Below are 105491 nucleotides of genomic sequence, written 5' to 3'. Positions count from 1 at the left end.
AATTAAAGAAACTTCTAAGAAACTCTTGTTTCCGGGACTTCCCTGAGTGCTTCATTTAACAAATATGCAGTGCAGGAGTCTGCAAAATAGTGATGCTTACATTCCTGGTGATGCTTCTTCCTTCATGTGTAGCTGCGGCTTTTAGTCCTTACCAAATCTTAATCTTGTCTTACATTGCCATAAGCTTGGTTAAGACATTTGGGAGTATTTCACAGATTGTGTGGAATGATATTCTCCAGGCATTTCTAATTCCAGGCATGCTCTGAAGGTAACAAGTGTCTAAACACCCGGTACCTGCCTCTGAGAGGCATCTCTGCAAGGGTCAAGGCCCCTTGTTGGGGGTTATCCAGTTCTCATCTTCCAGTTGAGTGGTCCAATTCCTGTGCTGTCATCCAGCATTTAGGCAGTCTCTGCTAATATTGGGGGCTTATTTTCCTCAAAAAATGGGGTATTTTTAACTCATGTTTCTCTGTAGCAAAAGTAAATGAAGCCCCTACAAGAAATTAAACAGAAGGATGCTCTTAGTTTTCTACACAACCTGTAGAAACTGAGAGGGTTTGAGATGCTGGGGCCAGGTAGGTCTGGTCATGCACAGAAGAAGAGCTCTTGACACGTCCAAGAATCATAAGTGAAGACCCCTAAAAGACTTAAGTGTCTTCAGCTCTAGGAAGAAGCAGCTGATGCAAGGCATCCTGAATGATGCCATGTAAATCACGCTCTAGGTAGCTAATGTGTTGGTCAAGGTCTTAGGCCCTAAATTCATAGATTCTTTAGGTTAGCCAAGGATTCATCTTCCTTTGCTTCTCTTTAACATTTTTAGTGATATATAAAAAAGCAATACATATGTGGAGGAGGAGAGTCTCTACTGAAAGTACTCCAGAAAAAGACACTGAGGTTTGTAGCCAAAATAACCATTTCATGGGGGGTTTTTGTTTGCTTTTTTGTTGGTTTTGTTTTGTTTTGTTTTTTGGGTTTGTTTTTTTTTTTTTAATTTCTGGGCTAATTAAATATTCAGTTCTCATAACTGCTGTGATTCTAATTCTTTTCAATCATAGTGTCCCCTAGGGCATGACAAAGGGTTTTCCAGAAGTTATGGGGAAAAAAATGAACATATTGATCTGTGAGATGGCATTCACAGAAGTGACTATTGTCTAATCCTTCTTTTTTGTTTGTCTCCTTAGACTATACATTTTAAAACATGAAGCATGAAAACATACTTAACTGATTTTTAAATATCTACATCATATATCTTTACCCACAGCTTTCAGGTCAGAAATGTACAGTAGACCTGATCACCTAGATAAGGGAGTTCTTTCCCATTTCAAACCAAGAAACAGTTTTCACTGGATCCTTGCTGCAGTCTCAAGCTGTGGAAATGCTTTGCATGATTAATTTTAGAAATGCTACGTTCCCATAATCTCCTTAAATTTAGAATCATGTAAATTGAAACTAGGGCTAACAGATGACAAAAGTTTCTTGCTGCAGTGGTGCTAGATTTTAGGAATGTTTTTCTGTACACATGGATGTTATAACAAATAAGGTAAAATCCAAGCTGTAGAGTTTCTGGATTTCTGGATTCTACAATAGACACTACTTAATTCCTGAACATTTTTATAGCAGAAATGCCATTTTTCTTTTCAGTATGGCATTTTTACTATTATTAAAGCGAAATATTTTATGCTACTTATTGTTTTAAAAGAAAATTTCCAAGAAAACACAATGTTAATGTCTAAGCAATGTCCTGTTGAATGTTTTCTATTATCATATTTCCTCGGTTTACTGTGACTTTTCAAACTTTTTTCTTTTTACCCCATTACGTATTTTTAAGATGAGGCAGCGGTGGAGGGGAAGGAGCAGGCAGCACATGCTGTGGGACAAGTGCTGCAGTCTGGTGGTAACACAGCTCTGCCAGCTCATTTCCCTGGCTGGCCCCACATGTGATGCCATGTGATCTCAGAGCTGTCTAATTCCCTCATGACCATCACGTGTCTTTCTGCTCCCTTTGATCCACCAAAGCAATGAACTTTTCTGTGACTTTGCCTCTCAGTATTAGTGAGTACTTCTTCAGGTGCCACACTGAGGGAGCAAAACTCTGCCTCTGAACAGTCTTTAAGAATATTGAAATACCCTACTTGGAAGTATCTCCCAAGACAACTTTCCCAAACAGATAACCAGAATTGATTACCTAGATAATTATAACATTGACACTAGAAAGAAAGCTGCTAGCTCGTGTACTACGCCTCTAGGAATTCCTTGTGGGTTCAGACATCTGATGCTGCTGACTGCCTTTTGAGGTGCCCTGGAATATCCTGTTGGGCCTTCAAGCTGGTGTTCTGGGATAACACATGTCTTCTGCACATCCCAAGTCACATCAACCAACCCCCCATGAATGTCTGGGATTCCTTACAATATCCAGAACTGTGGAAAAGTGACTTCACCAATTCAGCTTTAAATGCCTATTAACAGCTCATGGTGCTCTAAGAGTGTGGAACCTGATCAAACTGACCCCACAGAAGACACCCAGTGGCTGCTGCGTCACACTCCTCGTGCTTCATTAATTGCATTTACCAGCGATGAGATTCAGCTGCCTGAGCTTCTACTGCCACTAGAGATGTCCCTGCACATCCTGCCTGCCTCCAGATTACACTGCAGAAAGGTTTGGATTTTCCATGGATCTTGTGTCAGCCCCACCCAGGTGCCCTGGATACCATATGGCATCTCAAATGTCACTAGACAACCTACACATAAGCAAGTAAAGCTTTAGCTTTCTGAAACGAGAGTTTAAACACCTAGCTTAATCCTACAGGTACTGATATTTAGGTGTGCTCATCTCCCAGGAATCTCAGCTCTAAAACTCTCAATACAACCCAGAACAGAGCACTTTTTAGTAATGATATTGGTATAATTGTTATTGTGATACATCATTCAGGTAACACCATGCATAAGACTTACTTGAAACTGCTTCAGTTTGCACTTTGTGCCAGAGTTCTGCAGTATTAAAAATTTAGTTGTGACTTTCATTGTTTCTGCAACATGCTTATGGACTGGATGTACACTACTTCAGTCCCTGATTTTGCTCTTGTAAATTGGAACGAGAATGCTTGAAATTCTGGATGTTGTGGGGTTTTTCGTTTTTTCCCAACAGCAATGCCACAGAGCAATAAGAATGTGTCCTTCTGTGGTTGCTGGCAAGGTTCTGATCAGCAAATCCTGAACGCACTGTTTTCCATGGCTACCGGACACAATCTGCCCACAGGGTGACAAAATTAACCTCCTCCATCAATGCTGCCAGAACAACTCCTGCCTTCCTGAGTTCACATGAAAACCATCGAGAATGACATCACAGCCTGCCGGACACTCGTGAGGGGCAGACAGGGCTCTGTGTCCGGACACAGGCCGGGCCCCGGGAGAGGGCACACGGCTGTCCCGGCTCCAGCCCACTCCGCACATCCCGAGTCCTGCCAGCGCCGCGCTGCGGGGCGCGGGGCCCGTGGGCAGCGCCAAGGGAAGAGGCAGCAGCGAAGCCGCTTTGCTGCGAGCTGCGGAGCCAGCAGACCTTATTGTCCCGCGGTTTTGCTGTCCTTCCCCCGTTCTCCCCCGTGTGAGGGAGGGGCAGAGCCGCGGTCGCGGGCAGCGGTCCCCGCCGGGCCCCGCACGCCGCCGGCTGAGGCCGAGCGGGCGGAAGCGCCTCGCCTTCCGCTTCCCCTCTGCCCGGGAAGAGGCGGGCACAGCTGCGGCCATGCAGGTCTCCAGCCTCAACGAGGTGAAGATCTACAGCCTGAGCGCCGGCAGGAGCCTCCCGGAGGTGAGTGCGGCGGGGGGAACGCGCCCGGCCCGGCCCGGCCCGGCCCGGCCCGGGTCCCGCGGCGGGAGCTGATCCGCGCGGTGCCGGCGCGGGGGCCGAGCCCCGGCCCGGCCCGGCTGAGCTGCCCCGGTCCATGTGCGACTGTGCTGGGATCGTTACCGAGAAACAGCTCTGAGTGTTTCTTAAACTAGAAATGCAGTTTGAATTCCTACACCTCTGAGTGTAGCGGTGCTGGTCCATAGACCCGTAAGCAACAGGACTTTGTAAGTTTTCTTGGTGTGGAATGGTTAAACTTATCGGTGGAATGAAATTAGAAGATAATCAAGGAAAAAAAAAACCAACAACAAAAGAATTAGTGGCCTAAGTGTCTTAGATTTAAAATGGTTGGTTAAACTTTAAGTGATTCTCGAGTTCCTGTATGAATAATGAGCTCAAGACTGATGTATACCTTTGCCTGCAGTGGCTCTCTGACAGGAAGAAAAGAGCTTTACAGAAGAAAGATGTGGGTGAGTTTACCCCTCGCAGCCATACTCGGCTACTCTACATACATCACATGCACATTCAGAGGAGACTCGTCAGTGACTGATACACAGAAGTTATCCCTAAGTCATAATATAAAAACTAGAGAATTAAACTACAGATAGTTCTTGTATAGCTTCATATGAACACTGTATAACCAGTGGTGTTTTGAATTTTAGACATTAAATATTTGGGTTGTGGATTGTAACAGAAACATGATGCATGAATTCCATGTTGTTACGTTAAAAGCAGACCATAAACTCCTCTCTGATGCTGTGCTAATCTTAGAGCAGGACCACATCATTTTAGCCTAAGGTTGTTACACAAAATAAAAAAAAAAAGCTATTTTTTTAATGAAAGCTATATAATGCAGGAAGTGTTATACAAGACACTTAACCAAAAAAAAATGCATAGAGGTAATGGAGCATGGAATACCTTATACAAGGCCTTAATTGTGTAGGTGTGGAATGAGTATTTGCTACTACATTATATAATAACTTGTTACACAGTTACCTTGGAGTACTAATTTATTTTACACAGAGATAGTCTGCTTCTTAGGGTTAGCAGACTGTGTTAATCTGCTTATGTTAGTTATAATGTCTCTAAAGGATATTCCCTATAGTAAATTAACTAAACATGCTTCCTTAGGAAACCATTACAATTTTTTTGACTGATAGAATTGTGCTAATTCTACAATTTTTTTTTTCTTTACAGATATCCGTAGAAGAATTGAACTTATTCAAGACTTTGAAATGCCCACAGTTAGCACAAAGATTAAGGTATCAAGAGATGGACAGTATATTATGGCAGTTGGTGAGTTAACAAACTGTCTAACAGAGGCCAAAAGTCCTAGGTAATCTTGGGTACAGAGTGACTTAGTGTTTCATGTAGAATTGGTAAGAGTTCCTTTTAAAGTGTGGAAGTGAACATTCTGCTGGAAGCTGGCTCTTAACATGTGATAGAACAGCTGTCTTGGGAGCTGTGGAACACTTCTGTTTAGAATACATACATTCTTAGAATCATAGAATGGTTTGGGTTGGAAGGCACTTTTCAAGATAATCTAATCCAAACCCCCTGCTTTCAAATAAAAAACTAATAAAACAGATCTGTTATAATACAGTTAAATAGTAAGTTCTGAATTACTTTTATTGCATATATGTTAAATAACTTTGGAACATAATTGTTTGAGTGTTTTGGAGGAGGAGGAGGAGGATAATGCTGCATTTTGTAACTGTCAAAATGGGATCCAAGCATGAATACTTAAGTAGGTCTTTCAAATTTACTGGAAGGTGTTACTAGATTCTGTATGATGTATCTGGTAGTTAGAAGAACCTACATACAATGTGTGTTTGCAGAAACCAGGCTGTAAAGTTGTGTTACTAAGAGGAGTGTTTTTCCAGTCACAGAGGCTTTGGGAAGATCAGAAAACTTACAGTAGAAACACAGTAAAGCCATATGTATGATACTATACTTAAAAGAAAAACCAAAACTTTTGTGTTATCTTTTTGGTTAACTTTTTTATTTCATTAAATATCAAATTATTCTTTCAGGAACTTACAAGCCCAGGGTCCGCTGTTTTGATACCTATCAGTTATCCCAGAAATTTGAAAGATGCTTAGATTCTGAAGGTTAGTATAAGCCATGACTGTTTGTACAAGATGTCTGTCATTTATAATTCAGGTTGGACTTGAGGGTACAGAATGTACTTCAGGGGAACACAAGAATCTAGAGTAAAACTGCTTAGTCTTCATCTCTGAATTTTCCCCTTTTATTTTGATTTCAAAGTTCTTTCCTTGCTTGAAAAAGCAGGTGTGAGGGATGTAAGATTTACCTTGAGGTAGAAAATGTGCGGCTCAGAGGGTGAATGTGGCTGAAATCTGTGTCCTGGTTGGTGAATATGATAAAGGTACAATGGCTGGGTGGTGGCAAAATCTTCCTTACCTGTTCTGTGAAGCAGTAAGGTAGGAGAATTGCTCTGTTTTCTCTCTGGAGCCCAAGCTCAGTAGGTGAGTCACAGGGTAAAGAGAATTTCCTGCATCATTGGCATATTGGTTTGTTTGTTTGCTGATTTGATTTTCTGTTTGTTTTCTGGAAACAAGGTACTTAGGGGTAGATGGTAGCATGGCCAAGGCCTTAATTACACCTCGTTTGCTACTAATTTGGTGGGAGAACAACTGTGGTGAGGAAAATAAGGAGCCATCTAGACAATGGGAAAGGGAGAATGAGTGGCTGTTAGAGGAGGGTGGGAGCTGGCAGAGCTCTGAACTTCTAGGGTGCTCAAATTTGAGTAATTATGGGGTTGATTGTTTAGGGATTTTTTGGGGAGGAGTGGGGTGTGAGAGTTTTTACTTCAAGTTTTTTTGTTTGAAAACTGGGATATTAGAAGACTGATGACTGAAAGCTGGGATATAGGGGTAACCAAATCAGTGAGAAAATGAGCACATTCATTACAGAAGAGTTGAACTGGTTTAACTTTGATGTGTGTGAAAGTGGTGTGAAAAATAAAAATTGTAATAAGAGCACAGTGGTATTTCTTTGCTCTCTGCCTCAGGACTACAAGGAGTCATGTAGGGTAAAGGAGCACTATTAGGCAGGGTTTCAGAGAGGCTGGAGAGAGGAACATATAGCAAGAGTGAAACCCTCTTCAAAAGAAGAGAAATCATTGTAATCATAAATGCTTACTACTGATTAGAGTTTAAAGTAGATTTTTTTGAACTGGCATCTTAGTAGACTGCAGAAGTATGTTTAATTTGAAGTCTAGCATAGAGTCACTCCAGGTAACTTTAAATGAGTTATCTCATTTAAATAGAACCAATTTAGCTGGAGCAGCTACTCCCTAACATTCCCAACTCAGCTTAATTAAAACTAGGTAAAGTTCAATACATTAGTGTTCAGCTTCCACATTTGTGACGTTTTTGAGCCTTAGAACTTCTTTTGTGAAAGTGCTAACCTCTTGGAAGGTCTGCATATGCAAGTTATATGCATATGTGTCCAAACTCATGTAATTTTTTATCACCTTTGATGGATTACCAAAGCTCCGTGGACCAGACACTCACTGAAAACCATTTGATTAGACATTCCCACAGCAATAAAATACATGGTTGAGCATTGTGTTGAGGAATGTGTCAAGCATACAAGAACAATAAAAAGATTACAGGATACTTCATATGTTTATAAAGTTTTAAAAAGCTACTTATGGTTTTGCAAATCAAGTTACATACTAAAGATTAATGCCTACATTATGCATTGACACCTGTGGGAAATACTTACATGACTAAAGATTAGCACGAGTGTAAATGTTTTCAGGATTATACCAATGTTTGCAAATAAGTTTGCTTGCTTAGTTGACTCAAAATTCTCTTGCTCTCTCCTCTAGTGGTTACGTTTGAGATATTATCAGATGATTACTCAAAGGTATGTTTAATGGCTTTCAGTGTATAAATGAAAAAAATTGTTTAGTAAGTATATTAAACTGCATTTTCATATATAGTAAAGGCAATCAATCAACACAGCTTTTGGAACAGAAATATTTTTTTTAAAAATGGCAAACAGGATAAATATTTTTTGTTCCTTTAAAATTTTGTTTGTTTTCTTTGTGTTTTGTACTGTAATTTGCTTTGGTGCTTTTAAAGTCTTTTTTCTGTTGGAAAGAAAAGCTTCAAATAGTGTTCTATCCTAGAAGCAAAATAATGTGAAAAATGGAATTAACTATTCTTTCTGGGCTAACATTTAATCACAATTCTTGTGACAAGCGATGCACTCATACACTGTTTTTGAAAGGTGGGATAGCAGTGGGTAAGTTAACAACCTGATTTGTCAGTGTTGTTACAGGCATGATGATTATGAGCATATGAATGAGGCAAAAACTGCAGAGAGATGTAATGTCTTTTTTTAATTATTTTTTTTTTTAATTAATTGCTGTACCTGGAGGAATCACCTGAGTGTTTATTTTATGCCCTTTTTTTTTTTCTGTGAAAAGACCTTACCATTTCAGGTATGGGTTTGTTTTAATAAATACTGCTATTTGATCAGAGACATGATCATCTAGCCTTGTAGCTGTTTTACATTTTTCCTGTGAGATTTCCAAGGAAGTGCATGAGTTTGAGTAGCAGAAGGTAATGGCTGATACTTTACAGTAGCTTCCCACTTGTCTGTCTGGTGGAAAATGTTTCTGGCTGTACTAAATTCCAAATACTACTATTTGTACTATTCCAAATAGTCATTTGGGAGACTGAGGAACATGCTGTATCCCCAGATGTTTCTGACTGGTTATGAACAGAAAGGAGTGTGTGTTTTCATCTGAAATGGGTGCTGTATTTCAGGCTGAGGCTCTACTGTTTTAACTTCATACAATCCTTGTTTTCAATTTTATTTTACTAAAACTTAAGAAATCATCATAAAGAAAAATAAACTTCAAGTAGCTGTCATAATGCTGTGGACATGTTTGAAAGAGGGAACGATATTTGAGAAATTACACGTGAAATTTTAAGAATCACAGAAGTATGAGTTGGAACGGGACCTTAAAATATCATTTTAATGCTTGAACAGTTCTGACAAAATCTGCAGGCATGGTGGTTCCACAGATTTACTGAATAAATTGTTGCAATTCTGCTGTACCTTATCATAAAGAATTTTTAGTTCCTGTCAAACCTGCCCAGGAAAATCTCAAGTTTTTACTGTTGCTACTGCAGAGAGATTTTTTTTGGGACTGTCTGTATTCTGTCCCTTGTTAGTCTTGGTAGCCCTATTGGTGCTCTCAGCATCCTTTCATAGCCAGGGAAATAGTGTCTCTCCATATCTGTTTCTGCCATCCTTGTAAGGTTGCTTTGAGGCTTGTTTGCTTTTTCACAGTGAGAGCATCTGTTTTCTTTCATACAGATTAGCACCTGTAAGTCCAGTTACATTGCTGTGCTTTTCTCCGTTTTAGGCTTAAAAGTCTTAGACTTGGACAAAGTTTCAGACTTGGGAGAGAGTATTATTCTTTTTCCACAGCTTTTTGCCAGGAGACCTGTATTTCCATGTAGTATTTTTGCCACACACCAGTGCCAGTGCTTTTGCTGGTGTCAGGTTGTAGTTTTCTGGTGGTGACCAAATTAATTTAGTAAAAAGAAAAGACAATCACAATTTACAGTGAGCTGTATCCACTACTAATGAAAGAGAACACAAATATATTCAAGCCCAATATTATAGAAATTTGTGTTTAAATAGAAAATTATTAGTGATAAGACAGTTATTAGGAGAATATTTGGATCCTTTTGGCAGCTGTAAAAATCTTTTTGGAGGCAGAGTGGGTGAGAAGAAAATTCACTTTTCTTACTGAAAGTAAACCACATCTTCTTTCTTCCTTGAAACAGGTTTTTGATGACTTAGTGATAGTGAACTAAGAACATGTGATACTGATATTTTTAAATAAAATATGGTTTAATTTTGTGTTCTTATAGTTTATGTAGCTTCTGTACTGCCTGAAAATGCAGACATTCTTTTTTCTGCAATGATAGTAGAGAAAAGATTGGTCTGAGTATTGTTTCAAACAGAGCTTTATTTGTAAAAGAGTAAAGAGCTTTGTTTGTTTGAAGCCTCCAGGAAAAAGCATAAAGGCATTAGGCAAAAAATAAAGTGCAATGTATATGAACAACACCACTGTGTAGCATTAGCTGTGCAACTGTATCTGTAACTTAATATGAAATTTTGGTTAGAATTCTGAAATATGATACTCTGCTTAGTCTTGGACCGAGATGAGTAAGTCCATGAATAAAAGTTGAAACACTTAGGGTTTCTGGTATCAAAAAAAGAACACAAGTAAGGAGGAACTTAATGATAATTAAGCATGAAGTGCCATCCCAGGTCAGTATTTTCTCCATGTCTCTTAAGGGAAGAATATACAGATTTATAAATAAAGATGTCAGCTTTAAAGTAACTTATGTACCTCACCTTTCCTGAGTTTCTCATCCTTATTTGCATTGCTAACAGTGTAATTCAGTGGTAGAAGACTTTAGATATTGACTATCTACTGTTTTTAGAAGATGCATGTACTACACAGGCTAAACTAAAGTATCACTTTTCTAATCCAAGCTAAATAGGGATGAGGCTCAGAGATAAAGGTTTGGCTGTGATTATCATGCATGGCATGAGTTTGGGACAAGCCAGCTGTTCCTCCATTGCACAGTGCCATGGTTTGAGTGCAACAGGTGATGTGGGAGATCCTGTCTCTGGAGGGGGAAGAATCCCTTCCTGTGGGTACATGCCATGTTAACCTGCCATAAGGAGTGTAACAGCAAGACCTGGCTTATTTATTTACTGAGGTAGATTGAGCTCTCTGGTAATGCCTCCCTGCAGGTTTTTCCAGGACTGAGACGTTTGTCTTAAGTTTCAGAAAGTAAAAATGATCTTATTCAGTTGAGAACAAAATTGCAGAAAGATCATTGGTGTCATTTATTGGAATGCTGCTGTGCATCAGGATGTGTAGCTCGTGCTTAGTACCTGTGAACTTACTGATGTCTGCACAGCTTTGTACCTGGAAGAAATTGCTAACTGTAGTGTCTTGAAGGAAGTAGAAATGTTAATTTTGGTGCAGCAGAACATGAGCTAATTGTTCTGACTGCAGTGTCACTTTCAGGGCGTCTCATTTACTCTTGTGAACATTCATATAATGTATATTAAAAAAACTCTTTGCTGTGGCAATTAGTGCAAATGATGAAGCACTAATTGATTCTGTCATTTTAGTAGAAATTGTTTGAATAAGTTTGGATAAGCCTGCATGAATTTGAAAAGCAAAAAAAATCACTGAAGTTTGTGCTGTAAGAGGAGTTGTGGAGATTCTTGTCTGTTTCAGTGTTTTCTGTTTTACTTTCAGATTGTCTTCTTGCAGTGTGGCAGATTTGTGGAGTTTCATTCACAACATGGCCATTACTACAAGACAAGAATACCAAAATTTGGTAGAGATTTCTCTTACCACTACCCATCGTGTGATCTGTATTTCGTAGGAGCAAGGTATTAAGTGGAATATTTTGTTTCAGTTTTGTTAGCAGTGTTTTCCAGTAGTAGAATGAACATTAAAATATTAGAAAAGTTAAAAAGTGGAAGAAGTGGCAATTCCTTCCATATTAATAATGGAGATGGTGAAGAGTGGAAAATTTGGGAAGATTAAAATTAATTCAGTTTCCCATGCTATTTTTAAGCTGTTTTTTCCTTTGATTCTTAAACCATGTATATCATGTATTTGCGAATTTGTATTAAAAACTGCAGGTTGGTGTATTGTTTTAAAAAGTGATTAGCATTTAAGTGAGGAAGATTAAATAACTTTTCCTGTCCTGGTTGGTGTTTTATTGCTGTGAAGTGTGAGTTAAATCATATAATTTGGTTTCTGAAATGACATATAAAAGTAAAATTAGATCCTTAGGGATCTAATTTCAAACAAAGTAAGTAGAAATTCAAGATGTAACTTAAATCACAGGAAATTAAAAGATCTTGAGAAATGAATTAATGTATATTTTGCCTGCAAAAGTAGTAATTGTTGGGATATTGAAGTAAAATAAATAAATGGTCACTATGCACATTTTTCTCTGTATTTTGAACACCAAAGTATATGTTTGTCTTTTTGCAAATTGTAAATTCTGAAAATTGGGTATTTGGCAAAATTAGGCTGTGAAAAAAACCTTTGCAATGCCTCCAAATTTACAGCAGTGTCTTTCAGTATCTGTAAGACACAAGAGTAATTTTGGGTTTTTCTTTTGTAGTTCTGAAGTTTACAGGCTAAATCTGGAACAAGGAAGATTTCTGAACTCCCTGCAAACTGAAGCTTCGTAAGTTCTGTGTAATGCATGACCTCTGTCTTCTTTCCACCAGGTGGAAGCAGACTTCTAGCATGCTCACCACCAGAACTGTCTCTGAACACTGCCCAAATGCTTTGCAGAGTTGAAAATGAACATATGCTGAGTCTGAGTCTCATTTTATTTTATGTTCTCTAATTTTTTTTCTTCTAGTTTTTATGTTTAATTGAATTTTCTTTTGTGGATGTTTTAAGATTGCTTAATATGGACTAAATAGGTATTATATAACTTGATCTTAAGAACATTTCATTAAAACTTTGCCATTATTACTCAATTTAGCCATCATATAGAGATCTACCCACAGGGTATGTACTTTCCCAGACATGTCTTTGTCCTTCTGCTCTTGAAGTAGCCCAAAGAGAATTTTTATATCTCCAGCATGTGTCTGATTCTTTTTAAAACATTACCAGAGTAGGAACTGAGCTTTTTTCATGTGGGGAGAGGCAGATGAGAAGACTTCATTAGATAGAGTGGCTTGTTGGTGGCCAACAGCTGCTGTCAGTGGGCAGAACAGCTTAATGCATGAAGAAGTATTTGGGAAGACACAATAAAAAACTGAGTAACAGGAGAAAGAAAAGGGGAAATTCTGGAATGGAAGGGGTAAGGGTTTAGGATAAAATCTGGATTAGAGAGGTGAGACTTAAGTTGTGAGAAGGTTTTGAGGTGAGGGAGTTGGATGAGTTACAGAATTAGAGGTAGAGGGCTTTGAATAGAAGTTGGAAAGTGCTGGGATAAGTGGTGTAGAGAGAAATATTTTTACTTTGGAAGAATTGTTGTTGAAATACAGGGCTCTTGGGTACCCTGCTGAGAAACAGGATACTTGGGTGAGAGGTGACCATTGGTCAGACAACATGTTGGAGATGTAAGCTTTAGAACATAAGTAATCATAAAGATCTTTTGTCATAATTAGAGATTCATTTAGGTTGGAAAAGGCCTCTAACATCATCAAGCCCAACCATTAACCCAACACTGCCAAGTCCACCACTCAACCATGTCCCCAAAACACCTCATCTACGCATCTTTGAAATGCCTCCAGGGACAGCAATTGAACCACTTCCCTGGGCAGCCTGTTCCAATGCTTGGCAATCCCTTCAGTAAAGAAATTTTTTCTAGAATCCATGTGAACCTCCCTTGGCACATCTTGAGGCCATTTCTTCATGTCCTATTGAGTTGTTTAAGAGTACAGTGGAGCAGAGTGATGAGGCAGGTCTTGGTGGTAGGTGGTGGATAAGGGCAGAGGAACACAGAGAACCTCGGAGCCCAAGCTGCTGCTCAGGGCACGTCATGTAAATTCAGATTAATTTTCTAAGGGGGGGTCTTGAAAGCTCCAAAGATAGAAATTTCCCAGCCTGTATGATTAACACATTCCATTGCTTAATTATCCTTATAGCATAAAAATATTATGCTTACATCCAGTTGGAACCTTACCTGTTTGAAGTAATCAGCACTGTCTCTGGCTCCAGATTGTTGGTAAGCTCCCCCTAACTATGGGAAGCTGTCATTATGTGGCCATCTGTCCCTCCCTCCAATTTTTGCTTTTCCAGGTTGAGGAATAGTGTACATGATTACAGAAATCTTATTAGGTGTTCATGTGTTAAATTGTTCTGAGGTCATTAAACTTGCTCCTTTTTCTGTTGTAGGGAGAGTAATGTCTGTGACATAAATCCTGTACACTTCTTGTTTGCTATGGGGACGGCTGAGGTAAATGCTTGTATTCCTTTTACGAAAAGGGCAGTAGTTTTTGTTTCATTTTTGTAATAACTTGCAGGAGGATAAGAAGAAATCATGTACCTAATTAATTAAATTGGTCTCATTTGCTATGTTAAGTATAAATATGTTAAAGATGACTTTTCAGAGCGTAGTGCAGATAAAATATTAGAGTTACTTGGTTGCCGAGTGCTTGAGATTTTGCAGATGAGAGCAAAAATAATGTTCTCTCATTTTGCAGTGTAGCCATCTGTAGAAATTAGCTGGCATGTGTACCCTATTAATCTTAGGAAAATTAGTGTTAGTGATTTTGATTTAGATTGCATTGAAAAAACTAGAAATGAAAAATGTGCAGCCTGTATGTCATTATTAGAACAACTCATGTCAGCCTAGGAAATTTTGTTAATTATTCATTAGATTAGATAATTCATTTTTTTATTTAAACGTTTTCAGACTATGAGGCACCTGCTGCATAAGCTTGAACCATATTTTCTAAACTGTTTAGGGTAAAGTGGAATGCTGGGATCCTAGAACTAGAAATCGAGTTGGGCTGTTGGACTGTGCTTTAAGCAGTGTGACAGCAGACACAGAGTGAGTAAAGGCTACCTTTTCAAATTGTGTTGTTCTGCATTTTTCAGAAGTTTTGGTTTTAAAAATAAGTCCCACTTTGCTTTAAAATGACCTGCCTCTTCTCTGGTCATTGCTAGTGTGAGTAAAGGATTTTCTTAGTCATAAAGAAGTTCTCTTACACACTAATCTAAGTAGCAGTGGCTGTTTTTGTATACAAGTATGTGTTGTGAATGTAAACAGTGCAGCTTTTTGAAGTAGCATTTCTGAATTATACCTGATTTAGTATTAGCTAAGAATTAACTTAGTTACTTTTTAACATTAAAAATACTATTTGCAGGCTTTATTGAAAGAATGCCTAACTATAAGCATTGTGCTTTGCAGGATAGAAGGTTTGCCATCCATTTCAGCACTGAAATTTGATGGGGCTTTGAATATGGCTGTTGGAACATCTACTGGGCAGGTAGATTTGACTTAACCTACCGTAGTTCTTAGGAGATTCTGCTCTTGCAATTCCCAATCCCAGTCTATTATACATTGAATGCAATATATATCTATTATTGCAAGTATTTATTAGACCATAAATTATGTGTATAGAGTAGTAATAGTCAAACTGCAATTTAATTTTATCAAATGCTTGTGCTCTTCAGAATTTTGTAGGTACCACTTTAAATCTTTATAACCTACATACTGTGTAAGTTCAAATTTGCAGTTTTCTTACGACTTGAGTCAAGTGTGTGGGGAAGTTGCTGCTTTTTGGGACTATGAGTACCATCTCAATGCAACATATGTGCTCTGCCTTGTCTTGATGGTGGCTAAAAAACCTGAAATTATTGTCTTTCTACTGTTATTTTTAGTGTCTTACCTTGATATGAAGAATCATTTCAGTTCATTTATTGTTGCCATCATATTTATAAAGGGAAGTGTGGGGATTGTTCCCTGCCTTCATCAGTATTTTCATGGGTTTAGAAACTGTAGCTTCTTCAAGAACAGATAAATGTGTGAAAATTGTATTTGCTATGTTACAGTACAAGTCAGACGAATTTTATTGTAAATTGTGTTTCTCTTTAAATAAACTGATAATATTATTTTTCCCAAAAATTACTGTTATTCACACTTTACATATGAAAAATTTAACTTTCTCAAGTTCCATAGGAAGTTTTGGAGGTAAAATACACGTTTTTGGAAGACAGGGCCTGTACTCTCTACTTTCCTTAACATAAAAAATTACATTCTGTGGTGTTTCACTGAGGGAAAGTTACATTCACTGAATTTGGAAGGGAGTCTGAAAATTTAAATCATGTAACAACAACATGAGAATCTGGAAGTGAAATATTACTAATTATGAAATACTCTTAGTATTTCATACTCTTAATAAGAGTAAGGTTTGTTGTTTTCAATAGAAATTAAAAAGTCATTAGAAAGATGGTTAGGTCTTAAATTTGTTAATTTTTCTAGATGGAAACATGGTGATGTTAAAATACCTGGGTAGAATAAACTGGGCTCCCCTAATAAGTTGTTTTCAGAATTTAATATTATTTATTTTATGTAAATCCTGCTTATGTATTTATGTAAAATCTCAAGTGTAGTTAAGTGTTTAGTGAAGATCTGATGGGCATGACTTCCTCATAATCTTATAATGTTATAAATTGAATTTGTCTCTTATTCTTCAAGGTCCTATTGTATGATCTCCGGTCTAGTAATCCATTAATAGTCAAAGATCACCACTATGGCCTGCCTATTAAATCAATTCAGTTTCAGCATCAGTTGGATTTAATTATCTCTGCGGATTCTCGAATCATAAAAATGTGGAACAAAGATACAGTAAGTAATTTGATGTTGCTGCATTCAGATTTTTTAATTTTTACTTTATTTGGGTTGAGAGGTTTTGGGTGTTTTTTTTTTGTTTGTTGTTTTGGAGTGTTTTTTTGTGCAGCTTGATTAATTAAGCTGAAATTCAGTGTAAGCAGTTGAGATTTTAATGTCTCTTAATTTACATAGCATTTTGTCCTGTCTGACTAAATCCACATCTGGGAAGTTATTCAATAGCCTGTCAGGTATAAAGATATAGTCTTAGGGGGTTTCTAGCTGTTTGTACATGTCTGGCCAAGAGGCTTCTTTCAGGAGAAGGATTTAAGCATAAAAAGTAGTATCTTAGCCATTGCCGTGGTTTGTATATTTCTCAGTGTTCTTGAATACATCCATTACTTTTTTTCACCTGAAAAAACATGTTCATTCCAATTCCCTGCTCAGAGTTGGGTTAATTTCAAAGGTAGATCAGTTACAGACCTGTTAAAATCAGGTACTGCTTGCTTATTTTCACAGGATCCTGTTTGGATACTGAAGCAGATACTATGCATGGAGCCAAATAACAGTGTGTCTTACACTGTCTTAGGGGGATTATGTTGCAATGGGCAATGTCTTTATCCCTGCCCTTTGCACCTCTAAGTGAAATTGAAATCTCTGATTTTCATGGCACTTTTTTTCATTATATCATGCTGTCATCCTCATTCTTACCTTTGTGTCAATGAACCTTACTATGAATCTGTGGGGCAACATATTTTGTTGCCATAGATTCATAGTAAGACTATTGTAACTTGTTTTGGTTTGAGGGGATGTCTGTAGTCATTGTGTTCCTTCTAAAAAACATGCTCCATCAGTGTTTTTCTAACTTTATAGTGAAACAGAATTGTAGTAGGGGCTTTTTTCTAATTATTTCAGGCAGTCACTTCAGTATTGTTGCGCTGCTTCATGAACTTTCAACAGCCTCTTTTATTTTTTCTCTGATCACAAATAGTTTTTTGTAAGCTCCTCTGCAGTTAATTTTTATTGTTTGAAAGAGCAAATAAATTATTGGTTATTATTTAAAACATCTGCAGTGGCCTCTCTCCATTTTTCCTAGGTATGTGTATTTCCCTCCTTAAGAATGAAACACTGTAAGGTTTGTCAGGTGGCCTCTGGTGGGAAAAGGGAGGGCTTCTCTCCGCTGGAAGGCAAAGATAGCTTTGGACTCTTTCCTAGAGTATGTTCCAGCTGGCTCCACCTCTCCCAGATGCTGGTTCCTGACTATCTCTGGCCGGGAACCAAGTGCAGAGGCAGACTTCGGGTGGAGAGCATATGGCTTTGATACCAGAATAGCCCCATGCTGAGACGTGCCTTGGGGTGGGGAGCACCAGGCTTTTGTCTGCTGAGGCCAGGGTGGAGGAAGACTCTTCTTAATCATCAGGGAGAGACCAGAGGTGGGTGGGGTAACAGCATGTAACTGGGAGGGAAAGGAAGGGCTCAGAAAGGTAGGTGGGATTGCTGCAGGGAAAGTAAAAAAAGAGGAACAGGATCAAAATTTGCCTTGTTCCTGTCCCTCATTTAGAATTCTGCAGGCATGTAGTCTCATGCTTCAGATTATGTGGTCCAGTTGTTAGAGACTCTTACTTTACTGGCTGTTTTGTATGTTGGCTTATAAGAGCACCTGTATTTTGTCTGGGTTTTTCAGACTGTGTTCCAGTTCTTACTATTTTGAGAACATTGTTTCCTGCTTTTACCTCTTTCTTAAGTAACCTTTATAACTTTTAATTCTGATCTAAGCTAGATACCGCTGCATGTTCTTACTACTTTTATTTTATATCAAGACCTCTTTATGATTTATAAACTCAGTACTCAGTATTAAATAAAACATTGAGCTATATTTCATTTCATGTAGACATTAGTACAGTGGAAGAACCAAGCCCCAGATTCAAATTCCACTCCTAATTCATTTATTCAGCTAATCATTCTTAGCAAAGTAAAGTTACTTAAAACTACCCCATTCAGAGCTGAATAAACTGAGGGTTATGCTGGCAGTGTGTCAGCCCCACTTTTGCATAAAATAAAATAAATCTGACATATATTTTCAACACAGAAGTGTAAACTGAGAATTTAGAGGTGCCACTGTACATTGCTATGTCTTCAATTACCAGTGGGCTGCACTTCCTTGTAAGAGATTGAATCAGAGATAAAATACAATACTGAGTTCCTTGTTTTATGTTCAGAAATTAATAACATTTTATTGTTCTGCAAAATCTGTTCCATCTTTATTCCATCATGTTTCTTAGCTTCAATAGTAGCTATTATTAATGTTTAGATTTACTGAATTTAATTATATTGTTTAGAGTTCTTCATGATTTATTTTCTTTCTACAATTTCAGGGGAAGATATTTACTTCAATGGAGCCAGAACATGATATAAATGATGTCTGCCTTTATCCAAATTCGGGTATGTTAAGTATATTAATGTCTTGCTGAATTAAAAAGGAAAAGCTTGTTAACCCAAGGTGTGGTCTTTGTTTGGGTGATACAATTTAGGTCTACTTTCCTCCTTACTGCAGAGCTTGGAATAAAGGGTTATTTGTCAGTGTCCTTGTTTCCTCTGCATCTGTATTACATTGGAGCCTCTTTGCAGTTAGAAGCTGCTGTGCTGTTAATTGAGTGATTGACCTTTTTACTCCTTCAAATATCTGAAGTGACTCATTTCATAAGAATAGGAATTTTGGCCTATTGTCTTGACTAAGTCCCAGATGGCTTAGTGCTTGCTTTGTAGAGGTAGGAAAAATCTCTTTACAGCAAATTTGCAGATTTTTTTTAAGTGTTTCAAGGATTTTATCTTTCCTTGATTTAAATACAGCACTTAAATTGTGCCATCCCTTAAGTTTTAAGTGTAGATTCCTAAGTATACAAATTTGCATGGTTTCTGTAATTGTTTTCAGATTTTTTGCATCTCACAATATGTTTAGACATTAAAGCTGAGGATCACTTTTAACGAAGGTTTCCAGGACTGAATGAGTGAAAATATTTTACAGAGTGGTGGTTGTGTGTGCATATGTGCTTTGGTTGTACTTCAGATTGCAACTGGAATTAATTTTCTTGCTTAATATGAGTTGCTTTAGTTCTTAAGTATGGTGTGACACCTACTTTCCTTTTTAGAAAGCAGTATTGAAAAAGATGAAATAAGTTAGGATCACTTGGATGGCACAGAGCAAAAGTCTTGAAACAGACAATGCCTGAGTTGCAAACTGCTATTATCCTAATTTTAGAGAGAGGTAGCAGTGAAGACAGAGCAACTTGGACTTTGATTCATGCTGGCAGCTCAAATTTAAGATCGTAGATAAGTGAGATTGAGATTTCTAGCAAGTTAAAACTTATCTTTGTCTTTTCTGCCAACTTCAGTTAAGAATGTGTTGGAGTTGTGTTTTCTTTTTTTTTTTTCCTTTTTTTTTTTTTTTTTTTTGTGAGATGAGCAATTAAATACTCTTTCCTCATAAAATGGGGGGCATTTTTGACCTTGTGAGCAGAATACATGCCAGGTGCCCTGGTGGAATGTAGGATTTCACGTGGGTGTATTTGAGAATTATTGCATGGTGACAGGGTGGACTGTGTGTTCTGGAGATGGATAAACCCTCATCCGTGGTGGCTACAGAGAGACATCATTGGAGTGAATTGTTTTTGGCATTGCACCCATGTTTCACCTGTGAGCTTATTGGTTTCATCTAAAAGAGAATCCGGCAGCAAATTAACGTCCACGCTGCATCAATGAAGAGCTCACTGTGGGGAACGGAACAGAAAAAAGTTATTTGTCAATGTAGAATCAGAGTATAATTTAGGTTGGAAGGTACCCCTGGGAGTTGTATATTTCCTACTCAAAGCAGGGCCAACTTGCAGTTAGATCCAGCTTTGAAGTCTGATCAGGTTGCTCAGATCAAATCAAGTTTGAATATGTCACGGATGGGCATTTCTCCGCTGTGGATGCTCTGTAGCCTTTGTGGTATGTGGACATGCCTTGTGTGCTTTTGCAGAAATGGTTTTCATGAAACTTTGCAGGACGAATCTTGTAGCACAAAGAATTGAATGCACACATCTCCCTAATGTTGCTATTGGACATTGATTTTCACATGTCTGCGACAGATCTAGATTGTGCAGTCCAATTCTCTGTCTCACATCTCCTTCTTAAATCAGTGCTGCTTTTCTTACTGTGTGGAGGGGAGCAGGTTGATAGTTTTGCTAAGAACTGTTGTGGAAAGAAAACTGGGTTGTATTTTATAGTCACATGGAGGCAGTGGGGCAAAAGCTAGAGCATGTTGCAGTGGAAATTGAGAGATCTAGGGTAAGAGGTGGTGCATCATGTGTTTATCATGAATACTGTTGGACCAGCATTTAAGATGCCTAGAACCACCTCATTCTTGTTCAGAATGTGAGAAATAATCAGGACTGAAGTTCTGAAAAAAAGGAAGTACTTTCGGTAAGATGGGCTTGCAGTTGTGGAAAGTCAAAAATATATAACATAATATCAGTATGGGTTTGGCTCAGTGGTCCTTCTGATGCCCCAGCATTCTCAGAGCCCTGCTGGATGCATAGCAGAGGAAACCCAGGAGATCTTTGCCTAGCTTGTGTTTTAACACTTCTTGTGTCACTGCTACTCAGAAAGACAAACCCCCATTTTCACCCTTATTGGAGAAGTAAGAATTTGATGGGTGGACTGTTCAGGGGATGAGGAATTGGTTGGATAGTTTCATCCAGAAGGTGTAGTGGTCAACAGTTCAATGTCCAGATGGAAATCAGTGACAGGTGGTGTCCCTTAGGGCTCTGTATTGGGACAAACTTTATTTAATATCTTCATTAATGACATAGCGAGATTGAGTGTACCCTCAGCAAACTGGCAGATGACACCAAGCTGAAGGATGTGATGCCATCCAGAGGTACTTGGACAAGCTTTGGAATTGAGCCCATGGGAATCTCATCCAAACCAAACTATTCTATGATTCTATAATTCTATCAGTTATGGTAAACTCAAGATCACTATACTGTGAACTGGGTTTTTTTGGTGGTAGTTTTGTAGTTAGGCAGTTCCACAGTTAGGCATTTTTAATTTAACTGTTTTACCAACTGACTTCAGTATTAGTACCTTTCCTGGGAAGCAAGCTCTCTTGTATCTTTGACCAAACTACATAATGACAGACCTTAGTGGATCCCTTAATAGTCAAATATCTTCCTCTTATCATACATGAATAGAATGGGGCTAGGGGGAAAAATGTTTACCTCTTACTGAGTAGCTTTTAGTCAATTTAAGTTGTAGAATATAAATGAAACTTGATAACAGTCTCATCTGTTTCAATTACTGTAGGAAAAACTAAAATGTAAGAATCTGCATTTTCTAAAACTACTGCTCTCACATACTATCACTTCATACTCCCATTTTCATCCTTTTACATTCATACTTTACTGCAGATAATTTTCCAAAGAGGGTCTTACTAAAACTTCTGAAAAAAGGCTTTCCCTTATTTCCCTTCTACAGTAATCAACCTAGGCTGTTATGTAGTTTATTAGGGTGTAGTCTTTCTTCCCATAAAAATTTATTAAAACTAACAAGCTGAAGCAATAAAAATGCATGGAATAGATGTCTCCTTTCAGAGTGGTTAACTTTCTATCATTCTTCTATTTCCCCTGTAGAATACACTCATATACTGTTCTGAAGTCTGTTTTTGTCTTTTAATTATTGATGGAAGACTCTCAAAGAGGAGGTTTTACTTTACTATCATCTTTGAAGCATCTGCAGAATTAATTTCTGTCTTTATATCTTAATGATTCCTATTCAGTCGGTGGAAAGATGCTTTGTCTTATGAAATAGTAGTGAGTGTGCTGTTAGGGGAGCATGTAACTTGTCTGCTATACTGGAGCACTCCATGTGTGTGTATTCAAGTGTATGCTTTAAATTCTTGCTTTTTCCTTAAATTGCCTGCAAACCTTTCCATGCACAGATTTTAGCCTGTTTACAGACAAAGCTTTCACAAATATCTTGCTTTTGCTGGGAAAGTAAGCCCGCTTTTTTCTGACAAGTCCAGCTGCATTATGTATCTATAATAAAAGGATTAGGTAGGAAGGATTACTCCACCCATGTTAATTGCATTCCTGTAGTTGGGTGTAAATTATATTTCTACCCTCTGCGTGTGTAGTAATTGACCCAATTATTCATAGTCTCAGTGACATGTGTTACAGTTCTTTCAGATCAGAATGTTATCTAATTTGATGGCACTTTTCTTCTTCATAATCAATCTCTTGTATTACTTGCTGATCAGCTACATTGGAAAGACAAAATTGAGATAAACAGAAAAGTATATGGCAAATGTTCTTATTACTCTTTTATGTAGAAGGAAATTGAGTGTTCTTCATTTTGAACTTACATGAAGTCTTTTGGCAGTAGGAGATTTTCCAGATTTTAGTATTCCTACAGTATTTTTTTTTTATATTCAGAGTACATAAACACCTCATTTGTGGTGTTTCTTTGGTATATTCATAGATACTTCAAATTCTACGTTTGCCCTGCTTGGTTATACACTAATATTACTCCTTTTGACGCCACAGTATCCTGTATCTCATTTTGGGCTGAGAAGTTGCTGTTTTGTTCATTTCCCAAGATGAAATATGAATGAAATATGAATGAAATATGAATAACATAAACCATGTTATGATTCATGGCTCTGTTTAGGTGTGTGTTTAAAAATAAAACAAATAACCACATGTACTAATACCAATGTATTAATAATGCAGTTTTATGTCCAAGGTTGTTTTTTACTGCAATACTAACTGAACTTGTTCTAAACAGTATTAAGGGATGAACTGTTTACATTTATTATGAAACTTGGCAACCTGCACTTGTCAGAGCTTAATGTTGCTTAAAGTGGTGCTGAACAATTAAGATAGAGGACAAAAGGGAATGAATATATAGAAAATTAAGTTTTGTTGATTATGCTGATTTCAAACCTTTCTTTCCATGGTATTTGATGCAATAATTTATTACAGGTCTTGATTAATGTCCATTGCAAGACAAGAATATGTACTTTATGAGCTTTTTTAAAAATAGTATAATCCTCTTCTGATCAATATTTTTAAATGTGGAAATTTCTTTTTAGGAATGCTAATGACTGCCAATGAAGCCCCTAAAATGAATATCTATTATATACCAGTAAGTAATACAAGTTATTGCTGATATTGCTCCTAAATATGCAATTGTTTGGTGCTATTCACGTATTGCAGTTGAAATTCATATCTACATTGTCTTGAGTTGTCACAATAGAGTAAATTTGTGTTAGCCATAATTTATTAATGTAACATGTTGAATTACTTAAGAAACAACCTGAAATTTGTCTTTTTCTACCAGTTTCAAAACTGGTTAGTGGCTGCAGAAGATTCAGGTGGAGATTTTTTTTGATAGCTGATGGAAAGGAATTCCTAAATAAGGGACTATGTTTTTCAAGATAATGACTTTGCTTTGCTGTGAAATATTTCATTAGTGTCTTTAATATGTGGTGTACAGTGACATAGTCATAGCAGTAAATATTCTTCTCTGTTCTGACAAAGACATAATATTGTGTGACTACAGGTACGGCTCTTGACTAACTTCTGCTCAATGCCCTTCTTCAAATGCAGCTTTTCAGGGGATAAGCTTTCCACTTGAAAGGCTTAACTGTAGGTTTAACTATATGTTTTATCTCTTCAGATAGGTTTCAGGGAGACTTAGCAGCAAGCCTTCTGGTGTCAGGGAATGGTACAGAAAAGTACACCTGCGTTTCACTCTTGGTTTAGTTTCTACAGTGTGTTCTCTAGAGGTTTTCTTGTCCTGACAGAAGAGAAATAGTATGATATCTATGTAAATGTTACATGCAGAATAGCTGATCAGACTCTAAAAATACATATTTCTTAATTAATTTTATTCACATTTTGGACAAACTGTAAAATTTATTAGTATTGAAATATGCATTTAACTATTTTTTAAATGTGCCAAAAAGTCTTCATTTAGCTAACTGATTTTAAATTAATTGAAATTTAATTTTTTTCTGTTCATTTCTGGTCATCCCCCACTGCCATATCCATTGTGTATGATCTTGATTATGTTCAGGATATAGATTTATGAGTTTACATTTCTGTTTGTGGAATAGAATATATATACATGTTGTATTTGTGTATCTAAATAGAATAATATGCCCCTCTAAACAATTCTGTAGTCTGATATATTTCCTTACATAATTATATTTTTGTGTTTAAAGAGATGTGGCATTTTATACTCGAGTTATGTCAGGTTGTTCTTCAGGTATGAATTTCTGTAATTCTGTTTCTGTGATTCACGTCAACTCACGTTTTGTGAACTGCGCCGTTGTTCCATGCTTTCAATAACAAAGGGGAACAACAAATGTTTTTGTGTTTCTGACAAAATATTAGCTGTAGTTAAGAGCTGAACACTTTTCTTTCCATTTACCTTGTTTTCTGTAAGGTTGAGTAGCTCTCCAAGCAATTTTTCTCTATTGTCTCTTTTAATTAATGGATTATGGAACACAAACTCACATATTTTTGAAATCTGATGAGTTTTTAAAACTGGAATGGACTAGTTAGTCATTTTAAATAATCCAGGTGGAAAAAGCATTCCTTCTGTCACTAAGGGTAAGGTTCAGCTTCTCTCTGAAAATTGTGCACTGAGATTATTTTTTATGCAGGTGTGCATGATACACGAACCTGACAGCTATAGTATATTACATTAGTATAGTACATTAGAGGTTCACATCCAGCTTAGCCAAAAAGTTACTCCATTGTCTTGATTGTCACCAGTGATGAATGTTTGTTAGAACTTGTTCAAGCTAGTATTACTTTGAGTATTCTTGCACATATGGTAAATCAAAATGAAAACTTATTTTTGCTCTCAAAAATCTCACTCTCACAGAATCCTATGTGAGTACTGAATTCATGTTTCTGAAGTCAGACAAGTAATTTTTAGTTAAGAAATTTAAGCAGTCTGTATTAGATCTCAGATCTAATACCTAGAGACAATATTGTAAACTTAAATACTGACTAGTATTATCTAGTATTTTTGCAGCATGCAGGCTATTCCAGTGAAGATTAACATAAATCTTGCCCTAAACCATCTTCCTGTGTCACCATCCCCTGATTTTTGTTACCTGAGTCTGCCTAAACTTGTTTGGATGATACCTTTTAATGGGTTTTACATTCTCAGTGACATGAGTATACAAATAGACATGATGAATGTTAAAGCATAAAATATGAGTTCTACTTTTGAGATCTTGTTGTATGTAAGAAAATTTGAAATTTATTTCAGACTACTGCCAAGATTAAATTTGCTTTTCAGATAAGCTAAACTTCTCCAGTTTGTGTCAATGGCTTTGAGTGTGAAGGCTGTTGAACATACCTAAAATATTGTTGTTACGTTTTTAGTTGACAATCTGTAGTTCATTTCAAAACATGTAATACTTACTTTAGACAATAGGAGAGTTAAATAGTAGTGAGAAAAAGTTACTTTGAAATAGAGACAGAAATCTCACACTCTGGTCTGACTTTTTTACCCTGTGCCTTTTTACAGGCAAGACAGAAGGGGCTGGCACAGCCAGTGTTGTGTAATTGAAGGGTGCATTTCCTAAAAATCAAGCATGTAGCTCACTAAATTTGTTTTTGTTGGCTGTTTTGTTTATTTTTTAATCTACCTTTTAAATGAATAAAATAAAATAAAATAAAATGTAGGACTTGTGTTAGCCTTTAACTGCTCCAGGGCATTTTTTATTAAGGAAAACTTAATGTTATTAACATGTTCATGTTACAGTTTTATTCCTTGATCTTCCAGGCTAGTTATTTGAGCATGGAGTTGCACACCTGTCCTTTGGTTTCTCTGTCAGTAGATGATTAATACATGGGTTTTTTCCATCCTTGGAAGGCTTTTTAATTTCCTTGCATAGGCCAAGTTAAGTTTAGTTAATGGGGTTTTGGAGCAAAACCTTAAAGAACTGTATTACTTGATCTCTTTTCATGGTGTCATTTTCTATCTTCTTCTAATAGCTTCGATACTCATTTTTTATAATGAGTAACTTAATTTTCTCTTTGTTTATATTAAGGTACTTGAATACTACTAAAAATGTGTCCTTTGTCTTTAAGATGTTGACAGGAGCTGAGTTACAAGTCTTGTTGAATTCCATAACAGAATAAATGCCTGGGAGAAATGCTACTAACTGTAAAGGACAGTTACATAAATAAAATCCATTCAAATGCCCATGCCCGTCATTGGCCTGTAGTGCTAATAATTATTGTCTTGTTTGAAATGCACACTGGAACAGCTATAAGGAATTGCCATGGCTATGATCAAGGAGGATACTTGAAATCCCAAATATATAGTGCTGTGCCCTATGTAAGGAGAAAAAAATTTGCAGCAGTAGGAGTCTTAAGGAGCAGTGCATGCATAAATGGGTGCAGACAGACCCAGCATCCACTGTCCGTGATTGGAGTTGGCCAGACAGTGCAGGACTGTGCCCAGCCCAGCATACCCAGCCTCTCAGCAGGTTTTATTAGTGTGGGCACAGTGCTGTGCTAACACAGCTCATGACTGGTGAACTGGAGCTGGCTCCTGTCCGGCCAGCTTGGAATGTGCTCTGACTGAGCTCATGTCTGACTGAATTATCTGTGTACGTGTGCCCGTTCTCTCCATTATTAACACCAAAGCTAAATTTCCATTTCAAACCCAAAAAATTACTGTCTCCTGAAATTCAGGATTATAAAAGATTTGACAGTGAGTATCATAATATTGCCTTTAAAAGAAATGGCACACATCAGCTTTTCTTGCAGAAGTTTCATCAGGATAGATATGACAGCTGAGCCTAGGAATGTCTGAGAACACTGTGTCACGTATAAAAAAGTTAAAAAAATCACTGCAGGCTTTTCTTTTGTGTGCAAAACTGTAAGTAGAAGAAATACAAGGTGATTTTTTGGTTTTTCTAGGAAGGACAGGCAGGTTTGCTTTTTTATGGCAAGAGTCCTCATATAAGTACACAGTGTAGAGTGAGCAAAAAGCAAATTGAATCTGACCCTAGAAATGAAATGTTTGTGTTACATGGGTAATATCTGGAGTGGCTTAGCTTAGAGACTTTGTTTTATTTTGTTGGGCTTTAATGAGGGCAAGTGCCTCTGAATTCCTGACTGGAATTGGGCCATTTGCCATTAGTTTAATAGCTAACTTGCAGTTTATGCAAACATTTGGAACCTGCTTCTTGCCAGCTGGCTTCCTGGTACATCACTTTGATGTGTGCCTCGGGAAGGTTGAAATGAAAGTTGTGTGTGCCTTGGGATAGCTTTTAGACTACTGACTCAGAGACATAAGTAGATTCAATAGTGCAACCAGGTCCTGGCCAGAGAAGTGAAGAGAGGCAGAACTTCCATTGACACATGGTGGTCCACTGGCCTGGGATCTAAGATAAGTCAGATTCTTTTTAAGTTTAATTGAGGCTGTCATGTTCCATGACATACAACATTCTCTTTGCAGGTTATACAGAAAACCCCCTACATGTCAGCTCCTGGGTGCTCTGGCTGGAGAGCAAAGGGCATAGGTGTTACTCTGAGTGTTTACTTCTGGTTACAAACATGTCTGATCTTAGCACAGATGTTGCAAAGCAGTCCTGTCTCATTTATTGGACTTGAAACTTTGGGCTACACAAATATACTGAAACTGCTGTATTCATTAGGCTGTTAACAGAAGAGAGCAATTAAGCGTGTAATTAATTGAGTGTAATATTCTGTGTTCTGGATTTTTTTTATTTTCCTGCAGTCTTGGCAGAACACCCCCTGTTGAGGCTAGAAGCAATGTACTTTTGGTGTAGTGAAGATATTAAGCTCTTTAAGAAAAAATAAATCCTGGAGCATCTCTGGCTTCTTTTCAGGTGGTTTTGGAAAATAATTTGATATCCTAGCACTCTCCTGTTGGAGTTATAAATTGGAGATGTTTCAAGAGCAAGTATTTATTGCCTACTCAATGATTCGGTTTCTCCAAGAGTATTAAGGTTCTGGTTTATAATACAGTACCTACCTTGGACATGTGGCTGTCCTTATTGCTAGAAATATCATTAATTTTGTCCTTCAAAATAGTTTTAGAAAACTTGAGAAAAACTAGTTTTTCCTTAGTGGTTAACACTGAAGTAATATAATCACTGATTAAGGCAACAAATCCTATAAGCTTACATGTTTTCATTTAATGCTCTGGATGTTTGGTGAAACAAATCTGTAGAGGGATCTTGTACTGAGGGAAATACAAGCAAAAGCAGTTTTTTAATACCTCACTTCATCCCCTTTATTTCTTTCTGGATATTTGTTTGGAGTAGTTCTAGAATGTAAATTGGGGATGATCATGAGTGTAGGCATACAGATGAGCTGCTTCTAAATGGCTGAATTGACCAAAGTTGTGTTCATTTCACTCACAGACAGAAAAAGCATTTATCTGAAATAGGCAGGTATTTTCTGTCAGTCTGTGAGAGGGTGCTCTCACTAGCTCTGTACAAGATGTTATGACCATCAGATACCTGTCTTTACAGTCTGTCATTTTTCACTTTAAAAGGTGTGGGAGGTTTCCCCTGTGTTATACTCTCCACACTTAGTTCTATGATCACAGCCTTTCAGAACAGTTTTATCACTCTGGGACTTACATTCTTATCCTTTGGGGATCTGCTGGTTTTTCTCTTTTTGGTGTTTATATGATATGAATATAAACCTACCTGTCCACACTTTGTACTTCATGCCTTTGAGACCAGTGTTCTGTATAGTCAGCTGTCATTCAAATAGTTTGTGTGTGCTGTTAAGACTTACAGTGAGACCTTCTATACAGATTTTTGGCATGTGCAGTAAAAGCTATGAATCAAATGATGCAATTCTTGCTATGTTTGTGTTTGGCATTTTGACACTAATAGAATAGATTAGCAGTAGAGTGCAAGATTTTGATTTCTTTTAGAATGTTTGCATGTCTTCTGATTGGCAGTATTAGGTCATTCTGCATGGGTGCTGCCTCAAATGATGTCTTGAAGATCATATGATGAGGCTGTGTTTTATGAAGACAGTTGTTCATCTTGTTCAATATAGCCCTTCCCTATGTTTTTGGTAAAGTGGAAAGCAACCATGAAACTGGCTTGTGCTAAGAGATTTTTTCTATCCTGAAACAGCAGATAATGTAGAAAAACATATCATAGTCTGGGAAAAAATAATGTAAAATAAAATGGTAGTTGTGACATAGAATGGAAAATTTTGGTCTTAATCTTAGTTTGTTCATTTTGAAAACTGTGAAATGACCAGAAAGAAGGGTTATTATGAAGTAATGTATTACAGTTGAGCTTTGGGGCTGCCAAGTGTCGAAAGAAGAAAGTTTCCATTAATAAAAATATACTTGAGTGCATCTCTGGCCTTTAAATTCTGAGTTTTGATATATCAATCTTGCAAAATTGTGTTTTCCATCCAAAACAGTCTAATCCTTTACACAAAAAAAAATCTGGTGAATGATACATTACCTATCTCACAGTATTTACAAGCATAGGAAAAAAGTTGTTTATCTTCACAAGCAGAAATGTGAGCTTCCTACTTTTAACCTAAACACTTTCAAACTAAAAAATAACATACTGGGCTTATTCCCAAGAAAGGATATCCTCCATTTCCCATGTGCTTGCTGAGAGACCAAGGTACCACTTATCACATGTATATAGAAGGAAAACACCAATGTGTGATAATCAGGAAACAATTTCTCATCCTCCTGTAAAACTTGTTTTAGATGTTTTCTGGTGCTGATGATGTACTAGTTTGACATCATGTCTCGATTATGAAGGTGTATGAACGCTGCTTAGTGCTGTTGTGGCTGTTAGTGTTCTAGGCAGCACCTGTTCAGTATTTTTGAACAGACAGCAGCATGCTGACTAAAGTCATATGTATAGTCTATGTCAAACCCTTCATAGAGCACAGGAGAAAACTTCAAAGCAGAAGTTGTATGGAATTATACCAGTGATTACTCTGACCATTGATAGAAGAATCATGTGCTTTTTAGTGTTGTGACTGTTTCTCAAGCAATTGGCAGTAATGGACCTTCTGTTCTTGAGTTCTTATTTTAAGGAACATGTTTTGAGAGGGGAGTGTGCTCCCCTTTCTTTAATCCTTGAGTATCTGAAAGATATGTATTTCTTAACTTGCACTTGGTCTTTCCTTTTGGCCACCTATTATTCACTTGATTTCTGAAAATCTAGAGATGCAGTTGCCTAGCTTCAGTCAGTGAAGAGAGAAGCAGTCACAGATAATGAAAATGTGTAATTGCTGAAAGGAAGTTTTGTACTGTGCTACATTTATATCAGCATGTAATAAGAACTAGTATGTTTTAGCTTTTGGATCAGAAAAGACAAAGCATTTGGGAATTTTCTTCATGTAATAATTTCAACTAAGTATTTCATTACATTTGAAAGTACAGGGTAACTATTTCATCTTCTGTATAACATCTGTGTTTTACGCAGAATTGAAACGTGTTGTGAGTCATGACTATTTTATGCAGGAATAGAAAAAGTTATGAAGAGCTAAGATTTTTATCACTGAAAACTTTAGAAGTAAATAAAGCTATCATGTATGTGAAAGCTTTTCAATATTTATTTGAAAGCTGCTTTCTACTTAAAATTGTTTCCTGAGTTATACAAAATTTCTTTAGCATTATGCTCTGCAACAATGTATGTTTATGCTGCGCTTATCTTCTTTATCTGTCTGGAGGAGCTGCACATTCTCAACAGGTAGTTGCTTTTCCTTCCCTTTGTGTTGTCTGGCAGTACTTGCATAAACTCACAGTGAAGTCTTCCTCCCAGTTTTGCAAAAAGCAATTAAGCTGCAATGGTAGAGAGTTATTAGAAACTCACACATTCCTAGATTTCCAGTAGTTTGCCAGTCATGTAAGGTAGACAAAGAGCTGGATTTGCCATTAGTTTTGCATCTGTAGCATTCCTCAAATTTCCGTAAAATACAGCTCATCTTCCAGTGTGTTTTGTTTTCATGACTGTAAAGATATTTATGCTGTAACATCCCATGGCATCTGGTGTGTATTGTAAGAACTCTTTTGTTGCTATCCATTTAAAAGCATGAGAGACGAGATCCTACACAGTGTGACAGTTGAGGAGTATTCCTGACCCATCAAGAGACCTTGAGAAGGGGACATGCTGCCACTTGTCATTTCTAGCTTATTTTTGGTGGTTCTTACTCGTTAATTCAGATTGCCATCAGAAGCTATTGCATATGTACTAAAAATGCATGTGTTACTGTCATCTATGTTAGTAGTGGAAGTTCTGTCCACTGATGGCCTGTGCCCTTAGTATTGCAAGAAGTGCCATTATGTTTTGAGAAACATATATCTGAACATGTTGGAACAGTTAGAAGCTGTGTAGTTCTTTTCTTGTTGAAAAGGAAGGCCAAGACAGTTACGAAGTTTCCCACTTACCATTGCCTTGTCTGCCTCTCCTACAGTCACAATTGTAAATGCAAGGGAAGAACCTCTGGAGGAGTTTATTCTTTCTAATGTATCATGATGGGGTGGAGTTTTTTGTTAGACTGTGTAAACTGTGAGGGTGGTGAAGGGAGATTGTCCTGGTTCAGTGACACAGAGTCACTGAACAGTAAATTGACTTCATGAAGTTTCTAATGAGCACCGTAACCTATGCAAAGGAATTGGTAAGAGCAGTTAGTCAAATGTGGTAGGGAATGGAAGATGTGGATGGCCAAAGTAAAATGTAGTTCCTGACTTACTGTCAGCAAGGCATTAGATCAGCTGCTCATACCTGATCTGCAACTTTTTTTTTTCATGGATAAAGAAAGACAATCAGCATGTGTGCATAGGTAAATAAAACCTGTGAAGTGAGTCCCAGCTGAACTTATTGCACAGTATTAAGGCAGTTTACCTAGTTGCCTTTCTTTTTACTGCAGGTATGCTATAGAAGCTGCTGTATTAGAATAAGAACAGACTTCTGGTAACTTTTGAATTATTTGCAGCTGATATTTTTGGGAAGGTATTGAAACAGGTCGTGGTTGTAACACACACTTCGAGAAGCCACTCTCCTCTTACTTTTTGAGCTTCATTTGTTTAGTTGACTTCATGTGAAAGTAGTATACTCTTGTACTTCAAGTTTCAGTGTATCTTTCTGACTTCACATTGTCTCAATATTTAAAACCTGTAGGGAGTCTGATAAATAACAGATCCATAGCAGTACTGATGAAGTGTTTGTTTTATGTATGACAGAACATGATAGGGACATTGGTGGAAGCATCAGACTCTGCACTTAATGCTCTGTCTGGTAAGTCACAGATGACTTGAGAAGTATCCCGTTTTAGTTCTGTCTTGTGAGGGAAAAATGTATTCTGGTAATCTTATTCACAATTTTAAGGAGTAACTTCATTTGTTTGAGGGTGTTTTTTCCCAACATTATGAGCAACTGGATCATTGTCTCCTCCAAAAGATGGTGACTTCACCAAGAACACTCACAGGAGAGTAGACCTGTGACTGGTTAACTGCCTGTAATATTGTCAGACCAGAGAATATCAGATTTAAAAAAAAAAACAAAAACCACTACTATAAAGCCAAACTTTTTAGAATTAGAAAAAGAAGTACTTACTATCTGATAACTACCAGGGCGGAAAGATTTAGTATCTCATTCCTAGAAGATGCATGCAAGTTCCTGCAGCAGTTTTTGTTTAACTCTGGGAAGATCTTAAAAGCAATGTTTCTTTTAACGTGCTCTCTAAGGAGTAAAACCTCCAAGTAGTTGATTTGGCAGCTTCCATAGCATAGTGAAAGGTAGGAAAACCAACTATTCAACTTCTCTGATTAATGAATGTGCCAAAAATGTCTGGATATGCTGGAGTTAGGATGAGAGAAAGAGCCAATTCATTGTTTAGTTCAGTGAAATTTATGACTGTGTGGGCTTAAAACCAACTGCAGTGCTGTTGTCAGTAGTATGCCAAAAAGGGAGAATGTGCTGTTTAGTCTCTCTTGGTCATGTCTGTACTCTACTGAGCTACTTACTTAAAAGCACCAAATCTACACCATGTGATGCAGGGTGAATGAAAGCATGAAATTATGAGGAATATATGGGAGATTTGTTTGGAGTTTATTCCCCAAACCAATTTAATTTAGAGAATCAAAGAATTTTATTCAGTCCATTAAATAGAATTACGAGATTAACAGGGCATAATTGGAGTTGATTGTAGAGCATTCATAGGAAGAATGAAGATTACAAAAGAATGACAGAATTCAAAATGATAAATTGTTTGCAGCACATTGTTTGCTACAGGAAACGCTGTATATGGCAATGTAGTAGACAGAAACATAACAATATAATGTGATCCCAAGGCTCCTTCCTAGCATGAGCTGATCTCTTGGGCTGGCTACAGCTAAAGACCAAAAGCATAGTAACAAGAACAGAGAGCTGCAGCTTTTCACATCCACAAGCTAGAAATAATCCATCTGGGTTTTTAGAGTTACCAATTGCAATGGATTTAATGTTAAATGTTAACAAGGTACATTGAGGTGTTCTTTCTTCTCTTCTCAATGCATCTAGATGGAAACTTTTCAAAGTTATTACATATTGAGATCTGTCTAATTCTCAAAATTAGAGAATAAAACATTGAAAACAATATTCTTAAAATGAATAGTAATTAATATTTCATGTAATTGCATTAATTAAACTTGGCTATACAATTAGAGAGCTAATTATGTTTAAAATGCAATTGCACATTTCAATCACTGCCCACACCCTGGGGATCATATTTATTTTTTTTTACCTTCCTCATTAGACCTTCTGTAATCTTTCTCCTGTTAAATGGTGTGATTGAAACTGAGAATATGCATGCATAGATGTGAATTTGCTTTCTCCAGCAATTATATTCTGTTAAGGGGTTTAAATGCTTCATATTGTGACATTTCATTAAAAAACAAACAAAATTAAGATTTTATTGTTATTATTTGTCCTCTCCAAAGAATTTTTTTGTCTCCTATAAGTGAATATGTATGTGAAGTCATTGAGTCAGACATAAAATATATTTTGTTTCAAGAAATGATGGTCTGGAAAATAATCTCTCTTTGTTGAAGTACTTTAAGTTTTATTTTTGGTTTTGTTTTTTAATGGCAATGGAGGAGTCACCTTGGATTGTGAAGTCAAGTCCCATTTTATCACAAGCACTCAGATTGTATCATGTTTTCCTTGAATATTTCAGATTTCGTCTGAAAATTAATTGTTAGTTGTTCCCCGTTATCTCCATGTAAAAGGCTGTTAAGTCACTCTGATGCTTAGCTCAGCTCTAGTTTACAGTGTCTCTGTGATGTATTTGTACTTGTGCAAGCATTACTGTTTCAGAAATCCTCCTTGCTGCCTTTCACAGTCCTTGCTACAGTTTGCATTCACATATACTGGAGTTGTACAAAATGTCTCCACCAGCTCATGAATAATTTTACACAACACTGTACCTAGAGATTTGTTGAAGACCTTAAATATATGCTATTTTTGTTGTAATCACCATTATTCATGTAACACAGCAGTGAATTATTTTAGTACATTTTTGCCACTCAGTTATGGTCTTAGTCAAAATGTGTAGGAAGTACTACAACACACAGATTTTTGACAGAAGGTTTTATTTCTAAAATACAAAAGAACAATGATAGGTTGTATTTTCTTGCTTTTTTGTTACTAACTGTGTCACTATGGTGTGGCTTGATGCAGTCTTGCAGAGTTAATTTTTGTGAAACTGAAATTTTTGTGAATCTGCTGCTGTCTCTTGCAGCCGCAGCAAATAATTCTTCTGCTTTCTAAAGCCTTTGGAACTGTTGAATGATGCCCACATACATTGAGTCTTCTAGAGGGAATTTGGGCAGTCTAACCTTTCCAAATTCTGCTAACTAATTTTCAAATCCCATTAACGCTGTCTGGGAACATTTTGCATATTTTTGATTGCTGAAATAAACCAGTGAAGATTAGAGGGTTGAGTCTTACTATATTTTGACATCTTGTTTATTGCTGAGGAGTTTATCACTGCTGTGTTTGAAATCTTCCCGGAACTTACTGTTTAACATCCAGAAAAAGATTTTGGAACCTGTTTTTACTGCCTGAGAAGAAAAGAGCAACTGTTCAGTCACTCCTGTAGAATTGATCTCAGAAACATTCAAACAGATACTTAACAACTCTCATCTGGATGTGCATTCATAGTAGCTTAATTTAAATCTCTTGATATCTAACTGTGGAAGCTTCTATGCATCCTGGGCTTCTTTTAAGCTGTTAAATATGTTTAACACTAATAAGGATTAAGGCAGGTTTTTTTGGCTCTAAGGGCTCTGCAGAGCTGGCTGTCAAACTGTTGAGTGGTTTGTAAAAGTTTACAAGTGCTGTGAAGGGTTCCAAATTGAAGATAAGGAACATCTTTAGTGTGCTGGGAATCATATCTGTGCTGTCCTAAGATTCATTAATTTTAGGAGAATTGCAGACCAATGACAGGATGATTATTTTCTACAGAAGTGCTCAGGAATTAGGCATGGCCATAAGAACGTTGCTGGACCATGTAAGACTTGTGGTACCACAAGACTATGAAGTCAAACATCTTGTAGAATAAAACACAAAGAACTGTGACTTTTGAAGTTATTTTACATTATTTTAAAAATAGTTTTCGGTGAGCATTTTATTCTTCTATTTCTTGTGCAGTTTGGACTCGGACTTCTCTGCCCAGTTGCATGCTGGATCACTCATCACATTTTGTGTTTCTATGTGTAAAGTTAAGAAATATTCTAATGTGTATAAGAAAAATTTGATATTGGGTGGCACAGTACTAATAATTATTAAGTCCACGTTTTTACTTCCTATGGCTTGGAATAAGATGAAGTGGTGAGGTGTCTGCATTACCATCACAGTGCTAATCTTTGCTGTGGAGAGGGAGGGACTGGTGTGGCCCATCTGTCACTGCCTTGCAGTGTGGTGGTGAGACACTGAGGGACAGCTGCACTTGGTCACCTCATGGGTGCTGCTTCCAGCTGCTCAAGGGAGGGGAACAGAGCACAGAGCACCCCTTCTCTCTCTGCCAGCTGGGGCCTGCTGGTACAGGGTCCTCTGTTTATGGGCAACAACATTTTTGAAGCAATCTTACTGACTTTCAGCAGCAATTGGCAGAAATTGTCTCAAGAAGTGGTTATCTCCTACAGAAAACATAATAATAATAATAATAATGAAAACAGGAAAAAATATTGATTCAGTCACTCTTGGTGCTCATGTCTGATTTTCCCATGCTAAAAAGAATTTGGATAAAAGCTGAGAATAGATGTGCACTTATTTAATAATTATTTTCCCACTTGGCTGAGAGCAACTTTTCTAAAACTTGCACAGAAACCTATTTGGTATATCATGAATATTGTAAAAATTACAATACTGTCACTTAAGTTGCATGTAAATACCTCATAACATTTTTTTATTCATGCTGTGAATTTCAGTGCATTTTTCTTTGTGAGGTGTGGTACATTTGTACCTTTCCACTCAAAATGGGCAAGTATATTAATTGACCTAGACAAACTCCACAGCTTTGTTTTGTTGTGGTGGCTTTAACAGGCCAGGCTGAGGTGGTGCCAGTGCTGGATGGCAGCAGCTCCAAGGGGTCCCAAGGGCTCCCACACGTGTTGCAGTGTGGCCACTGTGTGGAAAGTCATGAACTGGGGAAGACAGGCCAGTTTCACTTCTCCCACCTTGTCCCTGGAGGCCCAGTGCAGACCAACCCTGTCAATGGTTGCTTTTGTTCCTGGGCATAGGAATGCTGGAACCTTGGAGCCTGGCATTCTGGAGTGCTTTTAGCATCATTCTGGGATGACTGTTGCTTGACAGTGGAGCATTAAATTCAGCTGTTAAATTCTGTGAAGCATTAGTATTGCAAAAGAAGGACATTTCTTGTTTATATTCTTGGCATTGTGGCTGATATTGTTTGCCTTTTCTATTTTTTATTTTCTTCCTAAGCTTTAAAAAATGTTTCGTTTTAATGCATGAAGCAGAGCTCCTAAGGTGTCCTAGAATAGGTAGGCAAGTGGTTTCAACTGGGGTGGGAGAAAGGGAAATAAGATAATAAAATATACATAGACATCTCTGTAGGGTTTTCCTTTCTGTCAGTTAACATGTGAAATGGTTGGAATTTCTATTTTTTCCTGGTATTCTGCCACCACTTTTTTCCATTAATTATCTCATTTCCCCCACTTTGTTTTCTAGGATCTGATCATCCAACTCACTCCACAGGTTATTGTGAATAATCAGGTTTTTTGCTTTATGTGTTTCATGGCACAGATTACACCCCATGAAAGGTTTTATTCTCAGTATCAAGTTCTGAGTATAGGAGAGAATGTTGTCCTTAAATTTTATTACAAGAGAAGTTTTGTTTAGTTAGTAAGCACCTTGGGAATTTTTTTTTTTTTAATAAGAAGGACAAACTGCTTCATCTAAAACAAAATCATAGGTAAACTTAAGGTTCTTCCACACCAATCATGCTTTGATGGTATGGTAATGAGGCACAGATAACTGTTCTTAAGTGGCATGAAGACATTTAATAGATCTAGACTGCTTTCTTTTTAATATAAAAGCTTGGCATTTAAATAAGTGGGCTTGGGGTAAATAAAATAAAAAACTAAAATTTGTATGGAGACAAAAGCTTCTGGAATGTTGGCAGGAAGTCAGTCTGAATGTTATATATGCCATGTATTCCTGGAGCAGATGTGGGGATTTTGGTTAATTAAGTAGGTAAAATGTTTCTTGTTAGTGACATCTTGGGTATTTCTGTGGAAGCTTTTGGTGTAATTGGAATGAAAAATGCAGCATGGTAAAAAAAGTGCACTTTTTTATTTGGCATGTAATGGTTCTCAGGGCTGAAATCTTAGGAAGATAAATCATATTTAATACAGAAACAATAGTGGGCTAGAATAAAATATTCTATGGAGTGTTACAGGCAAGAATATGTTAGATAGAATGTTATGGTCTAGAACACAATTTTTGAGGTTTTTTATGTGTAGTTGTCTTCAAAAAAATACTTTTGAAATAGAGGAAATGCGCTTTTTAAATGAACAGCATTATCTCATATTGTTATCATACAATCACATTAAAACAAACTGTGTATTTGTTAAATAAATAAAATCACTTCTAGTTGTTTCCATAATAGAATAGGCTCTTAAAATGTTGTCGTATCACAAGCATTCCTATGGGTGACTGCAGAGTTTTTAACATTAATTTTTAGCAAACAAATCAGAAACTTCATTAAAAGTCCCACTATAGGATTTAACTGGTCACTTAACATTCTAAAATGTCAGCTCATTTACACTAGAGAGAGAAATGCTGTGTTAGATTTTTCCATGCAGCTAACACACCTACTAAAATAAGACTGCTGGAGCAGCTGAGTGTGGCTGCATGAGTCAAGATGGAAAGGAATTCGAATCAGAACAGCGGGAGGGAAAAGTAAAGGGAGCTGATTTTTAACTTGAGAAATTGGAGGAAAATACACTGATCATGCTACCTAATATTGTGCAACCAAATCCTTTGCCCTTATCATGGAAATATGCAAGTAGTTTTAGTATTTCTTATTATCTGTTCGTACAGTCTGAGTTTATCCCTGAATAAAATATATGAAATATATCTGTGGTGTTATAATTAAAATAAATAGGGCAGAGTAGTGTTCAACATGATTGCATAGTGAATCTAACGAGTTCAAGATCCAGCAGCACTTCACAAGTTACTTGCTATCTGGTGCCATTAGTTTGTAATTTCTGCTAAAATGTTTGGCTCTAAGCCTTTAATAAATTGATCAGACTGTGACCACTTGAAGCAGTTACACTTGAAACCTCCGGACTGGCTGGTCTCAAATGATCTAAATTAAAACAACACATAATCTATAGTACTCCTTGTTGGTAATGCAAGCAATAAGTTTAATTGTATTTTCTAAGTGCTGTGGGATTAATTTGTTGTTCCATTGTAGCACAGTAGCCCAGAGCTTAACTGCAGGCTTTTTCTGTAAGAAAATGCAATGTTATAACTTTGCATAATGTCCACAGGTTTTAGGACCTGCCCCAAAATGGTGTTCCTTCTTGGACAACTTGACTGAAGAACTGGAAGAGAATCCAGAAAGCACTGTTTATGATGATTACAAATTTGTTACCAGAAAAGACCTTGAAAATTTAGGTAAAACAGTTGTATGCACTCTTTTGCTGTCCTCTTTGTTCAGTTTTTGAACATATACGTATCTGATTTTTGCAATTTCAGTGTGATGTATGAGGACTGTTAGAAGTTCACTGGCAGTAATTTCCTCTTGTTTTCTTGGTTATCAATATTCCAATAATATAGTTTTAAGTTCCTTGATTCCCAACCAGTTCAACACTAGACACTTGTGTTTCTCAGATTTTTATCCCAAGAAGGTAATTGATATTTGCTGATGTATGTCTGGGAATCTGTTGTGTGTAATTTCATATGTCACATGGAAGGCATAGGAAGAGAAGTTGATTTAGTTTTCAAAATATTTTTGAGGTGTTCAAGTAGAAATTGGAACACACAGCCAAAGGCTACCCTATTTGAATGTAATAATTTTCAGAAAATACAAATCATTCTAGGGCTAATAGTTTCAAGAAATTGGAATACTGAAAATTATATAGCAGAGAGGGTAAACAACCTTCTCCTGTGGAATTTAGTCCTTTGTCTGTCCATCACATGGTTTGATTGCAATGTTTTCCTCCAATTTACTTAATTTACCTCTGACTGTGAGTGTTGGGTTTGACCCAAAGCAAAACTCTTTAAATAAAACAGTTTTTCTATCATACTAAAAAAGGTATTATCAAACACCTATGGACTTTCAAAAAATCCTCTGGAATTCTTTGTGAACTTCTACAGAGCATGGTGAATGTGGGCATTTTATTTAAAGTGCTCAGTAACATGGATTATGACAAGAAAAGTGTTTTTTTATGCTCAGAAGAAGCTTAAAATTTTTTGCTGGTCAAAATTATTTTTATTCCCAGTTTTATTTAGTATTGATGTCATGATTGTGATTGTTAGATTATTGTTTTGCATGGGCAGTGCTTGTTTGTCTTAAGGAAGTTAACTCACTGGCTTGGAATAGAAGTTCTTTAGATATGAAAGTTCTTTGAAATTCTCCGGAATTTTTTCCTAGGCCTTGCTCATCTCATTGGATCATCATTGCTCAGAGCATATATGCATGGCTTCTTCATGGATATAAGACTTTATCATAAGGTATATAGGCTTAATCTTGTAAATTTTTATTCTTAACAATAAAATGTATGTGCTGGGGGTTTTCTTTGTCTTTTTGTGATTTTTTGTTTTGGTTGGGTTTTTTTTCCATCCAGATAATGGACTGTGTCCTGTATTTATGGTATTTTTATTTTTTTTTTTATGTCTTCCTGCTTGTTCAAAGGCAAAAATGATGGCCAACCCCTTTGCCTATGAAGAATATAGAAGAGAGAAAATAAGGCAGAAGATAGAAGAAACACGTGCACAGAGAGTTCAGCTGAAGGTAAATCCTAGAAACAGATAGAATACTTCGGGGAAAACTATTCATAAAGAGTAATATTTTCCTAAGTGTATCTTACAGATGTAGTGATTTAGGATTTGGTTGTGTTTATGACTGGACACACAAAGTAATTTATAACATAAAATTCCCATACGTGTGATTTTGAAAGGCTGATACCAAACTATAAGAGCAGCTCTCATTTGCCACTTGAGCAGATAATCCACTGGTAAAACAGCATTTTCTGCTTCTGTCATTAAATTTCTTAAGCCATTGAAACATGATACTCTGGAAAGAGATACATAAAAATGTATTGTGTTTATAACTAGTAACTTTCTAGATTGGATCTGTTCAGCATAAAAGGAGAAAGAGTTGTTTTTAAATTTCTAAAGTTGATGCATTAGAAGTTAAAAATAAAATACAAGTTCTTAAATCTTCTCTAAATGCAGTTGCTTTACTAGTACATAGAGATATTTGGAACCAGTCAAGGAGCTTTTCTGCAATAGTTGTAAGAATGTAAAGCGTGTAGGTTGCATGCATAAAAGTCTAATTATTAATTGCTTTCCTCTTTTTAGAAACTCCCAAAAGTTAATAAAGAACTTGCACTCAAACTGATTGAAGAAGAAGGAGAAGAGCAACAGTTCAGTAAAAAAAGGAAACAAAAGGTGAGCTGTTGTTTTGGTGAAATCTCTAGCTGGAAGCACAGAACTAGCAACACTTACAGGATTCTTTTTTGTTGTTGCTGTTTGGCCAAACAGATTCAAAATACCAATGAAAGTTACACATTTGCACCATTTTTGTGTTTGAAATCTACTCTTCTTGTTTTCTGTATCCTTAGTTCCACCCTCCTTTTCAGTAACAATGAAAACTAATAGAGTGGTGGGACTTAATAAGCTCGTATAAGTTGAGCAATGTTAAAAAAGGAAGCATTTTCTAATAAAAAGCCATGTATATAATGACTTTAAAATTACAATAACTGGCCTTCTCATAAGATGAATTAGTGGCTTGAACTGTTCTGTATTCACCAGTAGCATTAATTTACACTGAGTTCATTTTACTTTGACATGAATTATACTGCCTTTCCTTCTGTATGTGAAAGTAGTGAAGAAAAAGTGTTATAATATGTATAAGAACATTTCCTCCTAAGTATTTACAGTAAAATTATAGTAGCATTGCATAAAGCCATGTACCCTTATGTCCTGATGGGACTCTTGTGGCTGAGTTCTTTTCCCCCTTGGACTGAGACTGATGAGAGAGGCAGTTTTCTCTTGTTCAGACTTGGTTATTTATTCTTCTCTTATCTACATTACATGTATACAGAGTACAAGGAGCTACATGCACTAAGATAGAAAGGTGCAAAAGGGCTAACACAGAACTTCTTCAAGGTCTTTTATATGTCTATTTATCCAATTAACAAATGCCAAGTAAATTATTTTTGTTAGTGACGCAATACCTGTGTGCTGCACTGAGGCACTTTTTATCCAATTACTTATTACTACCCAGAAACCCCTAAAAAAAGAAGATGAAGGAAGAAGAAGGAAGAGACAGCACCCTAAATCCTCCATCTTGTTTTTTGTTTTATAAAAGAACCCAAACCTTAAACTCTTAACCTTTTTAACTAGTGACTTAAGAAAACTCTCTAACTTTCACACTCCTAGTTTTTCCATTTAACTTTAACAGTTGTTTCCTTGGTGTTATATGAAATTCAGTGCTTTCTTGGATGTCAGAGACAGGTATCAGAGATAAGGGCACACACTCTGTATCTCTGACTCCATCACCCTTATAATTTGTTTTGCATCTTGTAGACTCATCCCCATCCGGCCATATATTTGCCTTGGATGTACTGCTGATTAGTCAGTAGATATCAACATGTCTCCAGACTAGCTGGCTGAATGCATGAGAAATATTTGTTTGAAAATATTAGTAATTGTGTATTTAAAGTGTCTGTACTGTGCATTAAAAAAACTCTTGCTTACAGGTAGCTTAAAACAATCTTTGTAAAAGTACAATAAGCATAAATTTCAATTTTTATTTGACCTGGAAGGGTAAAGCAACTGGCATTTCATATGCTGGTTATTAATTTTGTTAATTAAGATAAAGTGTTACTTATTTCATTAATGTCTGTTTCAGAATTGTCTAGCTTGGCTTGTGCTTTGCTTCTGTTCCAGAATCTGCCCAGCCTTCTCAAAGATGATCGTTTTAAGGTCATGTTTGAGAATCCAGATTTCCAGGTGGATGAGCAGAGTGAAGAATTTAGGCTACTTAATCCACTTGTTTCTAAAATAAGTGAGAAAAGAAAGAGGAAGCTAAAGATCTTAGAAGAACTGGAAGCACAAGGACAGGTAAAATGTTTTCCATTTGGATTAAGAAAACTCCATAGGCTTTATTTTCCTCTGTTTCAAGCTTTCAGACTTTTGACCCAGAAAGATGGAGGCAATGCAAGAATGTCTTATCAGCTACAATAATTAACTGTATTTATAATTTTAATCTAGTTTTTAGATGTAATAAAGTTTTTGCACAAATACAGGTTTGAAAAACATAAAAATATGTGGATGGTAACAACCTTTGTAATGTATTTTCAGCTTCATTTGCTGCTGCTGCCTAGGTTCAAAAATTGTAGTTCAGCTGTATCTGTGTAAAAGCTGTCACATACTCTAACTGCAGGAATGATTTGGAAAGAAAATTAGTTGATGATTTCTTATTTTATACTATTTTTGTCAGCAGGAAGAGGAGGAAGAACCAGAAGGAAAAGCAAGTGATGCAGAAAGTTCTGAGAGTTCAGATGATGAAAAAGGCTGGGTTGAAGAGGTCAGGAAACAGCGCAAGCTTTTACGCCAAGAGGAAAAACTAAAGCGGCAGGAAAGGCTCAAGGAGGATCAGCAAACATTACTAAAACCTCAGTTTTTTGAGATTAAAGAAGGAGAGGAATTCAGAAGCTTCAAAGACTCTGCCAAAAAACAGAAATTAATGAAGTAAGACTAATGTTCCTATTTTAATAGGTGGGGGTGGATGATTCTCAAGTATTTCCCTACAGTGCAGGCCCATGATGTTTTGGCTTGGAAGCACTTGCTGGTAAAGCTACATTTGGTGATCCAAGGGTATAACTTAAAGTGACACAGTCATTGAAAGCTTTGTTTTATAAACAATACACTACTTAAAGTGGGACAGAGGCACAACACACATGAAATGAGTAAGATATTACTGAGTCAGATTGGGGGATCCATTACTCAGTGTTGGTGAAGTGCTGTTCTCACAGGTAACACTTGGCTTGTGAGACTGGTTATATTTCTCCACCAGTGTCAGTACGAGGTTAACAGACTGGATGTTTTTCATCTGGCTATCTAAAAGGATTTAGAATGCTACATGAGTAGTCACTGTTTTGGGAGTAGTATCAACATGGGTCAACATGGTAAAAGAAAATGTGTTTTGTCTAGGTGTTTTTATGGAATCTAGTAATTTTCAAAAGCTACACTGTCCTTATAATATGGGGACCTACTATTTCTGTTTTTCTTTTTGCAATACAAAACACCAGGTTAGGAGGGTGTTTGTTAAGTGTAGTTTTTTTGGTTTGGTTTTTTCATTTCTTTAAATTGATGGTCATCTGAAATAATGGGTACATGGATAAGCATGTCAAACTAAAGAAGGAGCACATTAAATTGAAGGACTTGGTTTTGAGGCGCTCAGTGGCTGCAAATCTCATTGATTTAGTTTTTTTCAGAGGTTAGTTGAGCCCTGAGGTTTGATAGCATTTTATTGTTTGGAGCACAGACACTCATTAAACCTTTTAAGACAGTAGCTTCAAAGTTCTTGCAGCACAGCTGGTGCAGAACAGGATTTTGACTGACGCTGGAAATGGGTAGTTGGGCTAGATGGATCTCGTAATAAACATTTTGGTTTTATTTAGAATGAAATTATACAGTCAAGGAAAATAAAGTGAATAATACAATGGGGTTGTTCCTTTATGTCACTAATGACTACAATCTAGTTGTTTTATTATGGAAATTTTCAGGAGACGCATAAAGAAACACTCGATAAAAATTCAGCCTTTTAACTGGAATGATCATGTAAAATGGATTTTTAAGTGTTAGCAAGACAGTGTTCCTATGGTAGTCAGATGGTCTACAACATGATTTCCATGTTGTACCAGTGAGACCTCTTTTAAGTAGAAATAGTGGTATTTTATAAATAGGGATTTATAGCAGTTCAGCAGGACTGATTGCCATGTTTTCCTTAGTTGTTTTTTATCAGCAAGGAATTTCACACAGAGATTTTTTTCTTTGTTCTTTTTATTGAATATACCCACTTATTCTGAACTTTTAATTTCTTTAGATATTTCCATTAACTTTCTTCTGATTATTTTTCTTTTTTCCTTTGTTCCAGAAGATGAAGCAACTTTTTAATTTTGTCAGTTTTTCTTCTTTGTCAGGAGAAAATCTACTTTGGATATTCTGACAAAGTACAATAGGTTAATTTTTATTTTTTTTTTTTTTTACATTGTGTTTAGGTTTATAGTTGTAATAGCTGTAATTTAGAAGGAGCCTGAAACACTGGTCAAATGACACTGTATTCTCAGTGCAAGTGAAATTCTTCATTAAAAGGCTGTATGGCTGCCTTATAATTGTTAATATATTGTTCTTTTGCACAAATTCAGCTGCAAATTCTCAAGGACGCTCAATTTGAAGCATAAAAATGTCATTTTATTCAAAACATGGAAGCCTTAAATGTGAATAGCGGTGTGGAAATTCAAGTAAATAAGCCAAGACAGTTGGAAGGAAGATAAATATTTAGAAAAAAATGATGCAGTGTGACACTGAACAAAGTAAATTCTTTCATCTGGATTTAAGGAAGAAAAATAATTTCTTCACCTCCGGAAAATCAAAAGCAAATACCACAGACCTGTCCTGTAGATGAAGAACTATCTGTGATGACATAAGTCATCAAAAGTCTTTTAACTGACTGCTTGGAAAGAAAGGAGAATCTGTCATAAGATTTGCTGCTAATGGATACCATCTCTGGTAGATGCACAGATAGGATATCATGTAAAATGTAAAAAAAAATGTAGAGGAATTTGAGGACAGAATAGGATGACCAAAAAATTGAACGTGGTAGCATCACTTCCTTTGTTTTCTGAGTTGCTGTCATTGAATTGACTTACATGGGGTTTTTTAATCTTTGTCCAAGCAATTAGCTCTATATTCCCTGATCCCCTTTGTGTTCATCCAAGCATTGCTCTCAGTATGGAGTTTGGTGTTACTCAAACTCTTAAAAGTAATTTAAAAATCAACAGCTGATACCTGTTTCATATAATGCATATCTGATAGGATTTTGTAGTCATAATGATTTAGGCTGTGTTTTGAGCTAACTTGTTTGGTTAGTAAGTGTTTTTGCTTATTAGAATTTTACGAAGAAAATAAATATGTTTTGTGCTGGCCTTATTCAGTGATAAGTAGTCAGCATAAAAGTAATTAATTCAAGTAGCATGCTGAAAACTGGGAAGACTGTAGTGGCATGTACAATCTGGCGAGGCTGGCATGTTTGTCTTTGATTTGATATATCCAAATTACGGAATGATGGTCTGTGACCAATATAATTAAGTATCTTAATACCTTCACTATGCATTTAATGGCTAGATGTTCTTTTTTTCTCTAATCATATAATGTTCTACCTGAGGAAACAGTTTATGACTTATATAAAACTGGGTGTTTCTTTTGACATGTTCCTGACTCAGCACGGCTCCAAGCCCAACTTTTAAAGCAGTGGTGCGTACTATAAATTTTTTCTTGGACCAACAGTCTACACATTTCTCTGTGCAGGAAAACTGCAAAATTTGCTCATGGTTTTATAAAACACCTGGTCTCAAATCCCTGTGTGTTTAATTTTCCCCTTTTGTACACTTAAGCTTGTACAACAAACCTGCAAATCCTTGCTTTCTTTCCCTACAACATAAGTTTCCTACCTAGTAACTTGAAAGGAAACTGTAAAAGGAAATGATCTTTATCTGTATGCTAAGAGTTATCTTGATTTACTTTGTCCCTTTAAAGAGTATGTTACTGAAGTTAAAATGTGTCAAAATCAAAAATTATAGTAGTCATATTTTATAAAAGGTATGACAATTAATGGATGTATCTTCAGAGGTGGCCAAGAAAGCCAACAAAAGCATAGTTGATATTCCTTATTATTGCTAAAGAGGTATTCCTGGTTTATAGCTGGAAAAGTCCTGAAAAACTGTTCTTATAATGAGGAAAAAAATTGCATGGATAATTTTTTGTTTGGTTTTTACATTAAGGCAGAGGAATTCACTCTCAAAATGCTCTGAATGTATCCCTTGAATTAATTTGTTGAGGAAGATGAAAAAAATCCCTACCAAAACAAAAAACCCATCTGTTGTTTGTGTAGCAGTATGTACAATTCACTATCCCTTGCAGTGTGAACATTCTCAGATAGAGCCATACCTGTGTTTTTTCAGTAAGCTTACAACCCCACAGCATGTTGCTAGTATCTACTCATTTTAATTTTTCTCCTGACTAAAGCAGTGTCTAAGCAGTCATGCTAAATAATTGCTGGGTAGTAGCCATATTTCTCCAGTTCACTTTCAAAGGGGAGAAAAATGGGACTTCACTTGAATGTAGAAATCCCACCACAATGTTGGTGACTGATCTTCTGCCACAGTTAGCTCTAAGGCTTAGCTTGTCTTTCCGATTCGCACAGATGGAACAAGTTTTTACATGTACTCAATGAAAAATATACTACAGAAAAAAATACAATCAAAGTACCTAGTCATGAGAAATAAAGTATTTCTTGACAGTAATTTTTCATTGTTAATGTGAAAAGTCTTTGTTACATAAAATGGCTCATTAACCAAAATTCAGTGGACTCAGAGACTTCATGCTTAGGCCACAGCCATGAGTTCTTCATACACAATGAATGTCATTGACATTGGTGGCTGCCATTTTTTATATATATATATCATATCTATTTTTATGATGATTTATTTTCCACTTTAAAAATTGTACCGAAAATGTTTCTTGGCCCTCTTCAGAGAGAGCTAATGAGGCACTAATAGCATCTCAAATTGCAGAAACGAATTTTGTTTACAAATAGGAGACTGTTTTCTAAGCAGACACAGAGTGAGTTTGATTGTACAAGCCATGTCTTATTCTGAGAGGGTGCTACTTAGCTCATAGGAGTTACATTCTAGGAGAAGGATGAGCCATGTCAGGACTCACAGGTGCCTTTAGGGTGGCTGGCTGAAGCCAGTATTGTCCCTGCCTGCCTCTCCCCTGAGCTGGAGGCTATGGGGGAACAAGGCATTTTTCCACTCTTCAGCTCTTCCAGTTTACAGCCCACCTTAACTGAATTCAGCAAATTAAATACCAGATCACAACCTGGAGCAGCTGGGCCATGTGCAGGGCGTTAACTTCCAATGGAGAAAAGCTGAAAACAGTGTCAGTTTTGACCACACCAGCTTCCCCCTTCTCCACAGAAATGCTGGAGTTTGGTGCCTGAGGGAGAAGCTCTGCACCAGTTTGTTGACAGAAATTTAGTGATAAACACTGTGCTGGAAGACACATGCTTCTGTGGAGCTCCTGTCTGGGCCCAGAGTCTGTCTTTATCACATTCTCTTGTTTATACTTTTCTTTTGTTTTTTTTCTTTTTTTTTTTTTCTTTTTCTTTTTTGTTCTGTCTTATTTTTTTTCTTTTACTCAGAAAACTACTTACACTGTTGCGGGCACAGTGTCCAAACAGGCATTTGTGCTTGGATTAAGGAGTGAAGTGATTCATTCGAAGATAATTCATTCTAGTGTATAGTCAGGCTTACTTCCTTCCCTCAAAAGTGTTTCCAATTCAGAAATTATAATATTTCAAGAAAACTGAATATATCTAGCTTTTGTGCAGTTTAATATCAACAACTTTTCGGACATTTCATAGAAACCTATAGCAGTAGAAGGGCATGTTTTCTTTCTCAACCAGAGTCGTGTTACTTTTTTAGCAGCAAAAACAATGAACTTTACATAAATTTTAAAAGTGTTTCTACTGAAAGCTGTATCTGGAGGGAATGATTTGAATTTCTTTCTTTCTGTTTCCTGAATGTTTATTTTTTTTAGTTATGACATTTCAGATTTTCAGAGAAATAGAGATTAGTTCTAGCTGCATTATCAATTTTTATTACAGTAAAAAGATGGCAAGAATAGGGACTAACATTAGTTTTTCTCTGCAGGAAAACTCTTGAAGATCGTTTAAAGCTTGAAGAAAAACTTGGCACACTCAATGTGTCTGATACCACAGTAGGAAGCAAACAGGCAACATTCAAATTAAAGAAGGTGAGCTATATATATATAATTTTTAAGATAATGCACAAGTAACTTTAGTTTTTGCATGAAAGAACAGGAACTTAAAACCGTCAAGCAAATGTCCCTCTTCATTTCTTTATAAGCTGCCAACTCTTCAGGTTCTTGGCAAGAGAATGAAAGCCTCCGGTAGTACTCTGTGTTTATCCCATATAACTCAGGCAACACTCATAAAATCTTATGTTCCAGTGGAAAATAATAGCATGCATCTTTTAATAGTTTATTTGCAGAGGTACCACCAGAAGCTTGTGGCCTTGCCTGACTTCAGTGCCAGCACTGATCAGATCTGCAGTCCAAATGCAATTTAGGGTGCTTCAATTTAGGCTTTCTCTTGGTTTAGCATGTTGAGAGGTATCAGCAAGATAGAAGCTGAGCTCCAAACCACCTCTGTTTTTGCCTTTATGTAAAACAGATCACAGGAATGAGCTCTGGTCCTATACTGGCTGTCAAATTCTACGTAGAATGTGTAGTTGACTGCTGCCTAATTACTTTTCCCGAGGGTTTTGATTTTCCATTCTAAAGACTTCTGTAGATTTCATACAGGTGGTTGCTTTATAGTGTAGGGACAGTTAAATAAATGCCTGTGTGCATCTGTTCCTGCTACAGTACACTTAGGGATTTTTTTATTAGAAAATTGCTTTAGAACTGAAGAGAGGATTCAGTCTAAAAGCTGAAGACCCATATGAATTGATACTTGACCTGACAAAATTTACTTTGGTTAAAATTGGTTTTCCTCAGGTAAACATCTTTGCTGTAATACATTTCTCCTTACCACCATTCAAATGCTGTTCTCACTTGTAAAACGCTCTCACAAAAATGGCTAAGTAGTTATTTAATTGTCACATTGGATATGCCTGAGGGGAAAATAAAAAAGATTTATTGACTGTTTCTACCTTACTTTACTGATTATCATCTGTTTTCAGATATATTATTTTGTCTCTTTTTGATTCCTTATATTGCTGGAATTTGAAATGTGGTGACTGTGGAATAAGTTACAAATTCTTCTGCAGTGCCATGTAGGGTAACCTCTCTGGCAATCTTACCAGCTCTGTAAACTGATATGTTGGTGTCTTGCAGCTTATTAAATGGGCTTTGCAGGGGTCAAAGCACAGTCTTTTTTTACAGTAGCTTTAACTTAAGAAGTGCAAAGCCACAGGGTTTCTTGCAGTTGGTGGTGCACACTGAACTGTCACCTTTTACTGACAGATTTCAGAGCAAGGTAGATAGACCTGGCAAGAAGAAGACAGATACAGCAGTGGTTTGGAATGTCAATTTTACTTGATTCCATCAGATAAGATACAGCTTTGAGGGTTTTCTTTAATTATGGTGCTTCTAACATTTATGGATTTTCTTTTCCTGACTGTTTAATGATACCGCTTTATTGAAATATGTGCATGTAATCATCTGCATTAAAACGATTTTTTAAAATCTATTTTAAGGAAAAATAATGCATCTGTAGTGGAGATATTTTCTCCTATCAAGAGAACAACAAAGACTTAAAAGTCTTTTCTCAAATAAACAGACTCTGTGTATATCTTCTTACCTAAGTAGGATTCATCAAGACTTTCAGAAAAGGTCTGGCAACAGAGAGAAACTACTTGTATTTTCAAATAGTGGATTTCTTGTTGTTCTACTTGCAGTGAAAATGGGAATTCATAAATTTCATCAAAGTCTAAAGACCAGTAGCTTTTTCTGCCTTGATACCAGTATGGGCTGATCGCTACATCTGGTAAATTGGTTTGTATCTCACCTCAGCCAAAATGCTGTCCGTGCAAGCAAACCTCTAGCTCAGCTTAAATGGTGTGTGCATGGGAGACTGGGGGAGATGAGTTGACATGAATGCTGTTGGTACAGAATGAGATGCAGTGGGGCATCCACAGTGGGAATTCTGTCACACTGTTGGTGCAGTTATCCTGGGCTGCTTGAAATTGCTAGAATTACTGGAATACTTTTTGACATGGACATCTGCCTGAAATTGGCTAGTTCAAGTCTGCTAGTTACAGTTTATGCTTAGTTTAAAGACAAGCTTTAGTCTTCCAAAGAAAATAGTAGTTTGTGTCTGTAAGAGCCATTTCATCTACATGGTACATCATAACATCTTCCAGCTTTTTTTTGATTATGAGAAGAAACATTAATAGAGCAAGTGCCACAAGAGCAGAGATTTGAAATTCTATGTAGAAAGTCCTTCTAGAATTGCATACAGTATATCAAACACTTTCAATAACTCCTAAGAGCACATTTTAGGAAACGTGTATGCTTCAGCAAATTTAACTAATTGTTCTGTCTTTATAAAATTAAATTGTGCAATATTAAGCCTGACAGATTTCAAGAAGCATTTGGACAATACCCTTGGGCACATAGTGTGATTCTGGCCAGGGACACTCCTTAGGGCCTGGGGTTGGATTCAGTGATACCTGTGGGTCCCTTCCAACTCAGCTGCTTCTATTCTGTGATTAAACCTGGAAACACTAGTTAACCAAAGTAGATACTGAGTAGCCACAAATTGGGATGGATGTTCTTAAGGGTATTTAACCATAAATTCTGGAGTGTATTGTTAAGCATTGTTTTTTATCTGAAGTGCATTATTAATATCTTTATGTTAAACATCTGCTCTGAAAAACTTGGAATGATAATGCTTAATGGTATCTAGAATTAACAGTCACAGTATGACACAAGATAGCGTGGGGCAACTAATGGTAACATTTCCAGATTTGCTTAATGGAATTCTGACTTGATATATTCATCCTGGGATAATGAGATGATGTGTAAATTTACAGGAACCTGAGTCTATTTCTGTTTTAATATTCCAGTCAGAGCAGCAAAGGAAACAGCAGGAAGCTGAGAAACTACATCGTCAAGAGAGGAAAACTCTTCGGCGTTCTGCCAGTCATCTCAAGAGCAGACGTGGAAGAGGACGACTATTTCATTGATTTATATTATTTTTTTCAAGAAAATTTTTACCTCATTTTTCATTTGAAAAAGGGGCTGTTTCAAACTGGGACACAGTACCAATGGATTTGGATTTTGATTCATTGTTGAACACGAAACCAGAACTTCTTAAACTTTGTGTTAATTACTGAAAAGTTTATGGAAGTACTGACCAAAGGACACTGAATATGGTCCATTGTGAACTGTATTTGTTCAGAAATGACCAGCAACTGGTTATTGTGTAACCCTGGATGTTTTCTATATAAGAATTCCTGTATACAATGAGGCTGCTTGTCTTTTATTTAACTTAAGAGCTGTTAGTTTCAGTTTCTGAAATCTTTGTGACTGCTTAGATAAAAGATCAAGAGTAAGTTATTTTGTCTAAAAAGCTTATCTTTACAAGGGCACAACAAATTTTTCTGGTTCCTGAAGGATGACACACAGTTGTATTTTTCAAAAACTGACTTTGGCTTTATATTCTTGGGTTGCCTTTAGTAGCAAATGGTTGTCAGGAGGACAACCTGATTTGTGTTCCTTTGAGTCTTTCTGTAAGGATTCCACACCAGTGTACAAAGTGTACAGAAGGGTCCTATTAATTTAGATTTAGTGAATATAAAACCTGATCCTGATGTTTCTGTTTTGGAAAGCCAGCCATGATTCAACATAGATCAAATGGCATATGTTCATGTAACAAGCACTTCTAGGCCATGCCAGTAGTATCCTATGCTTAAAAAAAAAGTGTTTAGTTAAATAAGTTAAAAAAATCCTTGAACCTAAGTAGGTCACTGTTTAGCAAATAAATTAAATTTTTACCTTTGATCCTAAGGGAACCTTTTTATTGCTTTTTAAAACCCTTTATAAATTGCCTTTTTGTAGATAAAAAAAACTGAACTTTGGATCCAACAAGAATTAGTGAATCTCCCTATCACTGTAAATGTTTTTAAGAGGCCCGTAGGTTCTTAAGTGTTTTGCTTTATAAACCAGGGAGGTATTAATATGGTCAGGTCTCTTGGAGAGTATTTATAGAATCTTTGCAATTACCTCAGTAAAAGCCTTGGTTTCTCATAGCCTCATATTTTTTTATTTTTGGTAGATGATAGAAAAATTAGCCACATGGATAATTTTTTTTTTCTTCCTGACTTAATTTTACTGCTTTAATTCCTTCTCATTTTAACGGATGATTAATGTTTTCATGGGGATTTTAAACTGTATTGATGCCTTTAGTTTAAAAAGGCCCTTTCACCTGCTATTATCTTTAAAAATTTACATTGTAGTCATCACCTCTGCCCTTGCATTCAACTAAAGGATGAGTCTCTCAATACCTAGTTTTTTACCTCTAGCTGTCAAATTTCTGCATTGTCCATAAGCTTCTCATGCTTTTTATTTAGCACAGAACTATTCAGTATTCCAATGTCAGTCTCACCATGCTGTAAGTACCATTATTACTTCTCCTTAAGCACTGAGAAAATGTGAATGCAGTTGTGGTTGCTTTGGGGTTTGTCCCTCTTTTTGGAGTCTTGACTTTTGATATTCAAGACTTTGAAATCCAAATGCAGTGGCAAGTTAAAATTTGTACTAATGCAACATCTTCCCCCCAGAGCATTATGTTATCTCTGAAGGTATCTGTGTGCAATTCTGATGTGCGTACATCATAGTTGGGGCTATAGCAATGTGGAAAGGTTAACAGTGGAAACTGACCTCCATCGTGGTTGGTACAGGGAGAGTTGGGGACTGATGGACAGAACTGGCATTGTAAGAGCAGGAATTTGGCAGAGTTTGCTCCTTCTTGTGGTGGGCCTAAATCCCATTATATTTGATCTAGAGCTGCATTTATGGTTGAAGGCATCTGTATTTCAGCAACGATTCTGTGGGCTGTCAAGAGCAGTAAAAAACCAAATGTGGTTTGTAGCAACGTGCTACGTTGAGGTCCCCAAGGCTGCCTGCACACTCGGGTCTGGGGCAAGAGACTACTGGAAAGCTACCGGGAAAACGATATCGGGACAGGTTCTTGTTTGGGTGTCCAAAAGCTTTTATTGCCTCAAATGGGGTCCAAGGACAAGAACAAAAACAGGCTGAGGGTCCAGGCTTATATACAGGGTAAGAGGGGGCGGTTCAGAGGGCTAGGATCCAATGGGAGTAGGGCAAAGTGGTGCATAGGAGGGGTTAGGGACAGGGACAACCATTGGGAATTGGCAAGGCAGGGCAATGCACCAAAGCAGGGCCAATAGGGGTTCAAGGAAGGGGGAACATTTTAGGGGGTATACATAAATGAGAAGTGGGGGCTGAACAGGGGTGGTCAGGGCCAACAGACCAGTGAGATAGTGGAACTAGGAACTAATTAACATGAGAATGCAAAGGCCTGTGGGGAGAAGGCTTCTCTCACCCTAGCCTTGGTAGGTTTTACTTATTGCAACCCTTCCAAGGATGAGGGATGGGGAATTTGGTAATTGGCCCTTGGTCCCCACAGTGGTTGATCCGTAGGGTGGTAATGCATTGAGTTTGAAATGGTTAACTTCCAGCTTAAAATGAGTGTATTTCCTGTGATTTGAGATTCTTCTGACTGACTGACTGAGTGTTTTGCTTTTCATGCACTTGCATTCACAATGTAAGTATTGTGATAGTATTGATCATGTAGTTAGGCTGAAGCCTATATGATTAAAGGAATATGCTTTGTACTGTTAAAAGGTGCATGCCAACTGCCCTTAGTATGCCATTTATGTCATCTCAAAGAAAGTTGGGATACACTTTAAATACCTCCTTGGACCTGCTGGCAGTGCTCTTCCTAATGCACCCCAGGACAACACTGGCCTTGTTGGCCACAAGGTCACTGCCAGCTCATGGACAGCTTGTTGTCCACCAGGACCCCCAGGTCCTTCTCTGCAGAGCTGCTTCCCAGCAGGCCAGCCCCAGCCTGTGCTGGTACCCAGGGTTATTCCTCCCCAGGTGCAAGACACTGCATTTGCCTTTGTTAAATTTGAAACTGTTCCTCTCTGCCCCTCTCTCGAACCCACTGAGGTCCTTCTGAAGGGCTGCACAGCCCTTTGGGGTATTGGCCTCTCCTCACAGCTTAGTTTTCATCAGGGAACTTGCTGAGCAGGTTTCTGCCCCTTCATCCGAGTCATTGATAAGTTAAACAATACTGAACCTTGTTCAATATTCCCTTGTCCTTGGGGGACACAAGTCGTGACAGCCACCACTGTCCTGTGCCTGTAGAGCCTGTGCCACTGATTACTCTCTGGGATCTGCCATTCAGCCAGTTCTCAATCCACATCACTATCCACATAAGGACCTGGCATGAAGCTTGTTGAGAAAACTGATTAAACTGATTAAACAGATTAACAGTAGGTTAAAGTTGTTCTTGAACAGCTGTCTGGGGAAGATTGGAAGTTTCAGTAGAAGCTGGCATATTAATGCAACATCATTGCAAATAAATTAACTTCATCATGCAACCTAAACAGGCAAGTGTTAGTCTGCGTTTCATAATGTTTTTCAGTCAGTGGTCACTTCATTTTCCATACTGGAGGAATCAGTATTTATCCAGAATTGCAGTTCCTAGAAGTTGAGCCTCTGCTGGCATCCTTTGTGACATTTAAGATTCATACTCTTATGGTAAGTGTGATCAGATGCTGTAGCCTTCATGGAAACCTCGATTGTTTCTTACATGTTAGAACTTAGTGGTGAGAATCAGTTTTTAAAACTCACTATAAATAAATGTAGAGATAGTGGCTAAATGTGAGTGAAATGCCGAGGAGATAAAGGAATCATCTAGGTCTGATGTGTCATCTCTACTTCAGTATTTTTTTACTCCACAGGTAATATGATTTATATCAGTTAAGCTATTAGTCATTCAGCAAACATTGAACCAAAACTAATTATCTAATGTTCTTTCTAAAATTCTGTTACCAAGCCAAGAATCATTCTGTGTTCTTGTGGCTGGTATAATTGTCTGAAATTAAGCACATCTACCAATTTAAACAAAACAGTGAAAAGATTTACCACACACTGCTGGTTTTTAATATCTGAACAAAAGAAATGTGATTTTTAAATATTACCCTGAATACATAGCAAGTGCATGTAAAATGTATTATGCACATGGGGTTTATATATGGAGCTTAAAGCAGGTTTGAGATGTCCAGCTTCAGGAGTTGTGAGAGAGGATGTAACAGTTTTCAGATTACTCCATCTTGTTTTGCAGCAGCCTTTTATATTTGTATTCATGTTTCCAGGTTTGAAAATGGTGAATATAATCTAATTTCAGGAAGAAAGGACCATATTTCAGATGCAGGAGTACAGTGAAGCAGTGCATCTCCTTGCCTGGGGAGGTTGTGCAATGTCCACGAAAAGACTTGTGATGTTGGATTAAACATCTGCAGGTATAGATGTCTGTGTACCTTCAGGTGTAGTGGTGCCTTCCCTGAGGAAGAGGAATGGTTTAATGAACTTTAGAGGACCTCTCCAGCCTGATTACTCTATGAATGTTGCAGGGCATAAGGAGGAAACATGTATCGTTAATTGACTGGAGTAATTTTCCCCCTTTGTCTCATCCTTCCACTGAATCACTCAGTTCTATCTTTTTATCTTTCTTAAAGATTAAGTACTTCTTTTGGCATGTCTCCATAGCTAATATATTTTGTCTGATCTTGAGAAGCATGGGGATTTTAAACTGAATGGAAGCACATAAATCTATTAATAAATTTTACCTCTTGATCATTATCTCTATTTCAAAGCTCATTGTATTCGTCAGCTGACTCTTTGTGTTGAATATTAGATAGTCCTGTCATGAAAATGAACAGTTTATAGTAAAACCTGCAGAAAATAATCAGGTTTAGCACCACTTCCAGTTTATGTAACTGGAAGAAAAGGAGTTCCTGAATTTTAAAGGATCTCTAGGTCATGGAATCATAGATTCATTTGGGGTAGAAGGGGCTTAAAAGATGTTCTAGTTCCAAGCCCCTTGTCCGTGGGCAGAGAACCTTCCACTAGACCAAGTTGCTCAGAGCCCCACCCAACCTGGCCTTGAACACTACCAGGATGGGGAGTCCAAATATGCTCTGAGTGACGTGTGCCAGTGCCTCACCATCCTCACAGTAAAGAATTTCTTCCTAATATCTAACTTAAACCCACCCCCTTTCAGCTTAAGGCCATTCTCCCTTGTCCTGTCTCTACACTCACTACATGCCCATGTGCAAAGTCCCTCTGCATCTCTCTTGAAGGCCTCCTTTAGCTATTGGAAGGTGCTCTGAAGTCACCCCAACCCTTCTCTCTCTGAGAACCTGAGGCTGAACAACCCCAATTCTCAACCTGTCTTCATAAGAGATGTTCCAGCCCTGTGACCAAATTAGTGGCTCTGCTTTGTTTTTTAATTTTACTCAGATCCTTAATCTACTTGGGGCCTAGTTTATTTTATTGATAAAGTGACACATTACTTTGTGTTTGTCCTGTAAGTGGCATTTCCATACAAAATAGTTGTGAGTATGCCCTGGTACAGACTGGTTTTCACTCATGTATCAGCAGAGCTAAAATAGGTGGGCTTTTTGTACAAGTCAATGAAAATCACAACAACCAAACCATCCATATTAGTGTAAATTCAGAAATGTGTCTGCCTGTTCCTGACTGTTTTTCAGGATCTCTGACTTACGTTTTTTGCTTAGTGTTTTAGACTATGGAGCATATCCAAGAAGAGAAGATCTACCCTGAACATGTTCAGAAAGCAGTAACTTTTATCTTACTCTTTGAAAAGGATTGAGTGCTGCACTTCATTTGACAGATATATTTAATTAGAGTTGAAGGACAATAATTTTGCAGTAAGATCAGGTACAAGTTGAAATGCTCTCATTCAGTGGGGTTATGCTGAGATTTGGGTCAGCTTACCTATGAAGGCAAGTCCTTGTTCCAGTTCTTAATTGATTGGGGGCAAAAGTAAAAATTCCATTTCCTCATTAAAAAGAAAACTAGGCAGTTGAAGTGGGAAATACCAGCCCAGCCCTAATCAGAATTTATACTCCCAATTCCTGGAACCACCCTTCCCTTCCCTACAGCACTTTCTGCCAAAGCTACTTTCTCTCCTACTTACTATCTTGTTCGAACATCTGGCTCTTTCTTCTGGAGTGCCTCTCTACGCTCCACTTTCTTCTGTTAATATCAGGATCTCTGGTACAAATTTGTACAGATGCAGCACAGATTTGAGAATGAGCACTAAAATGGTAATAGTAGACTGGCTGTGTAAGGGCACATTTTGAGCAGAAAGGATTTGTGTGAGCCTGAAAATACAGAGAGCTGTGGCACCAGAGGGGATTCAGAGAGCTGGTGCACACTCCTGTTCATTTTACTGGCAATAGGCTTTAAACCCCCCAAAATCCACTTCTGCTCTGTGTGTATCTACTACTGCTAGCTCTCCTTCACTAAGGTCTGGGTGTTTTGACTGGTATTGGTGTGTTTTATATTTTTTTAAAAGAATTTTACCTGCAGCATTAGTGTAAATGCAATGTACAGTTATATACATGCAGTTACATTATGTACAACTACACAAAATGTTTAGTGTTCAAAAGCATCCAAATGATAACTTTTCTGATTTCAATCATTAATATTATGTCCTTTCCATTTACCAGCATTTCTTCTGTAGATGCATTTTCTTCTTTTTTTTAACTGTTACAATATTGCCATAAGTGGAGTGCATACAGCATGGGTCACAAAAGACCATAAGCCTGCCTGTGAGGATTTAATATTTTATGCAAGTGACAGTGTTGTGAAAAGTAATTATCTTGTCTGTTGAGGTTCTGCTGATATTCTTGTAAACTGAATCAAAAGGGAAGTTTCATCATAGGTACTTTTTCTCCTTTCCCAGATGTAAATTGTAGATTGCCCAATGGGACTATGACACTAAGGCACTGAAAATGAGGTAATATTTTAAACAAATCTCCACAGCAAATAAATATCCTCTATCAGAGGTATTTTAGACAGGTTTCAACAAATCACTTTTGCACAATGCCATGGTAACTGCATTGCTGCAATTTAAGTATCAGTAGAGAAGAAGAGTGTAGCTGATCATTCTCCAGTTCTTAGGATGGGACCTGACGCTGTTCAGTTTACAAGTACAGACACAGCCAGAGGCATTGTGTAACATCTCACATGTGCCTGTAGTTGGGGACTGGTGTCACTCATCTGCAACTTAGCCAGTAAGGGAAGGCATTAGAATGATTGGTAACTTCAGAGGCAGCTATACCAGGAGAATTCAAAGGTGACAATACTTTATTCCTGTAATCCGTCTCCCAAACCATGAAAGGTTCCAATTAAAAACGGGAAGAAGATGGAAATTTCTCCAGAGCAGAGGTGAGACACAAGGCTATGTCAGGTATTCAAGAAATGCTTGTTGTCCCTGGAGTGGTGGGAATGAAAGCTTGCTTTGGTGATGGCATTTGGGATAGATGTGAGGGCACATCTGCCAGGATATGCTGGATATGTAATGTGACCAAAGCAAGGAGGATTTACTCCCAAGCAGAGAGAACATTGCACCTCAGGGTGCTACAGGATGAAATGACCAACCAGTCAGGGCAGGTGGCTCCTTCCTTCCAGAGGATCTCTCTTTCCCTTCTTAAATGCTGTGTGCATGATGACTACTGAAATGATTTCTAGAAAGTAATGCTCCAGTGTGGATGTCTGCCTTGATGCTTCCTCTTAATCACAGTAATTGACCTGTAGTGTCAGTTGTAACATTTGTTTTCCCTTGCCTCTGAAGATCTGGGAGAATCAGAGCTTTTCAAAGGCCCCTTCCCATGAAACTGAAGGAATTTCTCATAGGAGGAAGCAGCTTAGAAAAAGTCCCTGTTTAGTAAGGCAGTCAGTAAAGGAGCTGGAAAGAAAGGGAGAGAGGAGGTATGGAAAATAATTTGAGATTTGGGCAAAAACATTTTCCAATTAAAAAAAAGAGTTTAACAATGTAAATGTCAAATTTTCAGGAGCTGAAACTAGTCTGCTTTGATTTGGGGTTTTCAGTGAAAACTTTCAATGTTTAATTTTATTGCCATTTTCTCCTAGATGGTGCAGTCCTGTCCTGACCTGGTGTGGTTTCTTTCACTTCAGGGTCTTTTAGAAACTGGATTCCTCCAGCCAGCATGGCAAGGCTGGTACAGCTAGTTAGGTAGTAATGTGAACACTTTCAAACATTTTTGCTGATTCTGCTGCCCCCCATCCCTTGCAACATCTGGAATTATTGGGGGTTAGATATTTGGGCAGTATCTAATCACAAGGGCTAAAGTGCTGGAGTATCTGAACCCTTTTAATCTTCCCTTCCTCCTATGTAGGCATGTTTTTGACACTTTTCTCCTCCCTGTCCAGCTGAGGGAGACTAGAGGAGTAATAGAGGAGCTTTGGGGCATTTGGCATCCAGCCAGGCTCAACCTGCCACTGATAGACAACCTCTTCATTTTTTCAGTCTGTCTGTAGCTGGTAAATTTTAACAGCAAAACAATTTCTGCACTAAGTAGGAATAGTAGAAATGAAAATTATTATCAATGCTGTTTTTCCCTAGTGTTGGAATTTGGTGACAACTAACAGATAGGAGCTAACTGGAAATGATTTCTTAATCACAGAAAGCCTTGGAGCTTCTGAATTTGGGACACCCCTACTTCTGGCTTACTTCATCTATCTCTTCATCTAGCTCACCATACTGAGTAATGCATTTTAGGGCACCTATACAACTAACTTCAAGATACAAAACAGGCAGAAGAACTATATGGGCTTAAGGAGCTGTTACTGTCTAAAGTACTTGTACAGCCAACCAATTTCTACTTTATGAGCTTGTGTTACTCCCACAGGTTAAATTTTCTACTTCTTGGCTAAGACAAGAATTGTGACTGGCCTGCAGGCATGCTCATAGTTCAGGTGTGCCCAAATCTCTGAACACAGCTCAGAAATTGCCAGGACAAGGCTGTCCTCAGATTTTGGCAGCATCCATGTCTCCAGCCTTCCCTCTACTGTGCATTCTCTGAGCAATCTACTTGCTCTTTCTTGAAAGCCTTCTGAATGTCAGTGCTGGGGTATCTACAAATATCTTCAGTATTTCAGCAAGGTACCTCAGGCTCCCAGTGGATCCTAAGCAGTGTTCCTCACCACCTAGCAGAAAAGTGATAGAATCAAAACTTTCCATAGGAGATTTAACTTTCTTCTATAAGTATTAAGGGTCTATAAAAGTAAAATTGGTCACTAGGTTCAGAGAAAGGAGTATTAAGCCTTAAGGCAGAAGGACATAAATACACAAGGGACAGTAACTATTCTGGAGAACTTCAGTCAGTTTCTAAATCAGATGATGTAAATGCCTCAAAGCAAGAAATCTGAAAGCTAATCAGTTTTTTTTAACACTGTTTTGCATGTGGATTTCAAGCACGGAGGGAGGGAAATTGCTATGTCAATGGGCTCTCATGTATTTTAACTGAGGAAGCAGTGATAACATGTGAGTGAGCTGTGGTGCCATGCTCCAAATCCCTCAACAACAGTCCTGAATCTCGGGTGAACTGAACTAGCATGTGATCATTTTCTCTCAATTGAAAGTTCTTATTTGGATGCATAACTACCTGAAGGCAGAGAGAGGTAATCTGAATGACTGGTAGATAATTTTATTGGCTCTCATGGATGCTGTTTGCATTCATTACAGAGAACCCATTGCACAGGATGAACTATTACTGAAGCATTTATTAGAATTATCAAGCATTCATCCCACATGCAAGCTTTGAACTGTTACTGAATAATCTTTTCAATTCATTTTGTTTGGGCTTTTGTTCCACCTGCAGATCTTGTCTTTCCCATCTATGCAGCTTCCTTCCAAAACACTGGGGTTGGCTCTGCATCTTCTGTGCAAGACACACTCTTGCTGGCATTGGAGGAGCATTACCTGTACTGAGATGATGTTGGCTGTATATTTACTGTGACAATGGCAAGGTGCTGCCTGGCTTACTGGTTGCCTGTCGGTCTGGGTGCTGTTGAGGGGAAGAAGTCCGTCATGCTGGGGTAAGGGGTAGTGGCTGTGTAGGTGTTAGAACTCCCTGGCTCTCAGAGCTGCTGCCCTGGCCCCTAATGGTGGCTGGGGAGAGCAGACCATGGTTTCTCCTCTGCCTCAGAGGCCAAAGTCTAGCAGGGTGCTCTGTTTGGGAAATCAGATCTGCTGTATGCTTTTCACAAACCCACTTCCTGGTTGCTAAATAATTTTCCAAACTGGAATGAGGCTGCAGGGAAAACGCTGAAAGCTGTGTAAGATTTCTGCTCTTGTATCACTTCACACACATTCTCAATGTTTGTGTTGTGGTTTTTCCCAAAATCAGAAGAGATGAGATGAGGACGATGTCTCAGAAGAACAAGGTAGGACAGAGGCGGAAAGATGGGGACAAACATTTTAGCAGAGTCCATGGAAATAGGACAAGGGGTAATGGTTTTAAACAGAAAGAGGATTGATTTAGATCATATATAAGGAAGAAGTTATTTACAATGACTGGGATAAAACACTGGCATGGGTTGTCTTGAGAGGTGGTGGATGCCCCATCTCTGGAATCATTCAAGGTCAGGTTGGATGGAGCTCTGAATAACCTGATCTAGTTGAAGATGTCCCAGGCTTGTGGCAGGGGGTTGGACTGGGTGACCTTTAAAGGACCCTTTCAACCCAAATTATTCCATGATCCGATTATTCTAGATAGTGAAAGTTTTCAAATCCACAGACTGTTTTTGTCAGAGCACTGTCTTAACTGCTGTGGCAAGGAGCTAAAATTTTGGTCTGCTCTGATGGACAAGACTGTCTACATCTTTAATTTCCTGACAGTAGGGCACACCATACACCAGAAAAGTGGTTAAATTCAAATAAATTCTGCCTTAAACAGAAGGTAGGGAAAAAAGTTGCATTCCCTGCTCTGAAATTGGTGATATAATTAGAGACTGTATTTGTCAAAACATCCCTGTCCCCAGTTGTTGTTGCTAATGATTTAAACCGAAGACACCCTTTTCTCTGGAAGATACAATTAGTGAGGAATAAAAGAGAATCTTTAAAAATATTTATAAAGAATCAGAACAATACACTGGGATTTTTTTCTCCTATTTTACTTCTGAGCTAAAGAAGACCAGCAGTCTACTTTTGTGTGGTATGTGCCCTTGAAACCCTCTGGATCCAGCTCACAAAGATAACTGGAGCCACAGTCAGGAATAAGTTAGGTCTTAAATGCCATTTTTGGTTGGCTTTTATATGTATAAGGCTTTAGAGTTTCCCTCAGAGAACAGCTTCAGCATCTGAAGGTGACTGTGTAGGTTTCTTCCATAGTTGTAGGATTAGACAAGGGTAGTGGGATTGCAAACTGACAGAGCACCTGGGGAAAGGCAAAAATGCTGTGAACATTTGCAACATCAGATGAGCTGTTTTTTCTTTCATGTGATTTTTCTTTGAGCAATGTATAGTTTTGGTTTAGCTCATATTGACCTGGACATGTGACTTTTTCCTACAGCAGCACCTTCTACCTATTACTCAACAGCACCAGCACCATTTAGCTTGGGAAGAGCCTTAGCTGGAAATGATTTCTCTGTACTCTTCCAGCTTCCCCTTGAGATTCCACAAATCTACTGCCACTGCAGTGGTGTGACACTTCCTACTGCTAATGCTGTGCCGGGCTCCGTGGCTTCACCTGAGCTTCGTTCCTGCTGTTGGCTCTGAGGAAACAGTGAGGCAGCTGTTTGCTTCTCATCCTCTTTGTGACAATGCTTCTGATTTTGCAGATTTCTTCCATGACCCTTTTCAGTTGTCTCTTTTCCAGACTAAGTCCTGAGCTATTTGTTAACTGTACAGAAGATATCCCATGTTTGAGATATCTGTAAATATGCCAGCAATTCAAATTACTTGGCTTTCTGAAAATCTCTTAATACTATACCTTACCTTTTGCTTGGAACATAGGTTTGGTTTCTGTCAGTTCTCAGGGGGTAAAGAGGAGAGGTCCTCCTGTGGGGTCATAAATTGTTATAGACAGGAAAGAAAGGGTTGCAGTCAATAGGCAGCTTCTCTGACAGGAAAAGGGGAGTGTGGGTGTTCCCAGGGACCTTGTGCACATCCATGTATTTGCAACTGATTTGGAAAGATAAATCATCAACCAGGAAAAAATAAAAAATAAAGAAGGCTGCACAGAGCTGTAGGACAATTCAGTAAACTTGAACAGAAAACAAAGTGACAGCTGTCAGTGTGACATGATGTGACATGGCAGTGGCACATCAGCTCTGCAAAGTAATATGGACAGTCAGCTGCAGGGTCACAACAGTGAGCTCTCAGCTCATTACTGGTATTCAGAAAAGATCTTGGACAAAGTTGTCTGAAATCATGGATTCAGCAAGAGTCCAAAGTTACCAGAAATGAGAGGAGAGGAATATAAAAAGAAGTAATTAGTATCTGCACTATACATAAGCCTCAATAGCTCCTGTACTGTGGCTATCAGGTTGAGTTCTGGTCATCTAACTATGAAAAAGGCTGAGGTACAATTATGAACTGAAGAGAAACAGCATTTTTTATAACAAAATGAAGAGCTTCCTTGCAAATGAAATAGTGGGGAACACCTCAGCTTGGCAATAGAGACAGCTGAGTTGTCATATCATAGAAGCCTATAAAATGGTTAGAATGGTCTGTAAAGGAAGGTTGCAAAACTACTAAGTATTCTTCATGATGTAAGATCCACATACTATCAAATAAAATTATCAGGTAGCAGGTTTAAGACAAACATGTAGAGTTGCATGTATGATAAACATGTACATTGTGAGACCAGCTACCTTAGGCTATTATGGAGGCCAGCTATAGGTATTAGTCCTAGAAGGGGTGAGATATCTACTGAGCTTTACTGTACCTCAGAGCCTGGATGCTGTCTCCAGCTGAAGAAACCTTCAGTGATTGCTACAAGCTGGAAGCATTTGTAGAGAAGCTCGCTCTGTACTTGGCCTGTTCCTTATGCCTTTCCTTACATATCTGCTATGGAGCAGGGAACTTTGCTCTGCCTACAGTTGTCTGTGAGGGGACCAAAGGTTGTGAGATTTCCGTGACAGGCACTTAGGAATAGATTAGCTAAACACCTAAGTGATACAGGATAGGTAGAGCTTATCCTCCTCCAGAAGTGATACTACGCTCAGGATCCACCAAAAGTCACTTTGTCCCATTTCCTGCAATTCTATGGAAACAGTAAAAGTGCCTACCTCTCCCCTTCCCACCTCTGGATTCTCATCAGGACATGGCAGAAAGGGGTCCTGGGAGCTAAAGGGCTAGAAAGGCTGAAACAGGACAGAGTCAGCAGCAGATGTGCAGTCCCCTCACCACTGGAATCACAGTGGAGGTGGAGGGTAAGTCACACCCCAGAAGTGCACCAGCCCAGACACTCTGAGATGTGGCTCCAAAGCCAGGCTGAGCTAGAAGCAGGGTCTGTGGGTGCTGGAGCCAACATTGTGTCAGTCTGGTGTGTTACTGGCAGCATACCCACAGCAGAGTGCAAGGGGCAGAATGAGGTTCTTCCAAGCTTTGGGAGAAACAAATTGGCACCATTGAGCCTGTAGGAACGAGCTGCTGTTATATCATCACAGCAGAGGTGGTGATGATCCAGATGAAACATCTAAGGAGCAGTTTCACAACACATCTGTCCCATGAGCTTTCCATGGGAAAAAGGGCAGAACATGAATAGGCTTACAGGACTGATATCAGCCTCATCCCTGCTCTTTGTTTCTCCTTTTGGTAATATGGTGGTTTTGGACTGTAAGCCAACCCACAGGTCTCTGTAGTGATATGCAGGGTGCAGGTGCTGATGCCCATGCATTTCAGAATGCACATTCTTTAAGAACAATGGATTGGGGAAGTTACCACTGACTTGAGTATCCTTCCTGCTCTGTCTGCCCCAACAATACCAGTTCTTCCAGATACCACTGAAAATGGACAAGGGACTTGAAGAGCTGGGAGCAAAACAAAAAGAAAAAAAAAAAAATTATATACTTGCAATTACAGAGGTGAATTGAGCTCACAAGGAATTTGAAGAGCAGAGCAAGAACTAGCATTTGCAAATCACATCACAATAAGAAAGGTATAAGCAAACAGTGGATTCGTGCATATTGCCTTATGTCCTCTTTAAAAATACCTGAAGATTTATATGAACTATAAGGTTTTTTTCCCTCTCAGGGTCTTACTCTGAAGTCTCCTGTTTATTAACAGACAAGTACTATTGCCAGGAAAGTTGCTGAACCTCTAACTTTCAGTAGTGGTCATTGGCCTTAAGTCTGGAAGACTAGAGCTGCATGTAACCATAAGTACCCAAGCCTGGAAATCCCTCCTCAGAGGCAAAATAGCTTCCAGGCTCAGACTAGGTATTAGGTGAAGAAACTTGAAGATGCTTTCCATGGCCATATCATGCATGTTATGAGGCTGAGCAGTCCGAAGTGTTTGATGGCTCCTGCCCAAGTCAGCCTCATGGTGTCTACCACATATGAGTAACACCCAGTCTGTGAAGCACAACCACTTCAGTGTAGTTACATTAAAGTATGCTTTACAAGTAAAAATTGAGAACAGCTCCCTGCAGTCCACAAATGCCTTCTGCTTCTACAAGTCCTCTCCTTTTCCTATACAAGATCTTTCCCTAATACTTTTGAAACCAGAGCACCAAATGAAAATATTTCCAGCTTGTTTTCAACTGTTGCTGATAACATCTGAAGTGATTAGAGAGTTTCATTTGTTTATTTTTGTTATTTTTCATTCATTAAATGGATGGGGCTTTAAACAACCTGGTCTGATGGAAGGAGTCTCTAGGAACTAGATCATCCAAAGGTTCCTTCCAACCCAAACTATTCCATAATTCTATGAAATGCAGGCATAGAGCAAAAAATTAGACTGTAAGGGATGAGTTTGTGGAGTAAAATCTGATTGGAAGAATGACATTTTTACTGCTAGTAGTCTCGAAGGTGGTATTTCTGTCATCCTGCTGGAAAATAGAGCCTGACAGGACATAATCTCTGCTGTTCCAAAGGTACTTCTGATTTTTTCTGTTTAAAAGTGTAGTTTTGACCTGTTTAAACTCTGACCAGAACTCTGCAGATTTTTTAGGCAGGACTCTTAAAGGATTCAGGTATCACTCACAACAGGCCAGAAAACTGTTGTCTCCTGCACAAGCTGGCTAGAGAAGTCTACATGTCTACAGCCCTGAGCAACAAGACATTTTAGGGATAGGGCTCACCTTGCTCAGCAAGCAGGACAGGTGTCCTTTACACAAAATTTCAGCTTGGACTGCAGAAGGAAACAAGGGTTCTACAGCCTATGGTTCAAAGATCCCATTGTGAAGCATTACTCATTTGTACCCATACATACAGCAGAGGAGACTTCCAGAGCCAATTCGCCGTTATGTCTCTTCTTTCTCTCTGTCCTAGCTACAACAAAAGTTTTGGATAGGTTTGCAAACTGCACCCGTGAACCAGCTTTTGGCTTTCACTGCAGACAGAACAGGGAGAAATTGAATTTTCCATTTTCTTGGAATCAATTAAAATCAAACATTTTCAGTTCCTAGCCCACCTACAATATTTTTTGTTCATTTTTCTGTTCGGCACTGCAAGTCCCTTCTCTCTTCCCTCCCCCAGTAAAATTTGCATGTTCCTAATCCTAGGATTTACTTAAGCAACTAGAGAGGATCCTGAAATGGCTTCTCCTCCAACTGCTTTGTCTCCAGCTGGAGACAATTACCAATTTGTCCAATTCTCACCACATATATTATTAAGATCAAAGGCAGACCTCAAAACATTAGTGACTAATTTCAGTGTTATAGTTCTAATAAAATAAAAGCTTGCCACTATTAGGCAACATCTCTTTTGTATGTGGTAACTTCTTCATTGAATTCTGAGGTTTTCTTCCTTCTCAGATAGAATTAATCATAGTTGCAAGGATCTATGGATTACTGCTGCTTTTAAATTTTTAAGTAGGGTGGCAGATGGGAGTAATTTGGGTATGTACCCAGCAGGAGCATGGAGAGAAGCAGAAGAGTGTCAATAATTTGGTTTTTTTCTCATTCTAATAAAATTCTGTATCCAGTGATAGAAACTCTTATTGCAAGGGTCTCCTTTTATCAGAAGGCTTGCTAGCAGATGTTGATATATTCTATACCAGTGCAAGCACAAGGAAAATAAAGTTCCACAGTTTGGTCTTCTGGAGAACAGATTTGGGCAAGCATGGAAGGGTAGAAACTGAATTTACTGTGATGCTCTGCTGTGGGGACACAGAAGTCCAAAGTAGGGGCTGTTGAAAGGGTCTGGAAAGGGAAAGGTGAACACTGATTCCCTCTGTGGTGCAGGTCATCTGAGACTTGCCACCAGTTAGTGCAAGCAGACAGGAAAATCAGTGATGACGAGAGGATTATGTCTGAAACCACCTTACCTGACTTGTGTCCCAGAGCTCAGATCAAGGCTGGAGTAGCACCGCTCTTGCCAGCAAGATTCACAGCCTAAGAGGAGCCTGTCTCTGGGGCAGCTGGATAGGGTTACCCAGGAAAGAGAGGTGTTAAAAGACAGGCATAGGAGCAAGGTCTAGAAACTGAGAACCTAAGATCTATCTTTCCATCTCTCCTGAGGTGAGAACTGGAATGCTGCACTGAAGATGATCACTGACATTTCCTCTGGCTGTCTGGCTGCTTTTCTTTCATAATGAATGTGGCTGCTGCTTCTTGGGCTGTCAGTGACCTCTGTTGTGGGTGACCCCTCCCTGGTGTGACTCTCTAGGAGCTGGGGGCACTGTGAACACCATGTTGCCATACCTCCATCAGCAAGCAGTGTGCACTGCAGCTCTTGGCTTGGCCAGGGTGATTTTGGTCACTAAATCATGTTGCAGCACCATTCTCCCCGTTGCCATCCCCCCAGACTGTCAGGCAATGGATGAGGTGACATGGTGGCAGAGTGTGGTGCCTTCAGCTGGTCTCAGTGCCTGTGTGTGTGACAGGCTAATCCCCTGTGCATGGGCTGGGCAGCTGGGGTGCTCTTGTGAGCCCCATCTGTCTGGATGTGCTGCAAGATAAAAGGGGATGCCTTGAACCACTGTGGCTAAATTTGTTAGAGATGTTCTGCCAGAGCCTGGAGTTAAAGGAGACCTTTTCCATGTAGCAATGCCAGAAAAGATGATCACAAACAACTGGCTGTCACGGGTCTGCTCTGAAGTCACAGTTTTTGCAACACCCCAATTTAAGCAGTTCCATCCCCCAGTGACTCCAAGAGTAGCAATCAACTGTGAAAGCATCCTGCTCACAGGGAAAGCTTTGCTGGAGGAACTTATGTCGTGGAGCTGCAGCTGCTCCATCAGGGCAGCATGGAGCCACTGCCAGAATCTCTGCCCTGGCTGCCTGCATCCAAATCACTTGGGGTGGCCCTTCTGCCCCTTCAGGGTCAGCCATGGAGTCTCTTGAGATTTTTACTTGATGTGAATTTGACATCACATCTGTTTGACCTTTAATTTTCAAACAATTTTTAATTCTTTTTTTTTTTTAAGCTTAGGTAATACATGGACTAATAATTCTGTAAAAAGGTGTGTGTCTGGATTTCCCCCCTTTTTCACGTCTGCAGCACTATAGGTTGGCTATGACCTGCCACAGCTGTGTTGTGTGCGTGGCATCTTGCGTCATTGTAGTCCCAGAGGGTTTCTCGAAGCCTAATCTGAAAGCTGATTTATGGCAGTCCACCTTAACCCACATGAGCCATTGGCTCACTTCTGACTCTTTGCTAGGTTTCCTGACTTCTGCCTTGTGTATTTCAGAAGCAGAAGGGAAAGATGGGATTTCTGCTGAATGTAGGCCAGCTCTTCAGCCAGTCACTGGAGTTTTGCCAGTAGTTGCCAGATGGAGATTGGGCACTGGCTTTATCAGATGAAATATTCATCTTTCCCAGCCAAGATTCAGTGGCATCTGGCTAGATATTCTTTACTTCCTAAGAGATTTTCTACTACTTATCCCAAATACTTTGGTTGTGGATCTGGTACTATCTGACTACAGCTTTTCCTCTAGCTGCTTGCAGTGAAGCATTTATGTACACACAATCACAGCAGATAAATCTCTTAGAAAGAGATAATCATAATCTCTTTAATCAGCACATTGTAGTAATCCCTGGTAAACAGACTGGCTTCAGCAAACCTTTTACTAGGTCAGTGTCCTCACTGATCTTTTCTCTCTTCAGTTTTGTTCTGTGTCAGCCATGTAGCAGAAGGTATTTCAGAGAGATCAGGAAATTAAATGATTGTGTGTACAACCAGGAGCTGATCATATGATGGTAATATGATGATAATATTGCATGCATATGCTATTTGGTGATAATGAATCTAAGAATAGCAATTCAAGATACGTAGGAAGAATGCAAACACATATTCTCTGTGGTTTAATACACGGCAAATTCCAGTGCTTCCAATCTTAGGGCATTCTGTGCTCAACCAGCATTTACAACATGCTTTTGTTTGTTTCTCATTCACATTTGGTGCTGCTGACACTGCAGAAGCAACAGTTGTGTTTCTACTCACACACAGTGCTCATATGTTACTGTAAATGTACCTGTGGGAATGAGTTACTGAAAGAGCAGGGAAGGTGAATTACACACCTCCCTCCAGCAAACTCTCCTTCTCTGAGTTTATTCCATAGTTGTAGAATCAGTAAAAACATTTCTAAAGGAAAAGTGATTCATCCAAAGAGCTCTGACAAGAGGTCAGCTCTCACTCCAAAAAATGAAAGGGAATATCTCAACAGAGGAAAGCCAGTGGTGTTGCCTGCCTGCTGCCCCTGCTCTGGCTCTTCTCACCATGCTGGTGTTAACACTTTTGCATGCATTTTTTAAAGGAGACTGTTTCTAAGTACATGTTAGGGCTTTAGCATGCTGACTAGTGCATTGGAGGGACTCCAGATAAAGCAAGGAGAGCAAGCAGTGTTTGGGAAATTGGTGGGGCTCTTCTAAATTATCAGATTATATTCTCATTTCAATCAAGGGCCACAAAACCCAAGTTTGCGGCCTCCTGGAGGAACCAAGGAAATTTGATGGGAAAGAAGAGGAAAGATGCCTCAGGCATCCCAGGATTTGCCTTAGAAGAGAGGACAGTATACCCATTACTGCTTGTGTTCTTTCCCAATTTATAGGTCAGCTTTAGCAGGCCTGCACGCACTTGAAGAATGAATGACAAGCTGCGTCCAGTCCCGTGGGTCTTACTCATGGGACTAGTCCTTACTCATCGGATCGGCCCCCGCAAGGCCGATGAGACTGCTCCTGTGATTGAGCCTTTTGGCAGAAAGGCCTCTTCATGCCAGTGGGGATCTGTTTGTTTTGTACGCTGTGAAAATGCAGACACCACTGGAAGGCAGCAGGAATTTTACCTGTGCGAGCTCCAATGCGCAGAGGGTCACAAGCTCACCTGGGACAGTCCTGGAGGCCGGGGCAGTCCTGGAACCCCAGTGAAGGTCTGCACAAAGAAACTGAATGTGCATCCAGACACAGGATTTTTTAGTGTTTTTTCTTCTCATCCTGGAGTCTCCAGCATTCCTCCTCCCAGGGCTATGGCAGCAGATAGGGCCTTCATGTCTTTTTATTTGCTGTAGGATGTATGTCATTTAAGTCAACTGAGGAAGTGGGAATGGAGGCAAAGAGTGCCCATTCATGTGATGTGTTGCAAAGGACATTTCTCTGTGTCCCTGTTTTACCCCACACAAGACAAAATGTTGCCACACAGCTACAGAGCAGCTGGGATCCAAGAATGAGAGTAAGCCAGGATATGGGCAGCTGAAGACTGTAAACTCTGCAATGGACTGATTCCAGGAGCAGAGATCTACAGCCCTGCTGATCACAAACACCCTGGGCATACGTTTCAATGTGCTATCTCATCAGCAGTGTTCTTGGCTGTGGGTGCTGATGCTAGCTGTGTTTTCACTGCAGACATGTGTGCATGGGCATTGCCCAGTGCAGAATAACAGTGGTGCTTCCTGCCCTGCAGAGCAGACAACAGTGGGAGACAGCAGCACTGAAAAACCTCTTCATTATCTCAGCTTCCTGTTAAAGTAGAGTGTCTGGAAGGAAGGATGGTTCTACAGTTAGACCACTGGACTAGTAGAACTGAACAGCTCTTACCTGGACTTTCCTGTGTGATTTTGAAAGTCACTTAAAATCTGCTTCATTTTTTTCCATTTTAGGAATAGGAGCAATTCCCTAATTCCCTGTTTCAGAAGATAAAAAGTTTAGTATTGTGGCTTAATTGTGAAGAAAATGTTTGTGAGAATTTAACAAGTAACAAATGTGAGAAGCTGATAGGCTGTGGCACTTGGGGGTCCAGTTTGATGGTGGTAAAGGTGTCACAGTGGCAGAAGTCTTCCAAGTTTGCTGTGGGTTCTTATTTTTCTTGAGGTGTCTGTTACAGACACACAAAGTTCAGCTTTTTGTAGTTAGAGTGATTTTTGAAGAATTCAGCCTAAAAACAAGGAGAGATTTTACTCTGCTGTGTATAACTTTCTGTGTGTAATCTGTAGGTAGGCAAATTTGCCCATGAAGAAAAGTTCTTTCTCATGGTGGGCACAAGGCTGCTGTGACAGCACAGTCCTGCACCTTGGCCATCACTGACAGACAGGCACAGCACTTGGTAATCTGTTTAAAAACACCTATTTGGGGTCAGATTGCTCTCAGGAACAGACATCCAGAAGTGCTGAGTGATCAACCTGGAGACCAGTTGGCTGGTTTGTCCCCACTGTCTTTGCTATATCTCTGAAGATGTGGAGAGAAGTGGAGGACACCTCAGAGAATTACCTGGTAGCCTCAGATGACACTGGAATTTCACAGTTAGTGGTTTTGATTGGGATTTTCTCATCCATGTTTTTCAATCAGTGGAAGGTGTTTTTAAGCAGGGACCTCTGTCCCATTCTGTAAAACAGTGCTGACCAAACTGGGGTAGGGAAAGGCTTTGCTGCAGAGATATGGCTGGACCTCAGAACAAAGAGCCAGAAGGGAAGGTGCATAAGCCACTTTGGCTGAGGGATCACAGGATCCTTGGGACCAGCGCTGGACTTCAACAAGGCCATATTCTCAGCCAGGCAAAGCTGTTGGTGATCTTTTCAAGACAGCTGTTCTGTCTCGAAAACCCAGCTTATGAACTTGAGTTTCTTCTGAAACTTTCTATGAACTGATTAAATAAGCTAAGAGGGCTCCACAAATGCAAGTATTTTAACTGAGGAGTTGGACTTGGCCTGCCCATTTTCATGAAGTGGTGGGTGTTTCACTGAATCTTGATGGAGAATTTTTGGGTGCTTTAGCTGCTCAGTCATCAGCTCCATCCAGCATTATGGGTTACTCCCCTTAGCTGCTCCAGCAGGCAGTTTGATGTCCCAGCTAGCCAGCCCACCTGCAGCAGCCTCTGCTGCTCTTTGAGAAACACAAGTGGGACAAATTTGCCAACACAGATTCAGAGAGAGATGGGAAGCTGGGAGAGGCTGTCTCTTCTGAAAATGCTCCTGGTCTTTCCAAAGGGAAATGGTTTTGCAGTTAGTAGCTAGGAAGCGGCTCTATCTTAGCTGTTAGCAGTTCTGCTTTGGCTTGCTTAAGCCCATGTTTTCAAGGGGTCTTCCACATGTATATGTCAGAAGTTTGCTGATAAACCAGGGACATTTTTATAGGAGCTCTGAAGCATCTTCCACAGACAGTTTTGTGCTGATTTAAGTACCACAGTTTAAAGCTTGTTGATATTGTGAAATTGATTGGGTTGTTGAAATCAATTTGAACATGGTTTTGCTTAAGTAGTTCTCTAAACCAGTTTTCAAAGCATGCAACTACATTGGTGAAGAAATTTAAGCACAGATATGTTTTTTTGCCTTTCTTTGCACTGTGTGTGACCAATTTTTATTTGTACAAGTTGTGGTTCATATCAGAAGGTAAAATACTTATTTGCCACTTTGAAAGAGAATTTGGCAAAATCTCAGATCTTGTCCTTTCTATTTAAGAATGTTCCAAATAAAACCAGGGAAGATTGGTTTTAAGAAAGAGAGGAATTCAAAACAAAAAAATTATTCACCTTGGTTCATATGCTATAAAGCAGCAGACTGACATCATAAATTACAGATACTTTCACAACATCATTAAATCTATTTATCTTTTCAAGGTCAACTGTTTCCTTTTTGTCAGTGCACTTTGGTTATTCTCTTTTATGATCTCTTTTCCACTGTCAGTCCACAAGACTAAACTTTGTAGACTGCTTTACATTTTTTCATGGTACATTTCTTTACTTCTTGTTCTTGCCTCCTCACACTCACCCCCAGAGATCTGGGATGGTCTGAAGGCAAGACAGAGCTCCTGCTGTGTTTAAAGATAGCTTCTGGTCTGGATGGGTAGTTCACTGTCTGGGTTGCTAATTTGGCTATGAATTGGATCCATTGGCCTCTATGAAATAGAAATAGGATGCTCTTCAGTAGCTTTCTAGTAGGTTTGATACAATTTATTCATTTTCATATCAATCCAATCCCTTTTGCCACCACAACTGAGCTTAACCTGCTCTCAATCTGATCTACCAAGATGCTCTGAGCTTTTGGAAATATCTGTCCTGCCTGGATTTTCTCTTTGTAATGTTGTTTTCTGTGTTGTTGCTGCAACAGTTCTTTTAACAGAAATATTGATTCAGTGCTTTTCATTAACCAGAAAAGACAAATGAGTGCCCCAGCAGTGAGGGCACAAGCAAACCCTCCCTTTGCTGTCAGCTACATTATTTGAAGATGTTACTGACTCTTCATGGTGCAGGTGACTGTCAGTTTTCTGCAGCTGACCATTTCCAAAGCTCTGATGCTGGACAAGATCATGCAAACAACCTCAGATCATCTTCAGCCTCAGATCATCTTGATTTGAAGTCAGCACTGCTGTTATAATCTGTGTGACTTTGGGAATAGCAGGCTGGGGAGTCCTGGTGTAGAGGGTTCCTTCTGTAGAGGGCATCACAGGTGTGGCTACAGTGAGTAAGAGAGTGCTGTTGTGAGACAGCCTGGCAATGAAAATGCCTTTTTCTGGCAGAGACAATCCTGTTCTCAGCCTCTGTGTGCACTCAGAGGTGGACTAGACACCCTCTCCACTGATGAAGAAGGTTTGCTGCTGTGGCTCACGTGGTGTCTGTGGAGTCTTCTTGATCTGCTGCTGTGCCTAGCATGGTTTGCACCCGAATAGGTTTGGAGCTAAGTCAGCTTGGACTTTCAGACAATATTCATCCCACAGCTTGGGAATTAGCTTGGACTCAGTCTCACAGTGTTTTGGATGTTGCCACCCTGCTGCAAAAAGCTGAACCAGACAGATCTGTTGTGGCAGGTCATTGTCCTCAGGATCAGAGAATGGGCCTGGGCCCATTTTATTTGCTGGTATTACTGTCCCCTTTGTGCCTCTCTATGTCCAGTGTGTGCAACCAGTTTTTCTAAATCCCAAAGATGGCACTGTAATACAAAGACATGACCTGAAATAGGACTGACCATTCAAGACATCTCTTAGGATTTTCTGCACCCCCAAGGTCACCCTGTGCATTCCAGTGCTCTCAAGGAACACAGAAGATGGACTTGATTAGACAGGTGGGACTGGAGTAATGTGGTCTCCAGTCGTATTTCCTAGTAGCTTCACAGGACTCCCTGCTCTCAGTGCACCAAGAAGTAGTAAGGCCAAAGGGAGAAAATGAAGGGAAATAACAAATAGGAGCTGAAAGTTTGAAGTTCTTTTCTAGCATGGTAGATTTGCTTTATGGCTTTCACCAAGTTTCTCTATGCTTTAGTGTCTTGGCATTGAAAATGGAGAAAATGTGTTACTCCAGTGGTGTAAAACCAAAGAGAAAACTCAATGAGGATCCATCAGAAGAGTTCATTAGATCAACAGATGGGAGCATTTGTGTGGCTTTCATTATTTGCATCACAGACCTCCCACTTTTATCCAATCAGGAGGATTTCTTGCCAGAGTGTCTTGTTGGAACTGCCACTGGCATCTGGGCATGGGCTGTGCATTTTACCTGCTCTCTGAACATTGATCAAAGCCCTCTGGGAGGAGAAACCAGCAACACACTAAATACATGTCAGCTCAGCTGTTTTCACATGCAGAGCTTTGCTTAGCCTGCGAAAGCTCATTGTCTCCAAGCCAAGTAATTGAAGGAGTCAAGGCCCTGTTTAACCTTTTGGGAAGAGCTGATGCTTTGACATCCACAAAGAGCTGCTTTGTTTGAGGAGCTAAAAGTTCTTTGCAAGATTAGGCTCAGGCATTGCAGCCCAGCACATGGCTGCTGGCTGCAGTGAGTAGGTAGATGGTTTGGGCTGGGATGTGGGAGTCCAAGGGCTCAACTGACTCCTCTGCCTGAGCAAATCTGAAACTGCACATCTTCCCAGGACAATGCCCCAGCCACCAGGAATGAAGTAGAATACTCTTGAGGGAGCTGAGAAAGACACTGCAAGCACTCTGTCCCTCATGTTGGATCCTTTGCTTTTTATAAAGTGATCATTTATGCACAGGATAAAACCCAGTCTTCTAGCCCTGAACAGGTAATTTCAGGCACTGGTTCCTGTTTCTGTAAACAGGAAAGACTGAGGGGTACCCACACCAGGACACTTCAGAGTTCATTTTGTGATGGCAAACCCCCACTTTAAAGTCTTGTGCTGAGACAGCAGATTTGAACCAGGAATAGTCTAAGCTCTGGGTTAAAAAGATAGTAGTAGTTTTCCTCAGTGTTTGAGCCTGGGATGTCTGGTGAATGGGGTGAAAAATTCAGGGTAGAGGAACTCAGATTTTTCCAGGAAATGATCTACCTGAGATCCCAGTCCCCATCTTCCAGTCAGTGTGCCTGTTTAAGGCAGTCAGGAGTCAATACAATATGAATTTAACCTTACAATTGTCCAGCATTCAGTACAACCATTACATACATCATGTTCCATTCTGTTTCAAAAATGTCTGTAACAAACAAATCTGTAACACCTTTCTTTTTTATGTAAGCCATATACATACAGCAGCTGTTTTGTCTCTTTTTTTTCCTCTTAGTTGTTACTGGTGCTGTTTTCAGTGCTTCTGCCTGTTTTAGAAGTGAATTTGGACCATCAGACTAAAGAACTGTTACTCCTTGTCTAATAGCAATCATATTCAGTAATTTTGTGTTAATGTAGTTAACAAGAGGAAAAATCAATTTCACCACCTTAACTTTACTTCCTTTGCCTCGTTTGAGATTGTTACTGTGGCAGCTCAAGTCAGCCTCTAATCTCCATCATTCCTCAACCTAGAAAACAGGTTGTTGTTTCTGCTTGCTGAAACAGGCAACACGTGAGGCATTTCTCCAGTGTCATGCCTGGTACGAGCAAGATACTCCACAAGCTACTTTGGCATCTTCACCTCTGTAAATCTGTCCAGTCTAATGAGGATCATGGGTTATTTTAGGTGGTGGCCTGTTAGCTACAGTGCTAAGGACCTGTCTTTCATTTACATCCTTGTGTAAGCAATTCCTCGTGTTTGCTGTCCTCAATGGACATTGCAAGAACAGAGGAATCTTGGAAGAGCATTTAATGTACATAAGAAACTCATTTGACTTGCTAAATTCTGCAATAAACGCATTTTTTTATTTAATTGAAAATGAACAACAGAAACATCCAGGTCCCACATAATGTAATGAATACATTGATTGTAGGTAATTAATAACACTACTTTTTATTCCAGAACATGTCCAGAAAGCCAAGTGTATCACTAGCACCTGCTGAGGGGGTAAGCTTCAGCTGGGTTAGTATTTATGTCCAAAGAAAGCAAATAATTTTTTTGTGTGTTTGAGCTGTGGAGTGCCACTAATAAATATCCTCACACTCTTATAAAACACTGTTTTATGTTGCACATGGAGGGGTGATTCTTGGTGTCCAAGCCTGGACATAGACTGCAGAATCTACAGAGAGCTGGGCCAGCACTTTGCAGTTACACTTAACTCATCCCCTCTTGATGCCTTGGCAGTGAGCCTGGTGCAATGTGAGGCATTGTCTCATGACCCTGAACCCAGAGACTGAGAATGCTTAAAGGGCTCTGGACCACAGCTGTTTTTCAATAACAGTCTTCCTTAAACATTAATTACCAGAAGATAAATGATTTGATGGGCTGAAATGATTGCAGGATGGATGCTGCTGCATCCCTGCATTTCTTGAGGAAGCTCCCTGCACTCTTGTGCCTCCTGTTCTGTCTGTGGCTGGTGCAATGTTACCAGAAAGCTCAGGACACACTGATGGACAAGGTAGGTGGTCTCCAAGCTGCCTCTACCTGGCTGATGTTTTCCATCAGGTTTTTGAAGCTGGGCATGGAGCTGTTTGCAATCCTTTTGACTGGCTTTAGGTCTGCTTCTTATCTCCTCTGTTCTGAAAGGTCTTAGGCACTTATAATAAAGTTAAAAAATCCAGGTGCTTCTGCCCAGTGAGTGTATTTATGTACAAAGACACAGGACACAGGTTCTGGTGTCCCATTCTAGGAGTGGACAGACAAATGTTGCTTCTTGGTGAATGCCTGTATTTTCACCACATGGGGGATGTGTACCCAGGGATATTATGAGGACAGAGCTAGATACCTGTCTTTTATTTTTTGTCTCTGTAAGCAGTTATAGAAGCCTCCTTAGCAAAAAAGAAAATAAAAACCAAAAAAAAAAAACCAAACAAACACCCAAAAAAATTAAGACTATGAGAAAAAAAAATAGAGAAAAAAATCTCCTGTCTCCTCCAAAAAGATATTGGAATGTGGGACAAAAACATAATTTGACCTTTAGGTACTAAGCAGGGCTTTGTGGTTGACCACTGCCAATTGATGGTGCACAAAGCCAGAACTTTTGAGGTCTGAAAGCAGTGTGGTGCTGGAAAATCTCTGCCCCACCAACCACCTACTGTTTGGCCTTGGGGTAGTCATGTCATCTGTCTCTGCATCTCTGCTTCCTTCTTAGAATATGCCTTGTCTCTGTACACTGGGTTCTCTGGGGTAAGGACCAGCCCATGACATTTATTAATATAGTGCTTGGCATGCTGGAGCATGACTCCACTGAGGTTTCCAGTTGCTACTGAAGTGCAAAATAATTAAAAGTGTATGTTGAGGCTTCTTTTATGTAACACTGTCATCTAGACAGTTGATGCTTATAGGCTTCTAGATTCAATCTGATTTAGACCTCAAAATTTTGTGTCTTGCTTACAAAATTTTTTCCTTACTGTGTGCTATACTGTCACGGTTACAACCACTGGAGACCCCCTCTGCATGTGGAAGTGTAGCTGAGCATTTTCCCTGAAGGGCCCTTAGACTCAGACTTGTCCCTGCTTACCCCAGAAGAGCACTCAGCAGAAAACACCCCCACAAGCATTTTAGAAAGGGGTCTCTGAATTTGCAAACTCACAAATGTCTTTGTCTCAGAGGCCTGAACAGACACAAACCGAAGAGCTTGGCAGATCAGAAAACCCTCCACTAGGCACATGATTTTGGCTCTCTGAGGATGTGAGTCCAAGTCTTTTGCAGATTGATGTGACATGGAAAATCTCTCCTGTCACCAGCCAAACCAATACCTAACGAGAAGCCAAGTCACTGTGGTCACAGTGTTCCTGAGCTTTCTGCCACTGCATAGCCTGGGCTGCACCTGGTTTGCTTTGGCTTCACTCAGAGCAGGAACAGAACTCACTCATGTCTGGTGTGAAAGGCTGCATGGGAATACTCCACATACATTGTAGTACGTAACACAAAGTCAGCAGCACCCATAAAAGGAGATACCAGAAATACTGGGCTAGATTATATAATCTTTGCAAAGATTTCCCTTTGAGACCATTGACAAGTGCTGGGACACCTATCAAGAGCAGGCTTTTAGTTCTTGTGCCCCATATTCCCAGACCTTTCACCTCTTCAGCAATGCTTTCACATGGTGCAGTTGGCTGTGGAGGCCCTGGTGTGACCCAGAATGGGGAATGCAGGGCAGCTGTGGCTCCAGGCAGGACTAAATGTGTAAACTATCAGTAGCTCAACCCTGAACTCCCATGTTGCCTCTTTGGTGCAGATGGGGTAGCCCTGAAAGGTGTGCTCTGCCCCATCACACATGCAGACAGGCAGTGCAAACTGTGCCAAGGAGATGATAATCCCCTGAGAAGGAGCACAAATTAGAGAGGATATGCTCATTTTCAGTAAATGGCTTTCAAATGAAACAACCATGATGGGACAGCTTAAAAAGACTTTTAATCAGTCCATTTTACTTCTGCTGCTTAGTGCCTTATAACTACTAATCTTTTTATTGCTTTACATTTCTTTGTCAGCATGTATTATAACCCAGTAGCCTACATCATGCTCCAGTAGCAGCATGTTCTGTTGTACCAGAAGCAGCTTGAAAGCCACCTTAGGTTTTGCAAAACAGATGTGCAGTAACTTCTGACAAAGAGTTGGCCAGGTACAGTGTTATTTCATTCTCTGTACTCCAGTTTTATCAGACATAGCACACCTCATTTGAGGAGGATAACACTGGAAGAATACTACTACTGAAGCCCAGTCCTACAAAGCTGTTGGCAGTACCCAGGAATGTGTCAGAAACACAATGAATTAGAAAGATTTGTGCCTTAGGTTTAGTGTTGGGGTAAGAGGCAAGGCACATGGCTTTAGAGTGGGAAGTGGTGCTGTGATCACATATCCATCTGGAAACAGTGGGGTTCCCTGAGAACAGATAAATCAATGAACAGTGAATGGTGCTTACCTGATAAATGATTCCACTGAACTGATCCTGTGTAGCTGATGGGAATGGCTAATTTGTTCTGCACTTTGCAAGTTCAGGAGAGATCCCTTCCCAGGCTGTGCTTTGTGACTCCTAGGGCTGCTGTACAGAAGTTGATGTTGCTGTGGCCGAGAGCCTGTCTTGGCTCTGAACATTTGACTGAGGTAGATTGCTCACTGATGAGCATATTTTGGTTGGATTATTTCCTCCTGGCACCAGAAAAATGTAGGAAATCCAAAAGAGGGATGGGATGGATCAGGCAGGTGTCTGGCTCATGTCCCTTTGCTGCTACAGTCTTGCCACAGCCCTGCAAAGGCAGCCTGGTGCATGTATCCATGCACAGGGTCAGTAGGGGTCATTACTGCTGGACAGAGATGCAGAAAGCCCCTAGGCTGTGCTGGAGGCTTCCAAAGCCAGCCAAAATGAAATGCTGGGCATGGGACTTTCTGAGTTGCTGTCTCTCTCCTGAGGATGGGCACATACCCAAGGTCTGCTGCCTGGGACTGGGTACTAGCACTTCATCTCCCAGTGTCACTGGAATAGAGGCCTGCAAAATCTAAGTTGATGAGACTGGGGCCTTTGTATTTGGATTCTATGTGCTGGACCTTTATGTTTTTCCTGTTCTAAGGAAGCTGCAAGAACACCTTTTCTTCACTCGCTTTAGCATTGGGACTAAACACTGGATTTCCTACTTACTACAGCCCCTTCCTCGGAAAGGGCCCAGCTGCCTCAGGCTAGTGGAAGCTCCAGCCCTGGCTTTGAATTTCACATGTTCAGGGATGTGTGAAAGAGACATAACAAGTATTATAAAGAGTGTAGGCAGATATTCAGTGTATACTGAGATATCATGAAGAAAGCACCTGGGACATGGATGCAGACAAGACACAGACACACACATATATGCGTATATATGTGTGTGTATATACATATACACAGGTGTATATCTGTAAGCCCATGTGGTTCTATGCCCAGTTTCCCCCTGGGCATTCACTGAGCTAAGGGCAGTGTCCCCTGACTTGTGAAATCTTTCATCTTGAGGAGACTGTAGTGATGTGACTGGACTGCTACCATTTGCTATTTGCTATCCTATTATGTTGTCCCTTCCCCTTTTACTGGGGCTGGTGTCTCCTTCTCAGATCTCCAAGAGCTGACTGGGGACTACAGTTTTCAAGAAGCAGAACTAATCCTGCTGCTTTATTCTTTGTTGGAATCACTCACCAATTTTCATTCTTCCATAGCAACATCAGGAAAATAAAACACTTGATATACTATGTAGATATGTTTCAGTCCAAAGTGAAGGGTTGGCTTTAACTTGGAAATATTATCTTTGGTCTAGGAGACATGGGTGACAGAGCCTTGGCTGTGCCATGGATGCCTCTGACCAGCCTGAGTGCATGAGCTCTTCAAGGAGAAATCCCTGGGGTAATCACAGGGAGTCCATCAGGTCACAACCTGGAATGTTGGATCCATTTATAGGTAACCCTCACAGATATATAAATGCTGCTCCTTTGTCCAAAGCCCATTTTTAGTTCAGTAGCCTCTCAAAAAATGTTACAGTAGACAAAATATTCTGGACAGAAATCTGCTGAGCCGAAGAAATCCTCAGTTGGAAAGTACCCTTTCTTCAGTCTCACCCAACCCAAAACACTGGCTAACAAGTTTGAAATTGTATCACTTTTTAATTAAGAACTGACTGATGTTACCTTTAGAATCATGGGCTGGAGACACAGAGTGCTAATGATTAAATAGCTTGATCCCTATCCTATAATTCTTATATTTTGCCAGTTGGCTATCAAAGTATGTCCGGAGCAGAGAAAGCGCTTGGCAACTTCACAGCCTTCAGTAATTTAAGAAAAACCCGGAATGAATCCCTAGAAAATGTTCCTATTTTAATCTATAGGCAGTACCTACAGTTGCTGAAGAAAGGCTGTTCAGCGTTTCTTATGTTTCACAAGCTTTGAGGAACAGTCACAATGAACTCTTTTTTCCCAACTGCAAAGAACTTGGTAATTTAATAACAGGCTTTGGACAGGAAGACAAAGTGTTTCTCCAGGGAGCAACAGTAGAACTCCCTGCAATAAGAAGACCTTAGTCCTGGTTGTGCACATACGGTCGTGCTGTGAAGACACTCCTGGCTGCATCCCTTCCATAGAGTGAATTTGTCTGGTGAACACAATTGCAACATCCTTTGCCATGGCCCATCATCTTCAATGACAGACTTACAGTTTTTTCCTGGACTGTGTGAAGTTTCTTCAGCTTGTTTGCTTGTGTGGTTTCTGAACCCCTTCAGAATCTGTAGAGTATTTGGGTTAAAAACTGAGCTGTGTTTTTCAGACACTTACCCAGTACTGCCACAGTGCCAGGTCTGGCCAGAGGGCTGTTCAGCAGCCAGCAAATAACTTAAAGAGTAATTCCTCCTCTGACAGACAAGTTTTAATGGTATCACATTCAGCAAAATGGAACCAGACATGGTAGGTTGTCCTTCCTAGTGGGAGCTCACCCATCTGTGGCCAGACATGCTGGGAGCTGGGGCAAACTGGAGTTGGAAATCTGTCTGCAGGAGTGGCTTTGGCTGTTGTGATGAACATTTTTGTAGCTTTTCCAGAGATGGATAACCCTCCATTTGCTTCAGTGGTTGCTGTTCCTACCTCTTTCTTTCCTTTGGTTTTATTTAAGGAGGCTTAAAACCAGTGATGCTGCTCTTGTCATTATTTGGTTTTGGTTTAGTCACAGATTACTTACTCTAAACGTTGCTCATATTGATCTACACCTCTTGATGGGAAAGACTTTGTTTTCCTGAATATCCTACAGCAGTCCAGCTAAAGCTTCAAAAACAGATTTGTAATTGCCTGAGTTTAACTCACTTTTCCAGCAGGTGTGAATCCAGGTGTTTCAGAAAAAGCAACTGCTCCAACAGCTTGTCTCTGTTAGAGGATGTGCCCTACTCCCCTGCTACAGGTACAGTATTTGATTCATTCCTACCCACTTCATGGATTTCTCTACTGCTCTTTTCCCAGAAGATTTCTGAGCTGAGGGCAAAGTCAAAGCGCAAGATCTTTCTACTGTGGAATTTTCTATTTGATGTCTTCTTAAAGGCAATTTCCTGCAGTGATGCCACATCCTTTCTTCTTCCTTGCTCTGGTTTTCAGTTTTTTCCCCACATCTCTTGGGAAGGTAAAGTTAAATAACAGTGAGGAGCTTAACTCACTCAGTGATTTTCACCATGCTGAAAAATATAAACTCTTTCATGCTGAAAAAAAAGATGTGAAAAACCTTTTTCTGTGAGATTTCATTGCACTAATTAAAAAAAAAAATGCAAAAATATCCATTTCACCTTAGAGCTCCATGTATTTCATTGCTGTTAGCACACTGAGTCTGGTGCTGGGAATCACATCCCAGCTGTTAATAAGATATTTAAGGCTATTTAACATGCATTCATTACTAAACCAACATTTCTGCTGTAGTTGCTCTGGTATTTCCCAGACACCATTATCTGATCTTCTAATTATCACAATTTTATTCTTGTGTGGGTAATTAACAGGATGTATTAAGGTTCTCTGTGTGAAATGATGTGTTAAGTTTTTAACTCCAGAACTCATTTAAGACCATTTCATCAAGGGCCTGGGGCAGTGACCCCAAGTCCCAGTTTCCATGGTGTCTGAGAAAGTGCAGGCATGGTCTGTGGGTACTCAGCTGGGCACTGGCCAGAGGTCACCATCCAACAGGCATTGATGCTAGTTTAAATTTAGGATACCTGGCTGCAAAATCTGTCAGCTGGAGAGTCAGTGTGCTTTGGCTAAGCTGGCAAGGCATGGTGACATCTGCTAGGTAATAGTAAATGGCAGAATTTTCTTGTATCAGCCCATCATGAATTTATATTTAGGAGCATCAGTCCTAATTTATTCTGTTTTCCTTAACACAGATCGGTGCCAGAATCTAGTGAGACAGAAATAGACCATGGAGAAGGGGCAACCTTCTCCATTCACCTTGGAGGGGGCAACATGAAGCAAAGGAGGCACCCATACACTGACCAGGCAGAGGGGAAGGAGGACAGCTTGAACAGCAATCTTGGGATTTTTTTCAAATTCAGCAGCCCTTTTGGGTGGATTTTTAGGGCCAAACCTTCAAGGGATGTAAAGTTACCACATCCCCACACAGCTTTGCAGTGGGAGAGAGCATGACTCTGCGGAAGCAGAAAATGCAGCAGAGATGTAAAGTCAGGGAAGGGGTCAAATACCTGCACTGTGAGACAGACTTTAAAGAGGACAGCTAAGTGCTTTGATAGCATCATGCCAAAGTGAGGAGAGCACAGGGAGCACCAAGTGAGATGATATTAATGGCAAAAGTTATAAACCAAAGCAAAAAAATCTAAAGTACCTGCACAGCCTGTACTCTGTCTGATGGGTTTTAACTGTGGTGCTGAGTACAAAGTGTACAACAGTTGTGGTGGGCATCAAGAGCAAGGATCTTCACTCTTCATCACTATCCTGTGAAGGCAGAAAGGGGTTTCTGCCCTCCTTCTTTCACTTGCTGCCACCTTGAAGAAGTAACCAGTGTGGGATGCTGAGGGCTTAGGAAACCTGCTTTTCTATATGGAAAACAGGTCCATTGCAGAGGGGAAGGCAGGCTGGGAAGCACAGCAATGCTCTGCTCCCTGGCCTCTCTCTGCCTGCAGTTTTGGAGGCTCAACACCCATGAGTTTCTGCTAACTTCCATCACTGATCTGTTTTTCCATCCCTTTCATCATATTGGCTTTACTGGGACTTATTCACCTGAAGACGATGATGACAAAAATAAATAAGTCATCATTCAGGAGAGACAGGATAATATCTCCTGCAAGTAGATGCACATTAAGTTGCCAGCCTCATGGGAAAAGCAGGGGAGACCTTTCTGTTCCTAAAAGTCAGCCTCTGAAAACTTTTACTTGATGGTTCTGTCCGCATTGTCTCCATCCTCCAAGCCATAGATACTGCTCCCGTGTACTTCTTGTAAGTCCCTGAATGCATTCATTCCACCCTCAGTTATATTAACTCCTATGGAAAAAATTACATCCTTTGCATCACTAATCATGTTTTTTTTCTTCACCCTGAGAGGTGAGCAGGTCATGACACTTATTTTCCCCCATGCTTTGGACATGTTCTCCCCTCTTTGCCATTTGCAAGCCTTGGCTGAGTTGCTGGTTCCAGAGCCACTGCATCCCAGCTTCTCCCCTCCAGTCCCCACACACCTCCCCTCTGTGTGCCTTGTGTTTTCCACAGCAGGAAGGTGTGAACCCTTTTCCAAACACAGAGCTTCACAGGGCTGCAGCGATGCCTTGCTTGCAGGAGGAAGCAACCAAACATGACTACATCAGAGGTCATCCAGAGGAATACTCCAAGCCTAATTCCTCAACTGCATGGGATGGAAAGTAAGCTAAGAAGAAAGAGAGCTTTCCTGCCCTGCTCACACAGCATGAACTCAACACGGAGCTTCAGTCCATCCAGCTCATGTCAGGCTGGTTGCTCCTCCCCCAAATGCTTCCCCATGTGGGCCCTGGCCAGTGGTGACATTGGAAAGCAGATGTTTCTCTCCTGAAAAAGCAGTAGCTGAATCCTGGATTGTGTTTACATTCCCAGCAGATACACAGTGTGGAAATGTCTTGAAATAGGAAATAGTGTCCTGGCTAAACAAGTAAAAGGCATGAGATGAAAAAAAATCACTATCATCATTTCCTGAGAGACTTGCCAAATTCCTCATTTCTGTGCTTGATTTGCACATCCTGCAGATGTGTCTGCTCAAATTTCCCTTCTGGTATTTTCCTCTTACATGGTATGTCAGGCACAGATGCACATTCACATGAATGAGGAGCTGGGCTCATTAATGGTAAGTGAAATACCGACTGTCAGGGAGGCAGTGTGAGGAAGGGGATGTGACCCTGTGCACACCCGCAGACCCGGCGGTGGATGAGCACTCTCACGTGTTGTTACTTTTCTAGGCAACCACAAATGGATCGCTGCAGAGGTTCTGCAGGTGAGAAACAGTATCTGCACAGCCCTGAGCACTGCAATATGTTCCTCATGGGATGTTAAGAGCCACCTTTATTAAAAGAGAGGTGTACATTTGTGGCCTATATTGGAGGCCTTGTGAGATTTGGGGACCATCTGGCAGAAAATTTCCAAACTGATTTCCAAATCTTGTTTAAGTGGAAAACGTTTCTTCTTGTCTCTCAGAAGATGTCATCTGCACATTTAGTTGTGGGTACTGTTGGGAAACATTCCAAAGGAACTGAGGCAGGCTAGGCAGGCAAGGGGTTTGCATAAATACAGACTGATTTTAAGATTATAGTTCTGATTATTACTTTTTTGCAATAACCTAGTCTTAGAAGACCTGGTCACGAGCCTCCATGACAGAGATCCTATAAAACACAGCTGCTACCTCCCACCAGATGGGTCCCTGGCCCCAGCCAGATGCTGACTCCCACTTACTGTCTCCTCTGGTTTATCCATGTTGAGGTCAGAGCAGGGCACAGCTAAGTGGTCACCTGGAGTGATACCTCCAACAGGACCATGACCTCACTCTAACACAGTCACAGTCATCTGCTCAAGCAAACATGACCAGTAAACAGGCTTGGGAGCATAGGACTTCAGGCTAAGGAAATTAACTACCAACTTCTTCTTGCAGCAATTTCCCCCAGTGAGTCAGGGGACACCAGAAGGTCGATGCTCACAAAACACTGTTTCTGGGCTTCTGTTTCTTGCAGGGTCTATTTTTCTCTCTTTTTTTTCTCTGCACTGTGTTTTGTTTGGAGGGGCTACAGTGCTGTAGTGCAGAGGAGCTGCAGAGGTGAAGGCTGGTTTGGAGTGGGAGCTCACTGCTTTGCAGGGGACAGCAAGGGTGCTCACTCTGGATGGAGTGAGCAATTGTAAGGAAGCAGGGGAAACTGAGCCAGTCCATGCTTGGAATGGCACAATATGATGTGCACAAGCAGTTGTGGGTTTATCACAGAGGACAGAGCTGCCCAGTGTGGTAGATCTGTGTGGGAGCCATGCAGATGCCCTCAGCAGTAAGCAGGCAGTGCTGGGCAGGCAGTGAAGCACCAATGACTCTCTAACAGACTGGTGATGGGATGGGATTCCCCACATTTCTCCAAAAATGGGTTTGCAGGGCCTGTCAAAGACAGGAGATGCAATCTGACAGACCTGCAGTGTGATGTGGTGCACCAAACCTCTTCGTGCCTGCTACAGCTGGATAAAGGAGAACTTTGTCAAAAGCGGTTGTCATGACAAATCACCAAGGAACATGGGAAAGATAGTATCAAGGGAAGGAGATAAATTAAGGAGATGCATTTTGAATGTATAATGGGCTGGAAAAGTCCTCGGAACAAATATTGCCTGAGGGAGCTGGAGTGCAAGTCCAATGCCAGCCACAAGTGGAAATGAATTCACAGGGTAGATCCCAGCTCATCCCCAGGAACTGAGCACCTCAGTGCTCTGGGCTGTCGAGAGGCCCAGCCCAGGAGGAACAATAGCAAGAGCAGATTAAATGGAGAGATTAAGGTCTTGTCTATACAAGAAAAGTTGTATCAGTTTATTTAGATGTATCTGGAGTGGTGTAGTTAGACTGGAGAAACCCCAAGTGCAGGGGCACTTCAGCCCCAGCTGCAGCACAGCCTTAGCAGCTTTGAAGATCCAGGACCAGCTGCCTGAGTGTCTGAAAGCTGCTGGAAATGCCTTCCCCTCAGCTGGCAGGGGTGGGGTGAGGGAGATTCGTGGAAGACTGTGAGACACTGAGGGGCTGTGGCTGCAGGTGCTGGGGGCCAGGGCCCCTGGGATGCTCCAGGACACCTCCCTGTCCTATCCAGGCATGAGGACTATGGGGCAGGTGTTGAAACTTGGCATAGACACCTGTGATGGTGCATGGGGAATTTTCATAGTGAATGCTTCATGCTGTCTAGCCCAGGTGCTAGAGGAGAATGCCATCAAAGCAGTAGAGGATCAGGACTTTGCTGGGATGAGGTCTGAGCTGACATTGCCCTGTTCAGTGAAGTTTCTTCACATTTATGCAGGCTTTGTTTCTCACCCTGTGTGCTAATCCAGGGAAGGTGATTAGGATTTTACTTTGCTTTTTGAGCTGCCTAATTAATGAGTTATCCTCTCAAAGTCTGCCAAAACGGGCAGTAATGTTCATTTAAAATTCATGCTCCAGCCATTCATTAGCAGCAGCTGAGCCCTGATGGGCCATTGCAGTTGTGTTTTCTGAATGCAGTGTGAAACTGGCTGCAGAAAAACAGGACAGCACAAGCCACTGAGGCCTCACTGACAGCTCTGTGTCACTCTGAGAAAACAAACTGCACCTTTTCTCAGCCTGTAGGGAGGAAAAAAAAAGACTATTTTTGATGGGTTGATCCTATCAGATGCTGCACACACATTTTCATGCATGGTGCACCTCTATTGACAGAAATATGAAACTGATATTGATGAGAACATAGGTTTCTTGCTAAATCACTGAACAGCACCCGGCTGTGTGCTGTGGCCAGCACCCTCCACTTGCATGCATATACAGAGCTTGCATAACTCCACAGTGAAAGCAAATGCTATTATTAGTTTGTAAAGCAAGTTTTGTTGAGTTTGGCAGACAATGTACATGTGCAAATTCCCCCAAATTAATTAAAACGTTTAGAGAGATGGTGGAGATAGCAGCACTGCTCATCTAATAGATAGTTTTAACAGGTTCATAAATGCTTTTGTGTAATTAATTAATGTTTGGCTACCTCAGGTGAAATGATCTGGGCATGCATGCTTCCTTAAATCAGAGCAAAGGTAGAGGGGAAAATTCATGCCCTGTTTAAGCAGCTTTTCATCAAATTTGGTCTGAAGCCCATTGTGGGCTTTGATTTATCTCTGGAAGACAAAAGTGATCTGAACTGACTGTATGAGCAGAAGATAGAAAATGCATGAAATAATAAATAATGCCATGGTGCTTGCCAGCACCGAGTGCCAGAATTTTCTTCTTGCCTGGTTTACCTCTTCTTTTGTAGATGCAGAGTGAAACCAGGCTGAGGCCCAGCCAGCTGGCCTGGTGCCAACCCTGTCACTGGTGTGATGGCATCGTGGTGGCATTGCGAGACTGGAGCTGCTTAGTGTTGGTCACTTCCTGCAAGAGAAAGCGAGGGGTGTCTGGGTGTTTTGGTGCATGGGCCACCACCATCTGTTTGGTGAATGAGCCACCCAAATTTAATGGGATAGATCAAAAGTGCTCCTGCCAAACGAAGACAGCTAATGACATCTGGACTCAGCCCTCCACCTCTTTAGTGCATGGGGACACAGGCACATGCAAAGTGTGAAACACAGCAAGGAGACAAAGACCTCCTAGAAAAGAAAACCCACAGCTCAACCTGAAGATTTTCTGAAATTATTGTATAATTCCAGTGTGCCTGGGAATGTGGTTGAGGAAAATAACCTTTTTTTCATCAGAACCCATATATGCTGAGAGTGCTAACTGCTGATCACTCTACCACATCAGCATATACTCACTCACTTTTTGTTAATACTCACCATGGTGTATTGTCCCTGCTCCAGTAGGTAGAAAGCTGAATTTTTCCCTGGGCAAAATCAAGCAGAATTAATGACCACAGTATAAAGCAACCAATCTGACCACAGATTAAGGTACATGAAGAACCTTCCCCTCATTTTCCTCTGTAAGGAGGGCGTATCTGTTCTGAGTCACCAAGAGAATCAACTTGGAGACCTACCATCCCATTTTCCTCTCTTTGCTCTTCAGAGCAGCATTACACTTTAAAAATCTTATTTATATAAAGCACACCTGTGTAAGCTATGCTCCTTTCAGGGAGGAACTCAGCTCACTCAGGCTCACCTCTGTCCCATCATGGAGACCAGCTGGGCATAGCTCAAGAACAGATCCAGCTTACTATCTAGTGTTTTCCAATTCAGTTCAGTCAGTCTCTGGGTATAGCAAGGTCTATTTCAGTCCTCTGATGATGAGGCTGCTTCTCACTTGTTTATCTTCTGACCTTATGAGAATTGCAGAGCAGGCTGCATGTGGCCTGCTTTAATATATACATATAAGTAAATATGTATACATATTTCATACATATACCTCTTTCCTGCCCCCTGAATGCCAGGGACACAATACAGCCTCATGACCAGGACATTCTTCTCTGCAAGAAAAGAGCTCATACTCAGCCTGGTGATACTGGAAGCCAGGTCTTGCTGGAAGCAGGCACTTTTCTAGGCATAGGGATATTTCCAGAAGTGGATAAAACAAGTTAAGATGTGCTCTGGACTGATTTTAGTGCTCTTGTTATGTGTAGGCTTCCCTTGAGCACATCTGCCAAATCAGATCAATTAAAAGCTTTGGACTACTAGTGCTTAAACCTGTTTATGTCCAACATTTTTTGCATCTCTGTCCAGATCAGGAGCTTTTTGAAAATCATCTTAGGAACATCAGAGTTACCAGGAACATTCTTTATGAATGATCTACAATATTAAGTGCTGCTGCAGAGCAGCTTCAGGTGGTCTGCATTTTATTTTGAGTAGCTCATTACAAAAATTAACAGGACCACAGCTGGGAGGCTGATGTCACTTTCCCTGGGTAAAAGTAGCTGGAACACATCTGATTTTCATCCAGGTAGTCACCTAGGGATGCCTTGTCCAATTCTGATGTATTCAATGGATGTTAAATGAGAAAGCCAGCAATGTTGCTTCCTGCATCACATTTGGTGTTTTCTTTTCCATGACTGTGATGCCTAACGGACAAGCTCCCACCCTGGAAAAATGGCTTGTGAACTAGATATCCTGCACAGCTGTATGTGAGAGTACTTCCTATTTATTGTTTAAAGAAAATCTCTGGAGTAAATTGTGGAAGAAAAACATGGATATAAATGTGGATTAGGTTACTCCCATGTAAAAGATACAACGCTTCAAAGAGTGTGAAGCAAAATGCTCACATTCTTCCTTTGTTTTTGCTTTGCTTCCTTTGACCAAATCCTTTTCTAGGACTACTTAAACCCTCAGAAGATTTTATCTTTGCTTGCACTGGTACAGTTCTGAAGTAACTTCACTGGCTCCAGCAAGGCTGTTCCAGATCTAGGGTTGTGCAAAAGAGAGCAGTCCAGTACCCATTCTCAGTCACATTTCACATTTCACATTTGAGCATTGCTGTAAGACCTTGCAGATTTGTATCTGAATCAGGGCCTTGTAGTGTTCAACACTGTTCCCTCTGTTCCCTTCTCTGATGGAAAGAGCACCCTGGCCAAATGGGTTGTATGATGTAAATCACATTTACAACTTCAATTACTCCATGGGTTTCTTGCCTGTCTCTTACCACTCTTTGTTTTGCATCTTTCTTGATTTTCTTCATGTTCTTCTCCATCTTTTATTCTCTCCATATTTATTTATCCAGGTTAACATAGTTGTACATTCATAAGTATATGAAGTACAGATATAGGTACACTTTTTCTGACCTGTCATGTCTTACAAGCTTATCTCATTTTATCCAAATACGTATGCATATATTTGAATATATAATCATATAAACATAGAAAGAAATAAATACTTTCCTAATATTGTTCTTGCAATGGGAACTGTATTTCTGAAATGTTTGGGCTTTGCATGTTAAAACTTCAGTCAAGAAAGAAGCAAACACCATCTCGTTAATAAACTGAATCCAGCCTTTTATTTGTCTGAATATTCTTCTATGTGTCCATCTGTGCTCACTGTAAAGGGGTGTCATCAACAGGCACAAACTCTGCTGCTGACCTTCTCCTCCGTGGGGTCTAGCAGCCCATTCAGCAGGGTTTGGTTTCCTTCCCAAGGAGAATGGATCTCTACAGCAGAGCTGAGAAGTTCAGCATGATGGAGCAATTTGGAGCAACATAGGTCTGACTATCAGGCTCAGCAATAGCATACAGTCATAATGACCCTTCTACAGCTACAGTGTAAGATTATTGATCTTTGGTGGTTGGGAATCACTTGCACCATAGTTACAGTTTATACAGTAATGGCCAGGCCTGATGTGCCTGCTACTCAAACCCCACCAGTCTGGCTGCATGAGGAGGGGTGCAAATCACATCATCTTTTTATAGAAGGACATTAGCATTAAGAGCACTTGAAAAAAACACAGTATTGCTCAACCATGGTTTTGATCTTAAAGTTTGACAGTGAAAAAGTCACGCTCAGAACAGCCTGTGCTTCTTGAATGGGTTAAGAGGAGAGTCTGTGCTACTTCTGGATTCTCTTCTCTGTGACATCAATGGAATTTGGCCCAAAATTATGTTTTTTTCTGCAACTCATGGAGGAAGCAGACCTTTAGACTTCTTTTTCTAAAGAAATCTATGGGACTGTCAGATAACAAAACCATCTGTGGACCAGGGGGAGTCTGTACAAAAGGCTGTGTTTTAATCTTATGCAGAAAACCAAGGCAGTCCTGAACATGGGGAGGCAGCCATTTCACTCTCTTCACTGAAATCCTTCCAGAAGAGAGACAAGCTGTGTCCGTGTCCTGGAGGAAGACCTTACTTTTGTTCTTTCTTCTTGTGTTTCTTTATATAAACATATCCAAGGCTGAAAGTATTTGGCTGTTCTTCCTGTCTGGAAACATAAGGGGAGTCATGATGATTAGGTAAGTTAGCTGTGGGGTGATGCATCTCACTGCCTTAACCACCTGGAAATTAGGTGTCTTGGCTCCATGAATTCTTCTGGCTCTATGAGCCAAGGAGGAAAAAATTGCACCTTTGCTGAGCAGTTCAGCAACTGCCTTAAGCACCTGTCTTAGGACAGGATGACTTACCCTCCAGAGGTGTTTGCCTCTCTGCCTTGCCTACAGAGGGAATGTATACAACTAGTTCAGACTGAATATATGATTTTTAGAATTGTGGAGTTGGCTGTCTCTGTATAATTTCCTAGTCTGTGCTCCCACAGTCCTGTTGCTGTGAATGTGCTGCTTCACAACTGAATGCAGCTGCCACTGTCATCTCTGTGTCCAGAAGACTGCTGAAATGAAATGTCCCATCTAACAAGGACACACTTTGCAGGTAGATTTTCCATACCTCTTACTTTGCACAGACTAGTACGTCTCTCTCATTTTTTAGCATGAGTACTTTATGCAAGGAGTCTAAAAACCTATCAAACAAGGGTAAGGATTCACTCTGAGTTGTGTCCTAGCAGCTCTGTGTCAAAATATTCCCATATGTAGTTTGATCAGCTGATTCAAGGCTGTTGGTTTATATCTAACATTGTTATGCTTTGGGACAAAAATACAGTGGTGCCTCCTGGACAAGTATTTTTATGCTATTAAAAACAGGACTCCTTCTTTTCTTTCCTAAAAAACAGCTGCAGTAGAAGTCTCTTTAAAGAGAAGATAATTTGCTGTCTACTTCTGGTTAATGCTTGATTTACATTGTTGTTACTGGGCCTTGTAAAAAAGGGCTGCTCCTATCACAACATTTCTAGATACAAAAGCAGTCAAAACCAGCCATTTGAAAGTCCTCTGCTCTGTAACCCAATATTATTTAGCTATGGCTTTGATCTTGTGTCTGGAAAAAAATCTTTTCCTTGAAACACTGAAAGTTTTCACTATTCTAATAATGCATCAAAGCTGATACAGTATTTAGTTCAGCCTATCTCCAGTGTTAGTTCACTTCATGAACCCAAATAAATTTATTTTCCCCCTTCTTTCAGCTTTAATTTTGTGTTTTCTTTGCAGTGATTCTGGGGAGTAGAGTGTTGCTGATGCTTGGGGAAGTGGGAGTGTGAGAGCGCTGGGTAACTCCAGGCACAGCACAGCCAGATGCTTCCTCCCACAGCACTGCCAATGCCCTGAGCACCTCTAGACGTCTCGTGAGCACAGACTGCTGCTCCTGCCAAACTGCATGATGGTTTTGGGGATGGAGGCAAATATCCATTGAGTATTTACTTGATGCTATCAAACTCATTTGTCTCCTAACCAAAGTCAGAGTCCCTAGAGGTGAAATTCAGTGCATCAATCCACTGCTGCATCTTTTGAAAGGAACATCATTAACATGCCTTACACATGAACAAATGTGGCTCTGTTCCATGTTACTTCATTAATGCATTATTTAGGGTGATAGATTTGAAAGCCAGAAGGCACCTTCATGATGACCTAGTCTGATCTCATGAGTACCATGAACTAGTAATCTAGGCAGTAACCTGTGGTTGATCTGTATCATGTATTTTAGAAAAATAGCCAGTTTCCCATGGCAGTTTGGACTGATCTCCCTGGATGTGCTGATTTCCAGCAAGTGGTTTGCCAAAGGGAGAGCAAAAAACACAATAGCAAAGCTGATGTTTGCTGTGCAAATATGGAACAGGAGTTTCACCCTAGGAAGCCAGACAAGCCCAAATACAAACAAAGATGGAAACAGCACCATCCTGTAGATCTGAATTTAGATCTAACCTTTGGCTGAGGGCTTATTTCCCTTCTTAAACTGAAGTGGAAAGCAGTCTACCCAAGGAAAGGTAAAAACATTTACTAGTTGAATACTTCGGGTGAATTCTAAAAAAAATACATCATTTTGGACTCCTGTGGAGGGAAAGATTAGTTATTCTGGAGGAAAATAAATATCCTGAGAAATGTTTGTAATTTTTGTTTTCCTTTTCAGTTGAGAAATCTGTTCTTGAGTATACAGTCAAAAAAGGCTGAACTATGGAAATGCATTTGCTTCTGTGAGCTGAAGTCCATGAACCTGCCTATGCTTTCTTTGATAGCTTGCTTTGTGAGCTGCTGGAAATACAGGAAGTTTTTGAAGAAGACTAGAGAAGACTGAAGGAGCCGATGTCCATCCCTGGAAACATCTACCAGGATGTGGCTGCTCCTGCAAGGCTCTGCTCTCCCCACAGGATGCAACAGAAGAATGTCACCCTTGGAGCTGGACAGAAGAGCAGAAAGTCCACCTGGTCCCAGACCTGACTTTGCAAGCCCGCCTGGGGGAAGAAAGAGATTAACTGACTGCAACATAAGTGGGTTTTGTCAAGTTAAATGGCTGGGTTAGGGACTGAGCAGAAGCACCCCATTGCTGTTTAATCTGTATTTGAGAGCAATGCCGTAAACCTAATAATTCAGCAAAATTCCAGGCAAGCTCTTGCTGAAGTGCTGTGGAAAATTAAGTGCTGGAACAAAAGGCAGGGGCAGCCAGGGGAGGCTGTGGTGAAGTTCTGGGAAGATTATTGATTTATTGAATGGAGGTCAAAACTACTCAGCAAAAAGACAGGAAATCTTAGCACAAATAGGATCACAGTGGAAACAAGGAACTTTAACACTGAGCAGGAAAAAACAGTGCAGACAAGTGTAACTGAAGCATGTAGAAAGGCTAAATAAGGAAGGTCAAGGTTTTCCATGACACACATCAATTGGTACAGTGCAGCAATAAGCAAACACCTCTTAACAGGCGTGACTGGCACTGTTGACCCTTGCATGATGGAGGAGAGGCAAAATTAGAGTGACACATGATGAATTAGCTAAAGTGCCAAAGGAGTCTGGAGTTCCTGGGCTAAATCTACTTAAAAGACAATTTTTTTGCACAAGGTCTGACCTCTACCCCTGGATCTGCTGGCAAGACCATATCACAACCTCCCTGCTGAGCTCTCTTAGCTTCCAAACCACAGTGGCTGCATTCTAACTACCTGTGAGGAATGACTGTTCCCCCACGCAAACTCCCAGCCTGTGCCTAAGAAACTCCTGGGCAAGCACTACCTGGCCTGGGTCAAAATCCTGCCAGGGATCATGTTAATGATTCTGTCCAGTTATAAGTGTGGGCATAAGGAACAAAGAAATCCAGTATAAGCCCTCTGCTTGCAGCATGGACATCTGAGGTGTCAACAAAGTCACTTCCCTTCTGTGCAATTTATGGTACTTTCTGACTTCCCAGTGACTGTGTCACCTGAAAACCAGGGTGAATCCATGCAACCATTCAAAATCCAACCAGAACACCAGTACATTCCCTCAGTGCTTCAAAATTGCAGAAGTTTCAAGTGCCAAAATCCTCTCATAGTGTCCTTTCTGCCACTTGGTGGCTCTCAGTTTTCCAAGCTGTGACAAAGTGAAGGTGTGGGACAAGCTGGCTCAATAGGCTGGTTTGGAAGGGCAGCACCATCAGGCTGGGGTTATGTTGGAGCAAACAGACTGTTGCAGTGTTTTAGTACTTAGCTCCTCACATCTCCCCTGCTCTCCAAAACAGAGACAGGCACTGTTAAAACCTCTGTGGCTGCTCCCCACAGCAGTTCTTGAGACAGGAGCTCAAGGTTCCTGCTGTCTCCCTGCAGTGTTCAGACTTCTGCTCCACCCTACCTTGCCTTCCTCTCGTCTGTCTCGTTATGTGTGCAGCTTTCCTGGCCACAAACCCGTCTGTGTCTATGCAATCATTCGTGTGTGCTCATGAAAAGGCAACACAGAAACCAGCACTGGCACATGCAGCTCATGCTGGCTTTGGAGAAAAGTTGTCTGCATTTGTTTGCTTGTGTTTTTCATTATACAGACAAAATTGTAATGGTGAGTCTGAGATGAGTATGGAACAGTTTGCCTGAAGACCCTTGGTGCAAGACAAGTAGGAGAAAAGCTCAAGAGAAAAATATCTTTGCAGTGTTTTTTACTAGAGTTAGTAAAGCATTTGTTAAAATACTGCTTTGTTGATCACAAAGTGGCTCATAGGAGTGTAAGAACTACCTTTGGCCATCAAAGCTGAGAGCTGATCACAAGTGAATGCTCAGGTGAAGAGTTTACATGGAATATCTCTTTACAAGCACCCAGTGCTTTCCAAATGTCACTCTTGTGGAGCTTGAGACAATTGACCCATTGGGATGGGTGGATTTGTCCCCCATTAATTTGTCTCTCAGTCACACAGGATCTGCAAATTTTAAAACCTGCATTGAACCCCACTCTGGGCTCCACAGAAACATGTAGTAATGGATTCCACAATGCAGTTAGTCAATGGCTAATAACATGATTTTGTTTGGTCCAGACCTGTTGCACAATGATTTCTCCAGCTGGCCCTTAGTTCTCACTTTATGATAATACTTGCTCAATATTTTTTCTTAATCCATCTCCTTCACAGGATTATCCTTTTAGAAATTTCACTCAGTTTTCCAGCACCATTTACCCTTTCCTCATGGCAAAGCTGTTCCATACTTGTGTTCATGCTTGTTATCTTCCTGGAAAAGCTTCAGGGACCTGCACAGTTTCTTCACCACTGGTGACAGTAATTGTGTGCATGTCACACACCGAGGTCATATTTCAGAGAGACATGACTCTAAGTTATGTTTTCTCCATGGTAAAACAGAGCCTCTTGCTGCTTGCATATCCTTAGAGCTGATGTTCCTAGGTGTGCTACTTTCCATGAGTTGACACTGAATTTTGCTGGCTAGCCTACTGTTCAGCCTCTTGACACTTCAGAGTTCTTTGGTTTTTCATCAGGAGCTTTAGGCTGACTGACCTCAGCTCTTCTCTCTGAAAGTATTATCACTGCACTGTCCAAAATACTGCATTCAAATGTGTTTGGTGATTTTTCATAAATCTCAGCCAAGTGCCTGAGGAGAAACTGCCTGGAACCTTTTAGTGTTGGTCCAGGGCTTGGGCAGGTGGGAGCACCAAGCTCCCTGTTGGCTGTAGAAGCCTGTTCACCAGCCAGAGATGCAGCAACATCCCCAGAGAAGCTGTCCTAATTGGTGCCAGTCCAGACAGAATGAGTTCCACATGGTGGAGGTGCTCCTCCTCTTGAAGCTGAATGAGGTGAGGCAACCCTGCATTTGTGGTTCTGAGCATCAGCCTCTGGTCTTTCTGCAGTGGCCACACACCTGACATGGCTGTGCAGCAGGACACAGACCAAGCCAGTGGCATGCATCTCATGGGTGAGGACACAAAGAGAAAGGTGCCATGGCTGTGCTCTGCCAAAGAGTGAAATATGAGTCTGGGTAAGCAGGGGACAGGGCCAGGAATCAAGTGTGGGATTGCACCTCAGCAAAAGGAGGGTTACTGTTCTGTTTGCTTCTCTACCTCTGGGTAGTTGTCCATAGCTGGGCATGCCCTCTAATTTGTAAGCTTTTTGTAATGTTCCTGTGTGGATAGCAGTGCTGAAGAAGTATAGAAAAGACCACAGGGCTGATCAAAGGTAAGGAATGGCTCCTCTCCAGGGGGTGGAATAGACTGGGAAGAGAGACAGCAGGAGGAGGATGAGATACAAATCCACAAAGTCATGACTGCTAGGAAGAAAGCACCTAGGGGACCACTGTATCTTCCAGTAACAGAATTGGGGGATGCCAAATGAAACTCCCAGATGGCAAGGTCACTGCAAAGAAAGGAGGCAGTTGTGCTCCCAGGGAGGAGGTGAAGGTGTGGGACCCAGTGGTGCCAGAGGTGGTAGGTGCTCAGTGTTTACACAAGCTCAAATCCATGGAAGAATTATCCATTGACAGTTATTAAATATGAAACCACAACCTCTGCTCCAGGATATCCATGAAGGGCAGAAGAACTGGAGCAGCAGTTTTATAACCTTGTCCTTTTATACTCTTCTCTGGCATCTCTTTTTTGCCAGGAAGGGAAAAGATCTTGAGATAGATGGATCCTTGATCTGGCACACATGGGCATTCTTAGGAATGCAGGTGTGTTCTTTACATGAAGACAAAAGAGGGGTTTTCCAGCATTTGGACAATTTTGGTCCTGCTAATGGTACGAACTCAATGAAACAATGTTATGGTTAAGACAACTCCATAGGACACTAGTGCCCAAATCCTTTTGCTCTTCTTGCCAGAAGATGGCTGCTGACTTGCCCGTGTATAAATCACATCCAGAAAAGAGGAGAAACATTTCTGTGAAGGAAAGTCAGTGCAGAGAGAAAAGCTAGTTTAGTTTGTCTAATATAGCCGGATGTGTTGGGTGGCCTGGGTGTTGGTATCCCCTGTTCAGGCTGATCCAGCTGTAATAAGTTATTCAACTTGGCAAATCACTGAGTGTTGAGCTGTGTCTGTAGTCAAATCATAGCTTTGTATTCCAAAAATATGTGTATGAGAGGTGCAGCAACAGAGCTGGGTGCTCAGTGATGTCAGATGGAGCAGCACCTTTTTCATAATGAAGTTTTGTTTGGAAAGAAATTCTGGATGAGATGACATAATTTTTGGGACTGCTGAGGTACTTCATGTGTTTGAAACCAAGTGGATGCAGCATCTGAAAGAATCAAGGTCACCTTTGAGATGTGGGCCACCCAGCCTGAGAGCTTGGCTCAGCTACACAGGAATCATTTCCTCAGCCTGCCAAAGCATGAACCAGGGGTTAGCCTATGCTCGTGTATGTCATGGTGTTCATCTGATAACACTGCCTGATGATTAATCTCTACAATTAATTGCACATTAATATAGTTCACTGCAGCATATTGAAATGGCAACAGAGATTCTCTCCTCAGCAAAACAAAGTTTTATGGCTTGCAATAGAACAGGTAGAAGAAAGAACCTTATTTTAAACTTGTGTAATGCAACATGTTGAGTCCATGTGTCACTCATGTTGTAATATCCAGCCATCCCTCTCTCCCTTTTGACACTCTACATGCAGCATTGCTTGTTACTACTCTTGCAACTATGAACATGGAGAGATTGTGGTTATCTTGGGTGGTCTTTTGCTGAAAGAAGGAGACTGAATATCTGCACCGAGCCTCCTCTGCAGCCCTGGGCTGTATTTCTGTTGGGAGAGCAGTATCATGGAGCTGTTGTTGGGTGGGATGCTGTCCTGGTTGTAGGCAGATAAGGGAGCACGCTGGGCTCTCCAAAGGGCTGTGGGGCTGCTCTGTTGCTGTGTGTCTCACCCCTCTCATGGCTGTCTAGGAGCTCCCCCAGGAGCCTAAAGCCATGATTCAGCCATTTCTTCCTCTTGAGCTCTCACAGTGGCAGGCAGTTCTTCTCCTTGGGTGTGAAGATGGCCTCTGATCTAGGGGAAGGAAAAATCTTCCTAGGTTGCACCTATTTCACCTAAATGTGACACAGTGAAACAATGAAGGGGAGAAAGTGTAGTTTCTTCCTACAGGTGACCAACCTGTGCCATGGGCGCATCATGACAGCACTCTTGGACCAACATATCCTTCATGAAAAGCAATGGATCCAGAATGAACTAGGTCTGTGAAGGAACCAGCCACAGCACTTTGGTCCTCAAAGTGGAGAGTCACACCAAGGTAACACAAGAATGACAAGAGCATGTGAATGTCAACAAAAAGGAATCACCTCAGAGCATGTGCAGAAATGCATAGGTTAAGCTGACCAATGAACAGGTCTTGTGCAACTTCTTTGTTGTAAGTTCTGAAAAACCACATAAACTGTCCAAAACCTTTGCAGCTTTGCAAACTGTCACCTAGCACCCTTTTCTGCTCATCAAAGGCTAGAAGGTGTATCTTGACTCCACATGCTCATTGGGTCTGACTCTCTGGGCAAGGACCTAAACCCCAGCTGAGGGACAACAGTGCAGTGGCTGTATGACAATCATTCCAGCTGGTGGAAAAAAATACAGGGCAAAGTTAAAGTTTTTAGGGACAGCCCAGCGGAACTGAGCGGGTTGTGCTCTGCTGCTTGGCCTTCTTAACCCATTTGGCCCCAAATGTAAATTCTGCACACTTCTTGGCTCTGAGTTATTTGTGGAAGGAAGAAAGAAAACCATATGGAAAAACAGGAAATCTAAAGAACACGTCTAGAAGCAGAGAGAAGTTAAGCCATACTTGTTTGCATATAGCCAAGCAATGGGTGCCAGGAGGGAAGCAGGCAAAACCCACTCACTTTTCTGGCAGTAACTATGTCTGCAGCACTGCACTGTGGTTTTCGTTCTATCAGCTGGGGGATGCTCTCAGGGGTTCTCATCTGGCAGAGCACGAATATAAGAGATGCTGAGTGCCACATGAAAATAGAGCTAAACAGAGTGCTAAACAGTGTGCTAAACAGAGGAAGAAGAGGACATCTGAGGATTTGCAGTTGACCTGAGGTCATGGCTTCTAACCTGGCTGGCCACCACCACACTGTCCTTGTCCCTATGGAGTTGCCTGGTGTGTAGGGCTCAGGCCGACCCAGTTACTTGCTTCCCGCTGGGAGTGAGATGGATCCTGGCTGTCAAGTCCTGCCCTGGCAGACCTCCATGAGGAGTTCCCACAGTCTCAGCACTAGGTAGCCACCAGCCCTGGTGCTGCTCTGACCCTAGAATGGGGCAGAGGAACTGAATCTCCCTAAAACTAATGTGACAGGAGTGAGATGGACAATGTCTCCTTCTGGGACTCCAATCCTCTAATGAAATGACTGAATTTTACTGAGCAGAAACCACATCCAGATGAGTATGTGGACCATCTTCTGAAAGGTGGGACCCCAAATGCTGCAATGCAATTCATGCTGGTTCACTCAGCAGATCCACTATGACTTTAAGTGGAGGTTTTCAAGGCTAGGTGACATTTTATTGACTGCACTGAGATGGACTTTTCTTAAGTTGTTTTGAAAGACTTAAAAGATAATGTGTGAAAGTCATGTGAGAAGAAGAAAAGGCCTTAGGTGTTTTATCCTAACCCTAAAAGAAGAGCAAATGGAATTGTTGAGAGGAGTTCCTGTTGTCAAAAGCATAGCTCTGTTGAATGACAGGGCTGTAAGTCTCTGTAAGATGTTTTTAGAAACTTTTGTCCTTCAATTAAAGTAGTCATGCACTTAGCCAGGGAATCCTGCATATCAAATCTGTTTTTGCTGTGGTATCTGCTGTTTAAGCACATTGTTGTCAAATACGGGCTTTGGCATGAAACAATCCAGTACAATTATCCTCAGTCTAACAGACTGGTGGAAAACCTATCAAACTCAAAGGAAGCAGTTGTGGACAACAAAAAGAAGTTATCATAAGCCAGACAAATGGAGAATAAACATGGGGATGCTCAAGAGTTAAGAAATGAAAGTTGTCATTTTGGAAGGAAACACAAGTATATCATATATTAGTGAAACTGTAATAGCCTTCATCACATGGTGAAAGAGCTGAAGAACTGATGGGAATATAGAAATTCAGTTGTGTGGAAATAGGGGAAACATTTTAGAGAGATTTATATTGAGGACTTCTATGTAGGTCTGGGAATTCAAGTCAGGGATAGCTTCATCTCAGAGGGATGAGTGTAGGGAGCTGCTCTCTGAACACTTAACCTTGCATTTGTGAGCACTTGCTTGTGAGTAGTAATGAGTGGTTTACCTTCATGGTAAAAAACCCAAACTTTTTCTCCCAGTGAAGGACTTCCAGTTCTCATCTATTGATGCTTTGCACAACTAAAGCTGGGAACTGCGGTGCATGGCCTGCCAGAAACCAAGAGTAAGGTCACTGCACAGAGAGCCAAGACAAAAGATGCTCCAGGAGAGCTGGGATACATGGGATTGCCACTTCTGTGTGGGGAAGAAATTGCCTTTTTGGGTGGCACAAAACAATTGCCACAAGCAGCTGTGGGGAGCCTTGTCTAGATGAGGTTATCCCAGAGGACACATGGGAAATAGACAGCTTCTCCCCCAAAGCCAGAACAGAGAGCCCTGAGCTGCCTGCTCTGCCCAAAAAGCCTCAGATGAGCCCCAGCAAAAGTGGGCTGAGACAGCTGAGCCCCAGGGCATGGCACAGCCAGAGCGAGGGGCCTTCTGGTGCTTTGTAAAGTGTGCTGATGTCTGGCTGGAGACACCCACCCCTTAGGGCTCAGTGTATGCACCAACCACACCTGTTCTCCCTCTCTGGTCTCTCCTGTCAGGAGGAGATGTGTGTGGCACATCAACCTCTAACAGAGGTCACCCCTTATATAAACTGCTGGAAAATAAACTCAAGGAAAATTGCTTCAAAGAATCATATTTTTCATAGAAGAGGTTGGAGTGGGTGGGGATTTCTTTCAGAATTCAGTCATCAAAAGAAAGGAAGAGGCGCTCAGCTCCTCTGGTTTACATGCTGAGTCTCTCTAGAGTAAAGCATAATTAATTTAACTGTTCTTCCCCTTCTTCCCTATTGTGAAAAACAGACAGTGAATTCTCAATGCCTCAAATGTGACTTTATTTAGAGTGCAGATTATTTATACAGATCATAAATACAATGTCAGGACTAACCATGACTGTGAAATGACCTTTCTCCCAATGTGAGCACCAGCTCTAAATAATTAATGTTTTTGAGACTTCTCAAAGCCCCCAGTTTCACATGGGACCAGGGAAACAGGAATGTTAATTGTAGAATCATCAGCAGCTTTGCTGGACAAAGCACTGAACTCATCTTCTTCATCTTCTTCAGCTCCTCCATCTCTAAAACTGGGATGTCTGTCAGTTTTACAGTCACGTAGTGAGGACTGATTTATTGTTTAATTTGTGTAAAGAATTAAATAAGTGCTAAGTATTATTATTATCAAGCCAGAAGGGTGAGTCAATGACCCGTTTCCTATCTGAGCTTGCCTTCAAGGTTTGATGTTTCTGGCAGATTACAAGAATTGAATATCTGCCATAGGTTGTATCCATATAGGGATGCAAATAAAGCACTTTTTGTGGGCATTGTGTTGCTTCATGCCTTGTGATTACAGAATAAAGGTGCATAGATGAAAACTACTTTGGGATGCACAGCATCTCCACAGGCTTTGCCATTCTGGGAATCACAGCAGTAGGTTCCTACAGGCACATGAAGAGATGGGTGCATGAGGCAGGTCCATAGAGGGAAGAGGATTTTTGGTTCTGCTCTAACTGCAGATTTCCTGTATGTCTTTTGCAGGTCAGCTGGGAAAATCCTCACAGACCACATTGTAAAAGCTCAAATGTTACCCATCTACTATAGCTGATGAGGTAAAGCCATGTGTCATTTTGGCTGTGCAGAACCGGTGACATTCCTTGACCAGGACACCAAACTGGGAGCTCACCTGTCTTTGCCATGTAGTCAATGTGTACTGTGGTAGTGTCAAGACCATTTCTACTAATTATTCACTGAGAAACATCATTGTTCTGTTATCTGTCATTAATTTTGCTGAAACACAGTGGATGTATGCCAACCTCAAGTTCTCCTGAATTGATCCCAGAGAGCAAAGTCAAAGCTTGCATTAATTACTCAACCATCCCCTGGCCTCTCCCTGTTTTCCCTTGTCCCCTGCAGCCATGTTCATTCCAGTGGAAGTGCTTACAATGGCTCAATCTTGTCCCCATTAAAAACAATGAGATCTCTGCCACTGCCATAGAAATTAATATCCAGAAAGTCACACTGAAGAGGGAGTTTATAGGTAGATTGTGACATTCAAAGCAGAATAACATCTTTCCAGAAGGAAAATGCCCCGTCTAAGCCCTTTTATCCAGAGGCAACTGGGAAAGAATGTTTAACTTAGTTTTACCATTTGGGAGTACGATCTCACAAAAGGTTCTTCTCAGATATCGTTGATATACTATTTTACAACCCGAAAAACTCTTTATTTGTTAGTGAAATAAATCTTAAGGAATTTTGTCAGTATTTCTTTTTTCAGTTGTGAGTGTCTAAAATGAAGTCCTGAAGCCATTTCCTAGTTATTTAGGTAGCTCGAAAAATGGGTTGCTGAATACTGACCTTCTGTAGCATTCTACTGAGGCTGAGCTGCTGGTTTTGAAATTATGATTAATTATCCACTGCACCTTTTGGCATTAAAGTACCTGTGCAAATCCGGTCCACAATTCCCAAGGACAAGAGGTAAGTGGAAATGGTAAGACCACCTGCAGCTTCTGTAAGGACTCTTCATGTGTTCTTGCTGCTCTT

At 40.0% G+C, this 105491-nt stretch overlaps 1 protein-coding gene and 1 long non-coding RNA gene across 5 annotated transcripts; one reads left to right on the top strand and one right to left on the bottom strand.

The window, feature by feature from the left end:
* The first annotated feature begins 3303 nt into the window (after window positions 1–3303).
* NOL10 (nucleolar protein 10) lies at window positions 3304–56773 on the top strand. Of its 4 annotated transcripts, none has more exons than XM_015621120.3 (21): window positions 3698–3805; window positions 4266–4311; window positions 5039–5137; window positions 5875–5952; window positions 7701–7738; window positions 11178–11314; window positions 12061–12126; window positions 13794–13854; window positions 14366–14451; window positions 14812–14890; window positions 16102–16251; window positions 18609–18675; window positions 23363–23415; window positions 39325–39451; window positions 40431–40510; window positions 40692–40790; window positions 41360–41449; window positions 42953–43126; window positions 43509–43756; window positions 49003–49105; window positions 51943–56773. In XM_015621120.3, the coding sequence occupies exons 1-21, from the start codon at window positions 3740–3742 to the stop codon at window positions 52060–52062; spliced, it is 2067 nt and encodes a 688-aa protein (XP_015476606.1). In that variant the 5' UTR covers window positions 3698–3739; the 3' UTR covers window positions 52063–56773. The 4 variants fall into 4 exon arrangements, with proteins under 4 accessions (XP_033368955.1, XP_033368954.1, XP_015476606.1 ...); XM_015621119.3 differs by having other exon boundaries at window positions 43506–43756; XM_033513064.1 differs by lacking the exon at window positions 4266–4311 and having other exon boundaries at window positions 3304–3805.
* A 31792-nt stretch (window positions 56774–88565) lies between these two features.
* On the bottom strand, window positions 88566–90371 carry LOC117244191. Its single transcript, XR_004496796.1, has 3 exons — window positions 90305–90371; window positions 89774–89903; window positions 88566–89114 (listed from the first exon to the last, which is right to left on the bottom strand). It is a non-coding gene; the product is annotated as an uncharacterized LOC117244191 (long non-coding RNA).
* Between the last annotated feature and the right edge of the window lie 15120 nt (window positions 90372–105491).

Source organism: Parus major, chromosome 3, assembly GCF_001522545.3.
Source record: "Parus major isolate Abel chromosome 3, Parus_major1.1, whole genome shotgun sequence".
NCBI lineage: Eukaryota > Metazoa > Chordata > Aves > Passeriformes > Paridae > Parus > Parus major.
This window is presented reverse-complemented; position numbering and strand designations above follow the sequence as displayed.

Coding starts and splice junctions, on each gene's coding strand:
- NOL10 (XM_033513063.1), top strand. CDS start 3,319: ATGAAAACCATCGAGAATGACATCACAGCCTGCCGGACACTCGTGAGG. Junction 13,855..14,365: donor TTGCTATGGGGACGGCTGAG/GTAAATGCTTGT, acceptor TAAACTGTTTAG/GGTAAAGTGGAATGCTGGGA. Junction 40,791..41,359: donor CACAGAGAGTTCAGCTGAAG/GTAAATCCTAGA, acceptor TCCTCTTTTTAG/AAACTCCCAAAAGTTAATAA.